A 144,179-nucleotide genomic window follows, 5' to 3' on the forward strand; every position below is an offset into this window, starting at 1 on the left:
TAACACTTTCTCTAATATTAAACTTTCCACAAGTAAGAGAAGTAGGAGACTGTATCTTTGTTCCAGCTGTACCCATTATCCCCAGTTCAGGTCACATTGACCATTTACAGTTTTTAATTATTATTCATGATGCTATTTTAAACGTTGACCCCAGTCGAATGAAAAATTGAATATATTAATATAACTAACAAGCTGGGGAATTCAGTTTAAATAATTTTACAAATCAGCAGCTTTTATTTGCTTTAGAGCTTTTACCCCCAGAGATACTTCCTCACCAGCCTTACTGAACATGGTGCTTAATGGCTCTGGTTAGTCTTATTGATTTTCCACTACAGCTCTCTGATACCTCATTACTACTGTTTCACTTTTTTACCCAGTCTTGTGTGATTTATGTGCAACTCTTAATGCAAAACCCTCAATGTGTGTGTATATTGCATAGAGCTTTAGCAGGACTGATTCACACAGCTGAAAACAGCTCAGTCATACTGTTATGAGATGTCATGCATTATCAAAACATGGACAAAGATCCATCAGCTGAAATGTTTGTTATAAACTTCAGAAAATCTTCCAAATAAAAGAAAACGAAACAAAAATTAGGGAAACCAGAGAGGAACGCTAATCCTGATTTTAGTTTTATTATTTCGCATATGCTTAAATACAATAGATATAAGTAAGCAATTAATAAATACATAAATAAATAAATAAATAAATAAATCTAAGCAACCTTAGGTCAAGCATTTAACATATACAGGCTATTTCAACAAATAAAGATATGCTTATTCATCAAACAACAGGAAATAAACATAATAGACCCAATGTAACTACTTAAAATAAAATATGCAATAGAAATACTTACAGAAGGTACATAAAATAAGAGCTTATCTTACTGTAAATGGGTAGGACTTGCGTAACGACTGAGAAACCACAAGGCAGAACAGTCAAGTTCCAAATATGGGCTACTCTATTCACACAATCACACAGTTCAGTTGTATTTTTAGAAGCTTTAAGCAAGCATGGATATTGGTTAAAGTCAACCATGTCTTAAACTAAAATTTCTAATAAGCATGCAATCTCAAACAGCTAATTCTGTTATATGGTACCCAAGGAAGCGAACATTGAGTCTAGATTTGTCAAAGCAAATGGTGATATTCAATTCCTTATTTTCCAGTTTTTAGGTCAAAAAGCACCTTGCTTAATCTGTACACGGTTTCCACCTCAAAGCCACGTAAGCTCTCAAAGCTCTGGCGACAGCCTCTGCATGAAGAAAACGTCACTTTGATTTTCTATACATGCTTAGAGAGATTAGAAGCATGCCTGGATTAATTTGATCATGGTGGAATGATAAAGGAACACAAACAGAGCAATGAAGTGGAAGGAAGACAATATTTTTGTCTGAGCCAGGGAGCAGCAAGACGCATACACACACGGTCATTTTTAGATGCTGTACTTTTTTTTGTTCTTTTTTTTTTGTGTCATTTGCGAAAGTTGCATACAGCATGTCGTGGAGGTTAATTGTTTGTCATTATCCACCAGGATGCTGAAAGAGAGAAAGAGAGAGAGAGAGAGACTTTGTGTTACTTTTAGCACATCCAATGTGTCATTTTCATCAAATTTAACAAAGCCTGTGTGGCCTATGTGTACGCCATGCTGAAAAAATAGACACTAATTAAACCCTGTTCAGTTCAAGCAATTATCAGTTGACATAACAGTTTTTCGTCTGCTCGGGTCAAACATAAAGTCAACGCATGAATATACAGAAGATGCACAAGTCTGCACCATAGTTGTTTACATTGTTTTCTTAACTAAATGTTATAACATTATAAATGTTACTGAAGATGTCAACTAGCTTCAGCTTATAACATATACAGTAGTGCTGTGCAAAAGTCTCTCGTCTGTTCCAACCACACAGCATTCAGCATCAGCAATATAATAATCATCGGCCTGATCATCATCTGCACCTGTTTCTCACTGGTACATTTTTTTTAAGCTTGAATAATTCATAGATCACTGTGTGGCTTAACAAACAAAAGACTTTCCTTTGAAACTGGTTAAAAAACTGAAAATTAGAGCCAAAAAATGTCCTTCATTAAGCTGGGAGAACTATTCTTCAGCAGTATATTAAAAATACAAGAAAGTCTGGCAAAATATGCAGCAATGACGGGTGGTTCAAGACTTTTGCACTGTACTTTATGTCATTTTGAACTATGTTAATAGGGTTGACATTATAGCTTTTTCTTTCTTGATATTACTTCCCCGCTACATAATGTTCTGTTGGCTCAAGTCAACCGAATCTCAAAAAGCAAAGAGAAAGTCTCTTCGACCACACGAAGCCGGTCTAACCCCCACTGAAGCAGTAACAAAACATATCTGGTATTCCTCTAAATGTGAGCGCAGGTTAATGGCTTGCCATCACTGACAGGCCTAACAAGCACATCCCCATAAACAGCAAACCACTCTCAAGATCAAACCTTTTCCAACCCACACACAATCACGTACCAGGCATGAGCATGGTGGAGACGAGTTCAGGATCCTCCAGCATATCTATGATACAGCGCTGAAAAGTTTTACTCGCCTCAGACTGCAGATAGCTAAGGAGAAAGAGAGCAAGAAACAGACCTACCAAATCATAGTCTAAAAATATGACTTGCTTCAAATATAATCCTAAGGATTCAGAGTCAGTAAGAAAACAGTTGTATGTTTGTAGAGGATGAAGCAGCATTTTCAAGAAGATCTGCCATCTGCTCATCAGCTAAGAGTGCCTTTTAAATAAAGAGGAACACAGCTGATAGACATTGACCTCATTTCTTATAAAATGAGTACACACATGCGTTTGGCATCACACACACACACACACACACATCACACACACACACACTCTCTCCTACCTACCTCATCCAGGATAAACGATCTTGCCAGAACTCATATATTATATAGCAGCTCTTCTCAGGCAACTTCTGAATGGACACACTAGGAAAAAAAAAAAACAAGATGTGGAAAGGCTGAGAAGTTTCTAATTAATATGTAGTGCAGGGATCTTCAACTCCACTCCTGGAGGGCCAGTGTCCAACACAGACTGGTTAATTCTTTTGCTCAAACACAGCTGATTTAATTAATCTGTGTGTGGGTGTACAAACTGTCCTGGACAATGGTCCTCAAGAACTGGCGTTAAAGATCCCAGATTTAGTGGTTGCATATGCCTGATGGGGATTTGCTTCTTTCAATCATTCCATTCAGTAAATGCTTCATGCTGGTCAGGGTCACAGTGAACGCTGGAAGAACATTGTGTGAATAAGAATGCATCCAGTCCACCAGAGTGCAATATGCTCATGCATATTCACATACTCATTCATACCTAACGGCAATTTAGCCTGGACAATGCTGCTGTCAAGGTGTTTTTCTGAGATTCTGAACCAATCCTGACATATAGCCTATCGAGCCAACAGTATGTGGACAACTAATCACCATATTCCCAACGTGCTTGGTAAACATCCTGTTCATGATTATCTTCCCCCTCCATTTGCTGCTGTAACTGCCTTCACAGGTCTGGGAATATTTTGGATTGGGGTTTTGTGCTCATTCAGCCATAAGAGCATCAGTGGAATCAGGTATTGATTGATGTTGGGCAAGGGATCTTTGTGTGCAGTCAACATTTCGGTTCATCTCAAAGGTCTTCAGTGGGGTTGAGGTTATGGCTCTGTGCGGCGCACTCAAGTTCTTTCACTCAATGCCACTCCATATTTGGCAAACCACTGGCCACTGTAGTGAAGGGACATATAAAAGCTTTATAAAATGATGTGCTTTGATTTTCTGGCAACCTTTTGGGGAAAGTGCACACATCGGTCCAAAACCCTTTTGGCCATAAAGTGTATGTCTTGAATAATCTTGGTTTATTACAATGAATCTTTAAGAACTTGTGTTATTTAGATTTAAGACTAGAATTACGGGAAACCTTTATGACAATATGCAACATACAGTAGATGTATAAAATTATATTTACAAATTCAATAAAAAAAAATCTAATATTCTACTCAAATGTAACTCTTCTCTAACAAAAACAGGATTCATTCATTCATTTTTAAGAACCATTTTATTATATTTAGGGTGGATCTGGAATCTGTCTCAGAAACACTGGCTGCAAGGCTCCCTACTGGGAATGCCAATTATCAGGACAGCGCACCATGAGCATGCACAGACACAATCTTTCAGCCAAGAGGGCAATTTAGCACAGACAATTTGCCTATGTGAATGTTCGGGGAGGTGGCATGAAACTAGGCAGGATTTAACTGGGGACTCTGATGCTGTGAGGTGGCTACACTACCCACTTTACCACCATGTTGCCAGAGAATTCATGTAATTAGTAGTAAATGAAATAACAAGGCTTTACAAATATGAATTGTAGGGGAGCTAATTATGAAAAACATTCAGAACTGTACCACGAAAAACATTTGGAATTTTTATTTCTATGTGTAAAAATATTGTATTCAAAGCAAAAAAACTAACAAACTGCATCCTCATGTACATAGGCTCAAAATATCAGGTTCAAAATATCATGCAGGCGTGTTATTCATTTGAGACCGAACATAATTTTCACATGTGGACATGTAAATTCTCACTGTAAGTTGTCACTTTGGTTGGTGGTGGAGTCAGCATAGCTTTTCAGGGCATTTTGAAACTCCTCAAGATTGTCCTCCGTCACGGCCATCTGCCTTTGCACCAGCAAAATGTTCTAGATGGAAGAGAGGGAGCAGGGACGAGAAAGAGCATGTAACATACAGTGAGAAACGGGAAGCTAGATATAGAACTGAGTGTGAGGGAGAAAAAGAGAGAGAGAGAGAGGAAATATATGGGTTCAGTGCACAGGGGAAAAAAGGATAAGGATAAAGTTAATATGAGAGGCAGAGAGGAAATACTAAGAAATATGATCTAAAGCTTAAAAACAAAGTCAGACTTAAAGTCTATTGATCTGCTAGCCCTGAAGTCTCAAATTACATCTCTCCTCAGCATAGAAAGTGGCCCTTGCCAGCATCTCAGAGCTGTTAGTGCTATTTGGTGATGCTCGATGGTGCAGGGAGCTCTGCTGCAGATGCAAACACTCACTGATTTGTATGTGCTGGCCAGTGGGTCCTCTTTCAGTGGTTCCAGCTTTGGACTCTGAAATAAGAAGGGATGTTTAGAAAATAACAAAGATAATACAAATTTTGCAACGGACCGCTACAAACTCTTAGTGTGAAACTGTTTTACTGCTTGTCTTGTGACCGGGTGTCTTGTGTGGAAATGTAAGCTATACTATTTAAATAAATTAATCTATAGGTGTAGAAGACAAACTAACAGATATACAGTACTTAGGATAAATGGATGGAAACAGGTGGGCAGGATTGAATAATTGGATCATAGATAGATCGATCGATAGATAGATAGATAGATAGATAGATAGATAGATAGATAGATAGATAGATAGAATTAAAATGGATGGATAGATAAATGGAAACAGGATTAGACAGGTGTGTAGAATTGAATGGATGGAAAAAAAAGTTTGGTGAACGAACAGATGGGTGGATTGATGGGATTGGATGGATTTACATTTAAGGTCTCCGAAGGGACTGAGGGCAGTGGATGCGTGAATTGAATTGGACAGATGGTGGATGAATGGATAGGATTAGATAGATGGATTTATGATGTTTTTTTGGACTGGATAAGGCCTAAATAAATAGATACATGGGAATGGGTGTGTGGGTGGGTGTGGTTAAACAGTTGAGGTTAGGTGACCAGAACAAACTTAAATGTCTTATGGAGAGACATAATTTAATGCATGTATAGTTTGATAGAAAAATAAATCTTTTCACGGTAGCTAAACAACTGGCCGAATTAAACTCTGATGGAATAATATATACTGTACATAATGAAGGTATGTAAAGAGAAAGGCACCTGAGCAGACATATAAAGAAATGATTAAATAGAAGTGTGTGGTCATGAGTGATTACCTGGCACTCCAGTTTGTCAATAAGTTGTTGCAATCTGTTGATCTGAGAGGACCAGTGGTCATCTGTATCCACAGTAACACCTGAGGCATAGCAAAAGAGTCTGTCAAAAACCTGGCAAGCCATTGTGCTTATTCAGTGAAAGGGCTCAAGGCCTGTCAGTGGGAGGCACAGTGACAACTCTTCAGTCTGTGTGTTAACAACATACCAGCCAGTCAGACATGTTTTCAGCTTAGCCTTGTTAACCAGCCTGCACATTCTTTTATTAGTTACTTAAAATCAAAAGTCCAGTCACGATGACTGTTTCTGATTTGCAGAAAATGTTGATAATCATTAAAACATCATTCTGCAAGTCGCAATCTGACTGCATTACAGTGTGAAGAACACTAAGTGACCTTTTTCCAGAACACTAGTCAAATATAACCTTCTATTAGAAAATCACAAATAAAGTCACACTGTAAGTGCATGAAATTCCACTCTCCTTTCAGGAATTCTATTCAGCAACTGCATTTATGGTATAATTACACAAATACACAACAATAGGTGGTATTATGTTTTAATTAGTAACCTTTTTTAGCACCATTTTTGTTTTTCAAAATACTTTGTTAGTTTACAATTTATATCATTGAAAATCATGAAAAAACAATGTTGAACCAGGAAAAGATAGAGAACAAACATTATTACAGGAACCCATTCGACGTGCAGTTACTGTACATGCATGAGTCTAAGGGGCCGCTCTGTGTGTGTGTTCACAATGAACTGGAATTCATAGTTATGAAAGTTTGCTAAAGTGTATAAAAAGTGAAAATTGTTACTTTTCTTCTCTATATGAAGACCTTTGAGACACTGTGTATTTTCAATGTATAAACATCATTGGTGTGTATATACACTACCAGTCAAGGGTTTGGTTACCAGTCAGGTCCCAATTCCATGCTCTTTCCTGATCTTTATTTTATTCTACAAAGTAAAACAAGGCTAAAGAAATCCAAAACATGCAATAATCTCCTTTAAATAATAATGATATTGATATTGAGATGCATCTACTACTTGTACTCTGTAAAGTCTTTATACAGTAAGGGCTTTAATTTGAGGTGCTGTTAATTGGTGATTTTTGAGGCTGGTATTGGTAACTCTAAATGAGCTTTTCTGCAGCAGAGATAAGTTTTGGTCTTGCTTTCCTGGGAAGGTCTTCATTAGAGCCAGTTTCGTCATGGTGCTTGACAAATGCACTTAACAATACTGTTCCAGTACTGTTCCAATATTCCAGTATTATTCAAAAACGTAAAAAATAAATCAAAACTTCTGTCCAAACTGTTGACTGGTATGGATTGTAAACTGTGTATATATGAATGATCAATGTTATGCCATTTTAGAGCTAGCTATAAGTGCCCAATTCTGACCATGAGATATTAAGGACAAGGTCGACCAATCTCATCATATCAAACCCAGACAAGTGCTATAACATAAAGGCTAGAACTGCTTTGACAGTAATTGCAGCACCATGGAGAAGAACTGTTGGCAGGAATGACATTCAGGGTAAGGTCCAGATGAAGTGTGTGTGTGTGTGTGTGTGTGTGTGTGTCACCTGTGGTAAGAATGCCAGAATATGGGTCTGTAGGAGAGAGGCACATATTTTTCTGCACTCTGCGACCACACCTCCTGTTATTCTTCTGTAAGGAGAGATGCTCTGGTACCTTCACTTCAACCCTGAATAGAAAGAGAGATGAAAAAAAGAGAGTCGGGGGAGGAAAACAGTTAAGGAACAAAATTGATTTTCACTGTTCTTAAAAGAATTTTTTTATGGCCATTACCATCATGCTCAGTTGCTCTGGCAACACTCTAGAAAAAAATATTCATGCCAAAAGCCAACCCAGCCATGAATTCCATGTTGACAAAAATAATTTAAAAAATATATGAAAAAAATATATAAAGCATAGATAATAAAAAGGACATTAGGCTTGTCATGGTTATGGAATATGTTTTGGCTTTTAATTTATTGTGATGTAACATTTCAGCTTATTAAATGCTACTGCTAAATATGTATCAGTAGCGTAATTATGTACATACATTCAGGCTCATAAGTTTTTGGACTAACGGTTTTTCGAATACTGCCTCTGTGCAGCAACACAATGGATTTTTAATAAGGCAACCAACATGGGATCGACATAGAATACAACACTTGTCTGATAAGCTGTTTGATTGCCACTTGTGCCCTGTTTCTTAGTTTTTCATGGCAATATGTGGAAAGAATATATATATAAAAGGCCTCATTAGGCTAAAAAAGGAAAAAACCCATTCAGATCTAAAACATCTAGCCAAACCAAGAACAGCCGGAAGAAAGTAGTTTTTTTATAGTTAACGTCTACAATAAAAAAGCACTTTTATGAATATAAATACAAAGTAGTAACTTTAAGATCGAACCACTCAAGAACAAAAAAGGCTAGATTAGGCTAGACTTTATAAAAAAAAAAACCTGCCCATTCTGGAACACGATACTTTTGACAGATGAAACAAAATGATCTTTTACCAAAATTATTGAAGAAATAGAATATGGAGAAGGAAAGGAAGGGTGCATGTTCCAAAGCATACCACATCATTATTAAACATGGTGAAGGCGGTGTTATGGCATGGACATTTGGCTGCCAATGAAACTGCATCTGCTGTTTAATGATGTGACTGTAGATTTAACTAACAGGAGGAATTTTTAAGTATATAGGGCAATACTTTCTACTCTGACTTGGCAAAAATGCTGTACGAAAAGATTCATAAAAATAAGTAACTAATTGTGGTTGCAAAAAAAGGCCTGGCAAAGCAATTCAAGGAAGCTAACTCTCTATTTGGTAAAGCATTTGGGTTCCAGGCTTCAGACAGTCATTAACTACAAAGTCTTTGTATCCAAGAATTAAGATTAATCCTTATAATTATAATTATATTTGTTTGTTCTTTTCATACTTTAAGCCGCCTGCTTATACAAATTGGCCAATTTTAAACAGCATATTTTGTAAAACCCCTTGAATAAAATAAGAAAGTCTATACTTCACTTCAACAACATTGCTTAATTTGCTTAATTGATTGCTTAATTTCAAATTCATTGTGTTTGTGTACTAGGGACAGGATTTATCATGAATCACCTGATCCAATATCACGATACCTAGCTGTCTATTCGATTTGTATTGCAACTTTGTAAAATCATGATGTTATAAATATTAATAAAAAAAAAGAAATTCTTTTATTTTCAGATTTCGTTAAAACTTTGGAGCAAACAGCAAATAATTTGCTCATACCACAAAAGATGCTGTGCTGCCTGCCAATGCGTGAATAGATTATAGATTAACTGCAACATTTTACCATATCAAATGCAAACAGGTATAAAAATTAAATTTGAAAACAAATTTGAAAAAATGATTGAGTCAGTAGTGCACGGAGACAAAAGAATATATTGCATTGTTTTTTCCTCTTATTTCTATTGTGTACTGAGGCAAATATCAAAAATATTACAATGTCTAATACTTATGAACCTGAATGTAAAATGCCATTTATTACATTTATTTTGTTTCACTGCTCCCACAACTAAAATGCATAGGCATGTCATACAGTCAACGCAAATTAATGATATAAATTGTGCATTGATTTTAATTTAGTATATAAACTTCGGTTTGAAGATTATGGTTAGAAAGCAGTCATGGCACTTGTTTGTTTGTCTGCGTGTCTCACGGTGCAGGGCTGCTCTGTTCCTCTACGGCCTCCATGGCACACTGCAGAGACATCTGAAGAGAGAGCAGCTGGCTGGACGTCTCCCTCAACATAAAGCGTGTCACAAACTGCCCCAACACGGAAGAGCCCTGATACTCCTGCAGAGAGAAAGAGATGGAAACATGTTGAGTAAAAAACAATCTGTATCACTGTCCAGTTGTTTACAGACTGCATCCAGTACAATGATGATGTGACTCAACTACGGTACCAAGGGAACCGAACCAGGGACATTTGTCTCGTTTACAGTCCTTTGGGGTTTCAGGAAACAAACCAGCTGAAAGTGATGTGCTGAGTGCTGGCTGCATTCTCCTCAGTGGGTCGAACAGCAATGACCGGTTTTCAGTTTGAAAAAGAATTCTGGTTTTCTGATATATAAAATGTATAATATCTCGATTTTTAGGTGATCACATTGCTCAAGTGTAAAATTATGAAGAATTTCTAGAGCTAGAACTAGAAAACACCTTGTTTTTTATATAGATCCTGAAATGTAAAATATCTTTAACAGTATACAAGTGAAGACAATAGAAAGTGATGATTTATAGTTTTGCTAGCCGTGTAGCCTTATGTTTGTTTGTTTGTCCCATAGGCGGCATTGTGCTGTATAGCACTGTGGCCTTACAACCTCCATGGCCGAGGGTTCAATTCACATTCATTTAAACCTATAGTGGGTGTGTGAGTGTGTGTGTTTGTATGCCCTGTGATGGAAGCTTGTATTGGATGAGTGGAACAGAAAAAGAGTGAAAATGTTTTTCCCGTACTGTTTCCACATTGGGCAATGAGTTCCGTTGTTTCTATAGCAGTGATGTTTTTTACTGCTTTTACTGCTTTTTTATCCAGGCTTTTGAGACCTGCAGCATATGGCTTAAGGGCTCAATAGTGGCAACCCGGAGATGACGGAGCTAAAACCCTTAACAATATGATCAGTAACACAGAGCCTCATCCACCTTAGCGATGACTGACCCAGGGGCGTAGCAGTCAGTACTTGGCTTATAATTAAACTGCTTTTTAGTATTCCTACTAACCAGGGACTATTAATACAATGAATCTATTTGATAATTTGGAATAATCTCCAATGACATAGAAGACTTTATTTTTAATCATTTTTTTTATTTCATTATCTCATTTTCAGCCTTCTTCAAATAGCCTTCAGTACCTTGTGCAGCTTCCTCATCAGCTGTTACCACACCAGTGCTGCCAAGTATATTATTGTGTAATTGTTCTGGCCAACAGCAGTGTAGTGTGAAAAACCGTATATCTAGGTCAATCCGCTGAAAATAAACTGATTAATGTATCTGTGTTAGTGTTTTTGTGGCTTATTAGTCATGGACGTGAGATATGACTTTTGTGACTAATAAGCCACAAAAACACTAATAAATATTTTTTCTCATTCTTATGTTTTTTATTATGGCTTATTAGTCACCACAACAATAGACACCACATATGCCTTTGGTGCTTGTTGTCTAGAAGGCAGTAATGTGCTGTTTGCTACCTGTTTTCTTCCTACCCCATTGGAGATATTTATAAGTAGTATTTTTTTTTATACCACAAAACAAAAAACAGTTTTATATGATAAGCAGTAATATGAGACCAGATAAATTTTGAGTTGAGAGTGAGGGTTTGGGATAAATGGAAGGATGGAGAGATAGATAGACAAATTGTCCAAATAGAAATGCAGGCCAGTAGATGTGAAGAATACTTGACACAAAAACAGAATCAATTTCCGTTCAGTTTTTACACAAGCATATTGCATGTGTGTTCTACTTTTAGAATCAATATAAATGGTGATAAAAAAAAGTAACTCAGTGTCAGAACCAATGAAAAGTGCAATGTGTAAACCTGTAAACATTGTAAACATTTGAATCTGTCTTGGTAAAGAGGTACATTTTGGGTGATGCCACAAGGTTAAACCAAACGTCTCATGAGTTATTTAAAAATAATCAGGAAATCTTTTTCCTTACTAGACAAAACTGTTCAATAATCGACGGAACGCCTGAGGCTAGAAATTATACATAAATAATTGCCTTCCCTTCCTGTGAAAAATCTTGCTGCGAACTCTTAAGTCATTTAGACTTTCAACATCAATCAGCTGCAAAAAAAACTAATATGACAAATAGAGCGGAACAGGTTTTTGATTATAGTGCAGTCCGAGCACTTTATGTCAGATCACAGCATTTAAACTGACATTTCATCTGCTCCTGTATGTGGATTTGTTACAAAGCGTAAAAATGAGTATAAAATATTTGCACACACATGAATAAATGAATAAAATATTATATGAAAAACAACACTTTTCTCCAGCTCCAGTCCTAATATATTTTCATTTATTCATCCTTGCTTTCTCATTAGTTTCACATTAAACATTTCTGTGTGTGTGTGTGTGGGGGGGGTCTTTTAAAAAAGTAGAATTGTTTTAAAAGAACAAGAAAAGTGTTTAGTTGATTCAGATATGACGCACAACATCTTATCTTCGGCTTCAAATATTAACCACATTTCCATTTGTAACACTTTGGTAAATAATTTATCATAGGAATATTTCTTTTTTTTTTGGTATAGAACAAAGGCAAGAGTATGAAAAATGCATGACTGTACACTACATACACAACATCTCACAAGAACCATGTGTAGTTGTGCCATTAAAGTCCTTCAACTCTTTACACATGGCAGGACATTGTCTATCACGCTGGGCCACGTCCCCATTTCGTCCCTAACAAATTGGGTGAATGTAGTAAAAACTTGTACAACTGCTGTGCTTCTTTGAAAATGTTAAAAAAAAGCCTGGTGAGGACGTGGACGAAGCAAGACACAGTACATATTTAATCAGGAAATAGTAATGATGGCATTGGCCAGTTAACAGTTTAACTGACACCTCATAGGGACTTGTGTGATAATGACACACTGTAAGCATGGCGCAGATTGAATGGTGTTCTGACTTGTCATTAGGATGTCACTGCGTTGTTGCCACATCAATGGACTTTTCATAACGACCTCTTAAGGCTTTGCTATGACCATGGCAGGTGTATGCCACATTATAAAAGATCAGATTATTAGGTCATATTACTTTCTTCTGGTACTCATGTTTATGGCATGTATGCAAAAGGTAATCATAATGTCGTGTTCAGATAATTTAATATAAATACTGCTCTATTCCTCCCACCATCACTTTGTAATAAAAAAAAGTATTTATACTAGCATATAAAGCGCCTGATATGAGCATAGAGCAAACTGGTTGGGCATAATTTGGTTTCATCTGAATGGAAGTGATGAGCGCATGATCATATGTATGACAGGAATTTAGTGACAAGAAGATAAACATGTTGAGAGCCTGACAATTAGTATGAACTTAATAAATGTGCATTTTCCCATCTTTGATATTTTCGGGATGCAAGGGGACCATCACGGTCTTTGTCGGAATGTGACGGCTTCCATATTCAGATAATCAACTCTTGCCATTTAATGTGTCAATGTTTTTACTCGGGTTTTGCTAATTGTATCATTCTGATAAAAGCTGGAAGACATTCTCGATTAAACAGAAGAGATCTCCCTTTGGTTCCAGTAAGTACTGCACCTGTATTGAGACATCAATCATGGTCTAATATCAGGTGTCATAAAAGATGGATGATGTGGGAAATGTCCGGGAAATCATAAAATGTAGTTTAGGTTGAAGTGGTAATACAAATACAGGAATATGGATGGATGCCAACTTGAACTAATCTTACTGTCTTAGTGGATATTATTATTACCAAAGAGTTCATGTCAGCAATAATACACAACAAAAAATGTTCACAATTAAACAGTATATTCACGTTATATTAAATATATACACGTTATATTAAATATATAACAATTAGTTTACAGCTCTTATTTATCTATCAGATTTTTAACTTACCTTGATCCTGTTTTAGATATGTGCTACCTAACAATAAAGCCTAACAAAAACATGGCTTTTAATGAACTTGTCTGCTTATGAGAAAGAAAAATAGAAATTCCAATGCTATTTTTTTTCTATCAAATAAGCAAATTAGCAGCAGTAAAATATAACCGTTACTTAAAGTCTAAATATTGCAGGCGGTTTGAGCTCAGCACTGGCACACAGTCAGAAAAACAGCATCTGATTGCCGAACATGTCTTAAACATAGCATCTTATTGTTCGACAGAATTTTCACTTGGCCAAATGGTCTGCATGAGAGTTTTTTGCAGTTTTTTTCTGAAGTACTTGCTTAAGGCAAGCTCATTAGAACTAATTAACTGAGAAACTCTGTTACTGATATGCTCGCATGCCAGGCAATCTTTGTAGTGTAGTTTTTAACCATGTTAAAATGAAACGCTTTGGAGGTATATAATCATAAAAGTGTCGCCATCATACTATTCGCTCGCTTTTTATACATTGAGCATGTGCTGCAGCCCTAAAACCAATCATTAATACTCAATTATAAATTTTGCTAATCAACCACACCATGCATATTAAGTATACATTAGTTTATGATTATCATTGTAGACATTAATCATGATTATAATTATAGATGGAATAAACATTAATAATAGGGGCACAATCATTTAAGGTCTAGTTATATTAAATTATATACATGCCTTGTTCTTATTGACTGCTTGCTTGTTTGCTTGCCTGATTAGCTTCCAATTCCTCCATGGCATGCATGCAGCAGGTTATCAGAATGCCTATATCTAGGTTCAGAGAATTTTGAACATATTGTAACTACAGAATTCAATCAACAAAGCTCAAACATACACACTATTGGTTAGTGTTGCCCTATCTTTGGTGTGTGTATCTTTGGTTTTGTAAAGGAGAGAGTAATGTCATCTGCCCCACCTCCTCTCGGAGAGAAGAGCTTGTAAGGCGGTCTTAGCCAGAGGAATACCAAGGCTGTGATATTGTCAGGATGTTAATTCATGCTGTAAATAATGGAAGTTATGGAAACCTATTGTAGTCTTAGACTTATTGCAAGATGAATAGATGAGTAGGTTATATTAATAATAACTTAAAGTATATAGAAATCACTTTCAATTTCCATCAGGGTTCGTTCGTTCGTTCGTTCTATCTATCTATCTATCTATCTATCTATCTATCTATCTATCTATCTATCTATCTATCTATCATCCTTGCTACAGTGCCTTGCTTCAACACCACAGAACTGCAGCATATGTCTATTGCTTTTCTTCCCTGTTCATCCAGCTCAACTTATCAGACATGGCCTAAAGCAAAAGTTCTGTAAGTGAAATGTTCTGCAAACTTTTCTAGGAACACACAACTAGAGTCTCTCACTGCAGGGCTTTCCTAATATGTTGACAAACTGCTACAGATGCTCAGAGCCTGTACCTCAACAGTTTAACTCCACCAAAGTGCTGTTCTACTTCTCCAGAATAACAACCCGGCAGCGCGCAAGCACTTTAACATGCTAATTCATGCAAACAAGCAGCCTGGATTTTTCACTGCTTAAACAGAGACATTATCTATAATGCACTGAATGTCTCCATCTGTGAATTGGCTCTTCCTGCCTGCTTCGGGGCAGAATCACACACAGACACACACACACACACCTATAGAACCAGATTCACATTCTGTGAGTCACCATTGTGATTGCATATTTTTGCAGCAAAAAATCTTTATGCAATTTTAATGATACAAACTATTATCTAAACATTCATATTTCATTTCTATAAAAATGTCAGTCTTTTAAGTTTTCTTACCTCTTTAGTCTTGTCCATTGCGTTAAGGATGGCAACGTTGAGCTTCTCTAGAGCTGACAACACGTTCAGGTACTCGCCAAGATGTTGAGAAAAATAATCTGAAAAGAGGCAAAGAAGAGAGAACAAAATAGCATAGAGAATGTACTGACCAGCATGAATGTTGTGTAGGGTTTAAAAAAAGACCAAAAAAAGTTATATTCATTTTTTATGTTTATACAATGACAAAGTGATTTCACTCTCTAGCTCTCTCTATCATCCCCTTTAAATCCAGCTGCAACTTCAGAAAAAAAATTATAAATAAAAAATTACAACACTGCTTCTCTGCAGTCCCCTAAATCATAATGCAAAAACATCTGTTTCTTTGCACAGAGGATGCAACCGCACTGAAAACACTGCATGTTCATGTTCATTAGAAAAAGAAAACACCTACAAAATTCTAAGAATAACAGTGTTACTGTCCAGAAATGAACAAAACACACGTCTATTTTTAGAATAGCGGTGCTGCGCTAGTGAGAAGCACCACCTTTCCTCCCAGCCAGTCTCTCTTTCAGCTAAATGACAATGTGATAAAAAATTGAAAAGGTAGGGGATTTTGTGGAAAACTCATATTTGCACCACCCGGTGTGTTTTAAAGCACTTGGCTGAGTTTGAGCAGTTAGTATAACCCTACACAGTTCATCATTCATCAGCCGTCACACCATCAGAAAAGTCCATAAATTCCCATACTGATGATGTGGTATGCTTTAGATCATAAACAGATCATTCTCGTCTCCATGCTTCTCTGATGTCATATCTGTCCATAGAATGTTGCTCAAGAAATATATGGGTTATTTTTGTTAGGTGCTTGTTTGAGGCTTACTAATGGTCATTTACTCTGGTTTACATCTTATCTTGTCCTGCATGTCCCGATTGTTGACTTTGAGACGGATACATCTACTGTACATTTTTGGGATGTTCTTAATCGGAATTCTCTTTTAATCTTAATTTTTTTCCTTCACCAGTGCATTTCTGTGTTTGAATAACGTACCAAGTATTTGATGCAGAATATTTAGGTCATCATGTTCTGAAATATCCGAGCTTAATATTCCTAATAGACAGTTCTGGATGTATATCTTGCCAAGATTGAAATGTAGACTGGAAATTGCTTTTAAAGAATGCAAACTTTTGTTCCATTGCTTATTCTAATGACTTGTGTGATTTAGTTTCTAAGAGTCAAAACCTACTGTACTCTTAATCTCAGCCTTCATTAGTCATTCACATCAGAGCAGTTAACTGACAGGGTATTCCACAGAAAACAACACTAAGGCTTTAATATTTCTCATGCGTTCTCAGCCCATACTAAGTCGTCTGATGGTAACAATACTTTTTCTGCCTTCTTTGTTATATCACAGATATCGGACTATGGTTGAGTGAATGCCTTTCCTGATGTTGCATAACACAAGAGAACAGCATTATCCAGAGAATCATTAGCCCCCACACAGAAATTGCACTATAAAGGATATAATATACCCCTTTATATTGAGCTTTTACCACAACAGTGTCTGTGCAATATGTACTAACTACATGTTTGAACTAACATTCACACTGTTGTTTAAAAAAATGGTCAGGTGAACTGAGTGTTAAGGTGCTACCCATGGACATTTAAATTACTCAGTCTCCTGAATTCACTGCCATTTTTCACTCAATAGGCTCCTAACTTAGCTCCTTTTAAGTCCTGCCTGAGCATTGGCTCCCATTTTAGAGATAATCTGAAAAAAAATGTTGTAAATGAAGCTGAATTCTAATTAATCATAGGTCATCTGGTGGGATTTGTCAGAAAAAAATAGCCTATTTTTGTTCAATCCTGCTAAATCTCTTAAAGCTAGAATCTGCCCAGTGTTGTCAATATTTTAATGTGATACAAAAATAAAAGCCTGATACTGTTGATCAGTTTCTATCTTAGCTGATCTTTTAGTTAATGCGTCTTGACGTTTTACAGCTTTAGTGCTAATTAAGTGCGGTGGATACATCTGAGCTACTCTACATAAGATATCAGTGTTTTAGCTGCTAACTGTTTACTGTTGTTTGAATCTCTCAATATGGTGTAACGCACATCATGTCTCAAAATGTCAATCTCCTATTCCGTGAGACAGTGCCTTGCGAACGTATTCATATCCCTTGAACTTTTCCACTTTTTGTTACTTTACAACTACAAACATAAATGCATTTATTGGGATTTTATGTAACAGACCAACACAAAGTGGGACGTAATTGTGAAGTGAAAGGAAATTGATCAAAAGTTTTAAAAATCTTTTACAAATAAAAATCTGAAAACATTTGCATTTACTCTAATACCCTTAAATATAATCCATATAATCTACTGCCTTTAGAAGTTACTACTCTATTAGTTAATAGAGTTCACCTGTGTGTAATGTAATCTCAGTATAAATACAGCTGTTCTGTAAAGCCCTCAAAAGGTTGTTAGAGAACATTAGAACATTGCAACAAGTCAACATGTGGTGCAATAAGTTCAAGGGGTATGAATACTTCTGCAAGGCTTGCCTGTCACCCACTCTGGTTGGATTAAAATGAGTCAACATTGATCCCTGATTCTGCTTCTGCTCCTTATATACAAAATGGAACAGTGTAATATGAACCGCCTGTGCGAATGGGGATAGTTTAGTTTGGCAGGTAATGGTCACCATGCAAAGAATCATGGTCAAGATAATTAGGGGGCAATCCGAAGTTTTTTAATGATGAACAATGTATAGAACGAGGTAGTCAGGGAAACAGTACTCAGAAACTTCTACAAGCTATATAGTGTTTTTGGGTACTGAGCGTATCAAGGGTTTATATATATACAGTGGGGCAAAAATATTTAGTCAGCCACCAATTGTGCAAGTTCTCCCACTTAAAAAGATGATAGAAGCCTGTAATTTTCATCATAGGTATACCTCAACTATAAGAGACAAAATAAGAAACAAAAATCCAGAAAATCACATTGTAGGATTTTGAAAGAATTTATTTGCAAATTATGGTGGAAAATAAGTATTTGGTCAATAACAAAATTTCATCCCAATACTTTGTTGGCAATGACAGAGGTCAAACATTTTCTGTAAGTCTTCACAATTGGTGGCTGACTAAATACTTTTTTGCCCCACGGTATATGGCATTATATATGATAGTGAAAGCTAGAATTGACTCTAAATCTGCATGTACTGTATATTCAGCAGTTTCTGATGATATGGGGAAGCTGCTACAACAAGTGTTAATTCTTTTTTAATCATAGATATTTATATATACTGACTAGATGTCTCCTTGGGCCTCAAATACGCCAACATCCCCACCATCTTGGGTCGGGGATCTGAAGGAAGCGCCAAAGTTTTCTGGCATTCAGATCAACTCTGAAGATGCCGGACTTGTGTTATATACTGTAGCCTAATCATTTAATAAGCTGTTGTAAATACTGAAAGATGTTTTCACACTACATATGCACGTTATATTTGTTTTTGTGTTATATAACCATGTTATGCTGGGTCATTGTATTGCAGGCTTGCTGATGTACAAAATAAAAAAGTATGGATATCACACCATTGTAGCCATTTTGTGTGCAGTAGACTAGGCTAAGGTAAGTAACAATAGTTAATTTTAAGTTCACTAAAGTGGAAGAATAATAAACTTACACTTATTTTTAAAGTAGATTAATATCAAAAGCTTCAATTTTCTCTGGACTCGATCATAAATACATGTCTGTCAGTTGGAACAAACCAAAAAACTAAAAAAAAAACTAATTTGAGATTTGGACGATTTATGATGATTTAATTCCTGCCTAGATGCAGATGTTCGGTTCCCCATCCTAACATTCTGAGGTCTGTTGGTCAGGAAGTCCATAAATATTTTTTTCCCGCTTTGTTTGTTTAACTCATGCCTTTATTAATTTAAATTTTGCTCTATTATTTATTCATATATTTATATTTTATATATACTTAATTTTATATTACTCATGTTTTTTTCATATCACTATCAGCATCCTTGGAATTGTTTTGTGCATTGTAGAACAAATTAATTAGTTATGTAGGTGTGTCTAAGTATTGTATTGTATATGATATATCACATATTTATGATCGAACATAGATTAATTAATTATTTTACTTTTAAGTAAAATAATTAATTCATCTATGTTCTGTCATAAAGATATGTCTAACATTTATAATAAACCAAACGGCTTGAAAATCGGTTGAAAATTAAGCAAATTAAGGTGATTTTAATCGTTGTTAGTTCTCTGCCAATGTTAACTAATGCAGAGTAGACGCGGCTTCCCCCGACACAAGATGGCGGCCGCGCTGACGCATTGTTCCTACGGACAGCAGCGTCAGAGACGACATCTAGTCAGTATATATATATGTATATGTTTTTTAATAACAGCTCAAAACACAGGGACTGTTACAGATAATCTATAAATAATAATTACAAAATTAAGATTTTGTTGTTCAGAAATGTTTATTTAACGTTTATGAAAAGAGTCTCTCAGTTTTTGTACTGCTTTCCATTTCTTCTGTTTACTTAGTAAAATGACAGGCTGCTGAGAGGCTGGTGAGGGAGAGACTGTTTATCACAGCTATAATGTAGGTGAGAACAAGAACTAAGTTGTCTCTCAGACACTCATCAACATAAAATTTAACAAATGTTCAAATGCATGAAATTCCTTAACAAATTCATTGGCAAATCACTGTGGCGTAACTGCGACGTCACCACCAGACCATGCTGTTATAAAAAACAATGCCCTTCGGTGGGGAAGGGGGTGGGTGGCTTCACTCACGTTCCGTCTCGTTCCGCGTCATATCCCCCGGTGTGCATTATTTTTGTGTAACAGCATGGTCTGTTGTGTGTTATTCCGTACTTATTAGACGGTAAGGTGGAACATTTTGTATGTTTTAGCCAGAATGCCTGTCACTTAATTTTTTTTTTCAAACAAATATGCAAACATTGTATTCATTTTTTATGAATATATGGAATGACTCAACCTGCACGACCATCAACACGATTTGACAGAGGAACAACTTATTTATTTAAGCACTGCCAACATGCAATAAAACCGAATTCTAAATGACTGTTTACATATCCACACTATGTAAGAAATAAATATATTAATATAATGGCATTTATATTACACACTGTCATTTACATCCTTGTGCTCTATACAATATATAATGTCATCTATTTGAGTCTCAGCTACAGCAAAAATATTATCACAGAGCTGAATGAATCTGTACACATTTGCTCAAGTAGAATTAATAGGTATAAAAGGGTACATCAAATTAAAAACACTCTTTTTTTTGTGCAACATCTAATCATAGTGCGTACGTTCATGTTCACATTAGTGTGTTTTCACAGTGTCGTTTTACCCCTGCGTGCACACAACTCTGCAGTGTTAGAGTCACTCAGCTGGAGCTTGAGCGATGCTATTATTTTCAGTTTTTAAGGCACATTCATTTACAGCGTGCTCACTGCAGAAAATTACATCAATGATAATGTGATGAATCATTCAGCCCTTCTGTCACAGAACAATGTCGCACCTCCAGTTAAAGAAAAGCAGATGAAGGAAGAAGAAACGATAACGGATGTTTACGAGCTGGTACGACACGAGTAAGGCGATATGTCTGAATTCAGTTGTATTTGATTTTATTGAGTGACAGAGACAAGGGGTTTTAAAAACCCAGGTATTTTGTTGTGTTCATGCTGCGGCTTAGTGTTCATATTGCAGCAGCCCTGATTTGTGCCAGAGGCCAGCCTACTGATAAAAAAGTAAGAGCAAGTCTGGAACTCTTTTTTCAGCAAGGTGTACATTGCACAAGTTCCTGAGGGGATACGCTGTCAGGAGAAAGCGTGCCCTTGCACACTATATGAGCTAGTTTATCCGGCAGTTGTACAGAGGCATCACACACTACCGTATATAGATTCCCCACTGAAAGTACTGGAATTGCAAGGCCATTTCATCTTTTAACTCTTGGAATTTACATGTAGACGTTTTAAACAACCTGGGACCTTTAATTTAAGTCCACTTCACTCCTGTTCCTTAGATAAGCAAAAGTATAGGAACAAACAGGTTTACAGGAAATTACTTGTATATATGGTTGCTTATCTCTTTTTTTTTCGAATACTTTCTGACATGATCAAAATGTATCAAGAACCCCTAAAGCTACATCATTACATATCCTCCACGAGCACCAACATCATAGGAATAAATATATTTCAAAAACAATTCATTCGGTTACTATTGCAAAGTAAAAGCAGCACTATCAGCAGTGTTTCAAGCAGAGTTTGAAATGACTTCTAGAGGCTGACATCTTAGTCTGACAGCAATCTGTTGTCCTGTGTGGATGACTCATGAACCGTCTATATTGCTGTGACTTTATTTCAGCACTCTAACTCTGCTAACTCCACAGGCTCACTCGAAAACAATTTGCTAATCCCACCAGGATTCACCTTTGTGCCTCCTCAAGGCCTGGACAACACTCAGTACTAGCAAGAGGAGCTGCTAAAGAAGCCATGAGGAGCCAGAAAAAAACTGTTAGAGGACAACGAAGACAATTTCAGTGGAACTAACTTTCTTGTGTAAATCTTGTGTGTGAGTTCTCGATTAGTTGATAGGCACTACTGTCCCCCCTTATCAATAATCTATTAGATAATGATAATGTTTTGTGACGTAATGAGAGAAAAATGATTGAAACCCACCTGATAACTTGTCTGTGTCAAGGTTGCTGTAAAGGAAAAGCAGAAAAATGAAAGTAGAAAAAATTGGTACTTTCATAAAAATAATGTTTTTAACTGTTGAAACAGTTGCTGGTAGTTTAGACATTCATAGTTTTGGACTATAATGACTCATCCATCATGATGACAGTGATCTAACTGTCTGTCAGTCCACATCATTAGTATTTGGACAGTGATGCAACAAGGAATCAGTTTCAGACCATTTATCCCCCTTATTTTCTCGTGAACTAATGAGGAAACCAATCATGCCTAACCATCAAACTGATCATCAGGCAACTGTCTAATTACTTTTGAGACCGTGAAAATCTTTAAACAATTAATGCAATTTTGAAAACCCATTGAATTTAAGCAGAAAGTCAGTTGCGTTTTAATTGCTTCACTTTCGATCCAATGTGGTGGTTTACAGAGGAAAACTCTTTCGCTGTCCAAATACTTATGGATGTGACAGTATATTTTTCACAATAATGAAAAGCCAGACATATTGTAGTGCACTTAAATATAAGCAGTGCATGTCATGTATGCAACTGGTATAATTAACAAGAAAACTTGAGATAATAGTAACTATTATATTCTTGTCCAAAATACAAGTAAAAAACGCCAGATCGAATTACACATCAAAACAGAATGTAATCTTAAGCAGAGAAGCTTGAACTAAATAATTGCTTGGACTTGTCTCAAATGCTCCCTGGAGGCAGTAATGGAATTTTAATAGAGGTGAGACTCAGTGGGCTAAATTAAAAGCAAAAATAGGGCTCTTTAATGATATAAGTAATTAAATAGTGTGAGCACAAACACACACATACAAGTTGCAGCCAAACCACTATGCTTTGAAATGACACACGTTTGACCTTGTTTGCTCAGAGTGATGGCGATTTGTCACCGATCACGCACTCCTATGGGACAGCTCTGTGTTCTCTCGTTATATACAGTAGATGACATGAGGTTATGGCTAATTGATCTTTACAGACGTAGTGTAGATCATTTAAGCATGTCCTACGTTTCTGTTTAATCATATATATGGAACATTTATCACAAAGTTACTAACATCTAGTCTAAGCATGTCGTTTTGGGTAGCAAAGATGCAAGGAGTTTATTCGACCCTACAGTATGCGTCAAAGGAGGAATATTAACCATGTCAAAAAAAAATGCACCAGACTCTGCACGTCTAATGTCTGGATTAATGCTTTAATGAGGATAGGCGAGTTGCGTTTCTGCTCTAGAGAACCAGGAGCACGCTGAGCATGGAATAGATCTCTATTTCAGGACTATGGGAGTGTAGATTTCTGAATACAGTAATTACCAAGCAATTGGTTGCCATGATTGCAGATTGTGCGCCCTTATAAAAAGAGTCTGCAAAGTGTTTTGATCATACAATGAAAACCCAAATTGGACCCGTTTCCATGTGGTCCTACTTCGGAGCGTTTTTTTTTTTTTTTTTTTTTCCAAGCATTAAAAGTCAGTCTTTCATATGTTCTGTCAAACCTACGTCTTTAAAGAAGAGCTAAAGACAGAACTTTCTCTTTTGGAAAGATTTTTTTTGCTTTTTATCCTTTACAGTGTTCATCTTTTTGTATTTTTTATTTCTTATACAAGAGACTGTAAAGCCAAGTTCAGCTACAGCTTGTCACAGGAAGCATTATTTAAGGGGAACATGAAGGATTTCATATATTTTGCAGATTTAAAATGAGGGATACATTTCAGATGGTACATACTTTGTCTGTCTTCCATCGATTGAGTAGAAAAGCTCCTGAAGCTCTTCAGTCGTGAGAATCCCATCAGAAAAGTAAGCCTTGAATTCCTCAAAGGAGAGCTTGCCATCATCTATGACAAAGACAAAAAAAAAAAGGATTTAAGGACTATAGTTTTTTTTTTTTATTTAACATGACTCTAATTAATGGATATAATTATAACTTCACCAATCACTGGTAGCAACTGGTTCCTGTACTACTGAAGTTCTGACTGCGTATATTCTTCATCAATTACACTCATATGTAGCCTAACAGACACAGCACACACACTGGAAGAACTCAAATATCAAATCATCAGTTTGAGCCCTTAGTGCACAGCTTGATGATGCCACATGTGACCTGAATCACAGCAGGGCTGAACACTGAGCATCTCTCTCCTCCGGGTACTTTCATTAATTTTTTTTCCACTTTTTTTGTCTTCAAGAGCTGCAATGGGCTACTCAATCATGGTGACCCAACATCAAGTGCTTGTTGCACTTCAATACTGGAGCACAAAAGTAAAAAAAAGAAAAAAAGAAATGATTTGAAGTTCATGCCTCTATGGAAGACAGACTTCTTGAGCTGCAGAGTCTGTAATGATGTATTAAGTTTCTTGCCTAGGTCTGGCCGGCCTTTCTGACTCCCTTCTTTGAGTTTAGGAAAGTTTTAGTCATAAATTAGGTGAGACAGCTGGGAGGACGACTCCAAGGAAGAGGTATGACTGAATCAACATGCAGAGCCAGAGCAGAGGAAATCTTATTCATCTCGGCCAAGTTATCTAACTGTAACACTGCTTAAAAAGAAGTGGGATGCATCCAAAAATGAGAAGCAAAGTCTACTTGAGTAAAGGATGACTCAGGTAACATTTATTAAGTTCACATTTATTACAATGCAGTGTCTATGCTTGATAAATTGGTAATGATAAATTTGCTTAAGGTTTCTCATTTATTCACATTGTACAGTACGCTGGCTTCCTCATAGATTAAAGTAACTTTGAAGTATCGCAGCAAGTGAAGAACGAATATGATACGAATACTAATTGCTTTTTCACTGCCCATCCAAAACTATAAGTTAAAAAATTCAGTTGTTGCTAGGTTCTGTGACTTTTTTATATCTTAGTTTAGAATCTTAATTTCAACAGAGCCCAACAAAAATCTAACAATGTTTTTTTTAACATTGTTCCCCAACCCTACTCACTAATCAACACTGTTTTTATATATATCGTTTTTTCCCCCTATATCCCTATATTTCTATATTTTGTAATATTTTTAATATGCCCTTATTTGTACAGTTTATTTTATTAGTTAAATTTATTTTATTTCGTATTTCTTTTTATTAATATTTATTCCTTATATATAGCTTTTATTTTCTTTTTAAGGTCACTGGCGGTTTGTACAAGCATTTCACTGCATATCGTACTGTGTATGACTGTGTATGTGACCAATAAAATTTAAATTTGAATAATCTCCATAGTCCCCCAAAACCAATCACTGATCACCATTTTTCCAGAACACAAATTACTGATCACCATTGAACCCAAAAACTAATCACTGCTCACCGTTGTTCCCAAGACCTTATCACTAATCACTGATAACCACTGAACTTAAACACTAGTCACTGATCACCGTGTTTCCAAAACACTAATAACTGATATATAATATAATATAATATAATATAATATAATATAATATAATATAATATAATATAATATAATAGAATAGAATAGAATAAAATAGAATAGAATAGGATAGAATATTTATTAATTAATTAATAGATAGTAATAGCATATATTATTTGTGGGAAATGTACCTTAGTGCAAAAATGCAAACAATGACAAGACCTAACTTTTCAAATTAGCTAAGAAATGATCCTGAAAGTAGGAGAAAAATCTTTGGAGACACTCCAGGAGACTGACATGCTGGCTAACTGATCAGACTTATAATTACCCAGGAGGGTGAACAGGTCCTTATTATGGTCTGTCAGAACCACATCCAAGAACTTTACCTCTGCTTGGTTATTTCAAGGACAAACTTGGCAGCCATCTGGTCCCAAGCAGCTTTGCGGAAGAAGACATCCCTAATCAGCATATTAAATCTGCTCCCCTTCTGATTTATTTCTGATTTAATTCAAGGACTCCATCTTTCTCTTTCACATCCTCCACATGCCCAACTTCGAGGGGATCAGGAAAAAGGAACTAAGACAATTTGCAGTATACAGTCCAAGAAAAAAGAGAAAGAACTCATATATCTTTGGCTGGAAATCCACTTATCTGAAATAAAAGAGCCTACCAGACTCATTTTTCTCACTTGACATGTCTGTAGCATCACTGAAGGCTTTAGAAAAATGGATACAAGAAGCCACCAATGTGCAGTATTTGGAGGTTTTCTGCTTTATTGTTCTTGTGCATGGGCTGGGCCGTGCTATGGGGATATCTTTGACAATGTTAGGGCAGACTCCCACACAGAGGTGTGAAAGGTAAGTACAGTGCCTAAACAGGAAAGTGCTTACCAGGAAGGACACAGTCTCCTGGAAGATTACTGCAAGGTCAGGCCTAAGAGGTCTCAGCAGAGCAGGTGTGCTGTCAAGCAAAATTCTTGTGCTGTGCAAAAGCTTCACTTTGCCCATTTCAGGCTGTAGGATGGTGTTTGATATACACACTACCAGTATACACACTACCAGTAGTAGTAAAATTTTCCAAACTCACTCTGGCTTACACAGGCAAAATCGAATGGACTGGATTGTCTTATTCTAAAAACAGCACCAAAACTAGGGGTTCTAAATTGTACTTTTCTATGATAATAAGGTATTAAATAAGGTATTAAATAAGGTACTATTGTGAGGGCATTTATACTTTAAGTGTTATTGAAATTGAATGCTTGTACTCCATAAAATTTCCCATTTGCATACATTTTTGACCACCAAAATACCCAAACAAGGTTTATTGTTCTCTCATCCAGCCAATGACTCATGGACTCCCATGCATTTTATTTATTTAAATCAGAATTTTTATTCACATTTCAGTTCAAAGCATTCAATCGAATTAAACAATGTTGAAAAAAAAACTATAAGAGTCAAAGGTTTGGAGTTTTTTTTTTACCTTTAAAATAACACACAGCATTAGGTAATTAAGTAACAACAGCAACAACCGTCAGTTATTACTTTAAGACATGAAGGTCAGCTGTTCTGTAACAGTTCTTGCAAGAACAGTATTGTCAAGTGCATTTGCAAAACCCATCAAGCACCATGATGAGACTATCTCTCATGAAGACCATCCCAGGACAGCATGACCAAAACCTACCTCTTCTGCAGAGGAGAACTTCATTTAGAATTACCCGCTCTTAAAAATCAATAATTTACAGAACCCCCAGATTAGAGGCATTATGAAGGCTTTACAGAGCTACTTTACATAAGTAGCAAATACATCTCAATTTCAACTGTCCCAAGAAGATTATTGCACATTTTGGATGCCTTTCTCATTGTTTTACAAAAATCAATATGACCAATGATTTAGAAAGCTATGTATGACTGTCATTTAGCCTTCATTGCAGTCATTGTAATGTTTAAATAAAACACATTGAAAAAGACCTGTCAGAAGACCTCAGCCTCATGTTCCATGATGGTAATTCTCCTAAAGTTTTTTTTTTATATGCATAAAATTTTATATGTATGTGTTACAAGGTGAGAGGAAACCCCACAGGAAACCCAGAAGGATATGGTGACAACTAAAGATGCAGTCGAATGGCATCATGGGTCTTAAATAAAGCACATTATAGTCTTCACTCTCCCTGGCTGGTAGCTGTCCCTCATCTTCAGTTAGAATTTATTTAAACAAAAGAGCTCTGTGCAGGAGCCTGAAGCTTTTTTTTTGTTGTTGTTGTTATTTGCTTGCATGAAAAGAAAGCCTGTATCCTCCTGAAGTTTTGGAGTACAGTTAAATCTTAAATTAAAGAAAAGTTACAAAGATGTTTGTGCATGCTGTCAATTATAGTTCCTACAAAGAAAAATTGGAAATGGCAGGTAAGAGATTGGAACTGTCCCAGAACATTGCAATCGGTGCAACCCTAGTAACAACACTAAGCTAAGCTCAGGATTGAACGAGGGATTGGAGCTGTGAGGCAGCATCACTTAGTTCACAAACTATTTATAGGAATCGAGTTATGACGTTGTCCCCTTGCATGTCTCAACGAAGTAGCTAGTGACACAAAACTTAATCTTAAATGAATAAAATGGGAAATCATCAGACACAGTCAACAGGTGTTGTGTGCTAATAATAGATTTGGAAGGCATCCAAGGTTTGTGATGCTTTCACCATGCTAAAAAAGCACTGATGTAATCCTTCTTCAATACTAACAGCAACCTCTTGTTTAATAAAGCTTACTTTCTTTAAAGAAACTTGGCCAACAACACTGTCAGATTTAGTCAGCATATAAGCAGGTCTCATCAAAACATGTCGTTGAAAAGCCAAGACTGAAAAAGTGCTAACAAAAATAATAATAATGCAAAAATCACATTCTTATTAGATAACGACTTTTGTGTTAAAAGAGTTAAATGTCTTGGGAAACATTAATACAGCATTACAACGCAGCACAGCTAAAGTCTTAAATCTGATTGGTCAGGAGATGTGCATTAGTTCTGTATAATAGCGCAGGTTGTTCTGGTTACAACATGAATGATACTGTAGAATTACCTTAATGCACTCGAAGAAAAAACATTCAATCTTCCAAAATATTGGAAATGGCAGGTCAGAGATTGGAATCGTCCAAGAACATTGCAATCGGTCCATCTCTAGAAACAACATGTTGAAACGCAGACGCAATCAAAAAGCTGAACTCAGGATTGAACCCGAGCCTGGAGCTGTGAGGCTGCATCACTTACAGTGGTTTGCGACTTATTTATAAGAACAGAGTAATGGCGTGTCAGCTTGCATGTCTCACCGAAGTAGCTGGTGACACAAAACGTAATCGTAAACGAATAAGATTACTGCACCTAAAATCTAAACTTGCTATTTTCGACTTAATCCTTAAGAGCTCAGCTAACAAATTTCATTTGAGCTAATCAACCACAAGTCGCAACAGGGATTCCCTAATGGGAAATCATCAGACACAGTCAACAGGTGTGTGCTAATGACAGTGTTGGAAGGCATCCAAGGTTTGTGACGCTTTCACCATGCTAGAACTGCAATAGCAACCTCTTGTTAAATAAACCGTACTTTCCGCAAAAAAATTACATTGGCTCATACAGGGTTTGTTCATATGGTATCCAGCCTATGTTCTTGCTTGAACGATCAATAGGAAAGAAATCCAATAACATTTATTTAAAGAAAGAATGAAGCCTGGACTGATTCATGATTAAACTGGGTTTTGCAGATTGCTCTCTACTCCACAGACACTAGAACAGGAACAAACAAGAAAAGCTTCAATATGCTTTAATTCTGTTCTTGAGAAAGAAATAACACATTAAAGCCACTAAGACTGATCACATCTTTGGCCATGGATGCAGGATGAGAGACGTCAGAACAAATAGTAATACTTTACTTTAAAGTGCTTTATAGAGAAACAGTAAGGACATTTATTTAACAGTAAACAGTAATGTATTTTAACTTTGAAATAAGTGCACTTACTGTATCACATAATTAAATAGACCTAGCTGCTATAAAAGACCTCCTGATCAAGTAACAGTACCCAGGATATAAAAGAATGGATGACCGATAACTTTCTTTTACTAAATACAGATAAAACAGAGATATTACTTATTGCTTAATCCTTACTTATAGGCCCAAAAACCAGCACACAACAGCTCTCAGAATTCAGCTTGCGTTTAGAAGGATGTACTATTACCACCAGCCCAACAGTAAAAGACCTGGGCGTAATATTAGACAGTAACTTGTTCTTTGAAAATCATATTTCCAATATTACAAAATCAGCCTTTTTCCACCTTAGAAATATTGCCAAGCTTAGGAACATTTAATCCGTATCTGATGCAGAAAAGTTAGTTCATGCATTCATGACCTCCAGACTGGACTATTGTAATGCATTACTAGGTGGTTCTCCTGCATCCTCAATAAACAAGCTTCAGTTAGTCCAAAATGCAGCCGCAGGGTTCTCACTAGGTCCAGAAAATATGATCATGTAACCCTAATATTATCATCCCTGCACTGGCTACCTGTTCAGTTTAGAATTAATTACAAAATAGCATTACTTACATACCAGGCTTTAAACGGTTTAGCTTCCACATATCTAACCAGTCTTCTGATACGCTACAATCTGCCACGCTCCTTAAGATCACAAAACTCCGGACTCCTGGTAGTTCCCAGAATATCAAAATCTACAATACATCTATCCTGAATCGCAACTACACTAATTCTTTTCACCTGTTCTTTATTCTTCTACCATTCCGAAGCATCTGCAGATTGTGCCAGCTTTAGTAGACAAAGGTCAACCCTGCGAGGATCCTGAGGCATCCAGAGAAGGACCAGCTCCAGATGGATTCTGCTTCATGATAGTTTGGAGGTACACGTGTTGCTTCTGTGTGATCCAGACCCCATCTGCCCTCTGCCACCCTCTGACTCATCCCTGTGCTAAACTGGACTTCATGTTAATTTAAATAACTTGTTATACTGAACTTTCAGCTGCATAACACACATGATGTTACATAATTTCTATCCATTATCACCCGAATGAGGATGGGTTCCCTGTTGAGTCTGGTTCCTCTCAAGGTTTCTTCCTATTACCATCACACTTGGCTTGTTCATCAGGGACAATCTCATTATTATCTAGACACATTTTTCTCACACATACACATACATTTTATCCCATAAATTTTCTTTTCATTTTTGTGAAGCTCCTTTGAGACAATGACCGTTGTTAAAAGCGCCATATGTATAAATAAAATTGAATTGAATTGAATTAAATGATTTTGCATGACTGCAAATGATGACTGGAAGAATTGCCGATTGCAAACATGGAAACATGGTCATGTAAATATTATTCATCTATAAAACATTCTGAGCATAGCTTTTTCCTTGCTGCCTTGGCAGGACAAACATCTTTTGTGATGTGGATGAAGTCATGTGACACCCCCCCACCCCCGCCCACCCAGACATCATGTAACAACATTTTACGTGTAATCTCTCTCTCTCTCTCTCTCTCTCTCTCTGTTGTTACTATTCACCAAAGCTCGGTCTAAATGGAACAGTGAATAATGAGGTGTTGATATTGGATATACGTTTGGGCAGTAATATTTAGTAAAGTGTGTTAAAGCAACTGAGAAAAACTGTAAGGTGAATAAGATTACATTATAAATACCATTTTGTTTACTACATTATCTTAAACACATAATTATGTTAGAATTACCGAAGCGACGTTGAAGTAATCCTTGAATTAACCAGTTTTTTTGTCTGTTTAATATCCGCAATGAAAATAGCCACTCAACACCTCAGATATAAGTCTGAAGCATTCATCAAGCTTTAGTGTATTCACAAAAGGATAATCAGTGGATATGGAGCTTTCAAATCTCAGATCTGATCTGCCTATCCCACCCATCTGTCCTGGTCTTTATTCCTTCTTCTGTTCACGCTGCCTATTTCCAGATTCCTTCTGCTGCGTTCTTGCAACACCCATCAATCTCCTCTGCTCTTCTCTCGTCGCTCATCCCCCAAGCACCCAGCCCTCTCGAATTAGCTATTTATTCAGACTAAATCTTTAATTTACCAAGTACGGGCATTATCTAAAAACAAACTTGTTTCAGCTACGATTATTCTTTGTTTTGGCGAATATTACCTTATAATAAAAAATAAGCATACAGATTTGATTTTAAGTTTATTTCTGTACTCACCTAATTATTCAGCCCTGAGCTCAACTTCTCACTGCTGCTGCACTTCTCAACTCTTGTGCACAAACTGGAAGTAATTCTGCTGCAACTTAAACCTGTAATTATGTTGTTGTTGTTGTTGTTGTTATTAGTCCAGCCTTTTATTACTCCTTTAAGTGAATAACCGAAGCACAATGCAGAAAATATTGTAAGCTCTGCTATATTAAACTGTCACTAACAGTTACAGATTAAGTTTAAATTAACAAATTTGATATAGTCTAAACTCCAAAATACTGTAGGTGCATATTTATGAAATGTTTTACACATGGAAGGCTATAGAGTGCAACCTGATATCTATCTCCAGATCTGCCGACAGAATGGCCAGGAAGACTGGTCCTACTAAGATGTCTGGCCAACAGATTTATCAGATTAAGTCAGCATCTGAGCAGATCTCATTAAAACATGTCTCATTAAAAACCTGAGACAAAAAAAAAGTGCTAGAAAATAAAGACAATGCATATATCACATTCTTATTAGATAAGGACCCTTGTGTTTAAACAAGTAAATGGATTGGAGGACATTAACCCAGCACAGCTGATAGCTTAAATCTGAAGGGTCGGGAGATTCATTCAATGGTCAGGAGGAGCATTATTTCTGTATAACACCACTGGTTATAACTTGAATGATAGATTTACAATAATGCATTTATTCTAATACATTATTGTTTATACTGTAGTAACGGCTCATATACACAGACTTGTAATAAATAAAAAAAAGACTATTGTTATTTTTTATTTAACAAAGTATGAGGGGTGTTCAAGTCAAACCGGGACTTTTGATTGTGCAGAATAACAGAACAGAGTTATAAGAGTAAAAACTACCTTCATTTCTTATTCTGACTTACACCATTCGAATGTTTTACTGCAGCAAAGAGTCTTATCACCATACTGTGCTTAAAGTCTTCTTTCAAATGTTAATCATTTTGCACCTTCAATCAGTAGAAATTTCAACAAAAGTCCCGGGTTGACCTGAACGCCCCTTGTAAAACATTTAATTATGAATGTGGTGATTTTTTTAGGGAACATTTAATTACCATTTATAAAAGTGTTCATAATTTGTTACTATGTTTTGTACTTAGATAAATGCATACAGAATTAGCTAAAAAAGTGTTAGCATAATAAAACTCTATTTTGTATTATAACTCCTATTGATGTATGTGTTCATGATATATGACTGGGTTTGACAACAGGTTAATGTATAAGCAAAGTTAAATCACATACACCTATCACCCTTAACATTAATGCCACATAACATTAATACATCAACACTGAGTATCACTTACTGTATATAACAGTAAACTGGTGACAGAATTATGAGCTTCAAGGTTCACCCACGTCCATGGGGACCAAAGGCCAACTTGTCTAGTCTCATCTTACAGAATAGCCAATGCAGCAGAAATGACAAAAAATACTAGCCATGAAAGAAAGGCACTAAAACACCCAGTGCACCACAGCCCACCAAGCATGGCATCCAACAGGCAAAGAGCCCAAAGCCATCGACCTGGCCTCCAAACTCCTCAGATCCCTATCCAATCAAACAAACGAGTTTAATCCATGATGCTTCATTCAGCAACTCACTGAACCCAAAGGATCTGCAGGCCATGTTCTGGTGCCAGAAAGCACAGCACACCCCAAGGTCTTATGGAGTCATCCCCTGTGGGACGAAACCTGCCCAGAGAACACAAGTGGAACCTACACAATACTGAACATAATTTTTTGCCTTGTAATGTTATGACTGTTTAGTGTTGTTTCTCAACACCTTAATAATTTTAGGACACCAAGGTCCTTAACAGCATTGTAATTTTTTTTTTAGGCCTAATTTAAAGAAAGGAGATGAAGAAACCGCCCACACAGACATTTCAAACTGTAACCTGATTCCATGCACCTTTGGAATGTTGCCTCTAAATCTCTGAGCAGGGGAGTTTTATGATTCAAACAAAATCAGTGCTTAATTTGTGCATTTCAGTCCACATGGCAGTTTCTTAAGTAACAGGCAAAACTTTTTTCCTAAGAAAACACTTCAATTATGCATAGAAACTGCTGCAAATAGAGAGAGAGAGAGAGAGAGAGAGAGAGAGAGACTTAATACGTCTCTCTCTTTCTCTTTTGTTCTCTATTAAAGCTTATTATCTTTAGCCTTCTGAACAGAACTAAAGGACATCATGTCCATGAAACCATCAGACATGCATGATTTTTATCATTTGACAGGCCAGCAGAACTAACCTTTTTATATACAGTAGTATGCCTCAGTAAAATAGCTGATAGTGATCAAAAATACTGATGCAGAACATCTTCACATACAGTAGGAGAGCTGGATTCACAGTTAACCCCATGTGGGTAAGTTCTATAACCAGCCAGTCACTTCATACCAATATTTTATATTCCATCTTTCCCCTTGGAATTTGCTAGTTTATGACTTTATTAAATGCCAGTAAGGTGATTTATACAAAGATACTGTAAATTAGCATTTGTAAGGTTTGGCACAAAAATTATTTTATTGTCTCTTAACTGAAAATTTAATGTTTCCCATTCTCTTTCACACTTTCGGTGTGGCCTTGGTCTCATACTCCTCTGACAACATTTTTCTTTATACCACATTTTTTGTGTGTTTGATTTATGATGATGCAACCTATACTGCAACCTATACACTGTTGCTGTTCGTGGTTCAAGGTTCGTAGTTAGCACTCTTGGCTCACACCTTCAGGGTCGCAAATTCAAATCTGCGCTCTAGTCTGGATGCATGAAGTTTGCATGCCCTTCGCGTGGTCGGTAAGTTTCCTTTGTGTACTCAGGTTTCCAAACTGCTTATGGTGAAAGATTGCATGCTTGTGCCCTGCGATGAGTTGGCTCACAGGATAAGCAGCATGGAAAATTCAGTATTGTGCAAACGTCTTAGACACCTGCAAATAACTAATGTAGAGCAAGGATGTCTTTTTCAAAAGAATACTATAAAAAGCAACAGACAGTAACTAATGAAACAAAGTTAATAATTTGTGTGACAACAGTGTGTGCATTTGTATAAGGAAATTAGCTGCTTAGTCTTACTGAACATCCTACAGAACTAGCCGCAGTGCTTCTAATGACTTTGTTATATCTGCTTCTTTTTTTCATGCATGCAAAACCCAAAAGAACTAAAAAAGTTGTCTTTTACACAATATACTGCTTTCTTTTCTGACATACAGATATGTTTTTGTTAAACTGATTTTCTTTCTTTTTCTTCTTGTAAAGCAAAAGCAAGTCTCATTAGAGAGGTTAAAGATTCATTTTCTCTCTCTGTATCAGCCTGCTCTTTATGTCAGTGTGTGTGTGCGTCATTGGATACCATGCCACACACACACACACAAACACACACACACACAGACCCCTCCTACTTTCGCCTTCACAGACACACACACACTTTCTCTCTGCTCTACACAGAAACACTGCTCTGTTGCAATTCTTTTCAAAGGTAAAGTGCAGGTAAATTTGTTTTATTTTTACTTTACAGTAGTGATTCCGTTAGTGTGTCGCTCAATCGAGTGTCATTAGAGAGATTTCTTGTTTATTTTTCCAATTAAACATGTTTGCGTTGTGTGCGCGCATGTGTGTAAAAAGAGTGGAGGAAGGGTAACGGTGTAAATCGAGAAGGGGGAGAGGGGAGCTTCTTGATTCACACACATAGGGGAGCTTCTTGACACACACATACACAGTGCGTGGCGCACAAAAAGAAACACTTATCTCTCAGGATTTATTTTTACTTTATTTTTAAAGGTAAAGTGCAGGTTAATTTGTTTTATTTTTATTTTATATTTTGTGTTAATTATTTTTATGTATTCATTTTTTGGGCTGTGGAATGAATAATTTGAGTTTCCATTATTTCTTATGGGAAAATTCAATTTGGTTTATGAGTGTTTTGAAATATGAGCCCACTTCTGGTAATCCAAGGTTTCACTGTATATGAAATTTTTTTCTTGGGTCATTTCGGCTTTTGACATCCTTGTCGACATCGGAGTTAAATGACAAAAGGCTCCAGTCCAAATCTAGCAGTGTACACTTATTTGTCTTTAACACATGCGAAGGTATGATTGATCTCAAGTCTGACACCATGGCTTTAAAAATTCTTTAATTCCTTTACTGGCATGGTTAGAGCAATCTGCTTTCAGTTTAGATGTGGAGTCAAATGCTGTTGCTGATGCTGGTTTCTGAGATGTAGCAATGTTCTGTGGTACTGAGATGGATGAACTGGAACAGTAAAGATAAATGCTGTGTGTTTGTCATGCTTCTTGCACTGCATGTGCAATCCACAGCTTTGATTCCCACTGTGCTGAGTTTGTACACAGTCCAAGCAGTTCTTAATGTGCTTTGTATTCAGTGTTTTGAACATTTTAGTCTATTTCGCACTTTCCCATTTATGGGTACTCTGGTTTCCTCCCACAGTCCAAAGACATGCAGGTTAGGCCACACACCTTGTGCCCTAAGTCTCTTGGAATAGGCTCCAGGCCTCCTGCAACCCTTTATACAGGATAAACCTTTATAGACGATGAGTGAGCGAATAAGTAATCTACCGGACCGCTTTTCTAATCACTTTAAGTCATATGATAAATGGAAAAAACATGTTATTTGCCACTGGGCCTCTGGAGTGGATCACTTTTACACATGACAACAAGCAGTCCTCACTCATGTTCATTTGAAGCTAACTACAGCCAGGTTTCTCTTTTTTTTTTTTTTTTTTCCATGATAAACCACCAATTCTCTAGTTTCAAAACCAATCTTCACACTTAAGAAAACACAAAATACCAAAAGTTTTGCCTGCCTTTATTACATCTTGGCTTGATTATTGATTATTGTCAGTTTTTCCCGCCAGCGACCTGGACAAAATACCGCTGCTCATCTTCTTACTGGTATAAGAACAAGAGTCACCAGTTAATTTACCAGTTACAGCATCTATACACTGGCTTCTGATCAAATATAGAGTGGATTTGAGCATTTTGCTGTTTGTCACTATATGATCAGGCTCCACATCTACAGTACTAATAATTCATTTCTAGGCACCCCACACTGATGCTGTAAACACACCGGGCACTTCTTTTACAATAGGACCCTTTTCAACTTTTATCAAATTTAAATCATGTTTTTAAAACCAATTTATGATAATTTTATTCATTTAGTCATTTTATTGATGGGATTTTTATTTTGTATATACTGTATTATCTTTTACAGTGTTTTGTTTAATTTCACCCTGAATTTTACACAGAATTGAAGAAATATATATGTAAAAACAACCTTAAATTAAGTTTAGGTAAAACACAAATTCTGGTAATATGCAAAGCCAGAAAGTACACTATCTACAGTTATTGATTGATTGATTTGTTTTTTTTTTTGTTTGTTTGTTTATTCATTCATTCATTCATTCATTTTTGCCAGTTACCAGTTTTATCCATTTACTGAAGCAAATTTGTCCCCGCTTTCAGCAGTTAAATCAGGGGTTAAGTTAAAGGGCTCTAGTTGCACTCCTCAGCCACGTTCTCTAAACCAGGGCTTCTCCAACCAGCACCCACTCCTTCGCACAGCACAGCAATACAATAAAAATGTAGAGTGTCTGGTCTGACCGCCATTTATCAGTAACCAATCGGCCACTTGCTACCCGTCTATGTTTAATGAAAGGCGTAAAGTCGGTGAGTTAAAATCATTTACACATCATCTGTCTGACTCACACATCCTCTCATCATCCTCTCTCTCCTGCTCTGATGGAGGGATGATGGAAGTAGAGAGGTAATTGTCATTTTTGGGAGCGGCGATTATTATTTGTGCGATGACGGCTCAGCTCAGCGACTCCACTCCTTCCTGATTTGTTTGGACAGCATGTAATTTCTTCCGTCTCTCTTATTCTTTCTCCTTATTCTTTTTTTTACAATGAAAAAGTCTTCAAATGAAATAAACATACTGTATGTCTAAACAATTTTTTTATCTCTCTGTACAATATGCTGTACATGCATTAAATGTAATTAGTAAACATTCATTTATAAAGCATTGCAAAGATTTCCCTTTACTAATCTCAAGTGAGTTCACGAACTAGATCAGTGCTTTCTTGTGCACTACTTAGTTGCAGTTTTTTGCTTGACATGCTCCAAAAATAGCCCTAGGTTTAAATTCCAGCCCAAAACCTTTCTTCTCTTTGAATATTAGTTAGCTAGTTAATCAAAGTACTGACAGAAGGCACTGACACGAGACAGAACTCCCTAAGACGCTCTAAAGTGGTAAATCAGCCTTTTTTACAATTAATGTTTTTATTTATGAATCAGCCTGTATCTCCCAAATATATTTTTGAAAATGATTAAACAAAGTTTAACAAAAGAGAACATGAAAAGTGACCAAAAGCCAATATGGTTTTACTTTTTTGTAACACTTTGCATCTAAACTGAGTCTAACAGTATTTTTTATACAAACTGCTGTAAGAATGTGGCACTGAAATAAACTATAAAAGCACAGTAACTCAAAATATTATTTTGCAATGTCAAAGAAAATCTGTCATTTTTTATAGGTTTTTTTAATACTGGAGTAAGTCAGACTTACCATTTTTGTCTGCACGGCGGAAAATCTGAAATGAGAGAGAAAAAAAGGGCGATAAATGGAAAGTGCATATGATGTGAAAACGAATCACAGCAGGGTTTTGACTGGAAGAGCTAAAGATGATCAGATTTAAAGGGGACCTTTAAATTTTTTAAACATTTAGATTTGTCTCTGGTATATGTAGAAAACATAAAATTTTTTTTTTTTTTTGCATTTTAGGGTTTCCCTCTCATTTTTGAACAAGCCAAATAGATTTTTCCCATAATGTTACCTAATAAAAGAAGACACCCTTTTCCCCAGCTTGTACAGTTTCCTTGTAGGGAATGGCTCGGCATTAGCTCTTTTACATAGACACTGAAACAGCGTGTTTGGAGAAGAAGTGACACAGATGGAGTTTGAGGAATAAAAATTCCATTATCTGAGGAGTATTCCAGCTGGAGTAGTAACACACACATACACTGAGTAGGTTCTAAAACTTTTGTTAAAAGAATAGCAAAATATGGAGCTTTCAATTAGACTACGAATACATTTGGCGCACCACTGTTGCAAAAAAGCATATATTAGAAGCTTTCATAATGTAGTTATCTTTCATTTTTTTCCTTCAGTAATGGCAGACATTTTGATGAATAAAAACACTGACTACCATTATGTTTGTTAATGCTGTCACGGTGCTATTTTTATTTGTGTTTGTTCTCTATTGCTATTTTTGTCCTGGTCAGAAAGGAATGGGCTGACATTTGTGTAACAGTGTAAAAAAGGGGGTGTGACATTCAAAATATGACATGGTAGTTGGAATTTAAAATCTATTTTTGGTCCAAGACAGTGTGTGCATTAACACCTTCTGCACTGATGCATGATTAGTGCAGGATGTTTCTGACTTTAGGCACAGTCTAATGGATGTGCAATTTTTTATTGCTTTTTAATTTTTTATAAAACACCTGATATTATGGATACTAATCATTTATATCACTTTGCATCAATATAAATAGGCATCATCAGCCGAATACTGACCAAACATATCATACTCGAAACAGGACCTGGCTAATTTACTAATTAAAGCTAATTTACACTTAAAGCTTTTATGAAACATATTTAAGGAACAAACACACTTTTTGGTGAATGTTCTAAATACACTGTAAAATAAATGACCTACTATTTGCGCATAAATACATAATAATATTACTGTATTATATTATCCAGCCGATTTACATAATATACAGCAGTACTGTACCAGTGCATTTGAATACAAGTTGAATTATTGTTATGGATTCCCCCGATGAGTGCAGCATGCCTTTTAGAGCACTATGAGATCATTTCTCATGTTTCATTTTGGGTTTATGTCAAATGCTTGTGTCTAGCCGCAAGGATCTGTTATGATTCTGGTCTCACTTTCACCCTGCTCTGTAATTGATGTGTTTTTCTGATTGTTTCCATTGTTTTCTGGATTAAATAGGTTTATCTGTTTTATCCCCTCTGTGTCTGTCTTGTTCATGTTATCGGGTGATTTTCCTATGTTTCATTCTTCCTTGTTACACGTCCTGGTTTTGAATTTTGCCTGTCTTCATGATTATGATAAAGAATTAGGCATCCGATATAGGTTTTTTTTTTCGGATTGTAATGTTGCAGTTTACAATTTTTACGATTTTTATAATTAGTGTAAACATCCAGAACTGACAGCCTTAGGCTATTTTCACATTATCTGCCTAAAGTACCTCAATTCTGATTTTTTTACTGGCACAGATCAGATTTTTTAGAGCTGTCAGAACACACAAATTAGATTTTTTTTTTTTTTTCAGATTGGTACTGAGTCACTTTTGTATGTGGTCCTAGATTGCATATAAATCCACTTCATGGTCATGTGACCTGAATGAGAATGGGCAGATTGGAATTCATGCAAAGGTTTGCCTTGGTGCTAATGTCAGTCAGCATGTCAGCAGTGTGTAGATAAAACATCTGGCTTCCTTCCTTCCTCTGGAACGCAACAAGTACGGCCAAATAAACGCTTGCTATCCTCCAGAGCAAAATCATATTTTTACTAAAACAACATCCATTGTTTAAAATGATTAAGTGGATGCACAAATATGACATGTTTTAACCCAGATAGTGGACAGATGCCCACATTAGAGACAGATGAAAATCCCTTGTCATTATGATTGTGAATATTTATGACATGCAAATCCGATCTGTCCAAAAAATAGAACTGACTTTAACGTTATTTCAATCTTATCATTTTGATTCATAAACATTCATATTTCACACAACTTCAATAGTTCTTTTGATTGTGTAAAGCTGCTTTGCGACAATTGTGGAAAGCACTACGCAAATAAAATTGAATTAAATCCAATGTGAAAATAGACTAAAATATTGGCAGAAAATGATCGATTCTATTTCGGGAGTGAGGAGAGCGTGGGCGCATAGAATAAGATAATATTATCACCTCCACATTCAGGCTCTGCGGCAACCATGAAAACTTATCAATTGGTGGATAGTGAATTTTCAGGTGGTGTAATAACTTGCAATATTGCACAAGCCTATTAGGATGTAGTATTCTATGCACTTGCCTCTTTCCTCAACTACATTTTACAATTATCAACTACGCTCCTCAAACAACTTGCTTTGTTTGAATTTTGTGCCAAGATATCTAAACCTTAAAAAAAATTGAAACCACTGGTGCTCATGTGAAACTATTTAGCTAGATAATTCTCTCCGGCACATGGCTTTATGTAGCTATTTTGAGAAATTATGTTTTTTAGAGATGCTTGTCTTTCAAGTTTGCTTATAATGCAGTCAGACATAATTATTAGAGATTTTGAAAAAATTGATCCAACTATGTATCACGGTTCTTTTGTTGTTTTTTTCAATTGATTTTGAATTTACATACTGTATGTACGCAATAAAATGTTGCTATTCCTTTTTAATCCTTCAGCAGACACACTCTAAACTATTTACACATTTTGAGGCCGGCAGCACAGCATTCCATGTGGTAGAAGCAAATTATTTGTTAAGCTTGTGCAGAACTGTAACAAAATCGAAAAAAAAATAATTTAGTATCTCGAGATATTTATAATTTATTATAATAATAATAATAATAAAAATTAAATTCTGTTCCATTGCTAATATTGCACAATAACTACACATTTGGCATGAACTCTGTATGTGGAACGAATCTGTTGTTAAAGGCTTGGTAAATAGCTGATATCATTGTGTTCTTAAAAATAAATTCATTCAAATCTAATGACTCTTTCCATGTGCAATGGTCTGCTCATCTCACATGACCACCTACACCAGAGGTCATCTATCAATCGAATGCACTGTTGTTGTAGGTTCTTCCTTATCTGCTATAGTCATGAAAATAAAACCCATTATGTGTCTTCCTTCCTCAAATGTACCGAAACCCCATTAATATGCACAAAGGACACGCACACACACATGTTGAAAGATTTCTCTGCAAGCACATAATGACACATCTTGATACTTCCTACACTTGAGGAAACTGATAGCCATATTCTCAAGGACAGATGGAGCCTGTAGCCAGGCTACAGCTGCTGAGTAAATATCTTCTGCGTGTCCTGCTCGCACAGCATTGTGCGTGAACATGCACGGGCCAACTGCGGAGGCATAGCAAGCAGCCTTGTACAAACACCTACAAAATTACAGACTCACAGAGATACGTGCATGATAAAGCACCAGAGCTGAAATTGGTGAAAAGCAAGAAACCACATTAAGTCAGTTTGTTGATACTGAAATGGACAGCAATGACTCATGATTATCATTTAAATAAACGTGGATCCGAATAGACTCAGCAAATAGCATTTCAGCTCTTTTTGACCTTTTGACACAGACTAATAAAACTGATTTATTACCATCGACCAGCGCAACAGCAACAACAAACCATCGGTCCTAACCACATACACTTTATTCTCTGTCTCTGCTAGTTGGCTGTAACTCACTGTTAGCAGCTAAGCACAGGCTAATACATCATTAACTATTCACTTTAAAGGTCAATCCAAGCTTCCTAGAGAGAGATATTGCATCTGGTATTTCTCTGGCAGGTGTTGAGACCGTAGGGAAACTCAGTTCCTACTGCCTGTTTTCCTCTGAGAATAAAAGAGGAAGTGATAGAGCATGAAAAGAGAAAGAGCCTTGAACAAAATGCGTTGTGTTCTAATCTTATATATTATAATGTATATGTGTATAGCATTACACCACTGCACTGTTCATTTATTCATGCTGACAATTCAGAAGATGTTGATTCATTTTCTGTAAGAGCAAACTCTAACATTAGACTAGACTAAAAGGCAAACCTGAGTTTTTTATGCGCTTGTTCTTATATGTTATTATTTCTACAGTAAGCTCATTTACAGCTACTCAGACACTCGCCTAAACCAATTAATACAAATAAAAATATTTTTTGTACACTTTTTAATATGATAAAGGTTTTTGGTGCTTGGTGTTTACTTCATTTATGGAAGGAGTCTCCAGTGTCAGCACTCGACTGTGCTTTAAGCTTTCTGTCACATTCCTGATAGAGGATTTTGCATTTTGAGATGTCTTGGTATTAAGAACGTGTTCAGGTTCCAGATTAGAAAATCAGAAATGATTAATCAACAGATTGCAAGTCTGAATCCTGATGATACTATAACTATCCTTAGCCAGGAGTCCAAATGAGCAAAACCGACGCTTCTCTCCAGGTGGGAAAGACGATCTTATTCTTTTTTATCTTAATACTAACCAGTCTAGGGAGCCTGGGAGCTCCTGTAGCGTTAGCACTTGCTTAGCACTCAGAGTAGCTCAGTGATTAGCATTTAGTGTTGGACTACTAATCAGAGGGTCACAGGTTCAAACCCCAGCTCTAGCAAGTGCTTCTGTTTCTCAAATTGTTGGGCTTTGAGCAAGACCCTAACTACACAGATGTATAATGAGAAGAACAGTCAAAATGGCTGTTTGCTAAATGTAAGTGATGTGATATAGAAAGCTACTAATGAGTGGGGATGGCATAATGACTATATCAGGAAAAACAATGTTACAACAGGAACCGCACACAGGCCTTTTACACAAGATTAAATGCAATTATAAACAGTTAATGTGCTGCATGTATCTTCTGTTGATTTTTTTTTTACAAAATTGCTGTTGTATAAAAGGTATAAAACACTGTGAAGGACACAGTGTGAAAGAAAGATAATCAACTCTCAATCACGCTGCTCCATCATTGATTATTTTCCGACACACTAATACCAACACAATCAGTTTTATTCAAAATCTATTTTTAAAGGTTTTGCAGTTCTCTTTTAAATGGCTTGTGTGTTATCATCATCATCATCATTTGTCTAATTACAAACTAAATTGTCTAAAGTAAAAAAAAATTCTAATGGAAAATAAACACTACAATGATCAATGTATAAATCATCATTATAGATTAATTATTGTAGTGTTTAACACACAATTAACTTCGATTTATTTAAATGTATTACAAAGCAGTAAAAGGTGATATCTTCTCTTTTGAGAAAAGAGTAATAAGCTCTCTCTGCATTTGTGAGCTCATTAACTTAATTATATGTTTTATTATCAGACTCTGTTAATAATTTCCATTGAAACATCTTATCTGTCAGACATTTGGATGAAATTATGAAATCAATTTTTAGTTTATACTGCATTTCTGATTTTATGGTCCATGTCTTCACTTAATCTGGCCGTGTTAATTTTTGCTGGGGAGTGTGATATAAACTGGTTTGTTAAGAATGAAAAGAGAGCAAGGGAATTGAATAGTCTCTCTGTGTTTTTAAATAGTGTGCATAATCTCATCTACTCGTGATAATAATGTAAATAAGAAAGTATCTATTTGACCTGCGCTCATAATGGTGCAACGGTGCCACAGGGACAACTGTGCAATCCAGAAATTCATATTTAAGCTTTCTTTCAAACCTGTGGTTAATTCCAAAGCCACCAGACATCACCCAGGATTTTATTTAACTCTTAAGATATGGCCTAACTCCCCAAGTCTGAAACAAACACGTTGGCATTCAGTGGGGAGAGTCTGAGACCACACTGAAAATCTGGGGTTAAAAAGTAAAAAATAATAAATCTAATAAACAGAAACTTTTAGAATTCTGAAGATGCAATCATGTGGAACAGTAGGTACCTCCTATTTTAATTCCTAATATGTTTTTTTGTGTAAAACATAATACAAATCTTAAAGCCAAAAAGAAAAAACATGCAGGCAGTACTAAGTACCTACACAATTCAGAAGATTATAGATCCATCCTGAGCAGCAATAACTTGAAGTGATCATTTCCTGTATGACTTTATCAGTCTCTCACATAATTTCAGTCCATTCTTCTTTACACCACTGCCTCAGTTCATTGATGTTGTCGAGCATTCGCGTATGCACATCTCTTAAACTCCCGCCACATGATTAGGCCATTCCAAAACATTGATTTTTTTTCCCGCCATTCTGGTGTAGATTCAATGGTGGCCTTGGATCATTGTCCTGTTAAATGACCCAATTTCAACCAAGCTGTCGGACCACTGGCCTCACATTTGTCTCTAGAATACCCTAGTTTAAAGAGAAATTCATGGTTGACTCAATGACTGCAAGGTCCTTAGGGCCTGTGGCTGCAATAACAAGCCCAAATCATCACCCCTCCACTGCTGTGCATGACAGGATGAGGTGTTCCGTTCATATGAGTGGGTATGAAGGTTTTCCATTAAACATGACGCTGGACATTAAGGCCGAACAACTCCACTTTGGTCTCGTCTGTCCATTGTTCAAAAAGCCTTGTGCTTTGTTTAGAAGCAGTTTCACAAACCTTTGCCGTGCTTCTATGTTATTTTTTTGCCTTAAACCAAACTTGTTCAGTCATCTTCTAATTGTTATGTCATGGACTTTGATGAATGGTTCGTCATGGTCTAAGATGAACCTCTTGTGTTTTTCTATTTCTTTGAGCATTGCACAGTCTGACCTTGGGGTAAATGTGCTTGAATGCTTTTCTGTAAAACTTCAAATTGTTTGAAAACCATTTTTAAGCCTTTCCCGATTGATGTGCAGAAACAATTTATTCTCTAAGGCCATTGCTTATGAATGCTCCAAACCAGCAAATGTACCAAACGCTAAGAAACTCTGAAATGCATGTAAATATGTCAAACAGTCTATTTCTACTCACACTGTTGTCAGTAATATCATTTGTAATTAAAATAAGTGTATCAAATTGTAAAAGACTGCAAAATACAAGTATTTCCACTATTATTCTCAGGCTTTTGGAGCCTGATGTAAAAACAAAAGAAACCTGTTAAAGCTTAAGGACAATAAGGATTAATGTACCATTGCATGAAATATGTAACAGTGGTTTAAATGGAGCAGAATTCACTTTGCTCCAAGTCACGATATGCATATTAGAACCATCTGACTCATCAGACATTTCATTATGTTAACATAAAACAAATTCGACTGCCTGTCCGAGCATGGAACAGCATGCGATGCTGATTAAGACAAATCGGAGAAGTGAGAAATTAAAGGGCTGCAACTGCAGAGGAGAAACTAGATTTTGTGCTTTGTGTGTCTGCTTGCAACATCATCCCCCAGATCTTCTCTTCCCAAATCACCTGACAGCGTGACACGCGCACACTCACACACACACATAAACACAAGGATAGAGAAAGAGAGAGAGATAGTGAGAGTGTGTGTGAGAGAGACAGAGAGAGATAGAGGTGTACAAACCCCTCTACAGGAGCTTATTTAACCATGCAGAGAGAACATCTGAACCTTTTTCCTGCGTGAAGCTTCAACCCCATTATCACAGTGAAAAGACAAGTGAAATAAAATTGGTAATCTAGTGAAAAAATATATTAAAAAAAAAAAAATCACACATAGAATTTTGTCCTGCATGGACAAGCTCCTAAATGACTCTATGATTTTCAATGAAAGCATTAGGAAACCATTGTGGATTGCTAACTTAAATGTCAAAACCTGTCTCTGTCACTCATGATCATTTGTACTGTCTTCATGGTACATGATGTGTCTGTAATTCAGCTCAACAAATTCACAATCACTCTGGATCAGAAAAAAATATATAAGATCTAAAATATTTTATCATTAAAAACAAATAATAACATTCTGTAACTAAAATCTACATTTTATCTGATTGTGGTTGAAGGATTTTATATCGTGTGTCTTCCAGGTTACTGACTTCACATGGGACAGTAGAGGAATATTGTGGAGAATTAGCACACTTCATTTACACCTTCATGTTTATGCAGCAAATGCAGAAGTCCTCAGCGTGCGGGTCATTTCTACACATTCACAGCAGACTCGTGATTTCACACAACCTGTCATGAGGGCAAGCTCTTAGCCCGAACTCTCCATGCAATATCGTGTAATGCCGGTGCAAAAACTACTAAGGCTGGACTTACGTCGTGAAAAATGGAAAGTCCGTGGTTGTGCTGCAGCTGCTGCTCGCGCTCGGAGCGAAGATATTCTCGCTTCGCTGACTGAAGACACATTGTGATCATCTCCGTGCATGCCAGCATCTTCTCCTGTCTTTTCTATACGACTAACAAGAAGAGGTCAACTAGACTAAATCTTTTTTCGGTTGCAGTACCTGGAACAGATTGGAGGATGCTCGCTTCAGACCTCGGCGCTGCGGTACACTACCCTGCTCCAGCTAGCGGTCCTCCTCAACCAATAAGGCTGAAGAACCTTCACTAAACAGAGGCTCCGCCCATCTGCACGCTGATTGGCCCGCATCTTATTTCAGACTTTTCCGGAATGACATTGAAACTGCGATAAGAATCGATCAATGTAGAATATGGACGGCATTACAGCAAGATTTAAAAAAAAAAAAAAAAAAAAAGCCATATATTATTATGTCGCAGGAGCCTATCCCAGGAAACTTTGAGCACGAGACAGGGTACACCCTGGACTGGGTGCCAATCCATTGCAGGGCACACATGCAAACATCACACACTCATTTTTAGTCATTCTGATGTAGAATCAATGGTATGCCTCGGATCATTTTCCTTTAAATGACCCAATTTCGACCAAGCTTTAGCTGTCGCACCACTGGCCTCACATTTGTCTTTAAAATACCCTAGTTTACAGAGTAACTCATGGTTGACTCAATGACTGCAAGGTGCTTAAATCATCACCCCTCCACTGCTTAGCCTGACTGTGGGTATAGGGTGTTCCATGACTAAGAGTAGGTATGATGGTTTCCCCTAAACATGACACTGGCCATTAAGGCCAAACAACTCCATTTTGGTCTCATTTGTCCATTGTTCAAGAAACTTTTTGATTTCTTGCGGTTTTGCAGTTTTGCACTCATTTGGGAACACCAGTTAGGCCTATCTGCATCATTGATCATGTGAGGAAACCGGAGTACCAGGAGGAACCCATCAGAGGGAGAATATGCACTCCTTGCACACAGACCCAAAGCGGGAACCTAACCCAGACCCTGGAGGTGCTAGGCCACAGTGCTAACCACTATGCCACCAATTATTTATATTCATTAATTCCCTATACTGCTTATCCTGTAAATAGGGTCATAGCAGGCCTGGAGCCTATCCCAGAAGACTTTGGGCACACCCTGGATGCTGTGTTAATACATCACAGGGCACACACACAAATACACACACACTACGGGCAATTTAGGAACACCAGTAACCTAATCTGCATGTGTTTTGACTGTGGGAGTAAATCAGAGCATTCGTCGGCAACCCACTAAGCATGGAGAGAACATGCAAACTCCACGCTCACAGACCCAAGGTGGGAATTAAACCCTCAACCATGGAGGCGCGAGGCCACATTGTTAACCACTATGGCTCTCTTCCACCTATTATTATTTTTAAAATGTATATACTATATATTTTACACAGTGTTTTGATGATAGATGAATGCTGATAGATAAAAAAATTACTTGTTAAAATTTTTGTTTCAGTCCTAAAAAATATTGCTGTCTAGTTTCCTTTATATTAATTTCCGGTGCTGAGCATGATTTATTTTCTTAATTAATTAGCAATAGCTACCAGGGTGTATTAAAGAGCTCAGATGCTTTACCTGAATGTAAAGTCCTTTCAGAGTCGTAAAACACACAAAAAATCAACAGTGCTATCTGGTGGGCTTTGATGAAAGTAACTTTAATTTACAATTTTATATAGCAATATTTTTTACATTATTATTATTATTGTTGTTGTTGTTGTCGTTGTTGTTGTTGTTGTAAGTTGGTGTTGCTATTGGTAACCCACGCGGTTGCTATGTTCTGAGCTTAGACTGGAGACCGTCATCAACGTCATGGTTCAGCGAGTCACGTGACCGGTAAAGGAGGCCGTGTGGAAGACCTTTGGTCAATGGAATTAAACGGCAACATGTACCAACCGAGCAGATACATGGACGTCTGTTTACTGTCCAGCTGGTGAACGTCAGATGCCACGTACATTGATTAAAAATCAGGTAATGCCTGTTTTGTAACTATAAACAACAACGACAGGCTGAAATAAACAGCCTTGTTTTTCCGCTAGCGTTAGCCGGTTAGCTAGCAGTTTCTAGCGAGTTGTGGTTTGGGCGGCGCGCGCGGAGGCTAGCGCGTTCAGCACTGAACTTCACCCAGCGCTGTGTACTCTGTCTGCATCTCACCCTGAACACCAGCAGTTACTACTGACACTAGAAGCGCAAACTTGTGCTAGTAGGTCTAAGACTGTTTAACGCTAAAATATTGGCTTTGTAATTTGAAGCTTATTTAATTTAACGCAGGACAATACTGTCTAACTCGGTGGCTAACTTGGCGTTAATACCGGGATTAACTGCAGCGCTTAAATTACAACAACATTGAAAGATTAGAGGCGTGCCCCGGTGTTCGGCGTCTAGGCTATCTTACTACAGAGTTATAACTGTTCAGTTCCTGTCAGGGAAACGCTATGACGAGTTGCCTCTAAGTGTCAGGAGTTAATATGATAGAAACAACAAATAAGCTTTTGGGATATAAAATATGACTGCCTTTTCCTGTTTATTTGAAATAAAGAAAAAAACAGGACGTAACGGGGAAATGTAACATCTTGTGCGTTATGTAAAGATATGGGTTTACTGTCAACTGTTTGATATTTGGCTCTAGAAATGGTAGCGCTGACGTCACGCCGCGATGCATGTCGGTGCAACTTCACTCGTGTTGGACAGAAGCAGCGTGTGTGTACTGTATATACATACATTCGTATATATATGGATATATATAAAGTGTATGTGTGTGTGTGTATATATATATATATATATATATATATATATATATATATACACACACACACACACACACACATATATATACACACACACATAGGAGTGTGTGTTGATAATGTCACCTGTGTGTGGATGTGTTGTGGTACTTGGCGAAGCTGCCATGTACAAGACTGCCACTGCAGATCTCAGAAATCTTCTAGGAAACAAAACTCATCACTTGTTCACTTTATCCTACTTGGACAACACAAGAAACGGAAGAGGTGATGAAAAGGTGATTCGTGGCCTGAGTGAAGAAAAGAAAGTCCAATTGTACCACGTCCCTGCAGGCCTGGAGAAGTGTTTGTTTTTCGCATTTCCTTTGGTAAGTTTGTGTGTGTGTGTGTGTGTGTGTGTGTGTGTCTTGCCAAATCATCTCTATGTCATTTCAAGACCAAGGTGGAAAAAAATAACATGACCCAGTGGGAAATAAAATAAGTCTCAGGTGACAACAATATTCCCACTGTGTTAATCTAAATCCAACTGTTTAATATGTATATATTTAAAAACACTCACTGAGCACTTTATTAGGTACATTATTAAATAATTTGTTCAAATATCTAATCAGCCAAGCTTGTGGCAGCTGTGCAGTCCATCAAATTATGCACATTCCGGCCAGCAACTTCAGGTAATGATTACATTACTCATCAGTTTACAGTTTTTAGTGCTTAATGCTGGTTTGAATGTTTATGGTACTCTTGATCTCCTGAGATGCCATGCACAACCGTCTCTACTATGGTGAATGGTGCAAAAAAGAAAAAACAATACATTCAGTGAAGGGCAGGTCTACAGACTTAAGCACCTTATTGATGAGAGAGGTCAATGGAAAATAGCGAGACTGGTTTGTGCCAACAGAAAGGCTACAGTAACTCAGATAGCCACTCAGTACATTTATAGAGGGCAAAAAAGCGTCTTAGAATGCACAACACATTAAACGTTGATGCAGATGCAGTAACAACGGTAGAAGATCACGTCAGGTTTCTTTTCTGTGAGCCAAAAACAGAAAGCTGGCTCACAGAAGGCTAGAAATATGTAGCCTGGTCTGTTAAGGCGATTTCTACTGAGGCACACAGATGGTAGAATCAAAATTGGCAGCATGGATCTATTGACCTAATATGCCTTGTGGTAACAGTACAAGGTGGTGGAGGTAAAGTAATGAACCAATCAGGCCTCTTGGAGTATTGTTTCTGAACATGTGCATCCACTCAAGGCCTCAATATCCCCATCACCCAATGGCTATTTCCAGCATGATATTGCACCATGTCACAAAACAAACTTCGTCTCAAACTGATGTATATAAACATAATGAGTTCAGCGTTTTTCATGGGCCTCCCAAGCAAATCGAGTAGACCATCTTTAGGAGAGTTACAGCATGGCCGTGCACCTGAATAATCTGCCTGAGTTGCATTATGCAATCATGTCAACATGGAGCAAGATCTCAAAGGAGTGTTTCCAACATCTTGTGTAAGCCATGCCATAAAGTATTGAGCGCAATACAATGTACAAAACTTTGGACAGACTCCTACACGTAGTTGGGTTATACATACAGTATGATTTTCTACTTAGTCTCCTTCGGCCTTTTGGCAGCAATAGTTTTTTCAGTGGGTTTACCCAGATATAAGATTTGATGGAAAGAGATGTTCTGCGCTGACGAACTGACATTCACTTATCAGCCTGATGTTTGTACGTTTAAACAAAATAAAGTAAATCATTTGTGTTGGGAAAAACAGAGATGCAGTGATGCTGTAAAAACCACAGGGAGTCCACATTAACAGAACTAATACCTAACTGGAAATAAATTGCCCACCTCACTAGCTTCTGATCAGTAGCCCAGTGCCTTAACTACAGAATTATCATTGATTAATTTTATTCCTTATAACTTGTATGTAACTTTATGTCATCAATATGCACATTCCTAGTGAAGCATATTTAAACCTTAAAACAATTCAAACACATTTTGGTGTTTATAGCCAGCAGTTTTACAGATGTTGGCAACATTTATTACACAGAAAGTGAGATTATTACATAGAGTGAAATACCATCACTCATTCTTACTCATTCTGTATACGGCTTATCCTCCCCATCATGGGAGACCTGGCGCCTATCCCAGGGCTTTGGGCCCTAGGGGTGGTACACCATGGCTGGGGAGCCAGTCAATCTCACGCACCCACCCACTAACTATGGGAAATTTGGAAATGTCAGTTAGCCCAATCTGCCTGTTATTGGACTATGGTAGGAAACCCACCAAACATGGAGGGAACATGCAAACATGTACACAGAACCAAGGTGGGAGTCGAACCCTCTCGACCCTGGAGGTGCAAGGCCACAGTGTTTACCACTACTTTTCATAATATGAACCAAAGACATTTAATTTAATTAAAAACTGGAAACCAGTGTGTTAACCAGTAAGGTCTTTTTACTGACTTTTTTTAACACTCAATGTTATTGCTTAAAAAAGTCAAAAAAAAAATTTAAGAAAGCACTTTTAGACCTAAATAACCTGTGTTCTTATTATCAGCTTATTCTATTATCAGAAATAAAGTATAGATATGAATGAGTAGGCTAATTTACTTAAACATATCATAATACACTGCTCTAGACTGGCCTACCGCCCCGGGATAAGCTTCAGATTCAATCCATCCAAGGTTAGGATAAAGCAGTTACTCAGAATGTGTGAATAAACATTGTAATACATTTTATTGTAAGGCACAGAGGTCGCGTTGAGATTGAAAACACCAGGTGAGCATATGAGAGATGTACTTCCATGGCTGTTAGGGCATGTACACAGTTATCTAGGAAGACTTGGCAACAATTCTGCTACTGTAAATATTCAAGGTACATCTTTGGAAAGTGATCGGTTTTTAGTTCTGTTCTGAAGCACTTTAATGACTTCCTTTATTTCTGTACTAAGGAGATATTAAAATGCGCTTTAAAATTGCATCACAGTTTATAACCATAAATCATCTCTTGACAGGATGAGCGGCACACGAGACGCCAGAGACTTGTCCAGATTGGAAGTTGTCTTTACATTTGTGGTGCAGTGAAGAAGAGGGATTTCCTCAGCAGGGATATATAGAGACCAACAGCACACGTGGAAAAAGGAGAGTAAATATAAAGGTAGTAAAGGGAATATGCGCAGCGAGAAATAAAATAGCAATAAGAGAACTGCAGTGTAGCATGCGGCCGGAGAGGACCAATGATGTGTGAAGGCGATGGCACAGCATTTTGATGTGAAAGTAGAAGAGAGCAGTTTGTATCATTAAAGCAATCATCTGTTGAAAGAAAACCTGGATGCAATGAAATAAAGAATTTGATGATCAGGTGGAGATCATTCCAGTGTATACCCAGAAACTTAAGTTTCTCAGTTGGTCAATGAGCTGCCAACAACAAACACCCTGTGCTTGGTAAACTCTCTATTGGTGAATTAACAGCCATGGCAGTTTGCTGAGTCATTAAGAAACATGTTGTACTATGCAATCTGAAGTCACAGGATGGATCATTTTCCAGCAACAAACACAGCTTTATTGAAACTTCACAAGGACATCACAAGTATGTTTCACTTTCATTTTTAAGGAATTGAAGCAGTAACTCGATGTCGAATGGTCCCTTGACAAACTACATCCAAGTGAAATGGTTTTGAGAGATCAATGAAGTGAAGATCTCCATGTCTGCAAGTGGATTCTGAAGGGTATTATCTGTTTTGTCTCATCATTCATGCCATTCGTCTGACAAGGACGTTTGTGGAAGCTAAGTATGTAATGTAAAAAATGTTGAACAGGCTGTTATCTATCAGTATGGTTCTGTTCTGTGACACTTTATTACAAATGGTTACACCAGGGATACGAGTCCAAGTTATCAGACAAGGTTTATTACAGTAGAAACAAAGCCTGTTTGTGTACTTTAAAACTGAAATATTTCAGCTTTTGTCTGCATTAAGAATAAACAGAAATAATAATAAAAAAAAAAAAGCCTACTGTTCTCATTGCGCATAGAGAAACACAACATGTGACACAAATGAAGCAAGATGCAATTTACTGGTATTTTTGTTGTATATGATAGATTTGTACTCAAACAAAAACTTTTTTTTTGACAACTGTATTAATTGTGAGCATACACTTAGTTTTATACTTGTTTGTATTCATCACTACTTCAGTTCCACTTCAGTTTAGTAAACCAGTTATAGTAAGTACTGCATATCCTGTGTGAACTATGAGGCAGGGAACATGACCATGAGTGTACTCCTCCTCGTCAGTTCTCACATGTAGGAAATGGGGAAACTATTCTTGACAGTATTTCCCCTAACTTGTCAGGGCATAGAACATTCTGGTTTGTCCTTATGACCTCACCTGAAGGGAAAATTTTAGGATGTAAAGTAATTTTCTCGCAGTCAAAGAATCATCTTACTTTATAAGAAGTGTGAATCTAATTCTAAAAATTTATGATGTCCTTTGTGATCAAATAATGTGATTTAACTTTAATTAATTTAACTGACTTTAATTAAGGTTTTTATAACACATAATCCTACATTTCCTTGCCGTAGGTCTGTTACATATGTGCCATGCATGTCTTATACATCACTTTTGTTGCTTTAAATAAGCCAATACTTACGGACATATGCAGTGGTAAAGTGCTCACCCTACCATCTGTAGATCGATAGTTCAATTCCTGAGTGATGCTGTAACCTCTCGCCGCTGGAGGTCTAGAAAGAGCTGATCGGCCAAGGTCTCTCCGAGGGGAGGGATGAGAGGTACTTTGTGCTTTCGCATTAATTATGGCTCTACAGCCAATCAGGGGTGTCTGTGAGCTCACGAGTGTGCCGCCCCCAACGGTGCGTTAGCAAACAGTTTGGATAGATGCGGTCGGCTGGCGTCACCTGATTCAGAGGAAACATGTGATCGTCTTTGCCCCTCCTGACTGAGTGGTAGTAGTAGTTTTATTGTGGCAGTGTGGGATTGGACAAGAATAAATTAGGGAAAAAATCGTGAAAAAAAAAAAGAAACTGAAAGGCAATATTAAAATTACTCACGCTAAAATGAAAGTAAATGTTTTAAACAATGACCAAAAAGTGAACAACTACATCTACATTGTCCTGTAAATATGTAGACAAATATCTTTTAAAATTTCAATGCATGTCAGTTTTAATTTTGCTTATTTTTTTTTTCCCCCACCACAGATGCATCTAAACCCACAGCAGCTTCTGTTAATGGCTACAAAATGAAGGCCCAATTACAGATAATAGGCGAGTATTTCTTAAAGCTGCATGTACCACATTTAACCAAGTATGTTTTGATAAAACCAATTATATGATATGAACAAGGGTCAAAATTATCTACACTCTGTAGAATGCTGTAGAATTTAACGTGTAACTTTTATAAAATACAAATACATAATTTTTCGACATAATCTCAATGTCAATACACTTTCAATAAGCTTTCGCATTCCCTCATTAAAATATGTGTTAGTCTGAGCTGCGAGCCACCAAACCCTGAACGCTGCTTTTCTTTTGTGCAAATCATAAGTGAGCCATCCATTGTTGCTTGCATTGCAATTACATATAAACTGATGTAATACATTCACACCTGCACAGCGGTGACTGGGGAGACAGTAGCCTTGAACGAAAAGCGCTGATAAGACTCTTGTGGTCAAGAGAGGTTTTAATATAACCGGAGTGCAGATAATTTTTGACGGCCCTGTGTGTGTGTATATATATAGTAAATAAAGTATTTGTCTACCCAGTTTCTGTTTAAGATTTGTTGTTAAGAATGTGTTGGTTTTTACTTGGTCATTAGTTTTGTCAGCTAAGCTGAAAGAGAACAAGAGGAACTGGTTCGGGCCTAGTCCATATGTGGAGGTAGCCGTAGATGGTCAGTCCAAAAAAACCGAGAAGTGCACCAACACACACAGCCCTAAATGGAAGCAGCCCCTCACAGTGTAAGTTCAAAAAGATGCCATCCCACATTGAGATTACTTAATGATGTTTTTTTCCCCCTTTGGGTTATTTTGTGCTTCTTTTTTTATTTTCTTTAGAATCGTTACCCCCTTCAGCAAGTTAATTTTTCGTGTCTGGAGTCATCAGACCCTCAAAGCAGACATTTTGTTGGGAATGGCAACTTTGGAAGTCAGTGAGACCCTTAAATCGAACGACATGAAGAGTAAGTCCTGTTATCTCTCACATTTGAAGTTTATGCCCAGGATCCTGTGTATGTAATTTAATCCCTGCTTTACTGTTGAGGAAGATTAGCTTGATTAGCAGATCATTTCTCAAGGTTTTTATAGAAACTGCACAATCTTTAGGTATGTAAATGTGATGCACAAGCATGAAGTATTTCTTCAGATAGCAAAAGGTAGATCAGTACCTTCTGCTGCTGCTACTGGTGGTAAGGAATAAATTATTTATCCTGAGATCTTTTTTAGAAGTGTTTTATTACTGTGTGGTGCCTGAGAGGAACAGAACACGTCCTGTGCAGTGTATGGGGCTGTGGTTGATGTCACATACGTTTGTTGTAGATAAATTTATTAACTATACAACCTAGGAAACAGCTTTAGACCTTTATTCTAAAGTATGTCGTGTTTTTTTGTTGTTGTTGTTGTTTTTGTAGAATCTTGTTTTTCTTGTTGTTTGTTGCCGTGGGAACATTTTGCTTAGGTTTAATATTCACACATGGACATCCTCAACATTTTCCTTCCTTAAAACATTTTATGCCCAAAACTCCACCTTGTGCCAGTACAGCACCTTGCATGGTTATTTTGGATTTGTACCTAAGAATTTCCTTTTGGACTATAATGTTTACTATGAACACACTTTTACACACTTAGTATTGAGTGATTTTATAGTATCTAATCCCGCTGGCTCTCTCAGTGGGCATTTAAACATACAGCAGATTTCTGTAATCCTCCTTAGTGACAGTGTGTATCGGTAAATCACCCTACAAATAAAAAAACAATGGAATTTGATTATTATTAGCTTTAATTACCACATTTTACTCCCCTCTAACAGATCTCTTCCCTTCCTGTAGTTCACGAGGTTATCCGGACTCTGCCTCTGAGTACAGCTGTAGATAGCAGTGACGTGGTTGGAGATCTGTCTGTGTGTTTGGATGGAATGCAAGTGGATCCTGAAACATTTGCTTCTGAGGAACAGAAGCACAGTAAGACATATTTGTTCATAACATACAGTAAGATCAGCCCTGTACAGGTTTAACCCTTATGCTGAGCTGAGCAGAAGATTCATTGCCAGAGTAAAATGCAGTTGCACCTGTGATGATAATGTGAAATGCAACAAACAAGTCTTTATAGTATTTAGAAAATGTACCTTACTGTAAAGCAATCTGTAAGGGCTTGCTTAAAAAATGCTCTTAGATGTTTAATGTGATCCGGTGTCAAAAAACAAACCCATGCAATTTCACTGTGCATTCCTAGTTAAGACTTAAGATTTAAGGTTTTTGCATATTTTCACTAACAAACATCCTAGTATAATAACTAATAAAATAATAAAAATAATAATAAAGACAAAAATAAAGTTTTAATGCTCTTTGTAGCTTTTTTATTAATTAATAATGCTTCTTTTTTTTTCCCTCAGATGGTCTACCAAATAGGGAATCCCACCAAGAGCCAGCTGGAAGGTAAAACAGTTTTCTCTTTCATCATCTTGTTCTTTAATAACCATATGTTAATGTTTTTATGTACTCTGAATACATTTCTGTCTTTATTATATCTAAATGTTGTTTCCTTTAAAAACATCTTTTGGTTTATGGCTATGAAATCCAACAATCAGGAGACATGTCTTATTTATTCCTATTTAAGTTGAACATTTTACCCTGTTCCTGAAGCCAATGTACCATCATTTTAAGACAATATTTTTATCCTTAAAAAAATACCTAGCACGTTTGTTTTTTGTGTCTTAGATCAAGTCGAGATTCCTCACCCTCCAGTGACAATGCTGATGATTCCTCTCTGCCCAATGGTCATGCTGTGGGAAGTAAAGGGTCCCCCTTAACTTCTACAGGTGCACTGAGACCCCCAAGGCCTCCCAGACCCCAGAGACCACCTCCTCCCTCTCCTCAGAGACCACACTCCACAGGTATCTCTTTCCCTTTATTGTTGCTCTTTCAGAATTGTACTTAATTAATCAGACTTGAATGTTCCTACCCTAAAGTGGTATAAGCATTAAATCAGTGAAATCTTTAGGTCAATTTGTTGTTGGTCTTTCGGCTGCTCCCAACAAGGGGTTGCTACAAGCTTTTTACAATTATTTTTGAAAGATGTGTAAATCTTGTGCTATATGCGTAACTGTATCTTGTGCAACTTGTGTAAAATGTAATTTATGTATATTGTGTAATATGTGTAAAGCACATAATTTTGTTGGACAAGCTAAATGTTTCAATGACAATAAAATATATTTAATTCTATTTTCTATACAATAGACAAAAACTCTTTTTTTAGGAGTATTATTCATAAATGAAATAAATTATTGATTTTTATTTTCATTCATTATAAATCTTTTTGGTCTAAATATTCAACTGTTGGTCTGTTCAGCCTCTTCTACTGGCTCTACTCCCACCCATGGCAGTGGTGGTCCAAGTCCAGACTCATCACCACGCTTATGTGTAAACGGAGAGGCAGCAGGCCAGGGATCAAACTCGGGGTCAGGGCCAGCCCTTAGAGTGAGCCCCACTCCCCGCCGAGTGTCCCCCATCAACAACGGCCCACTTCCTCCTGGGTGCGTTTTTCTCTCTGTTTGGAAAAATCTTTCAGCATCAGATTCAGAGATTTTTATGACTCCTTTACACTGAGTTAAGCGCTAAGAAAAGAAAAACTCTGAACAGTGAACAGTTTATTTATTTGAGTTGGTATCCTTGTGTGTGTTTTGGATATTGTAGCTGGGAGCAGAGGGTGGATCAGAATGGTCGTATCTATTATGTGGATCACATTGAGAAAAAGACCACCTGGGAGAGGCCTGAACCTTTGCCTCCTGGGTAATGTTTTTTTAATGCGTTGATATTTCCAGTTACTTTATATATTTGTCCTTAAATGATTAATGATAGCATCAGAGCTTAGTAAAAATATTAAAACCAAGAAAAGTCTGCACTAAAATAATATTTAACGAATCTATTTGTACTGTGCTAAATGAAAGGTTATTAAATGAAAGGTGTTGTTTTTGGTTAGCTGGGAGCGTCGTGTGGACCCAATGGGAAGAGTGTATTATGTGGATCACATTAGCCGGAGCACCACGTGGCAGCGGCCCACCGCAGAATCTGTGAGGAATTATGAGGAGTGGCAGAACCAGCAGAGCCAGTTACAGGGAGCCATGCATCAATTTAACCAGAGATTTATCTTTGGGGTAGGAACACACACATTTGCACCTTTCACTAAATTCCTCATGTTTTAATTGCTCCAGCTAAAAGTTTTTTGTTACTTGCTTTAATTAAGCTATTATGTGATTTATTTATTTATTTTTCTTCCTCGCTTTTTGTTCTCTTTTTTCTGTTTAGCTACAGGATCAGCTAGGGCCAGCTCCTAATAAAGAGTTTGACCCGCTGGGTCCTTTACCACAGGGATGGGGTGAGACTATCACTAACACATCCTTATTCACTTACCCTTTCTATCAATCTGACATCTCAACCATGTTAATTGTCTAAAGAATGAAATCCCAAAGTATGAAATTTTAAATCCTAGTCTGGATTTGGCACAGTGTTTTAGCTTGGCTTGAATGCCTTCCTTTTATGCTTACAGAGAAGCGAACTGACACAAATGGAAGAATGTACTTTGTTCATCATCCTACACGTTCAACACAGTGGGAAGATCCTCGTACTCAGGGGTAGGAAAATATTCATTATAAAAACAACTGATAGCTTTAATTAGGGCCCAAGCACTACGACATTAGCACGATGAAGTCATGAATATGTCATCATCCCAATCACTCTGATAATGCTGTATTAGTAGTGCTAATGTCCTCTTGTTTTTTGAAGGATATTTTTTTTTCTTATTTTATTGTTTGATCATACGCATTCTGTTTAAAAACTCATGGAAATCAGCAGACAGGTTGGAATCTGCTGCGATTAGGACGCCTGCTAGTCTAGGCCTTAAGCGTGGCTATAATGCAATGATGATCGGCCCAAGAACCTGTGCCATTGCCACATTGGCACACCAGAAAGACATGTCCAGCCATGACAATGCTTTAAATGTGTGCCATATTTACACAAGTGTTTGGGTCCGTTCATCATTGCTTGCAACTATATTTTATGTTGCTGTTCTCCATTTTGATGCCAAAAAAACATTATAGTAGATTGTGACAAAGACATCAACTTTGCTTTAATTATTGGTATAAATTGTATGTAAATATGTCAAATGTGTGGATATGTGGTTCAGGTTGTTGAACGAAAAGCCCCTGCCAGAAGGCTGGGAGATGCGGTTCACAGTGGACGGGATTCCATATTTTGTTGACCATAACAGAAGAACAACCACCTACATCGACCCTCGCACTGGCAAATCCTCACTGTGAGCCCTATACTAGTCTTTTTTTTTTTTTTTTTTTTTTTGCTTATTTGTGTAGCTTAAATTAGGAGATTTATTATAAACCTGGCTAAATCTTTGTATAATTATCATGCTAATAGATGTTCCTTAAGGCCATTTCAGTTTACTGGAGCATATTGGTCTATGCACCTTGTCAGTTTTAACCATGTCTCTATTTTACACAGTGAGAATGGCCCTCAGATAACCTATGTGCGTGACTTTAAAGCTAAAGTGCACTATTTCCGCTTTTGGTGTCAGGTATGTTCTAAATCTGTAACAATGTTAGTAAATGAATTTTATACAAGCACTTTGTACATGGCATATATAAGAACAGATTTTTTTTCCTTATAACAAACATTTAATTAATTAATTAATTTTGCCCACTTCAGCAACTGGCAAGGCCTCAGCATATCAAAATCCACGTCAGTCGCAAGACACTGTTCGAGGATTCATTTCAGCAGGTCTGCATGGACACCTTTACACAGTTCACCTGATTAACCAGTTGCCTAATAATTTATTTACAGCTGATGGATAGTTCAAAGTCCAAACATTTATTTCACAGATCATGAGCATTCATCCACATGATCTAAGGCGAAGACTGTGGATCATCTTTCCAGGGGAGGAGGGACTGGACTATGGAGGAGTAGCGCGGTATGTTTATTACACAGATCCATACATATCCTGAAACCATAAGATGTTTGTCATAATTTAGGATAAAGAATTTTTGCTTCAAGTATAAGTGTATCTGTGTGTTCATTGCTTCATTTTTTTAGTCTATGATATTTAATATTTTATTGTGTCTGTGTGTGTGTTACAGGGAATGGTTTTTCCTGTTGTCTCATGAAGTTTTGAACCCCATGTACTGTCTTTTTGAATATGCGGGTAAAGACAACTACTGTCTGCAGATCAACCCTGCCTCGTCCATAAACCCAGACCACCTCAAATATTTCAAGTTTATCGGAAGATTTATTGCCATGGTACACACACATTTTCAATTTTTTGTATAAATGCTAAACTAAGACATAACCGAAGACTGCTAGTTAGCATTAAGAACCAATTTTGTCTCAGTTCATTTAGTCGATTTAACTGTATAAGGCATGTTACATTGGAAATGCGACACATTGGCTAAAACGGAGAACAGTAAACTAACATAATTATTTCTATGTACCTGAATGCCGTTAGTCTGTTAACTCTGTTTAATTATCTGTAAATCATCTTTTTTGCCCCAGGCTTTGTTTCATGGGAAATTCATAGACACCGGCTTCTCTCTGCCCTTCTATAAGCGGATCTTAAACAAGCCTCTGGCTCTGAAAGACCTGGAATCCATTGACCCTGAGTTTTACAACTCTCTGATCTGGATCAAGTTAGTGAAACTATTCTGCTGTCTATAATACTCATATTACTCACATCAGAGCAATATCTGTTAAAGACTGTCATGTGATGAGCAAAAAAGAAAGAAAGGATTTGTGATGTTTAGGACAAGGTTATATATATGGTAAGGGGTTGAGAAAAGTGATTCATTCTTTGAATGAATAATATATAATATTATAAAGGTATTTATACAATATAATAAAGGTATTTACTCATTTGAACTACCTGATTGGAGATGTCATATCTATCATTTTTGTTATAGAAATATGATGAAATAGTTTTATGACGGTGTTTTTTTTTTTCTGCTGATCCTTTTATTGAATAATATTTGCAATGGCATTTACACACAGGGAGAACAATTTGGAGGAGTGTGGGCTGGAGATGTATTTCTCAGTGGATAAGGAGATCTTGGGCGAGATCACAACTCATGAGCTGAAGCCAGACGGTGGAAACATTCTTGTAACAGAGGAAAATAAGGAGGAGTATATCAGGTATTAGCATTAAAAGTCTTATTGTACTACTCCTGAACATACTTGCAAGCCAGATGTCTAACTGCTTTAGAGAGTCTGGTACATTTTGACAGTAAACGTAAAATTCCTTCCTTTTAAAGCAAGAGGCAAATTTGCCAACACACCTTTTCTTTTTTTTAAACATGTAAAAATATGTTGCCCCTAAATACTTGACTATAAACTTATTAAACTTAAATTGAAAATGCCCATTGTGTTTAAGCAGTCAAATGTCTATTGCTGGAAACCAATACAGGACATGTGGAGGTTGTAACCAGAAAAGTGTTCAAAACATATCAGACTCTATAAAACATGGGCAGAGGATCTGAGGGGAGTTTAGGAGTAGTCTAATTTTAAGAGCCCTCTGCTGCCTGCAAGGCAAATTGATCTCCTGACTCTTTAGAATCGATACACTTTGTGAGGTGCCTTGCAAGGAAAGTAGCACAGCTGAGCATTTCTCTTTTAACTCAGGATGAGACTAATTTATCGCACAGAAAGCATAACAAGAATTTTGAAAGGAAACAGTTACCCATGCTGGTTTTGTGGTTTTATGTGGATGTTATAGGTATTTATACCTGTTCAAATATCATAAAATGCATACATGATAATGCATACAGTGTAAAATGCATACAGTAGTTGTATCTGTCCTCAGAGTTTCTACCTGAGAATACAGATTTTTTTATATATTTATTTATATATTTCCTCAGACTGGTGGCAGAGTGGAGGTTATCCAGGGGCGTTGAGGAACAGACTCAAGCTTTCTTTGAAGGTTTTAATGAAGTCCTGCCTCAGCAATACCTGCAGTACTTTGATGCCAAAGAGCTGGAGGTAGAGACCATTAAATGCATAGTTTAATTTTTATTTCTCCAAGTCCACTCACTGTAGTAATGCTTATCATAAAACGACATATCATAGTATAAATCAATGTGTCCTTAGGTGATGCTGTGTGGAATGCAGGAAATTGATCTTTCAGACTGGCAGAGGAACACAATCTACAGACATTATGCTCGCAGCAGCAAGCAGATTATCTGGTTCTGGCAGGTTAGTCTGGCTTCTTGTTCACAGTCACTGATAAAGCACTTTGAGAGGTGAGCTCGCTGCTTGATAGAAAACTCTCTGTATTTTCAGTCCTTCGCTTTTCTGTTTTTAGTTTATAAAAGAAATGGACAATGAGAAGAGGATGCGTTTGCTGCAGTTTGTGACTGGGACTTGCAGGCTTCCTGTTGGGGGGTTTACCGACCTCATGGGTAAGTGTAATGAGCTGCTCCAACATGCATCGTGTGTATTAAGTAGTAGTAACTGGTCTTATATTACACATCACCATTAAGGTTTCCTGGGATGTGAATAATACTGTTTTTTTTTTTTTTTTTTTATCCCTACAGGAAGCAATGGGCCACAAAAATTCTGCATTGAGAAAGTGGGAAAAGAGAACTGGCTTCCAAGGAGCCACACATGGTGAGTTTACTGCAGACTTGGTGGTGAGATTTAACATATGTTGAGCTGCTCTCAGTTGTATCCTGTCTCAACTGTTAAGTTCCATTGGGTTAAAGTGTCAGCTTAATGTTTAAATTGTAAAAGTATCATTTAACAATATTTTTTTATTTTTGTTTTTACCGCAACAGTTTCAACCGTTTGGATCTTCCTCCCTATAAGAGCTACGAGCAACTCAAAGAAAAGTTGATGTTTGCCATCGAAGAGACGGAAGGCTTCGGCCAAGAGTGATGCGTACATCTGCACTCCTGCATGTCCTTTGCACGTCTCCATGGCAGCAGTTTACCATTCAGACTTTCCTGAGAGAATGCTGCTGAAATGAATGAAAGAGAAAGTTGATGTGAGGAAAGAAAGATTCTTGAAAACTCAATTTCTTCATCACATTACTTAGGCTCACATTTCCCCCCTGATTTGAGATGCATTGTTTGACATTTCACTCCTTCGTAATAATGCTGCCTTTGTTATTCATCTATGCACCAAAATCCCTGGGCTTAAATAAACGCATCCTCACTTAAGACATACACACAGACCCTGTCCAGGATATGCACTCTGGTTGCCTGGATTCATGATTAGTATCCTACAGGACTGTTTTTGTTTTGTTTGTTTTAACTTTACACGTGTCTCATTTACAGTTGGGCACTTACTTATATGTAAGTACATATAAGTAATATACAGCAAATATAATAGCTCGACTGTGTTATATTTAGTTTTATTTTTTATTCATAATACTTTATGGGCCATTAATTATTTTTGTAGGTGAGTGAGTCTGCTAAATTTTTGAATTCTGATGAGAAGGTTATCATACTGGTAATCCACTTTGAGATATCAGCTAAGGAAATTATCTAAAGAGGTAATGGCATATAAGCATATGTAAATGGCTTACAATCCAAGAATAGTGATTAGTAGTTCTACACTCCTAAAAAGAATAAGCATCAAGTTTTAATCTCCACATGACTGGAACAAAATTTCCTATTTTAGAAATGGCTGCATGCTTTTAGTGCAAGTTAAGCCATCTACTTTTGGTGAACCAAATTATCAGAACATATGAAATAAGTTGGGTGTGATGATCCAAGTTCTTGTGTCTGAAATGAAATACAAGTCTCCTATTTTTTGAAAACTTTTTTTTTTTTAATGAGCAAGGCAGAAGATGGATTCCTATATTAATACTAGGACCTACGTGTAAAATGAGATTTAATGGTTAATGCAATTATGCTTCAGTTTAGGAAATAAAAGTAATAGAAAAAAGGTTGAGTTCCAGTTTGACAGGGTTTTTTTCTCTCTGCATCATCAACCCCTGAAATGTTCGGAAGTGAGCCTATTTTTATTAGATGCACGTCTGACCATGCACTTGTCACTTTCTGAGCATGTTCTCAGCACATTTATATTTCGGCAAAACTGTCCTAAAAAAGCTCTATCCCTTTAAACATCCTACCAGGCTTTAATGTAAACATCAAATAATAAAATTACCAATAATCATTTGCTTGGGCATTTCAGATCTTCTACTGCTCAGAGGTGCTTCATTTGCATCCATAATGTTTTCCTTTTACATAAATCGTCGGTCCGGTGTTTGCTTTAGGAATTAGAATCATTTGAAAAAATGCGATGCACTGTATAAATATTATGTTAATATACTGTACAACTTCAAAAAGCTAATTCTATTCTGATCACATCTGTGTTCAAGAAACATAAATCATTACATTTCTTAATAGAAAGGTTAGTATAGCACTAGCTTTAACCCCTTATAGAGGTAATAAGAGAGCTTGAAACCTCTTTAATAGGCTATACAACACCCCCCTTCGCCCTCTAAACTGTGAGTCTGTGTCATTTACGTCGGTGTTGTAGTACCTATTTTCTTAATTAGTTTTGTTCATAAAACTAATGGCTATGCCTGAATAAGTCAGGCTTGTTAACATTATTTCATTGTATCAGCACATCAATAAATCAGACAAATGCACTCCAGTTTGAATGATGTGTCTGTTTGAGAATAAGTAAACAAATGACCAATCTGTGGATTCCTGGCTAATTACCAGATTAACCGGCCTGACATTAAAATTATGCAAAATTACGATATCATGTTATGGTGTACAGTAAATGGATTGTTATACTGAACTTTAAATGAATGAAATGATGTGAAATCAACAATTTATTGTGTAAAAGTAGTAGTTCCTATTTTTTAAAAGAGCTACTATGTTCAGGAGTCTTTTTACTATTGTTTTAAAAGTATGGTTCAAATTTAAAGATGGCACAATGCACAACTGACTGAATAATGTATTTACCCCCTAGTTGATATTGATTTAAAGAATTCACATATCAATATTAAGATTACTTCCTGTGATCTGCAGATAATGAAGTCTAACTGTTCTGGGATGATTTGTCATCAAATCATCTGAGAGCAATTAGAGCTTCATTATCTGCAAATATCAGGACACAGTTAACGTTATCATGTCTTAAAAACTGTTGGAAAGCAAGATGTTTCAGACTGTTTCATCTCTTCATTTTATTATCTAACAATGACAGTGTAAATCTTGTAACATTTAGCTTATCTTTTAATAAGTGGGTTTTAATGTTATTTTGAATGAATTTTATTTTTCTTATGTGAATGTGTACAGTTGGTTGATTCTTGTCAAAATATTCTGAAGAATACTGAAGAAATAAATATATATATATAATGCTTAACTTGTCTTGGTCATGAGTCAATTCTAATATTGAATACAACCAGTATGAATTTGTTAGTGTGTGTACTTTTAGGCTGGTGGTGCTGCCGAAGATGATAAAAATTGTTTAGTTATTTCATCTGTATTTGCAATGTACAAAGGTTTTTGATTATTAACAGATGTGAATTAGCTGTAATTCATTACATACAAATCAGTATCCAAATGTTATTATGGCTAATATGATTGCTTAATTTTTTTGTGTGCCTGTGTATAATTTGCATTTTATTTTCAAAATAATTCCTTTAGCTGTTGACCATAACAATGTGTTTTTATGAGGTATGGTACAGCACTACTTAATGCTAGCTGGATTGTGTGCAAGAAGGTTAAAGAGAGAAAGGAAGAGCGAGGGATGTAGAAAACAGATGGGAGCTCAGGATTTTGGCTTTGTGCCTCCGAGCCCTTGTCACGATTCACAAGCAGCTGAAGTCTTCAAGAATTGGAGCTCTGAAGCAGCTCTAAGCTACAGAGAGAAAAGTTGAAGAAGCGAGTTTCATGGTTGTACACATCTCACTGGAGAAAAAAAAGTCATTTGTCTTCATGAACATAAACACATTAATGTCTGAGGCATGTTTAGCCTGGGTCACAGTACAACACACAAATCTGTGAAGATGTTGCAGGAATGGGCTGGATTTTAAAACAGCAGCTGTGTCACTGAAGTCTAATTTCACTCCGTCACTTTCATCTTTGATTACAGCACACAATATAATGGCCAGTTCATGTGTGCAAATGATTCCTTGTGATCCCAGAAACACTTTCAGTGTCTTGGAATATGCCGGTGTCACCAAGGGGAAAAAAACACAATTGATGTGATAACCTGGTCATTCAGTACATTCAGATTATCAGTTGACTTCATTTTTTATTGCCACATAATGTCTAATAAAACAAAATAATCTAATAAAGTCTAGACCTGACCGACTGAAGCAACCCCAGATCATAACACTGCCTCCAGAGGCTTGTATAATGGCCAATATGAATGATGGGTGCATCGCTTTATGTGCTTCCCTTCTTACCCCAATATGACCATTGCTCTGGGATAGAGTCAATCTGGACTCATCAGACCACATATCCTGTTTCCATTGCTCCAGAGTCCAATCTTCCAATGCTCCCTAGAATATTTAAGCCTTTCTTTCCTGATTAGTCTCACTATCATGTTTTTCTTATGGTCATACTGCTGTGTTGTTGACCTACAGGGTGCCGGTGGAATGTGGGCTACTGTTGATTGAAGAAGGAGAGGAGGAAGACATGTTTGAAAGCAGAGAGAGAAGAGAAAAGGCAAGAGTTTAGAAGTGATAGTAGGGACTTTGAATGTTGGGACTATGACAGGGAAGGGAAGAGAGTTAGTTAATATGATGCAGAGAAGGAAGGTGGATATACTGTGTGTCCAGGAGACCAGGTGGAAAGGTAGCAAGGCCAGAAGCTTAGGATCAGGATTCAAATTGTTTTACCATGGTGTGGATAGGAACAGAAATGGAGTAGGAGTTATTCTGAAAGAGAAGTTTGTAAGAAATGTTCTCGAGGTGAAGAGAGTATCAGATAGGGTGATGAGTCTGAAGCTGGAAATTGAAGGGGTGATGTTCAATGTTGTTAGTGGTTATGCCCCACAGGTAGGATGTGAGTTAAAAGAGAAGGAGAAATTCTGGAGTGAGTTAGATGAAGTGATGCAGAGCATCCCCAAAGGTGAGAGAGTGGTGATTGGTGCAGACTTCAATGGACATGTTGGGGAAGGGAACAGAGGTGATGAAAATGTGATGGGCAGGTTTGGTCTTCAGGACAGGAATGTAGAAGGACAGATGGTGGTGGACTTTGCAAAGAGGATGGAAATGGCAGTAGTAAATACTTTCTTCCAGAAGAGACTGGAACATAAGGTGACATTTAAGAGTGGAGGCAGAAGCACTCAGGTTGACTACATCTTGTGTCGACTTTGTAATCTGAAAGAGATCAGTGACTGCAAAGTGTTGGTAGGGAGAGTGTAGCCAGACAACACAGAATGGTGGTGAGGAAGGTGAAGAGGACAAAGGCAAAGCGCAGGACAAAGTGGTGTAAGCTGAGAAAGGACGAATGTTGTGTAGTCTTTAGGAAGGCTTTGAGACAGGCTATACGCCTGTTATAGATACTGCTGTTTAGTAACGTGTTGCTGTTGAAATGCCCTTACTTCCACCATTAATCATAGCTATGTTTTTTTCTGTTGATTTTTTACCAACCATTTAAATGAACTCCATTTATGTTTTTTTTTTCAACCACATTTATTTCACATAGTTCACAATTTAGCACAGTCAGTACAAGTTTTGATAGTGTTGAAAAATTCTTAACAAAGTTCCCAGTAACTTTAAATCTCCTTAGTTGTTTTCATTGTTTAATGCAACCCAGTAATTTAACACTTCTGAAATGGCAACTTTTATGGCCAGGCAGTATATAACAATAAGTGTTGCTTACTATTAACACTCAACACTCAAATGTCGTATTTGACCTCCAAAAATAAAGCATGACACCATTTCTCAGCTTCTTTCATAGACATTTATCATACAGTAGATCATAAAAATAACTGCTGCTTAATTAAAAAAAAAATCCATTTTACCCGTTTCATCTGTCATGCTACCCAGGTGTCATGCCAGGTGTTTTGAAATAGATTTAACCTGATTTAATAGGCAATACTATCAGGGTGTTAGATATACAGTATTACATAGTAATAGATGTGAATGCCACTATATCATTGTGACCTACTGTAAGAGTCCCCGCCCCCACAAATAAATTACAAATTTTTTGTTTGAATAAAAAAAAATTTAATTAGACAAATAACTATCCACAGGTAAATAGAAAATATAAAATAAAAGCAAACTTAACAAAAATATGCAAATAAATAATAAGAGTAGACAGAGTAACTAACAAATAAAAACAAATAAATAACTAAAAAGTGGAAAAATAAGGGAACTAAATAGCAGAAAGAGAAGAATTACAGGGTTCCATTGATTAATTTAGAATTTTGAGACAATAGCGAAGAAGATTTATGATTTTCTATTAAATTTAATAAGTTTTAAAGTTTTAAGTTTTAATAAGTTTTGTGTAAACCGAGTTTGTTGTCAGGAACGAGTCGTGGGCGTTGCGTGTTTCCGGGGGAGCACTTTGCAGGACGGACCTGTTTCCGTTCAGCCTCCAATAAAGAAAGCACTCAGCGGCGCCAACCTTTTGGCTTCGCGGGTCAATTTTTGAAAGTTGTTTGGCAGAATCCGAATTAAATCGGAGCCATCTCAACAGCAACCATGGTAAGACTTAATTCATCTGGTCGTTTCCTTTGTCAGCTTACGCTATTTTAATATATTTTATGTAAGAACGAAATATAATTAGCAACAAACTTTTATTATGGTTGGGCAGCTACGTTTGCCTTACGTTCTGTTCTCACAGAGCGGCAAACTCTAAGTAATTAATAGACAGTTGTATGATATCTAAGCTGAATTAATAGTGAATATTAAGCAAAGTACAAACATGTTTGCAGCTTTAAAATATATTGCATTTAAAAGCTGAATAAAATACACCATTACACAATGAATGGGAAGCTAGCACAGATACGCGGGTACAGAGGTGCCATCTTTGCTAGCTGATTAGCCTTTTAGTGTAGAAACCATCCTGTTTTACTTGTTTCACAGAAAACCGCTCTGTAAATGGCGTCTAAAGTTAAAAGGAAAGCTAGCAATGCAGTTCCTACACGACTGCAATGGCTAGCAAGGAAGCTAAGGGTTTTGTTTAGGACGCTAACGTATTATATAATAACGCGAGTTTTACGTTAGTAGCATTACACTCGTATACCACAGAGGCATGTTGAGTTTACAGTGATAATACCCGATGAATGATTTTAGTTGAACACAATGGAACAATGTTTGTTTTGTGTGTTTTCCAGACGGTCGGAAAGAGCAGTAAGATGCTTCAGCACATTGACTACAGGATGCGCTGTATACTGCAGGACGGCCGGATCTTCATCGGGACGTTTAAAGCGTTCGATAAACACATGAACCTCATCCTGTGTGACTGCGACGAGTTCAGAAAGATCAAGTAAGACGCGAAAGTAATAGTACAAAATTGTGCTCTTTTTACAGGAATTTTAGTTTATCTTCATTTCTGCATTCCATTCAGAGACAAAACTTAAACCCAGCACCACTTTCTCCTCAAACATGTAGTGCAGCTTAGCTCGAAACACATCTTTACTTTCTCTTGAAGGATTACGGATTAAAACTTTCATTCAAACGAAGACCCTTAAAGTTGTTTTTCTAACTATTTATTTTTTTGTGTGTGGGGCATGGTTGTGTTTTTAGGTAGTGACTAGTGGTGCTATGATTGATCGACACAGTTCGGTTGTCTCTCGCCTAACTGATCACACAAAACTATACCGTTGTGATGATGCAAAATACACAAGTGGACAGAATCTTTAAAAGATGGCAGATTTGCAATATGCAAAGTTTTTTTTAAAAGCAAAATCACATGGGTGAATGTCTGGCAAAAGCTTTAACCATATTCAACGCAGCGCGAATCATTCAAGTCTAAAAAGGTATCCACAAAGGCAGTAGATATCCTATCTTTTTTTCTACCCTCGCTTTACCATCCATAGCAGAAGTCACCTTACTGGGCAGAAAGTAAAAAATTAAACACAATCACATAAATAATAAGAGAAACAAAGAGCAGTTTCCTGCTCTGGCTGGTTTACCTTGCTGCTCCGTGCATGTGGGCTGATGGTAAGCGACTATTCAGCCTGGCTATACACATTCCGGATGATGTAAGGAATAGATTGTCTCCTTAAAAATTCAGAAATTCTAATGTTTATGAAGAAATGCCTGCCCTTGCTGCTTACTAATGAATAGCTATGATTGGCTTACTAAACAGATAGTGACTGAAGTCTGCAAGGGTTTGCGGAGTTTTAATTTGTTCACTGCATTCACAGCATTGTTCCATGTACAAACCGTTACAAGTGACTAAAGCAGGATAGCATTTTGTTGCGCGTGAGCGGACAGTTTCCTCTCGCGCCAGCAAAAGAAACAGCTACAGAAGTGGTAGCGTGAGAGTTGTACTTCGGAGGTAAATGCACCTGATGCCAGAAAAAGTATTCGTCACTCTATATTGCACAATCCTGCCCCATTTATGTATTGACATTGTAAATAGGGATCAGTGGTAGATCAGTGGTACACTGGTTTAGAAGGTCCCTGGTTTAAACAGCACCACCACCAAGTTGCCACTCTTGAGCCTTTAACCATCAACTGCTCAAATGTGTAATGAGAAATGTAAGTCACTCTGGATAAGGGCGTCTAAAAAAAATAATAATATTCGGGGGAAAGGGAGGGGTCGATCCAAAACCTTTTGGGGGATCGGTTATTTTCATTTATTTTTAAGTTGGTTGACTCACTGTCTGAAACATGTCTAAAAACTTTTATCGTCACTGCTTCCGATTGTTTCATAGACCCAAAAATTCCAAGCAGCCAGAAAGGGAGGAGAAGCGAGTGTTGGGTTTGGTGTTGCTCAGAGGAGAGAATCTGGTCTCCATGACTGTTGAAGGACCACCTCCCAAAGATGTAAGTTAACTTCTTTATTTATTGTTAAATATTGTATGCATTCAGATTTGTATGTCTAATAAGTCTTCTGTTGTAGACTGGCATTGCCAGAGTGCCCCTGGCTGGGGTGGCAGGAGGCCCAGGTGTGGGCAGAGCAGCAGGTAGAGGTGTTCCAGCTGGAGCTCCTATGGCCCAGGCTCCTGCTGGGCTTGCTGGACCTGTAAGAGGAGTCGGAGGCCCATCACAACAGGTAAGTCATTAAAGTTTCATTTTCTTTGTGCGATTCTGTTTAGATTTGCTGGTTCTACACCACACCTGGCTATTAGAGTCCTCTTCTAGGTGAGGTAGTGCATATTTATAAGAGGCATGTTTTATGGGAACAGTGTTCATGTTATAAATTATATTACTGGGTTTTTATGCAGTGTTTTGCTTATGGTTGTTTGCTTGTCTCTTCATCCAGGTGATGACCCCTCAGGGCAGAGGCACAGTGGCAGCAGCAGCAGCTGGTGCTAGCATCGCTGGTGCACCCACACAGTATCCACCAGGCCGGGGTGGCCCTCCTCCTCCCATGGGTAGAGGTGCACCACCTCCAGGTAACCTACCCCATCAAAATGAGCTTGCTTTGCCATGAAACTGCACTCGGATCAGTTTGAAGGGGCACACCATACCACATACCAACACCCCTGTCAGTTTGCGGAGTAGAGTGGCGGTGAAGCTTGTGATTCTGAAGCCATGATGAACACTTTTGCAAACTGAGACTGATGATGAGACCGCAGGATTACTCTGAGCTCAGAATCACACTCAAATGCAGTGTGAGCCTCAGATCATTTAACATGAATGTTAAACTGAATGTGGTGTCTTGCACTCTCCTTAGGCATGATGGGTCCTCCCCCAGGCATGAGGCCACCTATGGGTCCACCGATGGGCATGCCACCTGGCCGTGGTGCTCCTATGGGCATTCCCCCTCCAGGCATGAGACCGCCGCCGCCAGGAATGAGAGGTGTGGCAAATATCAACATAGAACAAAACAATTGCCACAATAGAGTAGGAATAAAAATTATTAGTGTGAATATTAAATCTATTATTAAGTCAGGGATAAAGTAAAAATTTACATATTGGAGAGTAAACCTATCAGATGAAATTATGAAAAACTGATTGAGCCAGGTAAGTACAGAAGTTCAGAATGTCTTATAGTAGTGCCATTACTTTAATCCCAACTTGGGTTTTTCTAATAATTTTATAATGGTTTCTTAAGGATTTTTCTGGTGTCACATTGTTTGATTAGGCATATGTGGTCTACAAGGTGGATGAGCACTTAGATTTATTATTACTTTTGAATCCAAGTTCGGCGTAAGAGGAGATGTATGTTAATGCTAGGCAATTTCGGATTTGTTGCTCGATGCTTAGGAAAACAACTCTGCTATACTTGTACTATTGTGGACTCGGTCTCATTGTCAGCCGTCCTGTGTGACTGGGATGCCTCCTCATGATCATACTGTAGGATCACCATACCCCAATAAATGCCATAAACTGTGCTCTCAGTCATAATGATTTAAAACTAGTATGCTACTGTTGCAAGATCTCAAACGACTTACTTTAAGAAAAAAAAAGTGATTTGTTAGAGAACAGTCCCTAAAAATAGACACATGGTCTTATGAGACTGTGAAATGATTAGTCATACTACTTTATGTACTTAGTTTTATAACTAAGGTCTAACATAATGTCCTCATTTTTCTTCTTTGTCCATCAGGGCCACCTCCTCCAGGCATGCGTCCCCCAAGACCTTGACCCGCCACACTGAAAGAGAATGTGTTATGAAACTTTTCTGTTCTCAGCTCTGGGCTCTTGTATAGTTTCAAATGGTTTTGTTTTTTGTATTTTCCTTTGTTTTAAAATAAAGTGTCTATTTGACGTCTTGTTTTAAACGACTTTGTTCTTTTGTGTTATGCATTAAGGGCTTTTCCTTTTCAACTTTTGTAAGCTTCATAAAAGCAATGTTTGTAGGTTTTGTAACAAACCACGGATTTACTTTACCAGTGCTAGTTATTGCCAAGAGTGTCGGCTTAATGCGACAAGTAGTGGCTAAAATGACTTTACATCAACTACATTATACATTGTAATAAGGCTTATGTTCAGCATTTGTTAGCAACTGGAATTTTTTCACGTCTGCATGTGAGCTCCATTGGACTGCAATATATTCTCCAATACGAGCTATGATCAGGGTGGATGTTTTCATTAAGCATGGTTATGGTTCTTGCTAACAAAAAAAAACCCACTGCTTAAATAACATCTGGTCAGTGTTGATCCTGTCCAGTTTGATGGATTTAACTGGTTATAATCCTTGTCATGGACTTGCATTTTACCAGCTATTCCTGTGTTGGATCAGGGAAAACACTACTGTACGATATGCAGTTGGGTTTGTGACTGTGTACTGATAGATAGAATAAGATTCAAGATTCAAATAACTTTATTAATCCCAGAGGGAAATTGCTTAAAGAATAAAGAGGCTGGCCAACCACATTATATATTCACGGACATGTTGACTAAGTGCCAGTCTTACCAAAGTTTTTTATTTTTAAAGATGCTCTGGAGGAAATCGGAAACTGAAGGCAATCGGGTCACTCCAGATTCATTTCTTCAACTCAGGAGCTAAACACTTAATTCTGTTGAACTTTCACAGCATATGAGAGACATAAATATGATTAAATATATTATTGCCAATAAACTAAGCTGTCTATTTTTCAAAGTTTCTACGTGATTCAGTCAAACGAGGAATATCTGTTTACCCATAAGGTGCCTATCACCTTTTTTTTTTTATTCTGTAATGCTGTCGTTCTCAATTCTCGCCGTTAGATGTCACCGTCGTTACAAAAAAAAAAAAAAAACACCTCCAGGCAGACGCAGTAGAGGAAGTGATGTAGCTCCTTGGACTTTTACAACACGTGGGGTCTTCATGGACGCTTACTGTTGAGTCCTCGGTTATCGTTTAGTGGTAATTTTAAATAAATTGTATGTTAAACATTTTTATAGAAATAGCACAAAAGAGGAAAGATCATAGACTTTAATATTTTCTGGTTACAAGGTGTGTCGCTGTGTGGTTAATGTGCTTGTTTTAAAAATATATCGCTAGGCAGTGAGATCTGCAGTGTTGAGTAGAACCATGTTATCGGATTTTGATCTGATCGGAACCATTGGTGACGGCACTGATGTACCAGCAGACGAGGAGTCGGGCTCTGATGATGAGGTGGGTAAACGCCACAAAGAGTTAGACTTTTTTTAATTACAGTTCTGTGTTGCGCTATGAGTTAGCCAGCTAGCTTCATGCACAGGTCTTATAGATACGTAGGCTCTCTCACGTGTAACTGCGTAGATACGTTAGACTCAACACTGAGTGGCGGTAGGTTTAAAATCTGATGCGCTGAAAGCACTGAAGGCAGACGCGAGTAGCGGTGCGAAAACAATGCTACATTTCTTAATGTTAGTCGCTGTTTTGACGTCATCTTTCCTCGACAAGTTGAAAATTACAAGAAATGAAAAGAAAACGGGTTGTATATCAACTCTCACCAACTTCTTAAAAAAAACAAGCTGGCAAATTCTCAATTCACTTTTTTACAATAACCCCATGTCTTATTTTCACTCAAACACACACACACACACACACACACACACACACACACATGTTGGAGTTGTGTTCACCAAAAAATTCCTATTTCAGAAGTTAATTTGTCTTTGTTACAATTTGTACCAAACTCTACACGCTTTGCTAAACATTGAGAGTTTAAACATCAAGGCAAACTTTTAGTCAGTCGGTTAAAGATGCCCTGGTGTGACTTCTGTCACTGTACCGTCTCCTCAGAGTAATGCTTAAGCTGTAGCTGTGGGGAAATTCTTAGGTTTTGCTTTCACTGGAATTAAGTCATTAAATGAATAAAATACTAATTTCCACTTTTACTATGATGCTAATGTACGACTGTCCAATAACAAAATCCAGGTTAACTTCTTGTGTGGAAAAGAAAGTACTTTGTTTCTTTAGACCTGTGCAGTGATTGTGAAAAATACAGAGAGAGACCTGAACTGGCATGGAAACTCTGTTTAATACATTTGAAATCGCATGAAAACATGGCTCAACATAGAACAAAACAATTGGCACAATAGAATATGAATAAAAATTATTAGTGTGAATATTAAATCTATTATTAAGTCCGGGATAAAGTGACAATTGACATATTAGAGAATAAACTTATTAGATGGAATTATGGAAAACTGATTGAACCGGGTAAGTACAGAAGTCCAGAATTGCTTTGATGTATTATATTATAGTAGTGTCATTACTTTAATCCCAACTTATTTTCTTCTAATGATTTTATAAAGTTTTCTTAAAGATTTTTCTGATGTCACATTGTTTGATTAGGCATATGTGGTCTACAAGGTGGATGAACACTTGGATTTATTTTTTACTTTTGAATCCAAGTGCGGCATTAGAGGAGATAGCTGTATGTTAATGCTAGGCAATTTCTGATTTGGTTCTCGATGCTTAAGAAAACAACTCTGCTATACTTGTACTATTGTGGACACTAGTTATGGTGAACAGGGGGTCAGTCTCATTGTCAGCTATCCTGCGTGACTGGGATTCCTCCCCATGATCATACTGTAGGATCACCATACCCCAATAAATGCCATATGCTGATGCTGTTACATTCATTTACTCATTCATTCATCTTCTATATTACTTATTCTGTGCAATGGAGCCTGGAGCCTATCCCAGAATATGAATACGAAGAATACGAAGTAGGGTACGCCCTGGACATCTTTTAAATAAAAGGGCGAACACACACACACACACACACACACACACACACACATACATGAAATGGTCAATTTGGGAACGCCAGTTTAACTAATCTGCATGTCTTTGGACTGTGGGAGGAAACCGGAGTACCCAGTGGAAGCCCACCAAGCACACACACCTGAGACTCGTGCGACCCTGGGAGTGCGAGGCCACAGTGCTTACCACTATGGCGCTGTGCATGCCCTGAGAAGGATTGGCTCCAAGCCCCCCACAATCCTGTATATAGGGTCGTATGAGGGCTAGAGCCAATCCATTTCAGAGCACACACCACAGACAGTTTTGGAATAGTAGTAAACCTAACCTGCATGTCTTTGGAGGAAACTGGCATATCTGGTGGAAACCCACCAAGAAGGGGGAGAACATGCAAACTCCACGCACACAGAGCTGAGGTGGTAATTGAACTGTTCACCCTGGAGGTGCAAGCCAACAGTGCTTAAAAACTACGCCCCTATGTTATAATAGGGTTTGATATTAGACAAAAACAACACTCTCAGATATGAGCAGTCACAGTCAGATTTTACTGTTTGGTCTGAAAAAAAACAAAAAAGTCATTTCTTTCTCCCTCACAATATTAGTGATCTTCAATATCACATTAATGAGATTAGATTAGTGCAGACCGCAAACATCAGACATTAACCGTGTAAATGAAGGAAGTTGTAACTGTAAAAACTACCTCAGAACTTTATTATAATGGATGTTTTTGAAGATCACTGTCTTGTGTGTCAGTATGTAAGTCTTTCAAGGGTTTTTCCCCCCTCTTATTTAAATGGACAGGAGCAGCCTATCGTGTTGGTTAAGGAGAAGAAAGCACTGAAAGGAAAAAGCAATGGTGACTTCAACGCCAACTTTGAGTTTGGAGAGCGAGATGGACTGTATAGCGAGGACTGGGCCATGGCAGATGTTATGAGCCAACTTAAAAAGAGAGTGAGTAAACCATATTCTCATATTGCAAGCTCTGGCAACATTATCAGATGTGCTTAATGTCATGTCTTGTGACTTGTTTTCTGTTTTCTAGAAAGCACCTACCACGTTGGATGAGAAGATTGAGAAAGTGCGTAAGAAGCGCAAAATGGAGGTAAGACTGCAACTCAGACTGTGCTGCATTCAATCGGTGCAATTGTTCCGTGACTTAATTTCTGTTGTGTTGCTGTTCAGGAGAAAGCTCAGAAAGGGGATAACAAAATCGATACATTAGTTCCCAAAGAAGAGGAGGAAGGTGAAGATGACGCTGAAGACGAAGATGATGATGATGATGACAATGACAATGAGGATGATGATGACAACAAAAGTATAGACAGTGAGGATCAGACCCTTAAAGATGACAATGGTGGGAATGATGACGATGATGAAGAAGATGAGTTTAATTCAGGGGATGAAGAAGTCCTTAAAAAAGCAGGTAAGTGCTAAAGACCTGCATCATAATGTGGCACTGTAGCAGGATCTGCTGCTAATGCCATGGTACTAAACGCCACAGCACACCCTCAGAGGACTTGTAAAGTCATGCCCCACGGGGCCAGAGCTGCTTAAGGGAAACCTAAAATATAGGTGATTTTAATGTTAATGGTTTTATACCTGTTTGGTTTATATTATATTTCTTATGTTTGGATACAATCCGGAGAGCAGTAGCAGGTGTGGTTGGTGATTGCAGGTTACATTACAGCTAGAAGAGAGTCATACAATTAGGCCCAGTCCACATGTACACAGGTGCTTTCAAAAACCATCCAAATGAAAAAATCTTCATCCATAGGAAAATGCAAAAAGCTGTCCAAGCATGCTCATCCGACAGGAAAGAGATATAACTAACTGAAAAATCATGTTGGCCAATACAGAGCCTGGGGGGAAAATTAATAAATCCCTGCCAAACACATGAGATTTGTAAACATTATTCTGGAAGGAGTTTTTCAAAAAGTCCATTTTAAGTGATCTAAAACAGTGTTTGAAAAAGTATGTACATGAAATGTAAAAATGCATAGAAAATTCCCATTAAAAAAACTCCTGTGTATGTGTGGACAAGGGCTTACAAACATACCCTTTTTTGTGTATAATAAATATGCACATTTCCTTCGACTTTCCAAGTTGGACATGTAAAATCCTCGATCATTATTCCTCCCTCTCATTATAGATACTTTAAGGGAAAAAGGCAAGAAAGGAAAAAGAAAGGGAGCAGAAGAGGTAGGTCTTTAACTTAATGATGCATTTGACTCTATAGTTTATCCTGCTCGTTATACATGCTGTTAAGATATAGATTAATCATCTCCAAGTGAGTGTGTCTTTTCTTTTTTCACCCGCAGCCTGAAGCCTTCTTTGAAGACGCCTCTCAGTACGACGAAAACCTTACATTCCAGGATATGAATCTGTCGAGACCTCTGCTGAAGGTCAGATGCCATGACTCCCTTCTGTCCATCAATGCACACCTAGTGTTCGATTTCATTATTATAAAGACGATTGGAAATCAGATTTATACTTTAAAGTAGATTGCTTGAAAGTACAGTACATTGTAACATTTAGTAGGTTTTTATATCTGTCTGTATGGTATATAAATGATGTTCTGCTGTCTGCACAGGCCATCACCACCATGGGCTTTAAGCAGCCCACACCTATCCAGAAGGCATGTGTTCCAGTGGGTTTACTGGGGAAGGATATTTGCGCTTGTGCTGCTACTGGAACAGGTAGAAACACCAAATCCTTGTATAAGAATGTTATGTGCTTACTCGAGTTTAGATCTTAGATTAAAGTTAAGACTTAATTACTGGGTTCTTAACCTTTTTTTTTGGACAGTGGCCCTATTTTAAGAGATCACCTCCACAGGTAATTAAAATAGATTTTTGAGTTTCTGATTGATCATTTTCTTTAAGATTTCATTTGAGAATAAAAACCCATAAACACTGCATTTGTTATGCAACAAAGAGGAAGTAGAGCATATGTTTCTTTCCCCCCGCATTAAGTGAATCACTGAGTTTAAGGGTCTGCAACTGCAACTACACTCTACATGCACACCATGTGTAATGAGAGGGTTGCACTTGTGTTAAGAACATATGGTTTAGTGTTTTGATTTTGGAGAAGCAAGCTGTTGTTAAAGCACTAAAATGGGATCACTTTAAATCACCATAGCAAGAGAGACTTGTTGAATTAATGCCGAGCTGAAGTAAAGCTCTTCTGGTGGCTTGTGAGGTCCAACACCTTATTTACTTACTTTAATCTCTCTCTCTCTCTCTCTCTCTCTCAGGAAAAACTGCAGCATTCATGTTGCCTGTACTGGAGCGTCTCCTTTATAAGCCGAGAGTAACGCAGGTAACGCGTGTGCTTGTGCTCGTGCCCACCAGAGAGCTGGGCATCCAGGTGCACACTGTGGCACGTCAGCTGGCGCAGTTCACCAGCATCACCACCTGTCTGGCTGTTGGTAAGTGTTAAACACGCGATTCCATTTTAAATAATACTTTCTGCTTTTATTTAATGCAGGACTATTTCAGCACTGAAGGTGTTGTGTAATCATGCTGATTTTCTTGTCTGTGCCAGGAGTAGAATTCAGTGCATCAGTTAATTATGTATTCAATTATTTAAGCATAATTAAGCCATGCACAAACCCATTACATAAATCACAATTAATCACATCAAGAGAAAAAAAGACTCAATGTTAACATTTTGTTTCTAAATTTCTACTGTTATAGTGGCAATTATGTGCAAACCTACAATGCCGGGCCAAAGAAAAAAATCAGATATTTAGTTGGAACACCATTAGCTTTAAATTCAGTGGGGATTCACTGTGGCGTTGTTCCAGAAATCTTATGCAATGTGACAAGATTTATTTCAGTCCATAGTTGCATTACTTTTTGGCCGAGATTATTGTATTGACTTGAAAGTCGAACCTCTGCGCTCACATCCCAAAAACTTTTAATGGGATGTGGTGAAAATGCTATTTATTAAGAAAATCCGTCATCAGAGTACTCCTATGAGTAAGCGCAAAGGTTTTATTTAAAGCAAAATGTTGCAACAGGTCACCCAAACAGTTAGGGCCAAAGAGCCTCATCTCTTTTTTTACAGATGCATTATTTGTCATAACTACCTTTTGCTTCCCAGGCAGATAATTTTCAAAAACCTTCCTGTCTTGCATGCACACACACACACACACATACTCCCCCAAGGTCGATCCTAAAACTGAACTTCTTTCTCACACACACACACACACACACACACACACACACACACACACACACAGAGGAAGGGACAATAAAAACTTTCCATCAAATATCAGGACTCAACTTGGGTATGAAAATAATTCCTCATGCTCCCAGAACACATCTGCACAATTTAAACGAAATGAATCTTGGCATTGTTGTCTTGGAATACGCCAGTGCCACCAACAAGGAAAATAAATGTGATAACCTGGTTATTCAGTAAATTCAAGTCGTCAGCTGACTTCATTTTATTGCCACACTGTCTAGACCTGACCAACTGAAACAACCCCAGATCATAACACCACCTCCAGAGGCTTGTGCAGTGAGACCTATGCATAATGGGTACATCGCTTCTTGTGCTTCCCTTCTTACCCTGACAGGCCAATCACCATGGTATAGGGTAGATTAGATTCAGCCTTATTCCCCACTTATTTCCCAAAAAACATGTACAAAGCTAATAAAATGCAGTTGGAATCTCATCAGAGATGCATAAGTGGGCTATTTACAATATAACAAATGCAGTAACAGTAGAGTTCAAATGTACAGTGGTTTGAGTGTCTTATGTACAGAAGGTTTGGCAGTATATAGTATAGTACATACTGTATATACAAACAGTGATATGTGCAGTGGTGAAGGCATCAAGAAGGTAACATGCTAAACAGGATATACATCTGTACATACAGTATACAGATGTTTGTATAGTACAGTATATACGAAATAAATATGGGTACAGTATACAGTAGCGTAATGATAGCATTGTAAATTATGCATGGTGGTGTGGCAAAGATGTGGGGTAGATGAAGTAGTCTAATACAAAGGGAAAGAGACAGTAGTGTAGTGACATGATCAGCTGTTCAGTACAGTAAAAGCCGCAGGGGAGAAAAAGGTATTTTTGTCAGTCTCTTTGTTCAGGTGCCGAGGCACTTGTAGCGGCTGGCCCATGGGAGAAGGGTGAATAGTCCATGATTGGGGTGAGAGGTATTTTTGATAACACATGTTGCCCTTTGCAGTCTGCGTTTTTTCCTTAAATGTCCTTCATGGTGAGTAGCTGAATACCAATGATTTGTTGGGCGTTTTTCTCCATCCTAGAAAGGGCTTTACAGTCGCCATCCCACACTGAGATGCAGTTTGTGAATATACTCTTAATGGTACAGCGGTAAAATTTCTCCAGTATCCTGAAGGACAGGGTGGACATTTTAATTCTCCTCAGAAAATACAGGCTCTGTTGTTCCTTTTAAGCAGAAGAGAGAAGTTTATGGCCCAGATGAGGTCCTCAGAGTTGTGGACTCCGGGGAACTTAAAGTTGGCTACATGCTCAACAAAAGCTCATTTGATATGTATGTGAGTGTGAGTGCCAGCTCGTTTGACACCCACAATGGCCTCCATTGTCTTCTTGGTGCTGAGTTCCAGGTTATTGTCCTCCCACCTTCGCACTATCCTACCAGGTTTTGATATTGCATTGGATATTTTTTAAATTCCAGTAATGTTTGCTTGATGCAGAAAAAATAATTGGACCCTGTGGAACACAGTATCCTCTTTTCCACGACCAGATGATACATCTTGCGACATTTAATAAATGAGAAGCTAATGAGTTAGGGTTATTAGAATTGTTGCCAGCTGAACCATATTAATTACTGCAGTAATTGTCCAATCGATGGCTCCTAAATATTTGTGTATTCAAGTATAAACATTACCTCTTTTTGTTTGGCCACAGAGTGTGTATTGTGATATGATCTTTGTGTTATATTACCCACCTTTATTTGCTAATACAGAGTACCTAATCAAAAACTTTATGAGAAGATCATAAGCTATACTGACATGTCCTTCCCTGGGATCCATATGCACGTATGTAGGTGTCTAGGCTAACCAAAGCATGAGACTGCGCAGGCTGCGTGAGGTTACAGCATCACCCAGGAATCGAACAGCTTCAAACTCATTTGGTTTTAGAAATCTGGGAGAAACCACTGGAATTGATTTTCATTTCTTAAATGTCAGTATTAGTATTCGATGTCTATAAGCGGTTATGTGTAAAATGCACACAACTCTTTTAACTGTTTTATTGAGAAGAATTAAGATTCACTTTACAATTTACATTTATGCAATTTGGCAGATCCCCTCATCCAGAGCACCTTACATTTTTATCTCATTATACATCTGTGCAATTGAGGGTTAAGGGCCTTGCTCAAGGGCCCAACAGTGGCAAATTAATGGTTGTGGGGTTTGAACCTGGGACCTTCTAAACCATAGTTCAATGCTTTAACCCACTAATCTACCCCTGACCCCCTTAACCTCGCTTACTTGTCACATGTACTGTACATCACAGTGAGTTATTATTATTTTATATCCCAGTTAGGAAGTTGTGGTCAGAGCGCAGGATCAGCTAGGACTTAGCACCCTTTGGAGCAGATGGGGTTAAGGGCCTTGTTTAAGGGCTTAACAGTGGCAGCTTGGCCGTACTGCGGCTTGAACCCCTGACCTTCTGATCAGTAACCTTAACTGTTTGAGCCACCGCTGCCCCATTATGTCATTATTGTTATAATATTGAACTGTGTTTTATTTTGGTGTTAGGTTAAGTGTTAGGATGTGCAACCTACGTTCATGCTTGCTTTGTCTTTGCTCAGGTGGCTTGGATCTGAAGTCTCAAGAGGCAGCGCTGAGGTTGGGGCCTGACGTGCTGATTGCCACACCAGGACGCTTGATAGATCACTTACACAACACCCCATCTTTTGAACTCAGTCAAATCGAGGTGCTTATTCTGGACGAGGCTGACAGGTGAGACTTCAGAACAAAAATTTACTTGCCTTTTAATGATAGAAATGAAAAAACATACTCTTTTTCATGAAACCCGTTTGCTTAATGTTAATGTTTGACATTCGGTAGTCAAGTCTGTTTTGTTTGTTTGACCAGTTTTCTGAAAGCTTGCAGTTGCATGATTGTTTATTTGTTATTGGATAATATCTGTTTTTGTACAGGATGCTAGATGAATATTTCGAGGAGCAGATGAAGGAGATTATCCGCATGTGCTCCTATCAAAGACAGACTATGCTGTTCTCTGCCACCATGAGTGAAGAGGTAGCCTTATTGTTTATGTCCCAAAGCATACACTTTTACACATTTTTCCACAACTGTCCCCTTACATGTTTAAGATACAGGGATTTTTGAAACCCCCTTATAGGATTTCATATAAAATGAAGCACATTGTCGTTCCAAGATGGTGCGCAGACGAATGAACCTGGCAAAACGTAGCTATGCATCAGTATGATAGTGTATGGATAGCTAGAAAACAAAAACTACAGGAATGCAAAACCACAGAAAATAGCCAAATAGTTCATAGCCAGCATGTCTTTTTTTTTTTATTCCCCCTGATTAAAAGATTTGAGCAAGTAAACAGACCCATCTTATCAGATCAGCGTTCATGTTGGAATATTTACTTAGAATGATTTCAGTTGGATTGAAAAATATTGTCCATGAAAACATAGTTTGTGAAGTGGATTAGGTTTAAACTAGTGTTAAACATTTAATCTAGATTACAATTAATCACAATTTTAAACTCCTCAGATTTACTTAAATAATAAATGTCCAATGTTAAAATAAATAAATGCATGACTGACATTATGCAGTTTTATCTCAACTTCTCAAGCATTATCATTTAATAAATGATAAACAAAATGTTAAACATTTAACGCATCGCTAGCGCATGATTCGGCAAAATGTCTTTCCTGTCTTTTTAACACAAGTAAATGAGTACAGTTGCTGTTTGTCATCGATTAGTGCTGTTACACAAAGGTAGTTACGGTAAGTAACTGATGTCCAGTGGTCTTTATTAAGTGCAATAAAAGCCACTTCTGCCAACTTCCTTACTTTCACAACCTTTTTCATGTCTTACATTTAATTTATTCTTGTAAAAATAGGTTTACAGCTTTGATTTTATCCAAACCTCCATGTAGAAGCTCTTGCTTTTCATTAGACCTGATCATGTTTCCTCAGTCATCTTATTATCCGTTTTAAACGGGCTGTTATCACACACAGCTGGGTAACCGCGCTGCGCTTATGGAATGCCGGGAAGAGACGGGATGAAATCAGGAAAATAGCTTATATATCTCACATTGTGTTGTAACATAATTTTTTTTACTATATTACGAACGCATGAGCAGTTTGTGAAATCCTTATACGAGAGTTTACAAAACCACATTTTTGCACAACCTTAGGCCAATATGTATGAATGTTTCTTAGTACACGACATGATAGTATAACAAGCCCTCGCTCATTTATTAAGTTAAAATAATTTTGCTCGTCTTGCAAAACACTCTCAGACCAAGTTACTCAAAATCTAAGGTTCTGCAGTATTTAATCTTCCACTTGATATGGTGTTCTGTATTCTTTAGAAAAAAAAAGTCAGTTAAATGAGTAAAAATAGAATTTTAAATGCATATGCAAATGATGCAACAAAAAAACAGTCTTAAATGTGAGTTTTGTCTAAATGCAGGTAAAGGACCTGGCCTCAGTGTCACTAAAGCAGCCAGTGCGAATCTTTGTGAACAGTAACACCGATGTGGCTCCATACCTCAGACAAGAATTTGTAAGAATTCGACCAGCCCGAGAAGGAGACAGAGAGGCTATAGTAGCAGGTAAGGGACATTTTAACTCATTCCTGTCTTCTCCTCTTCACACTTCTAACAGTCTCTATCACATCGTTGTTTATGTACATTAAACTATTTCTATATTATTTGACTCTGTGAGCAGCGCTCCTCACGCGAACGTTTCAGGACCATGTGATGTTGTTCACCCAGACCAAGAAGCAGGCCCACCGCATGCACATCCTTCTCGGGCTCATGGGGTTAAAGGTTGGAGAGCTCCATGGCAACCTGTCTCAGACACAAAGATTGGAAAGTCTGAGGTATGCACATGAATTTCAGAGAAAGGAAAAAAACCCTGCATTTTTTATTTCTGCGGGCACTGATATGAATAATGTATACATTAAAAAAAAAAAATTAAAGAAACTTCGACCTTAAATGTACAATTTTGTGCTCAAAAACGAAATGATCTTTTTTCTGTCTCTCTCAATTAGACGATTTAAAGATGAGCAGATTGATATCCTGGTGGCCACAGATGTAGCAGCCAGAGGTCTGGATATTGAGGGAGTCAAAACAGTAGGTTTTTAAAAAAAATTTGCATACAGCATTTTATCAAACATTGTCATTATTCACAATACAAGGAATACAAGAAACTGAGATGAGTTAAGTGCATAACAGTGCTATACATTGTTATTTTAAAGCCTTTTCTCAGATGCATAAACAAAAAAAAGGTATTTCAATGACTTTAAGTATCAAAAAAACTTAGACAAACTTAAAAATAAATAATTATACAAAAACACGAACATAACTTTCCAAACTTAAAGTTATCTTCTTTGGCTCGCTGATATTTTTATATCTTTCTTCCATTTTGCAGCCCGCAACAGAACGCTCCCTGAAATCAATATACACCTAACTGTTTGTGTCTCCTTCCGCTTCGTGGGTGACATAAGCGCTTCTTCTTTGTCGTTGTTTACTGGCGGCTTGCATCTGGAAGCACGTTGTTTCACGCCAAACAAATAATTGCGCAAAAACATAACGCATGCTTTTAAAATTAATTAAAAGAAGCTTCGAGACAGAAGATTATTTGTAATCGAATTACTTAAGTTACTCGAGGAATATGACACAACACTATGGGTGTAAACTGTAATAAGCCCAGCACAGTAGATTCATGCAGCATGTCAGTGATGGTTGTGTTTGGTGATAACACACACATTCATATCCTTCAACCCATTTTCCTGATGTATTTGTTTCACCTCATTTACCGTCATGTTAGAGTCAATAACAGGTGTAATGAATGCAAATGAAATGGATAGTTTTTTCTTCTGAAATGCACTTGGAGAACAAATTTTAAATGCTTTTTGGTTTGTTACATTTTAAGAAACATGGTATGAACTGTGACTTTTTGAGTTTGTGACTTTCTGTGTAATAATTATTTGTTCCAAATATATTTCTGAGGGGTGTTTAAATCAGACCAAGACTTTTGATTGTGCAGAGTAACAGAACATGGATCTATAAGAGTAAAAACTACCTTTATTTCTCTATGTTATCCCATGCAAACATTTTCTCAGTACGCCAGAGCCATGATCGGACTGCCTGCTTCCAGAATAAAACGCTGGCCTCCCAGGCACTCCTTTAATTGATTGCTCAAACATGTGGAAATGTCTTGGATCGAGGTCAGGACTATATAGGGCAAGCAAGTAACTGCCAGCTGAGTTCCTGTAATGTGCAAGAGGTGTTGCGTCTCTTCCACGAGTTGGCGATAAGTTATCTGTTGATTATCGTATCAGCAAGTGGAGCGTTATCAGGCGATCCACTTGCTGAACGATCATGGTAAAGACTGCAGTGGGCTTCAGGTCACCTCAGCCATGATTGTAAATCCTTCTTTAAAACATTTACTTCATTCAAATGTTTACCTTTAGCTAAAAGTCTCATCACCATACGGTCAGGTTTATGACTTCATTCACAAGAAATTTAATTTTTCAAATTTCAATTCCCGGTTTGAATTGAACACCTCTCATACATACTTAAAAAACGTGCACTGATCCGTGCACCGGGGTTTACTGTGGAAAAAGTATGCATTTTTCTCTCTTTGCCTGTTTTTCTTGTGACTACTGTTTTTTTTTTTTTTTACTTCAGATAGACCATGCCACAGAAATTATTTTGAGCTACAGCACATTTATTTATTTATTTATTTATTTATTTATTTAAGCAATGTAGTCCACTTTGTAAGAGCTATAAAATCATGTTGGAAACAATCCCAAGCTCATAATAACTGTATATACCAAGAGACTGTAAATTGTGGCTCCATCTGTTTTCCTCTGGAAGTTAGCTGCTCAGAAAATCAGTTTCACATTTATTTCTGATTGGTTTTGTTGGGTTTCCCTATGTATGTGCACGACAGCCTGAAGAAAAAGCTCAGTTTGAAATCCTTAAGTCTCAGATGTATGCTAAACGGTCTGCAATTTTTTTTTAAGCAACGTAGTCCACTTTGTAAAGTATATCTATACTAGTTTTAAATAATAATAATATGACAAGGCCTTGACTCTGTTCAGCTCCTCTGCAGGGTAAATGAAGTTAATTGATTTATTTCGATACTGCCGCAACATAGTCTATGAAGGCTTGTAGGAGCGACAAACTGATTTAATGTACTGAATTAAAAGCTTGCGTAAATCTGTTTCTAAAAGGTTGAGAGTGTTGGAGGTGGCAGTGTTTCATCCCTAGTGACAAGTCTGTGCTGAGCTAAGCTGCGAGACAGATGGCACTACGGATCATCAGCATATCACTAGCACAAGAAGCTTTAAATGAGTCATTTAAAAGCCGATGAAATGTGTTGGTAAATTAAGCCTTAATATTGCATGCCTGTGTTTCAACCTTGTTAGTTCGGATCATCACAAACACAGTGACTGTGCAAAGGAATATGCAAGGTTGGGAGCGTGAGCTGCTTATCTGAAAGGAGTCTGTAAAATAAAGTGCATGCTTATATAGCATCAAAGGTTTATTACTGTCAACCTCTTGGAAAACAATGCAATTTGATTTTATTATTGGACAAAATGTGCAGTAATATTCACATTGCCTGAAAATGATACGCAAAGTCCAAATATTGGTTAATGGTGAAAATCTCTTCTTACTGTTTAGGATTGTTGGTTGTTTGCACACTGGGAAATTCTGTGATTTACTAAAAGATAGAAAATGTCTGTGCTACGTAATATCGCCAAAAATGGCAAAATCTTACTTGTTTTAAAAGGTCTGTATTCTTAAAGATGTCAGCTCTAATGCTGTTGCAAATGTATTGCTTGGTTGAAAAAAAAAAACACAGCAGTTATCACAGAACAACACAACCGACTGACTATCTTGCAGAGATATTGAACTTACAGAGAATTGAAAGTGAAAGTAGGCCATTGCAGTCTGGTGCTGCATACCGACAAATGTAGAGATGGGAAAGCAGCTGCCTGCCAAAACCAGCAAGAAACCACATCTGCGAATGTAATGCCATCTTAAACACCACCATGTCAGCAAGTGTTTCCAAGTCATCCTAAATGGCCTTTGAACTGTCTGCAATGTGTTTCGATCTTTCATTACTGCTAGATAACGTGCGCTTGAGCTGCTGACAGTTTTATGACCCGCCCTCACCACATTATGGATAATGTGAGCTACAAAGCTAACTACCTTCTAACACATCGCCGAATCCATAATCAATCTCTAACCCGTAAATAAGGGAACTACTTGGTGTGTGGAACAAAGGATTCTACACCCTACATAGTGCACTAGCTTTCCATTTTACTTAATCTGGGATTCTAATAGCTGATGTTGTTCTAAAGTGGAGTAGGTGAAGACAGAGAAATTTAAGAGATTAACAGGACTTTCTGCCACCTATAGGTTTATTCTTTTCCCCTTTTGATAACATATAAAATAATAAATCAGGAAATGATGTGTCCTGGGGAAACTGGGACAGCTGGCAACAGTACTAGTGGCTTAAGTTTTAAAATAGCATTTGTTAATATAATAGATTTATATTAGTACTGGGTGTAATACAAGTGAATTAAGGAATAAACCGTATAAGAATGCTAACTCTGATTCCTGATGCTTGCCAGGTTGTTTTATGAAGCTTTTGTCTACAGACTGGGCAATAGATAAAAATGTTTTAAACACAAAATATTAGCATGTTTAAATGTCATTTATCTGCATCCTACAGATAGTGATTAATAATTAATAATACTATTACTACAGATAGTAATAGTAATCTTTTTAGTAATTAAAAAGAATAATCTTTCAACTAGTGATCTAGCTGTTAAACTAGATATCAGAATTGATAGATTACCTAAATTAGTAGCTAAGGGTAATTATACCCACTAGAACAGAAAGCTCTTTAACATTTATTTTACGATTGATTGCAAATTCACTTACTTGCCCAGTTAAGAAATTATTATTGTGATTTTTTCCTTCCATGTTTGCTCATTTCTTTGTACCCACCATTATGTTTATTAAGGTCTTCTCTTATAATGAGATGAATATTTTTACCAACTTTTATTAGGTTATAAACTTCACCATGCCGAACACACTGAAGCATTACGTGCACAGAGTGGGTCGCACAGCACGAGCTGGAAAAGTGGGTCGTTCTGTGTCACTGGTGGGGGAAACCGAAAGAAAGATGCTGAAAGAGATTGTGAAAAAAGCCCAAGCTCCTGTAAAAGCTCGTGTTATTCCTCAAGGTAAATTAGAACGCAATGAGCACACGTGTGTGATGAAATTAATCCAGTAGCTAAAGACATTAATTCCTTGAATTAATCTGTTGAAATAGTTAACATTTAGATCATTTACACAATGGTAATGCTTTGTATGTTTTCATTAACTTATAGTTTTGTCTTTGTATTAGAGGTGATCCTAAAGTTTAGAGATCTGATTGAGAAGTTGGAGAAGGATGTATATGCTGTCTTGCGTTTGGAGAAAGAAGAGAAAGCGATGGTGCACTCAGAAGCACAGGTAATGTGCTGTCTTAAAAAAAAAAGATCCTGATTGTTTATGTGAACCTTTTGTGTTTTGTCTGGGGTTTTATCTCATTATATTGTGCTTTGTTGTTTTTAGATTAATGCAGCTCAGAAGAAACTAACACAGAAACCTGAAGAGAATCAGCCAGCAAGGTCATGGTTCCAAACCCATGACGAAAGGAAGAAGGAGCGAAGTTAGTGATTTATTTATTTATTTTCCCTTTCCTTTTTAATGTGATGGCCACCTGCTGTGGTGTTTTTCCAAAAATTTTCACATATTAATGACTAACATAGAATGTGTTCTTATACAGTGAACAAAGCACTTCAGGACTTTGACTTGGCTCTGAGGGGGAAGAAGAAGCGTGCTCAATTCTTAAAAGATGGCAAGAAGAAAGTGCTGTCGGTATGGGTCCTCTATAAACTACTGCACCATCACTGTTTTCTTTTAGTATACATAATGCAATTCATACATGTAAATTTACTGCGCCTTGCATTGTTAAACTTGGGTATTATGTACTTAATGTGTATTGAAACATGAAACAAAAATGTATTTGGGTTTATTGGATTTGGATTACATCATGAACTTATGAAAAATATAGAACTTAAAATTGAAGTGGAACAAAAATGAAAAACAGTATAGTTTTCACTTATTCAGTGTTACAGTATGTGCTCTTAATTTAATTACACATTTCCTGGAATATCCCAGATATTGTCAGGGAACATATTTAAACAAACATGCAGGAGCTATATACCAAAGAGCTATAAGATCATGATACAATCTCAAGTTTACAATAACATTGTCTCAGATAGACCATGCCACAGAAATTATTTTGAGCTACAGCACATTTATTTATTTATTTATTTATTTATTTAAGCAATGTAGTCCACTTTGTAAGAGCTATAAAATCATGTTGGAAACAATCCCAAGCTCATAATAAGTGTATATACCTAGAGACTCTGAATTGTGGCTCCATCCACAATTCTGTAAGCTAGCTGCTCAGAAAATCAGTTTCACATTCATTTCTGATTGGTTTTGTTGGGTTTCCCTATGTATGTGCACGACAGCCTGAAGAAAGAGCTCAGTTTGAAATCCTTAAGTCTCAGATGTATGCAGAACGGTCTGCAAAACGTGACCGAAAGCCAAAGCGTGCCAGAGTTGTGCCAGAAGATGAACCCAAAAACATAGGTTAGTATGACTTTCATGGTTATTTCAGTCAAAAGGCTTTTAGAATTAATGGACTTAAGCCTAGAATTATATAACCTTGGGAAATTACTTCAGGATAGTGTCATATTGTTTTATTTGTGTCTCCTCTTTGTCAGCCTCAAAGCAAAAAGGTGGAAAACCTACAAAGAAGTCTGTATTTGACAAGGAGCTCACCAATGTCAGCAAAAAAGTCCTGAAGCAATACAGATCTGGGTATGTTCTCTGCGGACAGCGATGATTGATTTACTGCCTTAAGATACCTTAGTATTGTATTTATTTATTTTTTTTGGCATTAAGGGGCCAAGCAATATGACATCAGCCCTATTATATCATAGTGTGTGAAAGGCCCTATTGTTTTCCTAAGGATTTTCTTTTCACAATCTAGGACATTTTGGGGGTCTTAGCATGCTTAAAAACTCATGAAATTTAGCAGACAGGTTGAAATCTGCTGCCCATAGGATGCCTGAGAGTCTGGGCTCTGGGCGTGGGTCACACAAGATTTTGCTGCATAGCTCATACACAGTTGCATGTATGCATGGGAAACCCAGTATACATTTAGAGCTCATTTTGCATATCATGGGCTTAACTCAACAGGAAGTCAGTTATTTTATGTCGTTTGCAAAATGCACGCGAAGGAATTTGATACTCTTCCTGGGGAATTCATACGATCATCACCAAACCGGGCCTATGTAATCAAAGAACATTGAAGGTGCAGAAATGCTTTTTGCATTTGGGGCTGTTTGGATGTCTAAACATAAAAATCCCCCTTCTCTAAAATTATGTCTCTCATTGTTGCTTGAAACTATATATATATTTTTTTCTGTGTTATGCATGAACGGAAGATTAAACCTAATGTTCTTACAATACTTTCACTATGTCTTACATTAGTCAATTCTCATTTAACCTGTTTCTTTATGTCTATAGGCCTTCATTTGAGGATAGAAAAAGATTAGGCCTTTCCCATAAAAAAGGTGGACGCTTTAACTCCAAAGCCAAGTATGTTATAAATCATTATTACAATGATATTACATGTTAAAAAGTCTCTATTAAAATAAAATATGCAGGTTTGTTTTTCAGGTTAACATTGTTTTTGTGTTTCCTTTCAGGTTCAGGAGGAAGTGAAGTCTCAAATATAGTGGAAAACCTGTTTCTCTCTGGTCCTGTTCAAGTTTTTTTTAAACCCATCTAAGAAAATGTTGTTTTCTTTGGACACAGCACCGGCAGGGCAGTTTTGTACTCCTTGTATTTCACAACTCATTTCTGCTATGTTAGGGACATTTATTAAAGCTGATTGGTTTGTGTGATACAATAACTTATATTTTGGGTTGCATTATTCATCTTATTTGTTGTATAAACCATGGAAAACTACAACCTAGTTGCAGTCTTAATGTATGTCTCCAACATCTCATTGTTGACGTTATTGTTTTACATTTTTTGTTTGCAATCAGTAAATGATTTTTGCATAAATTGGCACATTGCCTAATAACAAAGATATACCCTTGTATTAAAATGTTGTATCTAATCTTCACTGACTAAGAAACCATTTCCGGTAGATGATAGCCTTCCACCTAAATAGTAAACTGACACTGGGGAAACAAAGACTGACATTGGTCATCATTTGGTGCCAACAATATAATTTTGTCTATTTATCCAACATTGACCGACCAAGGCCATCAGATCTTAATCCACTTTCTCATCCACTCTGCCAGTACTGGCACAACCTTGTCTGAATTGTTATTAATAGTATGCTTTTACCAGTGTTAAACCAGCTCTGATATGGATAGCTAACATACTGAAGACACCAAAAATGGCTGTTCATTGAGTTATTTTGGTACCTGGGTGGAGAAAAACAATTTATTTTATGAAGATACAGAAAGTTGTGCAGGAAGAAGCCTTGCCATTTCTTCTTTTTTTCATAAAGCAGTAAAAGTTGAAGCACGAAGTTAATGAATTTCAAGTAGACCTTACAAATATACCCATGAATCAGTAAATAATAAAGGACGAGCTATCTGATTATGAACAGAAATATCCCCCAATTTTTTTATTGCAAGTTATGTTAAAAAACTTATTATTAATTAGTTTATGTACTGACAAAATCACGTGTCTGTCCAGCATAGTTATGAAGACAAATCTACTTGAGCAGGGAAAGACTTGAACTTACTCTGTCCTTTCTGCATACACTGATCAGCCATAACATTATGATCACCTGCCTAATATTGAGTAGGTCTCCTCTTTGCCATTAAAGCAAAGAACATCTCATAAGAGCTGTAGACCCAGTTGTCTAGCCATTACAATTTGGCCGTTCCCACAGTAGCTACATTTTAAATATCTCATTCCAAAGGTGACTGGAAGTGGATGGGATGTAATAGGCAACAATTGAACTTTTTTTCCTTCCTGAAGTTGATGTGTTGAAAGCAGAAAAAAATGGGCAAGCGTAAGGATATGAGTGACTTTGACAAGGGTCAAAATGTGATTTCTAGAATACTGGGTTAAATCAAATCAAATCAAATAAACCCAAGAATCAGCAAATAATAGAGAGTGAGTAAACTCTTGATAGATTCCAAACAATAATATGCTGGGTCCAAATTATGCTTTATTGCAAAAACAATCTATTAATTGGGCTATGTACTGCCACGACTTCTAGCATAGTTATTAAGACATAAATGTACTTGATCAGGGAGAGACTTGAAGCTCTTTCTGTACTTCCTGTACATGTTGCTTGCTGAGATAAGGTCTCAGAATTGAGCTAGTGTCATCAGTACTGACTGGCTTTATACTGTCAATAACCTAATCATCAGCTAACATTGCTGTGTGTATTAGGCGGAAAACATGCAGAATTGTGTAGGAGCTATTCTTATAAAAAAAAAACATTAAAATACATTAATTTGATTCGAAGGTCTTAACATATATGCAACAAAGCTTCTATAACTTCCAAAGCCTTAAACAGTATCTCTGTGGAGACTAGTGTTTTGTTTCTCCGACAGTTTCGGTTATGATGAACCAAACACGAAAGCGAAACTTAAAGCCGGTATTTAAAAGGTTCTCTGAGCAGCTCTCTGTCAGTACAGAGCACACAGCGACCGGGCTCAAGAACCGGTAAGTGTTCCGAGATTTAGCTTAGCATGAGCCTTGTAGAAATGTCATCAGAAATGCTGAAATGAGAGGGAAAAAGTTTCGAAGTCGCGTGTTATCCTGGTTTTATTGATAATTATAAATGTTTTTAACTGACTTCCGGCATCTCGGAGAGGCAGCGTACAGCGCTGTGGCCATTTATTTAGATGTGATGCTTATACGAGTTGCGCTTTAGTTTCATCAAACGTTGTTAAAAAAAAACGTCTTCCATTTTTTTTACATAAATTATTTAAAGCCTGTGTATCTATGTTTTCCTGATAACCTTTATAAATGGCTTTGACTAAAGTAAAAATGTATTGAAATTATTTTCATGACGAAGTGTTTATTTCCGCATATGTATGGACACATATTTAGGACAGTGTATGTACGAAAGAACAGCCAGGCTCGAGTGTAACAACAATGCGAATGCTCGTGTCTTGATATAAAGCAGGTAGTCTAAGCTGTCTGATACGTGGGTGGATCATTTTCTGAGAAATGAAACCGCGCTGACTCACTCTCTACAGTAGGGCATCGTGTGCTAAGTCATAATTATCCTTAGCCTAAAGGGAAGATTCAGTACCAGAGTGAATTCACACGAAATGCAGTGGTCATTTTCCTTATAATAATATATCATGCGCATAATGTGCTGCACTGACAAGCACAACCTTCATTACGTTACCATGTACCTTACACGACCGTACCTAGTTACTTCATAACTGCTTTTTTATTTATTTTTTTAGAAAGGCTTGGGGAAGTCAGGTGAATCCTAGCAAACATTTAGACGTTTGATGACCGTTGAAATGACGTCCCTCCGACGCGTCCCGCCGTGGATGAAAAATAGTTTCAAAATGAAAGTTGAAAGGACTCGTTTGATGTTATCTGATTTACAACAGCTGTCATTAACGGTTATCAATCGTCCAAATGTTTGCTTGGAGGGTATATATTAAACAACACTTAGCTAAAAGTAACAGCTATACATGTCTATACAACGGTAGACATGTGGACATGTACAAACGTATCTGAATGCATTTTTAGGAAATGTTCTGTCAGACAATTAAACTACAAATTAATTAATTGGTACCTTTTTTTTGTTTGTTTACCAATTAATGCTGTCCTACTGCGACTGGTTTTGGCCAGGGACACGACCTTGCGTCGGATCAATGTTTGCTGGGATGTGATCCATCAAGTTTCACTATCAAGGGTTTTGGTTAAAAACAAAACAATGGGCGGAAGTGTGATTAAACCCTGTGAGGATTTGGGGGAGAAATGCTATGATTTCCCATTAAGGTGGATACCTTTTTCAATTCAATAATGTGCAACTGATACACCTGTTTGTATAGGTAATATTTGTGTTGACCCGAGAAATGTGTTGCAGCTTGCTGTGGTGTTTAGAACACGTAGGAACTCTCGGGCTAACGCATAACTTTGCATAATAACATTTGCAAATAATGTAATATGGCATCACAATGGAATGAGAAACACATTTGTCTACTTCATAAAATGTGTTTTTCAATTATTTTAGGTCTTTACTGGTATCATAGCTCTAACGGAAAATATCACTTAAATTATTTTTCATAGAGGTTACATTATAAAAGTTTAGATATAAATGGTGGAAATAATGCACAAATACACAAGCTATCAAATAGATGCTAGCATCACATGTGCATGTGTAAATCACAGGGCACATACATGCCAATTTGCCACTGCATGTCTTTGGACTATGGGATGAAACCAGAGTACCTGGGGGAAACCCACAGAGCACAAGGGGACATGCAAACTCCTCACACACACAGACATGAGGTGGAAATTGAACCTTCGGCCCTGGAGGCCTAACTGCTAAACACTATGCCACTGTATACTCTGTAGCACTATATAATCTTCTATCCAATATATAAAACAAATTCTGTTTGGTTTGACTAGTGACCAGCAGGTATATCCATCACAGGTGTGTCACGGGCATTCCTATAAATCAAATATAGATATATTATTGCCTCACAGTACTCACAGTATGACATAACAGTTGATGATATGATTACCAGATCCATAAACCAGAGTCATAAACCAATCCACGGAACCCAAAAGATTTTCATGAATAAACTACAATACCAGTTACAAAATGATCCTGCTGTGTAACATGCTCGGAAGGTATTTCAGGAGAAAACCTTGGTGCCAATCTACCACATGGGCACCAATGTGACAAAACGTAGTTAAAACAATAATGTAAAACCATGGACTGCATTTATTTCACACATCTACTATGCAAAATAGACATCACAGTCAGAAATCCAAGCATTCTGCAAATGCAGCTGTTGTGTCAATATTATTTGCTTCCATAACTTGAATGTAATGTGCTAAGGTGTGATACGGAACACCATTTTCCACTGCAGCTTGGTTTATGCTCATCCCACTGGCATGGGCCTGAAATAGATATGGCTCTAAATTGTAAGCCCAAATCTTTTTTTCTTGCTGAACTGAAACAACTTTCAGTGTCTTGAAAATCATGCATTTGGCCCACTGCAGCAGAAATTATGCAGGCATGCAAAATGTCTGCCTTCCTGGAATCAACAAGTCAAGTGCACAAAAAGTGCACACACACACACACACACACACACACAACTTCCCCTCACCATATTCTTATCACGAGGGGTTTGCCAACCCCCCCCCCCCACACACACACACACTTTCTCCTATATCTATCTATCTATCTATCTATCTATCTATCTATCTATCTATCTATCTATCTATCTATCTATCTAAGTCAACTGTCAATGATATATGAAATTTTACTTGATGTCCATTATATATAGTTTTTATATAGGAAGTTTAAGTTTGTACACATAACTATCTAACGACTATGTTTTAGCACTTTATCACAGTAAGTGCCTTATTGTAAGAAATTACTTAAAAATTGCCAGTCTTTCTCTTTCTTTGTGGCTCTATTTAAAAATAATAACCGTGTAGTTATTATTTATATATTATTTGTCGCGAGTATTGCGCTACCAGGGCCGCAGTGCACTGTTTGGTCACGTGACACTAAGGGAAACGACACAAGCATCAAAGCGATATTTTGTTCGGAACCGCCCCTTCTGGCTGAAACAAGCCTCAGTGTCATATGTAGCTATAGTACTTCACTGACAAAACCATAATACCAAACAGTATTAGCTTGTGAATGAACAAAATGAAAAAGACCAGATTCATAGTTAACCATGCCCATTGTGCATATAAACTGTGCCACCGCTCTCTCTCTCTCTCTCTCTCTCTCTCTCTTATGTGTTTAGGTGCAAACTAAAATAACATTGTATTTTTCCGCCACCAGCGCCCAACAAGAGTCATAAGTGAGGACTAAAGAATTAAATAAGAATATATAAAGAAGAATTATAAATGGTGGAAATAATTCACAAACCTAAAATGTTAGAAAGATCAGAAGCTAAATGTTATTTTTTTTAGACGCTCGTCTTTGTGTTAATATAAATCATTTGCATAAAAATGCAAAAAAAAGAAAGAAAATTTTTTTTTTCTGACTGACTTTTGTTGCTGGGGAAACCTTGATGGACTTCGGCGTTTTAGCACCACCTACTGGTGACTATTGTGGCGTTTAAAAACACGAATCTTAGATGAGATTGATCATTCATAAGCAGAAGTACATTGTATTACAGTATAGGACAGTGCACTTTTTTCTTTTCTTTTCTTTTTTTTTTTTACCTCTGTACCCCACAGTGAATTTGAAATAAAGCAAAATGTGAATTGAATCCTATATTATGATAATATTATGTTATATTATATAAATTGGTAATTTTTTAGGATGGTAACACTCAATGACCTTTTTCTCTGCAGCAGAGGCAGGTTTTGGTCTTGCTTTGCTGGGATGGTCTTCAAGCGAGCCAGTTTTAATGTAATGATGATAGGCAAGGTATATGTGTTAAATGTTTCGGCAGACCCTACGTCTTCCTGTTGTATGCGCTGCAGCTGTGGACGTTCTGCAGTCTGATCCAGGGTGTCATTAGCTATGAGCTTGGCCTGATGTACCCGACTTCCTGTGCAAACACTGGCAACAAACAGAATTTCTTAGCCATAATTAGAATTTAGAATGATAGAAGCTACATCTATCTATCTATCTATCTATCTATCTATCTATCTATCTATCTATCTATCTATCTATCTATCTATCATGGCCTATCAGCAATCGTTAGGCTAAAAAATAAACAAACAAGACCTATCAAAGAGATAACAAAAAATTATAACAATGGATGAATTAACAATTTTAAAACCAAAAGGCATGGAATACAACAAAAGTGACTGTCAGCACCATTATTTTCTTGGCAAGGGTGTTGGTTGTATAATGGTAAATTTTTTATCAAGAGACACATTTGTCAATGTAAATACAGAAGATTTAAAAGAAACAAATCTCTGGTAATCAAGAACCAAAAGTCCAAATAAGCTGAAGTTAGCCAGTTAGACAGAAACCGAGAATAAGTTGGAAAAAGATAGGAAGAAAGGGGAAAATGTAGAAGGAAAGAAAGATCTGATGGGTCAAAGCAATCATGGTGTCAAACATGGTGGAGCCTGTGTTATGGCATGAGCATGTATGGCAAATGACTAACAAGCAACTAAAGGGGGCTAAAGAAAATTATGTTCATTTGTTTCAGACTTCTGGCAGTGATTATTTGCAAATGTTTGGCAAGTATTATTTACACAAAAACCATCTGTTTATAATTGTTAATTTGTCCAATTACTTTTGAGTTTGTGAAAAATAAAGGGATTATGCAAAAAGACTTAAATTCCTAAACTGTCAATTTTTATATATTTTTTGTTAAACCTATCGAATTAAAGCTGAACATTTCAATAACAACTTGATTGCTTTATTTCAAATCCACTGTGGTGGTGTTACTTTCCAGATATTATGGATCTAATATATAGTGTATATACAACAAAATATTTTAATTTATGGAAATTACTTATGCCATTTTCCATGGATGATGGCACTTAGCACAGTAGTTAGAGTTGTGCTCATTATATCGTAAATAATTTATATTAAACAAAGGGCATACATTCACATAGACTTTGGTATTTACTTTTGGTTGTAGTGCATGTAGTATGTCCTATAACTAATTCACATTTATGTTCAGAATTAAGGGATTCCATTGGTGGAGGTCATGAAAGATTGAAAGATGTTTTCCTGGGCAAATTTTAATGTGTGTGTGTCGGGGGCGGGATCATACTCCAAAAACCTGCCAAGTGGTTGGGTGGATGGCACTGGTTGGTCATCCATAAAAGATTTAATGATTCTTATTATTATTATGTTGCAGCACTTGACAACTCAATGGTTCTGATCAACCATGGAAAACAAAAACAGACCACAAGTACAGGAGAAGCAAGGTTTTGATTTCCCCTTTCTTTTCCTACTTATGACTATGTTATACTACTGTTTTTATTTATTTCACTAGTGCATGACCAGTAATGTGCATTTTGTTTATCTTTTGTTGATGCAGATCAAGGGAGAGATGGCAGAGGTGGTAGAGATAGATGTGGCAGAAGAGGAGGCGTTGGAGGAGGACCAGGAGGAGAAGACAGAAGGGCAGGTGCAGGGCGAGGACGAAGTGGAGGTGACAGGAGAGGGGGTGCAGGAGGTGCACGAGATAGAAGTGACAGAGGAGGCACAGGGGGAGGACCAGGTGTTGGTCACAGGGGAGCAGGTCCAGGAGGATGGACAGGTGGAGGTGACAGAAGAGCATCAGTAGGTGGAGGTGACAGATGGGGAGCTGGACAAGGTGGAGGTTACAGAACAGGAGGTGAAAGACGTGGACCAGGTGGAGGTGACAGAAGTGGTAGACAAGGTAGTGAGAGGAGTGTAAGTGAGAGGAGAAGGGACAACAGGGAAAATCACAGGGTAGATGCATCAAGGGAAAGAAATGGAGCAGAAGGTGCTCAGAGAGGAGAAAGGGGTGCAGGATTTAGTCAAAGAGGAAGAGGAGCCCATGTCAGAGCAAGAAGTAGAGATGGTACCCCTGAGGTACGTAAGCTTGGGTTCAAAGCACTGGAGGAACTACTTGAGAAAGATGCATCTGTGGTGGCCATTACTCTCTCCTCCAATGTGGGTTTGCAGGCTTTGCTGAGGGAGAAAACTATGCGTCAAGATCTCATACAGCTGCTCTGTCAGGTTCTCTGCAAAGCTTTTCAGTCTAAAAATGATCGCAGAATAGTGCTCCATTTAGCACAAGTGGTGAAGGACTCTGGCTTCTTCCAAACTGTGCTTCCTTACTATGTGGCTGGAATGATGTCTGATCATGTCCCTGCTCGGAGACAGCAGTATCCACAGCACCTGGACAACATTATCAACCTCCTCTCTGGTGTGCTCAGTATGTTTCCTTCCAGTTCTATCCGTTCCATCTCAATGTTGGTTACTCTCTTGAAACCAGTGATCAACCAGCTGCGAGCTTCTGGCATAGACATTCGAAACACGATTGATGAGGATCTGGAGAAGATCCATGGCATGGTGGAACACCTCCAAGAGAAAGCAAGAGATGGAACATTGAGATCGGACAACTACACAGTTCTCCTTGGAAATGATGGTACTCCAGAAGGGGAAGAAGACTTCAGGAATATGACCATCTACCCAACTCCTGAAGAGTTCCACCAGGACCAGAAACCTTTTCTACGGGCCAATATAACATCACAAAGTTTCCCCAGTGTGCATGTCTACCTGGATACACATTTTAGGCTTCTAAGAGAGGACTTTGTGAGGCCATTACGTGAAGGTATTAGGGAGTTGCTTCTAAGCCAGCATGATGAGAGGTTCTGTGGCGTACCAATAAGAAAGAAACGCTTTGATGACATCAGGGTCTATTTTGACACTCGACTCGTCATGCCTTTCTGCACTCCGACAGGCACTGCTTACAGAGTGCAGTTTGACCCACGGCCCCTTGAGGTCAGAGAATAATAGAGCTAAGCTTAATTTTTTTACATGCTAAATAATGGTCATAAAACAATGTAGGTTTGTTCTACTTCATGTTAGCTTTATACAATTTGCAAATAAGTTATAGAATATAACAGGTTTGCTTTATACTGATTTACAGTTTGTTCGTTGGGAGAATTCCAAACGGCTGCTGTATGGGTCTCTGGTCTGCTTGTCAATGGACAATTTCGAAACTTTTCTCTTTGCTACGGTATCTGACCGTGACCCCAAAGAACTCCAAAAGGGGCAGGTGCAGTTAAATTTTTCTAGAAACAGCCGAGCTCAACTGGCCACAATCCAGGCCTCCCATTCCTTCATGATGGTTGAGACCACTGCCTACTTTGAGGCTTACCGCTATGTCCTGGAGGGGCTTCAGGAACAAGAAGAGGATGAGCTCCCCTTTAAGAGGTATACATTGTAATTTAGTTAAATGAGTCTTTAGTTGTCCCATGGCTTTGTGTTTATAAGATGATGCCTCCTTATTTAAAATCAGCAAAACATAAAGTAACATGTTAGGTGCTTGAAAAATGTCTTGTGGCTTGTATTATCGTGATGAATAAGTATAGATATCTCACAGTAGTATTGGCTAACTAGATAGACTCACTTTATCGTCTGTGTTATGTTTTAGATACATTGTGGAATGTAACCCAGAAGTCCATCCACCAGAATACCTTGTACCACTTTGGGAAACTTATGATCTAGCCTGCATTGCAGCAAAGGGTCATCAGAACAGTATGAAACCATTTAACCCGCTTAACGATACTGCCTGGCCAACTGAGGAGCAAGTGGGTCTTGATGAAAGTCAACTCCAAGCACTTAAACTAGCTCTCACCAAGGAGCTGGCTATCATCCAGGGTCCACCAGGCACAGGTAGAAAAATTTAGATTTTAATAAATTTAGTTCAATATATTTCTAACTCTCCTTCTATTAGAGCTACTATTTCCTGCAGTTTAACAAAGCAAGCATTCTTTGCATTCTTAGCTCCTTAAAACCTTGAAGCCTAAGTCTAAGTAAAAGAGGAAACAATGTTAATTTTGGTTGTAATTTAATTCTGCATCGAGGAAAACAGATAATCAGAGACACTATCAAGTAAATAGTTTTGCTTCAGAATGTAACTGGTCATTTTTAAATTATACACATCTGGGTTTAAATGTTATAAAGTAATTTGTGCTGGCTTAAAAAAAAAAAACACAATGTAATATTTTTTATTCTTCTTTTTTTTTTTTCAGGGAAGACACATGTGGGGCTAAAGATTGCCAAGGCTCTGTTAAAGAACCGATTGGTATGGTCGGCTAATTCTCCTATGCTGGTGGTCTGTTACACCAATCATGCCCTAGACCAGTTTTTGGAAGGTACTAATGCATTGTTCATTCTGCTTTTGCAAAAGTAGTAATTACAGTACGAGTAAAACATTTGACACATTAGTCTAAAGTTTTGACACAAGTTAGGATTTATTTTTCTACATTCAAGAACAATAGTAGAGATTTTAAAACTATGAAATAACACATACAGATTCATGTAATTAACAACAACAACAGTCAGTTGTAACAGTATTTTAAGACAGGAAGGTCAATTGTTTAGGAATAGTTCTTGCAAGAACCATATTGTGGCCATCATCATGATGAAACTGGCTCTCATGAAGACCATACCAGGAAGGCAAGATCAAAAAACGAACAATAATTAACAGAATCCCCAGATTAGAACTGTTATGGAGGCTGTACAGAGCATAAATAGCAGATGCTTTTTTCCTGGTTTTAAATACAGTGTATAGAATATTGCATGGCTTGCAATACAGCAGTCATGTTGTGTTTGTCATAGGTATCCACAGTTTTCTGGAGGAGGGGATTGTGAGGGTTGGTGGCCGCAGTAACAGTGTAACCCTCAAGCGTTTCTCTCTGCGGGAGCTGACTAGGTCGCCAAACTTCCGCAGAGACCTGCCAGGACACCTTAGGAAAGCCTATTTTGAGGTGCCATGTTACATTTTTTCATGTTAAGCATTTTAAAATGTATTTTTAGTTTTTAACCAAGGAAATATATGTATAATATACACAGAAATTTCACATTTTTCAAATTTAATAGTAGAATTCATAAATAGTAGTATTTAATAGTATAACAGCTTCTATATATTCTTTAGGTTCCAATTTCTCCTATAGTTCAAGCTCACAAAGTTGATCTTATAGGTTTTCATTCCTGACTTGATATGCAAGTATGTTTAAATGAATCAGTTTTGAGCTTTGTTGTAAATAAAGTCCTGACGATATTCCACAGATCCAAAGGGAGATGCAAGGGGCAGAAACCCTGCTGAAGAAACAGTCAGGTTACCTAGAGTGCAGTATGCGTGGAGTCATTAACGAGCACTTCTTGCGGAAGTACATCTCTAATGAACACTGGGACAATCTGCATAGTCAGGTGAATCTAAAGTGCACTATTTATTTAAATAAACTTATACAGTGGAACCTTGGATTGCGAGCATAATTCGTGGAAGTGGGCTCGTATATTAAAACACTCGTAAATCAAATTTCCTCATAAGGAATAATGGAAACTCAAATTATTTGTTCCACAGCCCATAAAAATAAATACATAAAAATAATTAATACAAAATATAAATAATTTTAAAAAACCTGCACTTTACCTTCGAAAAAAGTAAAAAAAATCCAGACAGATAAGTGTTTCGCGCGCATGTGCTGTGTGTGTGTTTGTGTGTAAGTAAGATGAGAGGAGGAATAAGCCCCTCCCCTCTCCTTCTTACACACACACACACACACACACACACACACATTAACGGTAACACTGTTCTATTAAGAAAATTAACAAGGAACATCGCGAATAACACTAGAGTGAGCGCACGGAATTACTGCTGTAAAGTAAAAAAAATAAAACAAATTAACCTGCAATTACCTTCAAAAAGAATTGCGACAGAGCAGTATCTCCGTCAGAGTGTGTGTGTGTGTGTGTTTGTGTGAAGGCGAGAGGAGGAGGGGTGTGTGTGAAGGCAGAAGGAGGAGGGGTGAAATAGACAAAGAGAAAATGGATCTCTAATCTCTCTAGTGAGACTTGCTTTTGCTGCATGCGCGCGTGTACTGTTTATTATAACACAACGTGTGTGCGCGCACACACATACAAACACAAAATAAATTATGTTTTACGCTCACACACGCGGTCACAGTATAACAGTAAACAGTACACGCGTGCACGGATGTTGATTATACCTTTGAGAGACGCATGCGCGAAAGAACAACTATTGGCTATTGGTGACGCTCAGCATCAAAACAAGAAGTGCATGCGTGCTACATTATACTCGGTATTCGTAAAACAAGCTCGTTTTTCAAGTCAAAATTTATTTTAAATTTTTGCTCGTCTTGTGGAACACTCGCCAAAATGCGTTACCGGCAATCCGAGGTTCTATTGTATGTGCAAGCTAGGTACAGCTCCTTGTTTACTATTATTATTATTATTATTATTAATAGTAGTATTAGTACTATCAGTAGGAGTAGTAGAAAAAGAAGGAGAAATATTGAATGTTTTGTGTTTTTGTTAGCTTGAGATGGGTGGATTTGCAAATGTTGGAAAGAAGCAATCAGTGATTATGGATTGGCTTTGTCTCGGGGGGTTTCTGCAGCAACCTGCCAGCAGTGAAGGAGGTAAAGTTGAAAGCCTTTTTTTTTTTTAATGATCCTGTATGGTAACAGCATTGCTAGATGGTAATCTCTGACAATAAACGGACTGTAAAAATATATGTACTACTTACTAAAATATATTTGGGTGGTTCCAACAAAATGGATGTGAAATTTGGACTCATATCATACTGTTAACCAAAAAGCCTTAGAGCACGGGTAAGCTTAGTATCAGTAAATTAATTTGCATAACATTTAATTTAGCCTCTTCAGCTAAAAACAAACAAATGCTAAAATTTTTATAATAATTTTTATCTTTAAAATATTCAGCATTTTATTAGGGTTATGAATTTGACATTAAACAGACAAACTTTTATGAGAGTACAGGTATTCTGCTAACTTAGAAAACTTGTGTTACCATGAAAGAAACCTTCCTTTCTTTCTTTTTTTTCGTTTCCTTACTTTTTCTTTGTAATTTTCATCATTTTTCATTTACAATTTTCATGTACCTTTTTGTGTTTTTTTCAAACACAGCTATGGATTTACAAACTAATTCTTGTGTGTAAATGTGGTATTTTTTTAGTTTTTAAGACCCCTATGAATCATGCCTACTTTTTTCCATTTTAAGTTTGACCTTTGCATGCCCATTATTTTTCCTGTTGCATTTGTCTGCCTGCTCACGCAGCACTGAAACTGGACTCAAAACCTGTAAACTAAAAGTGAGACAACTTACTGTAGTTACAGCAACTATATATTCGATTAAAATGTAAATGTATAAATGTATGATATTGTTTATACATATAGTTCTTTTTTACCATATGTACAGTGTTTACAATGTATACATTTCTTACAATTATACAGTTCACAACACTGAACACTAAATAATAAATATTCAACTATACTTTAGTTGTAAGTATAAATAGAGAAATAACCACTAAATAAGAGACTATTCAAAATAAAACAAGGTTTACTTGCTATTACTATTGTCATATGTTTAAGCATAGCAAATTAATTCATAATGGATATCAATTATTGAAATCAAGAGTAATTAATTTTCATAAACACTTATGATTGTGGACAGAGGCAAATGATGACGGGGAGGTAGGAGAGGATGAGGAACTGTTGGAAATTGATGAAGAGGCAGCTCTGATTGAGGCTGAAAGAATCCTGGAGGATGCAGAACCTAAACGCCGAGATGGCCGTGAACGCAAGAGAGAGGAGGAGACCATATCAGAATTGGCTGAGGTCATGCTAGCCATGAACCTACATCAGGCAGAAGAACAACCTTCACTAAAACAGGAAAAAGGGAAGGCACATGAACAGGGACAAGGTGATGATGAAGGGTGGGAGGTAAGGATTTTCTGGAATAGTCATAATTATAATCATCCATACATACAGTACATACAATATCTACACCCCTTATCCTGTATAGGGTCACAGGGGGCCTGGAGCCTATCCCAGGTAACATAAAGCACAAGGCAGGGTACTCCCTGGGTGCACTCATTAAAGGGCGCGCGCACACATGCACACAAACACACTACAGGGCATTTTGTAAATGTCAAATCTTTGTATTTGGATGGAAACATGCAAACTCGAAGCCCAGATGCAAGATTTGACCCCCCTACTGGGGCTGTGAGGCAACAGTTCTAAGCACTAACCCACTGTGCCACCATGGTATATACTGTATGCATATGTATATGAATATTTTAGAATATTAATTCAGTTCAGGAGAACTAAGATAATATATAAATTTAATGTTTCCATTATTTTATTAGTTGTTTTATCCTTAGAAATACAAATAAGTTAGTATTTAAAATACAGAATATCTAGCATATGCATACATATACAACTTTCTAATTACCTATCCCTCTTATGTCATTAGGAAAATAATTCTATAATTTTTTCTTTGCGTTGTAGGCAATAATGTTATAATGCAATCTAACACAGGTATCATAACAGAAGTGCAAGTTAGGCCTGCAAAACCTATTATACACTACATTGTAGCATTTACATGTAGAATCCTTTATGTATATAAATTTATATGAACCTTATGTAATCTGACAATATGAAGTTAGATGTTTATCTTTTCATGCAAGCACCTTTTTTAAAAAGCCTATGGCATTATAAGGTGCTTAATGCAAAAAATAGTAAATGCATATATAGTACATTATGAATCTAGGTTGTATACAGGGTGTTGTCAAGTATTTTATTTGCATAATAATAAAAACACCATGATTCTTCTCTCTCTTTCTGTGTATTCAGATACAGCGTCACCAGAAGAAGAAGATAAAGCAGATGGTCCAGAGGGAGTTGGGGAAGAGTGAGGCTATGAGTGAGGTGGAAGAGCTGCAAGTGTGGAATGTATGGCAGCTTAACATAAAAGACAGATGGAGACTTTACCGGTAATTATATGCTAGATCAAAAGCAAATATCTCTCAAAAGCATCCTTCAAATAATTGTGTGAACTGTGCAAGAGAACTCGACTATAATATTTATTCAAAGTTAAATTAAAAATTTAGAAATTTTAACAATCATTTATGTCCCTTTATTCTCTCCTGGCTCCCTTGCTCGGTGTCTGTTCCCCTATTTATTTTGCTCTTTCACTTTCTCACTTAATAGCCTCTGGGTGTTGCGGTATCAGATTGACCTTCGTGGGAAAGCTCTTCAGGCTGAACAAGTCTATCAGGATGCTGCAGAGCGCCTGGCTGAAATCCGCCGCCGCGAGGATCTGTGTGTGCTTCAACATGCCCAAGTCATTGGCATGACCACCACAGGGGCAGCAAAATACCGACAGGTTTTGCAGGAGCTCAAGCCAAGGCTGGTGATTGTGGAGGAGGCAGCTGAAGTGTTGGAAGCTCATACTATTACCACACTCAGCCGAGACTGCAAGCACCTCATTCTGATTGGAGATCATCAACAGGTATAACTGGCATATAGCACCTATGAGAGCTATTCACTAACAAGTTGGTCACATGGAAAAAATGATGAGGACTATGTCGGTGGAATCAGAAAGGGAAAAAAAAAATGACGCTAAGCAGATCTTTTATATAGAAGACCTGTTGAATATTTTTCAAAATTTTGTATACTTGTAAGACTTAAAATAGAACAAATTGTCATCTTTTGAAGAAATAGAAAATTATGCATGACATACAACCTACTAGGCAGTAAATAAATTATCACTATAAGTTATGCTAAATTGAAATGTGGTGTGGTTATGGTTTCTGTGCTCCAACATAAATGGGCTTATACATACAGAGCCCTATTTACAATTTAATACAGATAGGAATCACCTGTCTCCACCCGATACGATATCATCACAATAGGTGCAATTCTATAAGTATCACGATTTTATAAATATCCCGATTTGGTATTAATTAGTTTAAGGAGTAATTAAATGTAGCCCATTCCTTATAACATTAGTTTTCTCAATTGAAAACAAAGGACAGCATTATAGTGTGTCATCCACCATAATTATTATTTCTAAAGAAACCCTAGCAAATAATTCACTCCTACCACATGGGATAAAAATGTGTAAATAGTTGGAAGTGTACCGCCTGTAAGCTTATAAAGTAACTGTGATGTTTTACCTCCTCAAATACCTCCAAAGTCTCAAAATTCAAACTTAAATTCTCAAAACTTGACAGTGAGCACTCTGGTTGAGTGGATGACAGCACGCAGGCGCATGTGGCTTCTAACATGCAGGGCTTCTAACATAATATTTTCAACTACTTTGCATCCACGGTGTTTTAAGAGTGGTGTAGGCATGTATAATGAGTTGATTGAGACTAATTTGCTCACAGACTTGCAGAAAAAGATAGATCGGGGATGTGTAAATTGCCACATAAAAGAGTCCCAGTTCACAACTGCATCGATTTTTCCTCGACTTCTATAATTAAATGTATTTAGATTTATCAAAATAAAAATAAATGGAAATCATAATTCGTTTTTTAAGAAGATATATAACATCTTTCCAAAAACAGTTTTTTTCACATAAATCTATTTTATCAATCTAAAATAAAAATAAATATATTAATAAGTTAATATATAAATCTAAATGATTTTCTGTTTTGTTTACAGCTTAGGCCTAGTGCCACAGTGTATGAGCTAGCCAAAAATTTCAACCTCGAGGTGTCGATGTTTGAGAGGCTTGTCAAAGTGGGATTTCCTTTTGTCAGACTCAACTACCAGGTGAGCTAATGAATCCATACCAAATGCACTTTTCTCACATTTGATCAAATATTTATAATAATAATAATAATAAAAAAATTCTTTATGCACATGATAATACAGCATCGTATGAGACCGGATATTGCTCGTCTTTTGACTCCTCATATCTACTCAGAGCTGGAAAACCATGCTTCTGTATTTGAGTATGAAAACATCAAGGTCAGTTTTGTTTTTTTTCATTATTAAAACATTCAGCACTCATTGCATTCATTGTACTGGCAACTCACTGTACTTTAAAAATGTGCTCAATAATATCACATACCAAACTTTTGCTTGATTAAAGTCAAGTCTGTCCCGTAATTTTTTCTTACCCGTAGGGAATTCTCACGAACATGTTCTTCATTGACCACAAATCCCATGAGGAGGAAATAAAGGATGGACGAAGTCATCAAAACTTTCACGAAGCGCGCTTTGTGGTAGAACTCTGTCGGTACTTGTTGCGTCAGGATTATCAGCCCTCTCAGATCACCATCCTCACCACTTACACTGGGCAACTATATTGTTTACGTAAGCTCATGCCCTCAGCTGAATTTTCAGGGGTCAAAGTTCATGTCGTTGATAAATATCAAGGTGAGGAGAATGATATTGTCATATTGTCTTTGGTACGCAGTAATCAGGAGGGCAATGTAGGGTTTTTAAAAATTCCAAACCGTGTTTGTGTGGCACTTTCTCGGGCTAAGATGGGATTATACTGCCTTGGAAACATGGAAATGTTTAGCAAGGTGACGCTGTGGAGTAATATACTTCACACACTAAGGGAGAAAGGTCAGGTGGGACGCTTTTTGACACTGAGCTGTCAGAATCATCCAGAAACCCAAACCCTGGTGTCATCTTCAAAAGACTTTTCAAAGGTACCTGAGGGTGGGTGCAACAAGCCCTGTGAGTACCGCTTGGACTGTGGCCACGTATGCATTCGCATGTGCCATCCTTATGATGCTGACCACAAGAAATATAAGTGTAATAAGGACTGCCCCAAAGTGCTGTGTGAGCTTGGACACACATGTCCTAGACGTTGCCATCAGAAGTGTGGTAAATGTGAGGTACGTGTAGAGAAGGTTGTACCAAAATGCCAGCACAAGCAGAAAATGGCCTGTCATCAAGCTCCAGAAACATTCATCTGCAGGGAGCCTTGTCAGAAAAAGCTGACATGTGGACACACATGCCAGGCAAGCTGTGGTGAACCATGCACTGTAAAATGCAAAGTAAAAATTTCTATGGTGCTAAAATGTGGACATACTCAAAAAGAACCATGCAGCTCCTCGCAGGACTTTCTAAATCAGCCAGCCTGCAGAACCCGATGTGTCACAGTCCTGAATTGTGGACATGCTTGCACTGGGACTTGCCACACATGCCACCAGGGTCGCCTCCACAAAGCTTGTGGACATGCATGCCAGCGTGTTCTTCCCTGCTCACACAAATGCCATGTGCCATGCCCAAAAAGCTGCCCACCGTGTACCCTCCCTTGTCAAAATCGCTGTGTTCACAGTATCTGCATGAGAAAATGTGGACAGCCCTGTGTCCCTTGCATGGAACCCTGTGAGTGGCAATGTCCTCATCAGAAGTGTAGCAAACTCTGCCATGAACCATGTGACCGTCCACCATGTTTAAGGAAATGTGAAAAGTTATTGCCCTGTCGACATCCTTGTATAGGTCTTTGTGGAGACCCTTGCCCAGATAAGTGTCGCATATGCCATCGTGATGATGTGATTGAGATCTTCTTTGGTAATGAAGATGAGCCAGATGCATGCTTTATACAGCTAGAGGACTGCAAGCATGTCATTGAGTCTACTGGCATGGACCAATACATGGGCATGGATGAGGATGAGAAAGCTGACCTAGATCAGCGAGCTATCCGGCTGAAAGAGTGTCCCAGATGTCGAACCCCCATTCGTAGAAACGTGCGCTATGGTGCCCATATCAACCGCAGCCTGGCAGAAATCGAAAAGGTCAAGGAACAGATCAATGGACTGCAGTCTGACATTGAGTATAAGAAAAATGAACTTCAGTTGCTTTTGAAAAGGAATGTCTTTTTTAAGGAACAACTTCCTGAAGAGTACAAAATGATCACTAAGAGGCTTCAGGAGTCTGGCTTAACCCTTCTAGACCTCTGGCAACAGGAGAACTTGATAATATTCCTGGAAAAACTTGGGAAGCTAATAAAGACTAAAAAAGAATACATGTCCTCATTAATGTTTGATGAATTCTCAGTGCGTATTAAGGACTGCCTCAGATTCCTGCTTGATTCATCCCAGAGATTCTCTGATCAGCAGAAGGATGATATAGAACGTGAAATGAGGAGGCTTTCCTACCTGGCTGATCTCAATGTCCGTTGTAGTAGGGCCCAATACACTGTGCTGGCGGTACAAGTCAATGCACAGGTCTTACAGGCAAGACAGATCCTGGAGGACACAACGCCCTTCACTGAAAATGATGAAGACAAAGTGAAGGAGATTTTTAAAGAGCTGGAAAATAAACTTCCACGCAGTGGCTTGGGTATCAATAATGAAGAAAGAGTGATGATTGTTAAAGCCATGGCTCTCTCACAGGGACACTGGTATAAGTGTCCTAATGGGCATGTATATGCTATTGGAGATTGTGGGGGTGCCATGGAACGAAGCCAGTGTCCTGAATGCAAAGCTACTATTGGTGGAACCAACCATACTCTCACTGAGGGTAATAATCTAGCCAGTGAAATGGATGGAGCACAACATGCTGCTTGGTCAGATGCTGCTAATTTGATTAATTTTAACCAAATGGACATGTAAAACATTTTGTCCACTTTACAATGAAATAGGATTGCTATTTTATGCATGCAAACAAAAAAGCTGTGTAAAATTATTTTAAAAAATTGCTCTTTCTCTAGAATGTAAGCACTATACATATACTGTATCTACCAATGTAATGCACCTTTTTAGTTTAGAACCACATTAGACATCCTGTAGATAAATGCCTGTTCTAATTAATTTGATGTCTAGCACAGAATTTTCATTCTTTTTTGTTTACCAGTAGGGGGCAGGAGTGTACCGATAAAAATACCTTTTCTAGGCTAAAATGAAATACCAAAAATATATTGTTGCATATGTTGATACCTGTGTGTGTGTGTGTGTGTGTGTGTGTGTGTGTGTTTGAGGCTTTGTAATAATTTCCCTATTTCATTTATTTTTTCAAAACTTGTACTGTCATGACTAATATTACTCCCCCACTTATTCATACTATATGCTCAGTCAGTGCTGTAAACTATGTACCTGGTGTGCATTCATTGGCTTTTTGAGCCTCACAGATTTACTATATCATAAAGTGGCAAGGCAAGGTCAGCAAATTTATCTTACCCTCTGAGAAAACATTGCAGCGCTTCCATTTAACCTGCTTTGTGAAAGTGTGTATCAGTTTATTACATGATAAATGTAGCCTTTTCACAGTATGAACTCAAATGCAAACTCGTGCAGTTTTCAGGGGGGAAAAACCCTGGGAGGGCAGAAAAAAAAGGTTGTGTCAGAAAATAAGGAAAAAACAAGCCTACAAATGGTTTTGTCAATGTTTATGACACATGTTTTAGAGGCAGGTCAAAAAAAGTAAAAAAAAAAACCCACAATAAAAAGAAGTTATAATATCCCCTTTCTGCCATGAGTCAAGTTTCTTTTTGGGAATACTTCTGCTGCTTAATTTTTCTGTGCTTTTACCCATTTTTCCCGGGGTAGGAAGACATTAATAATAAGATAGCCTTAAATAAATTGAGAGGTTATCATAAGTGACATATGTTGTAGGCTATAACGTGTACTTCTTTCTGTAAACCTCATAATAGGCAGTATACATTTTAGCAGCTTAAAAAGTGAGATATTTTCACCTGAATGAACATTATCCCTCTCTCAATTTTTGCAATATAGCTTACAATACAGATGGTTTTATACATCATAGACACACTGTTTCCCTTTTGTAGGAATGTATTAGATGGCATTTGGATTATTTTCTATAAAAGAACGTCTTGTCTGTTGCTTATACATCAAGCATGGGGCAGCATAATTTAAGCCCCTATGGTTATGTATTAGTGAGTGTTTTTAGTGTATTTTTGACCACTATTTGAAATAAAAACACATTGAATCCATATGAGGCAGTAAACGTGCTGCCTCATGATTGCACAATATCTAGTAAGATAAGAAAATGAGTGTAATGGTTTATATTCATCAAATAGACTTTAGCCTTTTTTTTTTTTTTTAAATCTCATGGTCATTTAAAAGTGGCAATCAGTATTTCAATAGGATTTAAAATGTGCAGGGTTGTAAATGAGGTCTTTATAAAGATTTGTTGAATAGCTGATAAAAAAGTAAGGTTCCGCTCCACTTCCTTTATGAATGAGCCCCTGCTGCAGTTTTATTTTAATACAAGAAAAGTAGATTATAAAATTGATATAAATGTTTAACTTACTAATAATGAATAATTTTCTCTGTTAATGCCATGGATTAGAGTTTAGAAAAGTGAATTTTAACACATTAACTCACAGGATCAGTGTTACTACAATAGTAGGTGACAGCTTTTTAATCACTGAAATAATATATTACATATGACTTATAACAAAAATATTTACCACAAATAAAATAGTTTATTGACACTATCGCTGTAACATGTGTGCATCTTAACAATAAGGATCTGCTGCAGAAAATGTGAAATTACGAATGTTGCAAAAGCTAGGCTGCTTTAGTGAACTGAAATTTATAATGTTAAGATGAATAACACAACGTTTTTCTCAGTGGGAGCATCTGTAGCCTGCAGGTGGATCTGCAGAATGGCATCTGGAGCAGTGGCCTTAGCTGCATTTATCAGGGCTGCCTGGCTGCTAGGACAGAACTGATTAAAATTTCATCAGGCCTGGTGGTGACTGCTTCTGTGCTTTCATGAAATAATGTGCATGTGGATGTATAAATATAGATCTGCTACTCTTATAACTTTCCAAGAAAATCCCTAATGAAAATCCCTACTGATTTTTCTTTTTTTAAACACAGGCAGGATAAAGGTAAATAAATGCATTATGTGTGTATGCTTGTTGCTTATTTTTAAATGTTGAGCCCATATTCTTACAGCTGTATGCTTTGCAAAAACAGCTATAATTAATGTTGTATTATAATTTTCTTTGAAGCATCATGGTTTCATGTTCAAAAGGTAGATTGTGTCATGATGTAGCAAGGTGTAATCCAGACAAATGTTTCAGTATGTTCCATCATAAAAGGTTTGGCTCTGAATCTGAGAGCTTTTAATCGTCATAACCAGAACTGGGAAAGAAAAAGATTATTACTGTTACAACGAAAAATATATCAATCATACTACATAATGCAAAGTAACTTCATTACAAAACTGCAAGGAAAAAAGAAGAGAGTGGAGTTTTTAATTCTGCTCTGTGGCTTGCGTTTAGTAATGGAGCGACTTACTGAAAGATAATACACATGTATGCTTGGAAATAATTGAAAAACTAACTGTTATAAATTGGAGTTACAGTGTTTTTAAATCTAATAATATAATTTATTCCCAGCCAAGAACAGGAATCTGAAACTTTTTTCCTTCCATTCTTTAACTTTCAGATTCAGTGAATATGCACCCACTGTAACATGGCTGACAGAAATTGTACCTAATATTGGGTTCTGCTGTTGTAGCCCAGCCACTTCAGGGTTCGACATGTTGTGCATGCTGAATTGCATTTCTGTTCATAATGCTGGTATAGAGTGGTCATTTAAGTTACTGTAGCCTTCCTATTATCCAAGCTGGCCATTCTCTTTTAAACCTTATCATCAGCAAAGCATTTTATCTTTTCAAGACAAAGATAATTTGTATTTTTGACTTTTTGTATTTTGCACCATTCTGTTTAAACTCTTGAGACTGCTATTTATTTCAGGAGATCTGCAGTTTCTGAAACACTCAAACCAGGCTGTCTGGCTCCAACAAGAGTACCCACCTAGGGCCATTAAAATAATTATACACATTGCATAAATCTTCAAGAACGCAATGCTGGAGAGTTTAGGAAAAGCTTATTTCAGTAACATGATTTATTTCAGTTCATGTTTTAGAATTTCTTTTTCTGACTTTTTCTGATGTTTGATATATTTTGGATGGTTATTTATTTGGTAGAGGTGAAGTCAGGTCTTTAAAGTATCACTTTGAATTCATTTAGAAACCATCTGCTTACATGAGCTAGCTGAAAAAGTGACTTCTTCTATCATTTATATCACTTATTTATTTAACTGGTTAACTACAGCAAGATATTCACAGGGTTAAACTTCTTGCATGTTCAAAAACACCTCCAATATCAATGAAGCAAAAGAGAAGCCTAAACTTATTCATAATGGTAAGGTTGATGGTGTACAAAATGAACAATTAAAAATTCCTAGGTCTCACTGGTTAAGGTGTTGAGATAGTTATTAAACGATTCAATTCAGTCAGTTCAACAGTTTAAATCCAAGGATTCCCAAAGAGCCACATCTGAGCCCTTAAGTACAGTCTTTTACCCTTTAACTTCTCATGTCTTTGCTAGCACTGTGCCTCCAGTGATAACACTCTATTTGACTGTGACTATAGTGTAGCAAAGCATGAATAAAGTGTAATTGCAGTGTATTACATATGGAAGAAAAGCTAATTGCAGCATGTAGTTATGCAAGTAACTAAACACATGAATCCCACTGAGTGTTCATGTTTGAATTCAACCAAATATAAACTAGAGTTTTGGCAGTACTTGCATACATGGGCGCCTTTGATAACAAAGTGAATTAATGTCAATATTAGAAGTCTATAAAAAAAATATATATGAAAAGTTTTAATTGGATATTGCCATCAGGATTTAGGCATATTTTATATCTTTTCATTACAAGTTTTTCTTCTTTTTCTTTATGTGTTTTCCCAAACATTTCTCCGTGTGTGCAGAATCTAGGAGGTGTTTCCAACTCAAACCGGGACTTTTGACTTTAAAGAATAACAGAATTTTTTTTTATAATCCTCTGATACACTAATTCACATGGGAAAATTTACTGTAGCACGTTTTAGGCAACTGAAATTTGACCAAAAAGATTATATTTTTCTTATTCCTTGAAAGTTGCCACGGATTTTTTTATTTAGCACAATTTTTTTTTCTTATTTATTTTTAAGCACAATAACAATTATTATTACATTTTCACACCAAATTTGATTTTAAAGGTTGCTTTTAAATATTATAGAAGTGACTTACTGTCTTAATACAAGGTGTTCATTTGGTTTAAGTGGATGTGCAACAGTATGCTAAGAATGTAGGAATTTAACATTTACGTATGTGTAGGAATATAATTTATGATGGACGCTATGTTATGTGTTACTGTAAGATCCTTATGTAATATTGCACTTGTTGTTATTCTACAACAGATTACTACAACAGTCACTATCTCCATTTCTGTGTTAAAATGATAAAAAAACACTATTTTACTTTAACTGTAATTCTATTATTAAATACCCTGTCCAGGGTGTTACTGCCTGTACCCTAAGTCTCCTGGGATAGGCTCCATGCCTCCCGTGGCCTTGAATACAGGATAAAGCGGTATGAATGATGACTGAGTGAGTGAGTGAGTGAGTGAGAGTGAGTGTACTATAAGATATTTATGTACTAAAGTTTAGGCTATACTGTACATGCCACTAAATACCTTTCATATTATTACTTTAATTAATTAATTAAATAATTTTTTTTTTAAATAGACTTAAAGCCCATGGCTTAAAAAAGCTATCGTGCATGTTGCTGCTACTTGGCTTTTTTTTTTCTTTCTAGAAAGCGTTTTCCTTTCTTTATGTATAATAGTTTTATATGTATAATAAAGCGTCACACTATAAGGTTCTATCTACCACAATGGTTTTATATCAGCAAACTTTTTCTAAGAATTTTTAGACCATTTATTATGTAATTCAATGTAACATAGTGGTGTCCATCTTAGGTATGCATGCAGTCACTATATATTATTAACATTAATTAGGAAGACAATTGCTTTTAAGAAAGGCTTGACTGTGGAACTGATTACTTCAGCAGAGAATGGAAAAATGTAAGCTGCTAAAACACTGTTTTCATAATTCTATTTCTTGTTCATGTATTTTACAGCTTCAATCCTGTCTTCCCTGTAAGATGGTTTACAATGGGTTACAATGTTACCAACTGTTTTTCTAGATTTATACACATCTTAACCTTACCGCCCTGGGACTCTCCAGTTGGCTGCTAACACACCCTAGTGGAATACAAAACAAAATATGTGTGTTGTTGACCTTTCTGGCTGAATGAAAGATGACTTACTAAAAAAGGGAGATGAAGTCACGTCATGTGGATGTGGATACAGATCTGCACTGTCTCTGATCTTGTGAGCATGTCTCAACAAACCCCTTAAGTGGAATGGCAAAACCATGAAGCTCAGCACAATAGCATCTCTGGCTCAGCATATTTTGTCATTTCCTGGCCTACACAGAGCTGCCACTGCAGAAATGCATAAAATATCTAAGCTCACATCAAGTGCACTATCAGACCGTTATTGTGTATCCTGGTAAGGATGTAGCCTTTACATTTTCTGGTCTGCTGAATGGAATATGTAAAGGAACTTCATTTAATGTTTTCTTGACTGCACTTATAAGCAGAACAAAAAAATTGTTACTATTTCCATGCTATTTCTGTATTTACTTGACTCAGTGAGGCCGTAGAAGTATATACTGTACTGTATACTGTATACTGTAATACTGTAGCAATGGAATTAGAAAAAAAAATCATGTATTTTCTATGCTGGGTAAATGTTAGGTTAGTCTACAGTTAACTACACTGTAAAAACTCCAACGAGATAAATTTAATTAATATTGTATTGTTAGCTCAAACCCGTAACAGGTAACATTGTGTTCTTTAAAACTTAACAGTCACAGACTTAATAAACTAAAAAAATCAAGTTCAGCCAGCAATTTACCTTCCCTGAGATGCAATGATGGGATTTTATATATCGACAAAAGTATTCTGCATTTAAATGCACATAACCTTCAGTACCATCCAATCCTTATTCCATAGGGTTTAATATGATGTTGGCCCACTCTTTGCAGCTTCAACTCTTCTGGGAAGGCTTTCCACAAGAGTTAGAAGTTTGTTTATGGGAATTTTTGACCATCCTTCCAGGAGTGCATTTGTGAGGTCAGACACTGATGTTGGATGAGAAGGCCTGACTCGCAGTCTCTGCTCTAATTTATCCCAAAGGTGTTCTACTGGGTTGAGGTCAGGACTATGTGCAGGCCAGGCAAGTTCTTCCACTCCAAACTCGCTCATCCATGTCTTTATGGACCTTGTATTGTGCACTGGTGTGCAATAACACATATGGAATTAGGTAATTGTGTAACAACAACAACAACAACAACAACAGCAACACAGTCAGTTGTTATTCCAGACATGAAGGTCAGCTAGTTTGTGCAAGAACAGTATTGTCAAGTGCATTTGGAAAAACCCATCGAGCACCATGATGAAACTGGCTCTCATGAAAACCATCCCAGAGAAAGCAAGACAAAAAGTAATATATTATATATATCCACTGAATATAATTACAATATAATTGTTTCAGCAGCTTACAATATTTTAGACAGTTAATGTTATACACCTGAGGCTGGAGTGTTTTCTCTTATCATTAAACTTAGGCACACTGACATTACTGAGATGAGCTACGCTAATATTACTGCTGAGGTGAGCTAAGCTAACGTTAATCTTGTTAGACATGTTAGTCATGTTACTGCCCTGCCCTTTGCCCTAACTTTTGCCCAGCAACAGAGTCCTGCTCCACTCCAGCACACATGACCTTGTTAGTGCCCAGCTAACGAAAGTTCAAGAAAAACCCAGAATTGTTTAACAGTTAAGCAGTGATGCTTTTATACTCGGTAAGTTAAGGGAGATAAAAACTGCCAGAGTCGCCAATGCTAATCTACGAATGTTATATCTTTTATATCTATACTTATTTGAATGAAAACTGAATTGAGTAAATACCTGGTTAATTTAAAACATCACTCTAAACATGTAGTTACTCCTGAGAATGACAAAGTAAAATCCTTGAAAATATTAAACCCTTTTGAATATGAAACAATACACAGCTTTAACACACTGTTGTGGTATATTGCCTTATTAGCATCTTTATAATTTTTTATCATAACTAAATATCCTTTATTTAAAGATTATTTATTTAATCTTTGTTTTTTTAAGACATCTCTTGTAATGCTCTATGCTCTGCTGCGGAGGATCGGGGTCAGAGGTGTGATGGTTGGGCTTTTGGAGCTACTGGAGGAGCATCAACAAGCTGCTGAAGTTGCTGCGTTGTTGGAGGGCACTACAGTCTTTGTGGGGCTGGGTGACTGTGCAGCAGCTTTAGGAGTAATGGTTGGTCAGGTCTGTGCTCTGTACCCTGAATCCCAACAGGACTGGATGGATCCTATAAAGCTATTCAAACAATTTCTATTGGACTTGAAGAGAACCCCGCCCCCCCTCTGATTCACATGTTAAAAAGAAACTCTTGTTCCCATGGACTCTTTTTTTTTGTGTCTGACACATTTGGAGGAAAGTCTTCAAAAGTAAAATCTAGTTAAAACCATTAAAAAATGGTTATGGTATTGTTATGTAAAAGAATCAGTAAGAGACTGATAAGCATTTATCCAGCTATTTTACTAATGCCTGAATTAAACAAAACAGAATGTGTATTCTCCTGGGTTATGCAAATCACTGTTTTAACTTTGACTCGTTTTATAAGAATTAAGTTCTTTAAATTAATGTTTGTGTGTTTTAATTTGTGGGGGTATTGTTAGGCCAAGTTGTTTTTATAGAAGCTTAACTTTTTAAGTACTTGAAAAGTTGGACCTAAGTCAACCCTAGACACATATAATTAATTGAGCCCACAACTAATACTACTTAAATGACTTAAATATTTGAAGTACCAGTTGAGTCAACTTAAGATTTTTAACTAAGTACACGTTTTGTCAACTAAACAGTAATGTGAAATATTTTGTTTGGCCAGCACATTTCTCTAAAAGTTGAATAAACTTTCAAAAACTTTTTTTTTTTTTTTTTTAACGTTAAGACGGCTTATTATTTTTTTATTAGAGAACAAGAAGGGAATTTAACTTACAGCTGACATGACAGATGTCCACCACAGACCTGTTTCTATATGCTGAAAACACATGAGATTATCCTGTTTACTCTCCACTAAAGGATCCACACATAAAAAAGCAGGGATTCTGTGAACATTTTTCAATCCAGTGACTAAATCTTGCCATGAAAATCTCATTGTGTTGTGATGTTCAAAAGATATGTTTCCCCTGAAAGGCAGAACGAGGGAGGCACAGAGAGCTAGTAAAATGTAGTATTAAGATACTGAAGCTTGTGGCTCACACTTTTGTGTCTTCCTCCCTTTTTTTTACTTCAAAAATAAAGCCATATAATAACCTTTCTCAGTCCAGCACTGCAGTATCACATCCGTATCCATGTACAGTACATGATTTCCAAGTAACAAAAGTGTCAATGAGTGGCACTTATTCCAATGACGTTTAAAAGCCTGGAGCAGAGAGCTGAATTTGTAATGTGACACCATAAGTTTTAATTAAAGGGCAGTTGAGATTTAATTTGGTATTACATTATCAAGTCACTCTGATGGAAGGAGGAAACTATGAAAGACATCATCCACTACCTTTAAAAAAAATGATTTAACTGCAATATATAAGGATGAAAAATGACACACCGTACAAGCCCATGATTCTAGTATTGTTATATAATTATATGACTGATTGACCTTAAGATTGAGGAATCAGCATTATTGTTGATGGTGACTGATTAATGACTTCATATTCCTATTGACAAATTGATCAGAAATTCATATTAAATTATTAAAAAAAGATGTCAGGATATTATTCATTAGACAACTTAAATGTACTGAAAGGAAACTGAAATTTATATTTTAATATTTTCAATGTGACATGCATTTTGGTGAGATTCCTTGTCATAGAACAGATCTGATATTGTGTTATATAACCAGATTCCTCTATTGTTTTACATTCAGGCAGTGTTTCTGATAAGTTCTGTGCTAAGTTACGTCAAAATTTATGTGGTAAATCTTGACAGATCCTGACAGACTTCTACTGCTGTCGATCTGTTTGCCCTCCCTCCCTGATTCATCCTGATGACCTGCTTCTGCTTGGAGATTCTGCACTTGTGAATCACTTTCTACTGCTGTGGAGGGTCCAATTATGGCCAAGTCTCACCCTTGCTTCAGTGAATAATCTCATGTGAATATATTAGATTTGTACATAGACTTGTCTAACTGCTGGTATAATCATAAAGTCTCTATGGCTTGTGTTATCCTAAGACTTTTGTCTTTTTTGTCTCTTCTAAAACCAGATACTGTAATTTACACAATCTCATGTCACCTACAAAGCAATGGGTTCCTTCTCTTCCTCTAGGTCACCTTAGGGTGTTTTTCCTTGCCACTGTTGCCTCTGGCTTGCTCATTAGGGATCTAAATCTACACGTGGATTTATGTACCGCTACTCTAAGATCATATCTATTGTTAAAAGTACTATACATGTTTTTGAGTTGCTGTGAGTCACCCTGGCAATTCTGTAATACTAATTCACAGTCAGTGCTGTGTCAAGGGCATTGAGTCAGAACTGGCAGGAATTTTGAATAGATGTATAAGTAGATGCTACCATATACTGGTGTAATTCTAGTGCAATTTTTTATATTCAACCTGGTATTATCAGGTGTCACCTGGTTCTTTTCTGTATGTTTATTTTCAAAACCCCCTGTCTCTGATTAGGTTAGAGCTCATGGCATGAGAACAGTATGACTTTGTGACTAAATGTCACGACGACTAAATGACTAAAAGCTTAAGAATTTCCATTTGTAAAAAGTCTTTAGCATAAGTTATTAACTCATAAGTGAATGACAATAGTGTTAATGCTTGGTTAGCTTGGTAACACACTAACATTTTATTCAATACCCTTTAGCTTTGATTACAGCACACATTGTAGTGACCAGTGCATATGTGAAGATGATTCCTTATGCTTCCAGAACCACTTTTTCACAGTTTGAGTCCTGGAATATATTCGTGTCATCAGGGAAGAAAAACTCCACCAAGGTGATAACCTGGTCATACAGTACATTCAGGTCATCAGCTGACTTTATTCTTTAAGCCTAGACAAGACCAACTGAAGCAACTCCAAATTATAACACTGCCTCCAGGGGCTTGTACAATAGGGGCTATGCAAGGTAGGTGCATTGCTGCATGATCATCCCTTCGCACCTTGTGCACCCATTGCTCTGGATTAGGATCAATCTAAACAGGACAACGTGACCTTTATCCGTTGCTCCAATCTTTATGCTCCCTATTAAAATAAAGCCTTTTTACTGGATTAGTCTCACTAACATGCGGTTTTCTTTTGGCCACACAGCTGTTTAGTGCCGGTCTTATGAGTTCTCATCAAATTGTTTTTTTTTATAACCCAGCTCCAGTAATTTCAAATCCCCTTAGTTATTTTCTTTTCTTAATGCAGCCCAATTTGTCTAAAAATGTCTAACAGAGACAATGGAATGATGAGTGGGAACATTAAACCTAATTGGTTTGCTTTTGTCATGTACAGATACTGTAGGCATTTTTTTTCTGAATTATCTGGTTAATTATTTCATTGATTTTCTTGTTATATGAGTTATTATTGAATAATAATTATAAACATCTAAGGACTTAAAAAAATTTAAATCTGTAAAAATACAGGCATAACAGTTATAAGCTGCATGTATTGCTTTTTGGACTCTATGTATAGTATTATTCAACCAATTACACATAAGTTCATTATCTAATAATAAATGTTGTTTAAAATGTGCTGCTAAATAGCATTCCCTTAAATTACCACAAATGGTATTAACAACAGAATGGTTTAGAACACAAATACTTATACTCCTCTGTAGATATAAAGTGTTGACATAAACTGACTAAAGATATAAACAACTGAAATTTTAGATTTTTAGATGACTATGTCATGGAATTGTGCCAACTTAAAAAAAATTTTAAATACATGATGCCTCTGCACTGACCCAGCTTTGATGCAGATAGACACAAGCCAACACGCTGACATACACTGACAAAAGGTTTTGATCTTTCACCTGAGGCTCAAAATCTGTGCCAATCATATCGATGTGGCAGGGAAAATTATTCTGACATGCCAGGAGGGTGGCATTAGAGCAAGTACCCATGCATATTTCTTGTAGATTCACAGTCTAACATAGATATCTAGAGCAAATACTGTATACACATTGTCCAAGAATCCTTAAGAACAACTCTTTGGTGATTACATTGGCGTAAAAATAAGTTTTTGCTTTGACTTGAGCTGACAAATGTATTAAATAAATACACTTTAGGTGGGTTTTCACAAAGTAGATCACAAATACAAGTAACATATTTGTTATATAGCTGTAAAATGGATTGATGAATAAATGGATAAATATCTAATGTCAAGAGGGTTGAATATGACAGTGAAAAGCAGGACTGTGACATATATACAGTAAGGGCTTATCGAGATCAACAGGACCAGAGTGAGTTGGTCCGTTAAGTAACAATTTGAGGTGCTTATGTGAAATATTAATGAAGAGACATAAAACTGAACAAACCCGGCAGCCTATTCACTAGGTACTGGTGACTCAAGTTCTCTTGGCACCCTTTCAGTGCCTGGGCTCTCTAAGCCCTTTGTTTTCCACCTTTTCATGCTGCATTTCTTGTACCTCCTCACTTTCCCCAAGCTCTTTCTTCTTTGCTCATTTCTATTTCTTGCTCTCACATCAACTACCTCCTTCTTGTTTGCCACCCATACCTTCCACTTTCACTCTACTTTCCCCCTCACTTTAAATTCTGTTTGGTTTTAATTTAGGTTAAAAATAAATTGCTCATGATGTCACTCAGCTATGACAGACCACAGCTTCCACAAACTTGCTGTTTAGATGCAAGCAATGATTAGCTAGTTGCTAGCTAGCTAATAACGAAACCAAGTTGAAGAACGTTGACAAAAAAACATTCTAAAGGCACAAGTTTTTGGTAAACTGTGTGACTAAAGGTTGTTTTTTTAAATACAGGAGGCGTAATTAATAAAGTAAAATGCTTGAAAACAAACAAACAAACAAAAACAATGTTTTCAGCCTGAGAGGCGCATGACACCCTAATTTCCAAACTTGCAATTTGGCATGAGCAAACTTTTTATATATTGTCAACCTAAACTATTGTTTGCTTACTTTTTAATGCCAAAAGCTGGGATGGTAAGGCTTTTTCTTAGAATGGCACCCCCATGACACCCTGGTGGATCTGCCCTTGTTATTTGCACAGTAAGGTTTTTTTATTCACACCAAGCTTGTTACACTGAGCAAATGCAGCAGATAATTACATCCTCAGAGCTGCAAGAGATTGGGCTCTTTTCCAAACTGCTCAACACTACACTAAATAGTTTGGCAGTATACCACCACTGGTTGCCACTTGAAGCCAGGAGATTATTGCACACAGTGGTGCTATTCTATGCTATAAAATAATCATCCACATGTAACTTGAAGAAATATATGTATATTTTTACCATAAGGCTACATGACATCTACATCTGTGAAACTGATAAAACTACAGACATTATCATAAAGGTTTATTCCAATAGGATTAAACTGCCACAATTGTGTCATGTGTCATAGCGTCAGAATTTCATTGTTATAAATTTATTTGTTTGGGGGCTGTCATCATTTATATCCTTTACGACTTTGTAAGTCTATAACTTTGCGTCAGAGTTACACAATAAGGACGATATCAAGTTTGACCAAACCAAATGAGGTGCACTGAAAAATTGAACATAAGAAAAACACCAAAAAGTCTTCATGATTCCTCAGATGCTCTCATACAAACGAATACAATTTCATTGTGTCAAAATGTACCTACCTCTCTCGATACATTGCAAAAAGTTTAAATACAAATTTTAAAAACAGTTCAGTGTCATGCAATTTACTTACTGCCAGAGAAAATACACATCTTTCTTTATTTTCACATGTACAGTACAGTGCATGTCACTGTCAATACATTCAACCAAGCAATAGTGTTATACAACAAGCTTTTTACTGTTAACATTGAATAAAATGCCAAGTTCAGGCGACATGGAAGAACATGTTTGCAACATCTAAGTTCCCTTGGCAGGCTTACATGTCAAATCATAGTTCTGTGACTTGGACATATCAGAAGCATGCTGAGCCACCAGTCCAAGTCCAGCTGGAAAGTGTCATAACACCTTATGTCAATATCAACTGTCATGGAGGTCAATGTTGTCAATTAAACATGTGGGTTTTTATGTAGGATCTACCTGACATGAATATTTTTGGCAGCTGATGCCTGTGACAGGATTATATTACTATTAATATATTGTAGGTTTATCTGATTTGGCATAATTAGCTTATGTAAGCACCATAAATGAACCCTTAAGTAAAGTATTTCTGAAAGATCCTACCCTGATCAATGCAAGAATATTGCAAAGCACGATCTGTGTGAAAGGAAGAAGGGTTCTGACATTTTGAGACATGTTATTTGTGCAACCTGCTATTGGAAGTTTTACAAACCATGAAATATTTAGAAATATTCAAACGCCCTAGTACATCAAGGACAAGAACTGAAGGGGTTTCTCTCTCTCTGTCTCTCTCTCTTGATCTCTCTCTCTTGATCTATGGTGTATAGAATGACCTCTTTAAGGTGTACACGATTTCAAATTCTCTTTCTCTGTTTTGCAGTTGGTCATTCATGTAACCCATGGTTTAGGCAAAGAGCAGTCAAACACTTTTATATTTCTGTAATACACTTGTCCTTGGCAATCATTCTGTTAATATTTCTGACTAAAATTTCCAACCTTGTACAACATGCTTGTTAAAAAACCTTTAATTAAATTCAACAATATTAACATGTTTTTCTTTTTTAATGTTCTATCTTTAATGGGAAAGAGCAAAGTTCAAAAATCAACAATGCAAAGAAACTGAGTGTTATAATTAAGTACACAATCAATCACAGCTCTACTTGATTTGTTCACAAAGGAACAAACACATTTTTTCTGTAACAAGTGATTAAGTCCTGTCAGTGGGAGTTTAATCTTAATTGTTAATCTTTGTGTGGTCTCATTTTTTTTGTGCTTCCTGAATGGTGCATTGGTGTACAAGAGCAATGTGCTATCTAGAGATGCTTGAGCAGTCACATGGATAGATAAGATGACAATGTTTATGTTTACTACTACAGAAAATCAACTGCACAGTGTTATCAGAATGTAATGTAATTTATATGACACATGAGTGCTGAAACATCTTGTCGGCGTGTACACAACAATGAATAATGTGTTGATGAAAAATGATGTTATTCATGTTTAAATCCTTTCTATTAAAATCTACCTCAGGTATATGGCAACACTGTTTATTGTTTGGAATAACAATAGCTGGCATGATGGATGACTCTTTACCACCATGGTGGCTAAAAATCTTGTTATGATTTCAATGGAATAATATAAAAAATATGTAATATCATAAACCATGTTCTCTCTCTCTCTCTCTCTCTCTCTCTCTCTCTCACACACACACACACACACACACACACACACACACGCACACACACCTTTCTATGGGAATACCTTTTCAGCAATTTGAGCTGCAGTACAGTAGCTCTACTATTGAACTGGACTACACTGGCGAGCCTTTGTTGAGCCTTGGCCGCCCATGACCCTGTTGGCAGTTCACTGGATTTCCTTACTTAGATGACTTTTGCTAGGTCCTGACCACTGTAGACCAGGAACATCCCACAAGAGCCGCAGTTTTGAAGTTGCTCTGATCAAATTATCTAACCATCACACTTTGGCCCTTGTCAAAATAATAAAAATTTTTACATTTGCCCATTTTTTCTATTTCCAACACATCAGGGACAAAATGTTCACTTGCTGCCTAATTTATCCCACCCATTTCCAAGTGGCATTGCAATGAGATATTGTAATTGTAGCTACTGTAACAAGGGGTTTTTGTGATGTCTAGATGAGCATTTCCATAACTGTTGTTCATATAGAAAGGTGTCAGAACACATGACAACAGCATCGCTGTTTTGGTGGCAAAAAGAGGGACCTACTCAATATTAATAGGTGGTCATAATGTTATGGCTGATCAGTATATATATATTGGCCCTTATTTCTGCAACCAGAATTAGGGAGAATGTGATCTCAGCGATGCACTGTGTGTTATTACACCTTTCTACGGGAACCAGCATTAACCTTTTCAGCAATTTGATATACGTACACTCTCTCATCTTCTATACTGCTTTATCCTGTATACAGGATGACGGGGACCGGAGCCTATGCCAGGAGACTTAAGGCACAAGGCGTGGTACACCCTGGACAGGGTGCCAATCCATCGCAGGGCACACACACATACACACACACATACACACACACACACACACATTTAGGGCAATTTGGGAATGCCAATTAGCCTAACCTGCATATCTTTGGACTGTGGGAAGAAACCGGAGTACCCAGAGGAAACCCACCAAGCACGGGGAGAACATGCAAACTCCATGCACACAGAGATGGGAATCGAGTCTGGTCGGGAATCAAACCCGGACCTTGGAGGTGCAAGGTGACAGTGCTAACCACTACACCACCGTGTCGCCATTTTGATATACCTTTATATTAGATTGGACTACCCAGGCCAGTCTTTACTTCCAACATTCATCAATGAGCCAGTTCACTGGGTTTCCCTCCCTGAGGTGCTTTCGGTATGTCCTGACCGTTGCACCCTGGGAATATTTCACAAGCCCAGCTGTTTTGGAGTTGCTCTGATCCGGTTGTCTAGCAATCACAATTTAGCCCTTGTCGAAGTCAATCAAATCCTTATGCTTGCCCATTATTTTCTGCCTCCAACACTTCAACTTCAGGGACAAAATGTTCACTTACTGTCTAATATAGCTCACAACTTCCAGGCGACACTGTGTGTGTGTGTGTGTGTGTGTGTGTGTGTGTGTGTGTGTGTGAGTGTGTACCCTTTGATAGATTAGTACCATGTCCAGACTACCTTGTGCCAAAAAGTCTCCTGGGATAGGTTCCAGGCCCCCCACAGCCCTGTACAGGATAAGCTGTATAGAAGATGAATGAAGGAATTGAAATATACCTGTCATTTTGAACCAATATAATCATTTCTGTAACCTCTCTCATGATCAAGTCTTTTCCTCCTGCAGAGGAAATGCCAGAACTGCTGCTTACTGGATATTTATTGCTCCATCCTGGGTAAACTAGATACTTAGTGCAAAGAAGATCAATCCGTTATTAAAAATGAAACCAGTCTGTCTAGTAACAACAACTATACTACATTTAAAAATCACTGAGATCACATTCTCCCTAAGGTCTGAGGTCTGAGGTGTCCATTAACCTGAGCATTCGACCTGTATCTGCATGTGTTTTATGCATCTGAATTGGATAATGATTAAGCACTGGTACAAGTATTGTATTAATTATTGGTGAGTGCATGTGAAAGAAAAATTACCCCAAAATGTAAAAAAACCCCAAAGATTTTAAGCCTTCTTTCGCCTTACATTTATCACAGTTGCCAAGGATATTTCTGAATTCTGATAAGACTTCCTGGTTTTTCATAATGTAACTAGTTTTTGCATTTTATATATAATAAACAATATAAAAAACATGAACGTTAGTGTAAAGGCAGGTTGTTCAATGCTTGTATGCGTTTTTTGCCCCATTTGATACCCCATGTGTGATCTCTTATTATTTTAAAGGTCATGTATTTTACTATTTTTTTCACAAAGTAACACAGGTCTAAGATGTCCCCAGAGTGGCTCTGTTGGTGCTCAATCTCAAATCCCCTCTGTTTTACTCCCCATCTGAAAGGTACCCTTTATGGCTCTATGTAAATGAGGTACTTCCAGAGGTACTCTAGTGGTGGCTCAGGTGGTCGAGGCTCTGGGTTGCTAATCAGAGTGTGTGTGTGTTTGAGCCTTGGTGGGCCCTTGGATGTCTATACCAAATCCTAAGCCACTGAAGATGCAGGGCGTCCTCAGTGTCATTCCCAGGAGAAATGGGTGGGTCGTGGCAGGAAGGGCATGAAACCTGTGCCAATAACTTTGTGATTGAATGATCCAATGGGTAGGCCAAGAAAGGGAAAAAGCCCAAGATAAAATCAGATAATAAATGTATCAATTACTTAATATTAATAGCATGGGAAAGCAGAATGCAGCTGTGTTCTGTTGCCCATAGCTTTAGCACCAATGTACTGTACCACACTGTCCTCATCCAACTTTTCCAAACTAGTAACAATTAAAGCTTTCATAAATATGCACATTGGAGCATGCGACTTGGTTTTTTTAAAGCATAGCTTTAGCAGAAACACAAAATAAAAATGAATCACATATCAAGTATAGGAGTTTCACTGCCCTACAGTATGATATACAGTAAATATGCTAGCCAAGCAACCTAATGACAGTGGCTTATGGAGGTTTCATGCTGATTCTTTGGTACATTTTGACGTTTCCTCACAATTATTAATAATTCATTTATTACTTGCTAAATGAATTTAAACGAGCAACGCTTACAAATTCAAGACATCTGTCAGAAAATTTGCACTGCTGTAAAAGAAATCCGCTTTGTCTTTAAAACCTTGGAGGATGTGCGTAAAATGAGACAAGTAATTTTTTACAGTGAAAAACAGAGCATTAACTTTAGCATTCTAGAAACAGAGCATTAACTTTAGCATCCTCTTATCATTTTCAAGATGATTAAAAAAAAATAATAATTTGCCCTGGGTTTGGCAGAGCTGAGCAACATGATGGGTACATTTTTTTAGGTTAGGTTTAACCTACGTTTTTTTTTTTTTTGGAGGGGGGGGGGACATTAGGTTTAGGTCCTATTAAAGTACAAAAATAGGGGTCTGCTTGACTTGTTTAAGCTCTATTAAATATAAAAAAAGGACAAAAGGCAGGGATTTTTAATTTTTTTATTTTTTTACATGCAAACTGGAGACATATTCGAATGTCTAAAAATGCCTAAGTGAACTTCGTAGGTAGATACTGTAACAGGTCCCTTTAATATGAACACATGTTGGACTGCTGATTGCTGGTCCCAGGGTTCAAACCCCACTGTCTCTGCTTCCCTGTGAAAATCTAAATGTAACTACTGTAGATGGTCATGCATAATACATTTAAATAATCTATGAATATGCCTTGATCAAAATGTAGTCTCAATTCATTTAAATATACTGGGCACACAGTAAAACCTAAAGGAAACATGATTTCACCGTACACACAATACAAGAAAAATTGGGGAACACTTTTTATCTGAACACCGAAAATAAGTATTTTATATGCATCCCATTCGAATACATTGAAACAGAGCAGTTAACTGAGCTCTAACGCAGAGGCAGACACTCATAGCTCCTAGTAATTAAAAGTAGCTCAAGAAGAGAACAGCTAATTGCTTTCTTCAACCCACTGGAGATGCTCACTTTACCCCTCATGGTCCTCGTGTCATGTTTTATCAGAATGTTGATACGCGCATTGAGAAATATGCACCCAAATGTGATTTAGCTCCTTACTGATTTACCGAGCTGTATTAAATGTAAATTTATTTTGTACATTACACCAGCGCTGCTCTCTTGACATTGAAATAAAATCTAAGCAGTGTTTTCTTGCACAGGTAAGCATATTTACCTGGAGTGATGTTAAACTAATTTGAATAAATCTGTGAAACCCAATTTTATGTAATTGAAGCTCACTTTGTGAGCACCTGCAACTGGATTAGAGTGTGACATTAAGTTGTTTTGCTGCAGTGGGCCGAGAAAGGCTCCATAAATTTGGATTTAATTCAACATTTTTAATACAGCACCATATGCGCTTTACAGAATAGGCAACATGCTTGATGGGTGCTTAAAACTTGCTGAAATTAATCCAAGAAACTGAGACTAATGAGACCTAATCCACTGCTCACATTTTACAACAAGGGTACACTTTTTTTTTGGATGTGCAACATTTCATGACTTGTTATAATAAACAGCCATTTTTAGTTCAAACATAATCCACAAGCATGAATGTCCAGAAGTTTTAAAATATGCAGAAGCAAATCCATTACATAAATGTATTTCTTCAGTTCTTTAAAAAAAAAGGATCGATGGCACTATTCAAAATAGTATGAATAGCAGATCACTAACAAATAGATCTTCCAAAGCAGGGTCTCTGTGTGATGGAAAAGTCATGCTCTGTATTATTATAGAATTGCCAACCTGCTTGAAAAGAAAGCTAGAAATCATGGTGTGCCACCTTGGTCAGCTCTGCAGTGTGCCAGCTGTGTTGAATGGCTGTTTGTGCAAAGAGTGTGAGCGATCCCTGACAGGCTGCTTTTTGTTTAGCTGTATGGCTGCATGATTTGTGCGCGGCCATCGATCCGCTCCCAATTAGAACAATTACTGCCACCTCGCTTCCCCTTTTCACTAGCTTTCATTAAAAATGGCTCTGTCAATAGCACTGTTTATAACAAGACTAATGCGGTGGCGAATAGACAGCATGGCATTAGGTGATTATTTCATCCTGTGATGGCACAAAGGGGAAGCAGTATGAGAGAATCAAGTTGAAAGAAGCAGAAATAAATATAAATATAATATAAATATTTGTTTGCTTTCTGTGATTTTGGCTTCAAGTCATCAGAAATGCTCAGCAGTCAGCTATTACATATTGCTATGTAATCTCTTTGATGTTTGTGACTGTGATTCAACCATCAGTCTAATTTTATTTAAACATTAACCCCATGCAGAGTCTAGATACACCATTGGAACATGATGCACCTCTTTAAAAACAGTGCAGCATGTCAGATACTCAATTGTTATATTATTCATGGTTACCTCTTCTGATAACCTTGACATGAAATATGTGTGCATCATCCACAATTACTGGTGTCATGAGACAGACAGAGAGAGGCAAGTGCATTTTTTAAACTATGATTTAGCAAGGCTACAATAAGACTTTACAAATTGGATTAATAATCAGTTGACCGTGACTGCTGAATCGTGTATGATTAGAGATGATGTACTCTAGTTGAGAAGTTGTGAGCTGGAGATCATAGCTATTCAAGACATACAGTATACTGTATTTAACCATCTATGTGAAAAGCAAATTGTAACTATTTTACAATTTAAAAACAGTAAACATTTCGAAGATGTTAAAAGGAGATTCTAATTGGAACAAAGATGACAATCTTTCCCATAAAAACAAAATAAGCAGAAAACGAGTTTGCAAGCCACCACAATACACATTCAATTTTACCATGACCTTCTCAGTGTCCAAAGCTCATTCGAAAGAGGCAATATCCAATCATTGTATGAGATCTGAGTTTTAACAGATAAGAAAAAAAATGGCAGAGCTAAATCAGATGTACAGAAAAGTATATGTGGAGGTGGGGGTGCAAAGAAGCTACAAGCACTGTTAATGGCCAAGTATAGGCACATGGTTTTAGAGAATATTTATATAACATTCACACACACACACACACACACACACACACACACACACACATTGTATATAAAAATAATATGTTGTATATATATATATACATACATACATACATACATACACACACAACATAATATTTTTTAGAACAATTTAGCATTAAATACTGAATAGTTAGCTATTTTCTAATAATTAATAAGAGACATCTCAGTGAGATAAGCATTTTTAGTTTTTTTTTCAGAAAAAGATTTAATATTAGGACACAAAGAAACCCATGTAAAAAAGTAATTGTCCCTAAACATAATAACTGGTTGCAGATGCTTCCCATAATTGGAGATTAGTCTTTCACATCACTGTGGCCCACTCTTTTTTTTTTCTTTTAACATAATTGCCTTAATTCATGGATGCTGGAGGGCTCTTAAGCATGCGCTGCCTTCTTAAGATCCTGCCACAGCATCTTTGTGGGGTTTAAATCAGGACTAGGCCACTCCAAAACCTCAATTTTGCTTCTTTAGTGCCATTCACATGTAACCGTACTTGTGATTTGTATTGTTATTAGATTATTGTTAGCTGTATAATGCAGTTGCGCTTGAGATTCTGATCTATTCTGACTAATTTGTGGTTTCTTAGCATCAGGATTTTTCTGGTGAAGAGCGGAATTCATGGTTCTGTCAATTACAGCAAGCTGAAGCAGCAAAGCATTCCCACACAATCACATTACCACCACGGTGTCTGACAGCTTATTTGAAGTTTTGGGGAATTTTGGAAGTTGGAGTGCAAGTTGTGAAATTGTGCTATGTTAGCTTTATGTCAGATGGGTGACTGATGTGCTTTGGGAGAAATTTTGGTAGTCTGGCCACTTCTGGATAGACTTATCACTGTTCTTAATTTTCTTTTTTTTGAAGAGGCTCCCACTATGGTTCACTGGAGTCCCAAAGCCTTTGAAATGGCTTTGAACTCTTATGAATTTCAATACATTTCAGAATATATTCAATAACAGAACCTTAGAAATGGCTCTGTATTTTAATATACTGTATATTTAAATATATATTTTTATAACTTTTATTCTGATCTCTTCCAGAGTTCCTTTTAGTTGCACCATAGTGTGTTGTTTGTTGAGCCCTTTATCTAACTTTACATTACTATAGTTAAATGATGGATAAATTTAGCAAAGGCACCTGGGGGAGTCTAACTGAATTAAACACAATTATCAATTAAATGATATAGGATTTCAATGGTTGATATCAAACTTTTCTGACAAAATGAAATTAGTGTCAGATGAATATACTATTGTTTCCAACTATTTACCAGTATTTACCATTATTTATTTATGTTCAAAGTATTTATTTGGAGAAAAATTTTGCCATTAATCCAAATACGTTTAAGCATGAGTGAGATTATTTTCGGCTAATATAAAATTTTGTTTAAATATCTGACACAATTAAACAAAAACTGAAACTGAAGAAATAAATCAAGGGAACAAGAATATCATAGTAGGCTTAGGTTCATGATTATTATCTGACAACAGTAAACCATGCTACACATTTTGTCACAACAAGAAAGATGTTTAAACACATGCACACCCTTCATAATGTTGTGGGATGTTGCTAGCAGATCCTGGTTTACACGAGTGCTTCTCCTGCAAAAATCCATGCCAGTGTGATGCCCTGCAGGCACCTAGGCAGCCACCAGGCGTGGTGAATGAATTTCGACAGCTGCATGGGTGCAGATAGTCACATTGTTCCATGACAGAAAAGAAGCCTCTCTAGCAGGTGATCCAAAAGAAGTAGGAAAAAAAGCGTGTAGTTTTTTTCCCGTCTCTCCTGCCTCCTGTCTCTGTCACTGACCCAAGACATGTCAGGGCCTTGTCAGTTTGCCACGCATCCATGTTAACAACATCTGCTAACGATCTGCCCACAATTAGTCATCTGCTCAGGATGCTTTAGTCAAGTAACACCTGTGCGTTTTGTTAACTCATAAGGCAGGATCTTGGCATCTGTTGCATGTATAAAGCATGCTTTTTTTTGACTACAATGTGGAGTAATATTGCACATTTTTGAATATTTTAGATTAATGTCAGACATAATATTAGTGATTTAGCAAAGATGTATTTTTTTATTATGCTGAAGCTTTTATGTGCTATGCTCCGTCTCCAGATTTTCTATTCTTTTGTTAGTCAGGCCTTTGAGTGCTTGTCTAATTCATATTTGAGCAATGAATAGGCATTATTTGACATCTAGAGGTCTGGGAAAACCCACTGGAAATGACAGCAGCTGAATTCTAAAAAAAAAAGCAAAAATTACAAATCAGGGTATGATTACAATGAGATGCTTTGAGAAAACATGCTTATTTTTCCACACAATTTGTAAAAAAAAAAAGGATATGGAAAGATAATAATACGATCTATAATAATAATAATAACAATAATAATAATAATTATTATTATTATTATTAATTTAGGCTACCAATCTTGCTGCTTGCTAAAATCATGTTGCGTATAGAGCCAGTTTAACAACATAGTGCATTTAATGCAGTCAGTCTGCCTTAACAAATTCTGCTTTTCTCATGATTTAATCGTTATTTTGGGGTCATTGAATGCTGCAGTAAACATACATAAGTCAAAACACCACCGTCAAAATGGAGTAGACGACTTAAAACTTTGTACAAAGTGTTTTAAATTAATAAAACACTAAAATAGATTTAATAGAAGCACTAAAATCGCTAAGGAATTAGAACTTGCCTGATTAATCAATGATTATAACCACAGTGGGCAAAGACTAGTCAAGGGTCAATGACAAAACCCATATTTAAATATGGTTTAAATATGACTTTAATGTGACTTTTACCTCTGGTGGATGATGCTGATAACCACACTGATTAATCAGTTGTAAATTGTGGATTTCTTATTGGTTTCCTTCCTTTGAAAAGACAAAACAGGTAGCGTTGAATAAAATTAGGTATAAGTTACATTATTCATAGCATGGCACAGAAATGGCAAAAAGTTCCAATGGTACAGTTTTTAATATGCTTTTATAGACTTTATCATCAGCAATGAAAATGTTCATGCTGTCAGAAATTCAAATGACAGAAAAAACGTCTTGGACTGTTATTTATGTGACTGATCCAGTCCAGGTTGTGGGGTTAATTGCAGTGGGTTTAGGCAAAAGAAGTAGTTTGGCTCATGTCTACATTGCAGACAGGGAGTCAAGAGCCTTGTGTACTACTTAACTTTGCAATTCAGTTTTAAAATCTCCTCAGAGACACAAGCTGTTCTGCATTTTAAGCGTCTCTAATTGACGCTAATTTATTTATTAATGTTCTGGGTTATTACTTTGCACTGAAATATGATTTGGATAAAATTACTTGCTAGGAAACTACTGACTAAAAGAGCAGTAAACGTGACGCCTTGGGTCTCATCTTAAATGCCTTGCATGTATAAATAGTAGCCTTTGTTCTTTCTTTGCTTACTAAACTTTCCTGATTGCCATTTCTGATGTTTTTCTGTTACAGAACAAAAGAACTTTATGATACACGTAGTATTTCTGTCTAGTGTTCCTATATTTATGTATCTGTTATCAGGGGCAGCACGGTGGCTTAGTGGTTAGCACTGTCGCCTTGCACCTCCAGGGTCCCGGTTCGATTATTTAATTAGTCACACACTACCTGCAGTTACTTTTATTAGATAAGTAGTTGATGCTACAAATAACAATTAATCATAACAGTTTTAAACTTTACTGAAAACCGATTACAGTTCCTTATAAATACGCTTATATAACAGTTAGTTTTGGCCATTTAATTGACAAGCGACATTCCACGAGTGATGATTTAATGTGTACCACGACTGGGACAACTATTTGTATCACTCTGCTTCACAGACGTTCTAGACAGATGTGTCAGGCTGATTAAAATTTAGAGGCGAGTGCCTCGTATCAATTTTTTCTTGAAGGTGAATTAATAAGCCATGCTACTAAAATTTTAAAGTCGGGTAAACACGTACCTCCCCCTCTCTTTTAGGGCATTTGCTTCATTCAAGCCAGAGTCCGCTGTGTCGTATCAGCTACAGTTGTAGACCACTTACTAGTGAGGCTGTAGGTATTATGAACTGATACACGACTGCAGTCACAGTGTAAGGTATAAATGACCACATGACAATAGTATGACTTTTATAAATGTGAAAATTGCTAATAGTATCAGAAGTGTTTTAACAAGAAGTATGTTAACCTTAGCTCGTTTTCCTTTGCTATTTTTATTTTATTTATAAAATTTGTCACAATTATAGATAACAATGCCCTGCAATTGTGCCACATCAAAAAACGTTGTGAAGCGTATCAGTATGGCTGTGATATCTTCAACACTCCCTCATGCCAACGATATTCAGTATCAATATCATACTCCATCTCATGTGATATTGCTTAATTATGAGAAATAACATGCAGTGGGTTGAACAATGATCCACACTGAGGTGGTGTGATAAATGCTTTGTTTACCCATAACAGCTTGGAGAGAAGTGTGTTATTCCTCTTCTGTCACTGCAATTTAACAAACATTAAACCTTTTTATGGTGTTATGGAATGTCTTTGAGACAGGTTAGTGCCTGTTATTACTTGCATTATAGTCTGTCCTCACCAGCTCCTATATTTTTTCTCTCTTAAAGTTAATAAGAAAATAAAGCTGGTTATGTTACTAAGGAATCCACAGCTGATCTCCAGGTTTTAAAATTAATGTAGACCTCCAATATAACTTTAACCTCACAGTGTCACATCAATGCCAGACACAGTGTTGCTTCCCCATTAGGTAACACAGAGTGGCCTACAAACATTACTGCCAAGGGCTAAAACACCCAGCATGAGCTCTCTCACGTTCACATTCCCGACAGCAGACTTGACTCTATTAAATGTTCAAAGCCGCTGTCTGTACTGTATGTACATTCATGCCATAAGCTCCCTGCAAATTATACACTCAGTGTAACATACCTGTCTATAACAAACCTTGTAATCATTTTCTATTGTGTTGTGAATTGTGTTTCTGAATATGGTTATGTTTCTGGGTCCTGTTTTATGTCTTTTAAGTTACTCTGTAATGTACTTCTATGAGTAGTTTTACTGCACCATACGTTTTACTTTTACTTGAGTAGACTTGTGAAGAAGAAACGCTACTCTTACTCCACTACATTCGGGTACACTCGACTGACTCGTTACTTTTCGAACCCTTTATTCTACACATTAGATATTCTTTGTTTTTGCCAGAGAAATGCAGCCGGTGGATCTAACATTGTGACGGCGTTTTACCAATCAGACGTAGCAACAATAATTACATGACTCCATTTCACCAATCAGCCACAATAACAATGACCACACAAAAACGCTGCATACTGTATAGCAGGGGGGAAAAAATCGAGGAAACATGTTGCAGTTAGTTTAGCTGTTTAATTTAACGTTGCAATGTTAAAATATATAGATATCAAATAAGCCAGAGGCTAAAAAATATATATATATTTTTACATTATTGTACATATGTTCTAATGTTATTTTCTATCTGCTGAGCCATTTGGGAGGCAACTGAATATACAGTATACCTTACACTAAAAATAGTTTGCACTGTTCAAACATACATATGTTACCTACAGTAGGGATTTATTTCAAAAGCTTTTTGTTGTGAAAAAAGTGAGATTAGCGAATTTGTGTTTCTTGTTCCTTAAATGATCTTTTTTTGTAAATATATTAATGTTGTTTATTTATTTTATTACGTTTATTTTATTTATTTTAATATTTGAAAATGTCAGAATTTGTACATTATTTAATCATTTTCTCTGGCAGCTTACATAATTTCCAAAAAAATAAAAAATAAATAAAAAATTTAATTGCCACCTGACAGACAATACATTTACTTTTACATTTATGACATTCAGGAGATCAACATGCAGAAGTGCTTTGAAGCCTCTATAAATGCATACATCCTGATAATGGTTCACTGGGCCACGGGCTAAGACTACCACGAGCCTAACTACTCCACCGGGGAGGTAATATAGTAAAGAAAAGCACATACAAATCTTTTTTTCTCTTTTTTTACACATGAAGGCAGCATGTATCCAAGACTGGCTTTAGGCTCTGGCGTCTCGTGTTTGAGCATCAGCTAAGACAGCTAACCAGCACACTGACACCCACGCAGACTACTATGGCAGCAACCTCTCAATCTGCCTTGTCGCTCATTGCACGCCCGAAAAAGTAATCAACTGACCCTGTAAAGGTTTTATACTTCATTGTTGCAAATGTGTAAAACTAAGCATAAACATTTTGTTGGTTTTCTAATTACTAACCTTTTCTGCTTTGATTCCATGACATATAGTAACAATAAAGTATATTATATTATGTTTATTGTTCTCTAGTCTAGTTGTTTCAATAGTTCCAGCACTTATTTTCCACTGCTGTCTTCTGTGTCAATTCACTCCCACACCAACTGTTTGCAATCCGCATTGTGATTAGGAAACCCACATAAAACGATCTAGTGTTAAAATTTATTTATTCATTCATTTAATTACGTAACCCATTTACCCTGAAAAGAGCTCAGGTGGATTTGGAGCCAATCCCGGTAACACTGGGTGCAGAGTGGGAGCATTTATGCCGGATTGTAAGCCAGTTCATTGCAGGACAGAAATAAAAATAATAAATACAATAAAATTCCTTTGCATCAACAAGGTAAGAATAATAAAATAGTTAAACATGCAACAGATTAAAACCTGCAGCTGCTGATGTTTTCCCCAATTTTTTTATTTTTCATTTTCATTATCTGCTGGTGAAAGTATAAATGCCACAAGGATTAGAGAAATTACATGTGCTCCCTCTTGCCTGCCCATGTCCTGTGCTTATCCCCCTTCTTCTACTCTTCTTACTTCACCCCTCTCTCCATCTCACTCCCATTTTCTCTTCCTCTCTTAACACCCTACTAGCATTCTTCTCACACTGTCTGGGTGAGACTAAAAAAGACAGCCCCTCTGCCCAAGCAGCAGCCAAGCCCCAGAGAGTCTGGAGTGCTCGGCGCAGTGTCTTAAGAATTTCTATAATCCCAGAGATCTATTACAGATAGTGGCAGTGACACAGGCGACAGAGATTAGGAACGGCAGATACTGACTGTATTGATTGGTCCTCTCATTCCCTCGGTCGGCTGCTGGGCTGCACAGCCATGTAATGGAACACAGTAATGAATTCCTGCAGCTGGGCACAGTTGCAGCAGTCCAAGTGAGACAGAAGTGAGCAGCAGAGTTGAGCATGAGTATAAAGACTTGAGGATGTCTTTAAAGCAGATTAACTGAACCAGTGGTAGAATCACCTGTTTTTCTGTATACAGTTTTGTCACAACACTTTTCCTACATTTGCATTAGTATAAACAACAAGAAGCTACAAAGCTTTCATTCAAGATGGTTTTAAACCACAATGTTTTATCAGTTTGGTAAGCTGTAATGATGCACATCTTATCTCTAAGACCTAAAAGGTTTTCAGTCTTCAGCATCTGATTTATGATGTAATGACAAAATTACTTACCATTGATGTGTCATTTGAAGAATTACTTTGCAGCATTAACTTATTTTCCCCCAAGAAGAAAGGACAACATTAGTGTGTTTCTGAGGCTTTGAACTAGCCAGGTTCTGCTTAATTGCACTATTACATAATTGAGGACATCAAAGATAATTTTCTTGCGAGCTGTCCTTTGCAAATCATGAGATGGCCAAACACTGGCTCACAAAGGCTGACAAAGAGACCATAGTCCAAGTTATCACCCCCCTATGAGAGTGTCCTGTGCTCTGCATTTTGCTCAGACAATCTCCCCAAAGGCTCCAATACTGATACGATAGTTTGCCAACAAGACAATACCTAAAGGTTTTTGCTAATCACAGTATTGATCCTGTAATGCACCCCATTTGGAACTATTTAGCTTGGTGGGCGGCTCTGAATGAATCAAGTTCAGCTCTACCGCAGTGGTGGGAGGTGCTGAGGAAAGCAACTGAGACCTGCCTACTGCCTAAAGGAGTGCTACTTCTTAGTATTCAGGCCCAGTACTGCACAGAGTCTCTAAAGCTAATGAACAAATAGTTTAACTAATTCATTACTTCTTATCTCAGTGAAGTAGTTGGATGCTCAAGTGCGCCTATGTATAGCGCAGAATAGATGTTGATATACTTTCCCCCTGATATTTATGGCTCTTCTATTCCAGAATGATTTTTTTTTCACTATAACACCTAGAATATAAGATTTAAGAAAACATTTTTTGTACTATAGGGATGCATCATTACCGCTATTGGTATTGGTTTGGTACTATATTAAATAATTTGTATAGGATTCTGTGTTTTTAACATACATTATCATGTAATACAATCTAATGTATGCCTAGTGTATGTTGCCATGCTACTTGGCAATGTAGATGATGTTAAAATGGCATGACAATGATTTGGATGTAAATTACAATTCTAAATGTAAGGAAAACAGACTGCAAATGGTGATCTGCAAAAATTAAAAGGAGCTACTCTGGCATATTGCTACAGTTCAAGGCACTTAAAGTTCTTACAAATTACACTTTTGCCCAAGGACTTAACTACTAGCAGTACACATGCAGCAACCACTCATCATCTATAATGCTTTATCCTGTATACAGGGTCGTGAGGGGGCCTGAAGCCTATCCCCGGAGACTTAGGTCATGAGCCAGGGTACAATCTGGATGCCAATCTATTGCAGGGCACATACTGTATACACACATGCTCATTCACACACTATGGGAAGGCCAATTAGCCTAATATGCTCGTCTTCGGAGTATGGGAGGAAACCAAAGTACTCAAAGGAAACACATCGAGTATGGAGAGAACATACAAACACCATTCACACAAGGTCACCCGAGGTGAGAAGAAGAGAACCTGAAATCTGGTGGTGCGAGGCGACAGTGCTAACCACTAAGCCACCGTGTTGCTTCAGCAGCAACCAGTGCTACAGCAAATGCTAACCTAACAGAAAATATGTCTTCAGACAACTATAGTCATGTCAGGAATATAATTCAGGAATATAATTAAAATTTAGCAATTGCACAGAAAGCTTATTCTCCACTGCAGCCCTACTCAACATAAGGTAACAAATCTAGCTTGCTAACATGCAACTGAAAATGCACTTTTCATGGCCACTGTGTAAACCAGGAAAGCATAAACATAGCTAAACAAGAATTTATTGTTATGTCTTGACTGATTAATAAGTATGTTGCTCAATTTGAAGTCAATATTTGTGCTTGTATCAGCAAGTAGGGAAAAAAACATTTATTCGTACAGTAAGTCTGAAAAAAAAAATACTGACATATCTGGTGGTGTGTTGGCCATCGGGCACACCTAGACAAATCCTTGTGGGCCGAAGCATAAGTGGGCCTGTGAGCCATCAAAAAGCAAAACAGAACAGAGCAAAAAATGTCTAAACTAATGAAGAATCGATAACATCTTTACTGGACCTATGTCTCAATACCAGCTAGTCTGTGCATAGCTGTCATTCGGGGTGTTTCAAGGCTGGGCTCACTGGCAAGCCCACAGTTTAATGCACTCTAGTTAGCGTGTGTTAACATTATGAAGTAATGAAGGCTAAATGTAGTGTGCTGCAAAAAGATGGTCAGTGGAAAAGGAAATGGAGAAGAAAACATCAAAAAGGTAAATGAGGGGCTGAAATGTCTGAGCAAAAAAGAAGCAGGCATTAGAGGCACAGGCTTCCAAATGTAAAAAGAAAATTGACCTGTTGTTTCACCATCAATGTCCTGAAGTAGCCAGCAGTGTTTTCGAAGAGAACACCTAAGTGGTAAGGTGAATGTTCAATTATAGACTAGGCCACATATTCAGTTGCAATTTGTTTGTGCTTACAAAACAACCCCGCTAATAGACAATGTGTTAATATTTAAGATAGAATATGTGATAAACAAAATCCCACTGTATCACACACACACACGTAACAAACATAATTGACCCCATATTGGGTCAGGTCGGTGCTTAAGTCCAGGGCTTTAGTTCACCCCTGATGCATCCCTACTTCAGACCACTTTCATATGAGAACATAGAGTGTGATAGAGTTTCGTTTTTAAACAGAATAAGTGGGCACTAATGCAGCGGGATTCTTTACAGGCTAAAAGACAAAGGCAGTTTTTAATCTGCTATTTGCTCCAGCAAGAATAGTGTTAAACAGTTGAAGACCTAAATATCTGCTCAGTAGCTGGAAAAAGTCCACATATCTCTGTAGAACTAATACTTGCCAGAGTTACTGACAAATCATTTCTTCATTTTTCATCGTTCCAGCTTATCTCAATTTCTCTCTTCTTGCCATATAGCGCAGGTTAACTTTTCGAATCAGACTTTCTTGGTGTCTGTCCATTCCCACGCAATAACATTTCATAGCCAAGAAAGGAACACTTAAAAAACAGGCATTAAATGTATGCCATTTAAGCTATGCTATCTCCCAGCAACAAGAACAGATGGTACCAGACTGCTAATGGTGATCTGGTTTATACTTGGCACTGTGCGTCTTGTAATTGACCCTTTTAGAACTGCAGAGAAGGAATTCCAAAACACCACATGTGCACCTCCTTAATGGATTTTTTTCTCCATTTAGTATGAAGATGCTGGGATGAATGGTACAGGTGCTGAATTGGGATAGGAGGGCACAGTTGGAGAGATTTATTGATGGCGATGCCCTTGAATGTTAACAGGAGTAAGAAAGTGATGGTTAGCAGTTTGTATGCTAATAATGCTGGAGTATGATGCCAGGCTAAAGAGAACATTCTGCTAAAACAAAGGCATCTGTAGTATGATTTTAATATATAACTGACTTATTATTATTTATTTATATATTGCAAACATATATGTTGGTTTTCACAATAGAATAAAATAAAACCTTAATATACTAGAAATCACAAAACCAATTTAGCTATAAATCACACGTATATGCTATAGGTAAATTATACATAGTATTGTGATACTATTACAATTACTAAATTAATAATTGTAAATGAGTATTTTCCAATTACATCTTGCCCTAATCATTGTTTTATTCCACATATATCTTAATAAAATGCAAATAATGATTGATACACCACTATATTGCCAAACGTATTCGCTCGTCTATCTTCAAATGTATATGAATTTGAGTAACATCCAGTTCTTGATTAATAACGTTTAACCATTTGCAGCTATAACAGCTTTAACTCTTCTGGGAAGGCTTTCCACAAGGTTTAGAAGTGTTTTATTGGAATGTT

General features: G+C 37.1%; 5 protein-coding genes across 10 annotated transcripts; 4 read left to right on the forward strand and 1 right to left on the reverse strand.

Moving 5' to 3' along the window:
• Positions 1-826: 826 nt before the first annotated feature.
• Positions 827-46,988, reverse strand: necab3 (N-terminal EF-hand calcium binding protein 3). The gene is made up of 13 exons (XM_053499662.1): positions 46,735-46,988; positions 38,332-38,356; positions 23,897-24,005; positions 22,149-22,174; positions 15,435-15,532; positions 9,693-9,829; positions 7,564-7,685; positions 5,982-6,061; positions 5,098-5,151; positions 4,614-4,726; positions 2,890-2,967; positions 2,497-2,588; positions 827-1,537 (listed from the first exon to the last, which is right to left on the reverse strand). Exons 1-13 carry the CDS (start codon positions 46,849-46,851, stop codon positions 1,509-1,511), a joined length of 1,080 nt encoding a protein of 359 aa, XP_053355637.1. The 5' UTR covers positions 46,852-46,988; the 3' UTR covers positions 827-1,508.
• Positions 46,989-48,625: 1,637 nt separating this feature from the next.
• Positions 48,626-66,122, forward strand: itcha (itchy E3 ubiquitin protein ligase a). Of its 4 annotated transcripts, none has more exons than XM_053498289.1 (26): positions 48,628-48,769; positions 49,796-49,907; positions 52,557-53,333; positions 54,756-54,821; positions 55,372-55,513; positions 55,610-55,734; positions 56,599-56,730; positions 57,162-57,204; positions 57,487-57,662; positions 58,118-58,301; positions 58,462-58,557; positions 58,748-58,922; positions 59,074-59,143; positions 59,315-59,399; positions 59,951-60,079; positions 60,280-60,352; positions 60,484-60,555; positions 60,657-60,745; positions 60,912-61,071; positions 61,324-61,457; positions 61,816-61,956; positions 62,679-62,799; positions 62,908-63,012; positions 63,122-63,218; positions 63,354-63,426; positions 63,594-66,122. In XM_053498289.1, the coding sequence occupies exons 4-26, from the start codon at positions 54,797-54,799 to the stop codon at positions 63,691-63,693; spliced, it is 2,547 nt and encodes an 848-aa protein (XP_053354264.1). In that variant the 5' UTR covers positions 48,628-48,769; positions 49,796-49,907; positions 52,557-53,333; positions 54,756-54,796; the 3' UTR covers positions 63,694-66,122. The 4 variants fall into 4 exon arrangements, with proteins under 4 accessions (XP_053354263.1, XP_053354264.1, XP_053354266.1 ...); XM_053498291.1 differs by having other exon boundaries at positions 52,557-53,270; XM_053498290.1 differs by lacking the exon at positions 49,796-49,907.
• A 3,163-nt stretch (positions 66,123-69,285) lies between these two features.
• On the forward strand, positions 69,286-73,618 carry snrpb (small nuclear ribonucleoprotein polypeptides B and B1). Its single transcript, XM_053497816.1, has 7 exons — positions 69,286-69,436; positions 70,069-70,220; positions 71,617-71,728; positions 71,805-71,957; positions 72,168-72,300; positions 72,582-72,707; positions 73,458-73,618. The coding sequence occupies exons 1-7, from the start codon at positions 69,434-69,436 to the stop codon at positions 73,493-73,495; spliced, it is 717 nt and encodes a 238-aa protein (XP_053353791.1). The 5' UTR covers positions 69,286-69,433; the 3' UTR covers positions 73,496-73,618.
• A 1,012-nt stretch (positions 73,619-74,630) lies between these two features.
• Positions 74,631-93,494, forward strand: ddx27 (DEAD (Asp-Glu-Ala-Asp) box polypeptide 27). Of its 3 annotated transcripts, none has more exons than XM_053499616.1 (22): positions 74,631-74,699; positions 74,838-74,951; positions 77,331-77,480; positions 77,572-77,631; positions 77,712-77,952; positions 78,679-78,728; positions 78,848-78,931; positions 79,120-79,225; positions 79,783-79,956; positions 83,353-83,503; positions 83,704-83,803; positions 85,218-85,359; positions 85,475-85,628; positions 85,800-85,881; positions 89,837-90,014; positions 90,179-90,285; positions 90,388-90,484; positions 90,602-90,693; positions 91,356-91,476; positions 91,611-91,707; positions 92,419-92,490; positions 92,601-93,494. In XM_053499616.1, the coding sequence occupies exons 2-22, from the start codon at positions 74,868-74,870 to the stop codon at positions 92,614-92,616; spliced, it is 2,358 nt and encodes a 785-aa protein (XP_053355591.1). In that variant the 5' UTR covers positions 74,631-74,699; positions 74,838-74,867; the 3' UTR covers positions 92,617-93,494. The 3 variants fall into 3 exon arrangements, with proteins under 3 accessions (XP_053355591.1, XP_053355590.1, XP_053355588.1); XM_053499615.1 differs by having other exon boundaries at positions 74,644-74,716; XM_053499613.1 differs by having other exon boundaries at positions 74,650-74,951.
• A 1,018-nt stretch (positions 93,495-94,512) lies between these two features.
• Positions 94,513-113,010, forward strand: znfx1 (zinc finger, NFX1-type containing 1). Its single transcript, XM_053498067.1, has 15 exons — positions 94,513-94,590; positions 99,912-99,981; positions 100,095-101,530; positions 101,679-101,965; positions 102,186-102,427; positions 102,787-102,909; positions 103,376-103,524; positions 103,826-103,966; positions 105,096-105,198; positions 106,253-106,521; positions 107,434-107,573; positions 107,791-108,091; positions 109,249-109,359; positions 109,462-109,557; positions 109,716-113,010. The coding sequence occupies exons 2-15, from the start codon at positions 99,942-99,944 to the stop codon at positions 112,161-112,163; spliced, it is 5,886 nt and encodes a 1,961-aa protein (XP_053354042.1). The 5' UTR covers positions 94,513-94,590; positions 99,912-99,941; the 3' UTR covers positions 112,164-113,010.
• Positions 113,011-144,179: the final 31,169 nt, after the last annotated feature.

The sequence above is a fragment of the Clarias gariepinus genome, chromosome 6 (genome assembly GCF_024256425.1).
Source record: "Clarias gariepinus isolate MV-2021 ecotype Netherlands chromosome 6, CGAR_prim_01v2, whole genome shotgun sequence".
In the NCBI taxonomy this organism is placed as follows: domain Eukaryota; kingdom Metazoa; phylum Chordata; class Actinopteri; order Siluriformes; family Clariidae; genus Clarias; species Clarias gariepinus.

Excerpts from the sequence above, each read along its gene's own strand:
- itcha (XM_053498288.1), top strand. The coding sequence starts at position 54,797 with ATGAAGGCCCAATTACAGATAATAG. Across the intron at positions 55,514-55,609 it reads TGGAAGCAGCCCCTCACAGT|AATCGTTACCCCCTTCAGCA; the intron begins GTAAGTTCAAAA and ends TATTTTCTTTAG. Across the intron at positions 60,353-60,483 it reads ATTTCCGCTTTTGGTGTCAG|CAACTGGCAAGGCCTCAGCA; the intron begins GTATGTTCTAAA and ends TGCCCACTTCAG.
- necab3 (XM_053499662.1), bottom strand. The coding sequence starts at position 46,851 with ATGCTGGCATGCACGGAGATGATCACAATGTGTCTTCAGTCAGCGAAG. Across the intron at positions 24,006-38,331 it reads CCGCCGTGCAGACAAAAATG|ATGATGGCAAGCTCTCCTTT; the intron begins GTAAGTCTGACT and ends TCTTTGTCATAG. Across the intron at positions 7,686-9,692 it reads GAACAGAGCAGCCCTGCACC|GGTTGAAGTGAAGGTACCAG; the intron begins GTGAGACACGCA and ends CTTTCTATTCAG.
- snrpb (XM_053497816.1), top strand. Across the intron at positions 70,221-71,616 it reads GACGAGTTCAGAAAGATCAA|ACCCAAAAATTCCAAGCAGC; the intron begins GTAAGACGCGAA and ends ATTGTTTCATAG. Across the intron at positions 72,708-73,457 it reads GCCGCCGCCAGGAATGAGAG|GGCCACCTCCTCCAGGCATG; the intron begins GTGTGGCAAATA and ends TTTGTCCATCAG.
- ddx27 (XM_053499616.1), top strand. The coding sequence starts at position 74,868 with ATGTTATCGGATTTTGATCTGATCGGAACCATTGGTGACGGCACTGAT. Across the intron at positions 78,932-79,119 it reads TGTCGAGACCTCTGCTGAAG|GCCATCACCACCATGGGCTT; the intron begins GTCAGATGCCAT and ends CTGTCTGCACAG. Across the intron at positions 90,015-90,178 it reads AGCTCGTGTTATTCCTCAAG|AGGTGATCCTAAAGTTTAGA; the intron begins GTAAATTAGAAC and ends TCTTTGTATTAG.
- znfx1 (XM_053498067.1), top strand. The coding sequence starts at position 99,942 with ATGGAAAACAAAAACAGACCACAAGTACAGGAGAAGCAAG. Across the intron at positions 102,428-102,786 it reads CCAGGGTCCACCAGGCACAG|GGAAGACACATGTGGGGCTA; the intron begins GTAGAAAAATTT and ends TTTTTTTTTCAG. Across the intron at positions 105,199-106,252 it reads ACCTGCCAGCAGTGAAGGAG|AGGCAAATGATGACGGGGAG; the intron begins GTAAAGTTGAAA and ends GATTGTGGACAG.